This window comes from Crotalus tigris, unplaced genomic scaffold (assembly GCF_016545835.1).
Source record: "Crotalus tigris isolate CLP2741 ecotype Arizona unplaced genomic scaffold, ASM1654583v1 scf7180000017814.3102382, whole genome shotgun sequence".
Lineage (NCBI taxonomy): Eukaryota > Metazoa > Chordata > Lepidosauria > Squamata > Viperidae > Crotalus > Crotalus tigris.
The window spans coordinates 2,085,895-2,230,073 of record NW_024096652.1 but is presented as its reverse complement, the minus strand read 5'-3'; the positions used below and the strand labels follow the sequence as shown (position 1 = coordinate 2,230,073).

The 144,179-nt window shown below is 40.4% G+C and overlaps 4 protein-coding genes across 8 annotated transcripts in view; 2 read left to right on the top strand and 2 right to left on the bottom strand.

Annotated features, from left to right (window-relative positions):
- Positions 1 to 12,244, top strand: part of HID1 (HID1 domain containing) — a 57,643-nt gene extending 45,399 nt beyond the window's left edge. Inside the window, exons 17-19 of the mRNA XM_039342893.1 lie at positions 175 to 266; positions 6,514 to 6,672; positions 10,121 to 12,244. Of these exons, the coding sequence (XP_039198827.1) occupies positions 175 to 266; positions 6,514 to 6,672; positions 10,121 to 10,184 (315 nt within the window). The 3' untranslated portion in view covers positions 10,185 to 12,244. The remainder of the gene's footprint in view (positions 1 to 174; positions 267 to 6,513; positions 6,673 to 10,120) is intronic.
- OTOP3 (otopetrin 3) lies at positions 8,833 to 25,568 on the bottom strand. 2 transcript variants are annotated; one of them, XR_005556639.1, is made up of 8 exons: positions 25,344 to 25,568; positions 19,849 to 20,283; positions 19,386 to 19,522; positions 18,684 to 18,742; positions 17,306 to 17,424; positions 15,451 to 16,382; positions 14,461 to 14,756; positions 8,833 to 8,886 (listed from the first exon to the last, which is right to left on the bottom strand). XR_005556639.1 is itself a non-coding variant. In XM_039342894.1 (7 exons), exons 2-7 carry the CDS (start codon positions 20,240 to 20,242, stop codon positions 14,586 to 14,588), a joined length of 1,812 nt encoding a protein of 603 aa, XP_039198828.1. In that variant the 5' UTR covers positions 20,243 to 20,283; positions 25,344 to 25,568; the 3' UTR covers positions 11,993 to 14,585. The 2 variants fall into 2 exon arrangements, 1 of the variants encoding a protein (XP_039198828.1); XM_039342894.1 differs by lacking the exon at positions 8,833 to 8,886 and having other exon boundaries at positions 11,993 to 14,756.
- A 10,876-nt stretch (positions 25,569 to 36,444) lies between these two features.
- OTOP2 (otopetrin 2) lies at positions 36,445 to 98,882 on the bottom strand. 3 transcript variants are annotated; one of them, XM_039342889.1, is made up of 8 exons: positions 98,782 to 98,882; positions 97,601 to 97,754; positions 46,111 to 46,549; positions 45,179 to 45,312; positions 44,250 to 44,308; positions 43,137 to 43,255; positions 40,680 to 41,566; positions 38,422 to 38,592 (listed from the first exon to the last, which is right to left on the bottom strand). In XM_039342889.1, exons 3-8 carry the CDS (start codon positions 46,523 to 46,525, stop codon positions 38,422 to 38,424), a joined length of 1,785 nt encoding a protein of 594 aa, XP_039198823.1. In that variant the 5' UTR covers positions 46,526 to 46,549; positions 97,601 to 97,754; positions 98,782 to 98,882. The 3 variants fall into 3 exon arrangements, with proteins under 3 accessions (XP_039198825.1, XP_039198823.1, XP_039198824.1); XM_039342891.1 differs by lacking the exon at positions 98,782 to 98,882 and having other exon boundaries at positions 36,445 to 38,592; positions 97,601 to 97,782; XM_039342890.1 differs by lacking the exons at positions 97,601 to 97,754; positions 98,782 to 98,882 and adding an exon at positions 47,655 to 47,747.
- Positions 56,491 to 70,573, top strand: USH1G (USH1 protein network component sans). Of its 2 annotated transcripts, none has more exons than XR_005556638.1 (3): positions 56,491 to 56,726; positions 67,450 to 68,769; positions 70,352 to 70,573. XR_005556638.1 is itself a non-coding variant. In XM_039342892.1 (3 exons), the coding sequence occupies exons 1-3, from the start codon at positions 56,563 to 56,565 to the stop codon at positions 70,353 to 70,355; spliced, it is 1,410 nt and encodes a 469-aa protein (XP_039198826.1). In that variant the 5' UTR covers positions 56,491 to 56,562; the 3' UTR covers positions 70,356 to 70,573. The 2 variants fall into 2 exon arrangements, 1 of the variants encoding a protein (XP_039198826.1); XM_039342892.1 differs by having other exon boundaries at positions 67,450 to 68,691.
- Positions 98,883 to 144,179: the final 45,297 nt, after the last annotated feature.

The following is a 144,179-nucleotide window of genomic DNA, read 5'->3' as shown; positions in this document are numbered from 1 at the left end:
TGTAAACCTCTTAGAGAGGGCTGTAAAGCACGGTGAAGCAGTATATAAGTCTAAATGCTACAAAGACAAATTTGGATGCATTTTTTGATTTGAATGAAAGTGTTCCCGTCAGATATTGGTTTGCTGAGTTGGCTCAAAGTCTTGGCTCTTCACTGCTATCCTTTTCCTTTGCAGGTGGTGTCTTGGAAATCAAAATTGCCCCTGCAGACAATCATGAGGCTGTTGCAGGTCCTGGTTCCCCAGGTAGAGAAGATTTGTATTGACAAGTAAGTGCCACAGGTCTTGTAAATAAAGCTATTTGGGGGTGAGTGGGAATTGTAAGGTGGTATGAATTTCCTTATTGAGTACTAAACATAATTCCTGTAATAAAATCAGTCTTATTCTCTTTTCATATTTCTACAGAAAAAATAAACGAAGACTATTATTGTTGAATTGCGTTGATTGGATTGTGCATACGGGCATACTTGTCACAGCGTTCTCTTTTGGGATAAAAAGAAATAGAATAGAGTAGAGTAGAGTAGAGTAGAGTAGAGTAGAGTAGAGTAGAGTAGAATATTCTTTATTGGCCAAGTGTGATTGGACACACAAGGAATTTGTCTCCTTTAATAATAATAAGCTACTTTACGCAGAGCATATAAAAGGAGTAAGAACTCATGAGCCAAAGACATTAAATGCATAAGAAAAATAAAAGGAAAAATAGTTTACACTAATGCCATTCATTATATGTCTCTATATGTCTCCAGTCTTGTAAATTCTACATGCTTCCATTTTATTTATATCTGCTTCATATACTGCCTTTTGTTCTTTAGATTTTTCATATTATTCTTTTTGCAGATCTCAAATCTGTATAAACATGACTGTTGATCTTTCCTTCCATTCTCACCACCCATTTATTTTTTCTTCATGTTTGTTTTGCACTTTGATCTTCATTCACTCTGCATATGATCAGTTTAATGAATATTGTTTCTACAGTCACTAATTTTTGTAATCTGTTTATCTTCCTGATCAATCAGACTTGATCCCATCATTTCCTGTTTTATCCCACAGATTTTAAGTACTCCATTCCTTGCATTCTATTTAACTTTATGTTTTTCCACTTCCCCAAAGTGAACAGAAACATGCTGTTCTAAGGAGCCATTTTACCTTTTTTGACAAATATGCTTTTCTTACAATAGTTAGTGTTCTTCCCTTCCCTTTCTAATCTCCAAATTAGATTATTCCACATGCAAAACCTCTCTTTACCCTTACATTCTCCACTTTTGTCTTTCTGTTCATTCCTTTGCCATGTATAAATATAAGAAGACTTGTGCTTAAACCATGTATATAAAATATGCAGTTCTTTTTCTTATTTTTTTCTTATCTCTTTGAATGGCCCATTCACCTTTTCTGCATTTTTTCTCATTTAACAGAATATTTTTCCTTTAGGTCTAATTTACTGAGAATGTTGCAAATCTGTTTCCCAAATTAATCTCTAGTTGTCCCATTGTCACCAGTCACTGGAGTGTAATGTGCAATATGTTCAATTATCGCCAACTATTGACTTGTATTTTGATACTTTCCCATAGTAATGCAGATGATGATGATGCCAATTCATACTTTCAGGCAAAAAAATATCTCTTTCATTCATTATTAAACCTGTACCTTTGCTTCCTTGCATATATTCATCAATTCCACACCACAGTATCAGACTGCCGTCTTTCAAATCTATTATATCGTTCCACTTTCTCTTCTTTTCACAAACACATTTTTCCAATCCCCTTGTTTGCTAATTTATGCTCTTTATGATTCACTCCGCTGTTCTTCCAAGTTGTGATTTTCACGTGCCATAGACATTGCTGGATATGCCATCATGGCTTTGGTCAATTGAGGCTTTCACATACTGCTTTTTTGTAAGATAGAAAAAATACAAATTGTGTCACTAGCCTTTATTGCACCCGTCCTCCATGCAGTATTACATTCTATTTCTAAGAATACTGCTGGTTAATTTGGGTACATTTTGACATGTATGCTACAACAAAATCAAAACCCAATTTGAACTTCAAAGACACTTATGCTATTCAAAGCAGTCTGTGATATCTAATCTGTATCTACCTTGCCAGTTAACATTGCCTACATCCTACCAGTTAAAGACATTGAGGGCTTTGGATCATAGGTCAAGCGTATGATGTTAACATTAGTTGATGTTCTTTATGATCTTTATTCTTATGGCTGTCTGCGTATCTATAAGCACAATTATGTGTGTTCAGGCAGTACTCCCCAAAACATCAAGGTTTTATTTATAAAAAGTATGCTAGGAACAGTATTGTTTCCATTTTAATGTGAGGACACATTCGGACAACAGATTAATCACTGCTCATTCAGAAAAGTGGAGATCATACGACCAAGACCTTTAACTCACTTCCATTCCCTTTCTTCACCTCAAATAGAACCATCTCTCTCTTCTTGTCAGTCCCAAGCCCAGAAACAAGACAGTGAAATCCAATTGAGTCCTGTTAGAAATTATAACCACAGATGCTAACTGAACACTGCCATCTATAGGCTGAATAATTCTGTAGTTGTTACAATACAAAATATATTCTAACCTGTATTCCAAAAAGTTCAATCCTTTATTTGCTTACCCCTAATAGACAGAATCTTGCCAAACTAAAGCTATAACTTTACACGTTACTAGATATATCCTGAAAGATTCTAGGGCAGTGTTTCCCAAACTTGACAATTTTAAGGCATGAGGACTTCAACTCCCAGAATTCCACAGCCAGCAACGCTGGCTGTGGAATTCTGGGAGTTGAAGTCCACATGCCTTAAAATTGTCAAGTTTGGGAAACACTGTTCTAGGGTATGGCTACCCTGAATTGTTTACCGCTTCCCCCGTTCAGCTTGGAACTGCACAGTCTTTTGATCCAGGTCTTTTTGTGGGAACACTCTCAGTTGACAAAATCCTCCCCTGCTGTTGCTGCAACAAGTGCACATTCTTATTCATATGCAGCCTAATATTTCTCTACCTCATTATTTCCTTATTCTACCAAACTTTGTTTTCCTCAAGTTTTTCTGTGGGAAAAGGAACAACATTCATACGTATGAAGATTCAGTGCAATACACTATCCGTTTAATGAGAGCAGCAATGAGGAAATGATTTCTTGGTTTGAAGCTGTAGCTTGCCCTAAAGGTTTCATTAGCTAATCATGATCTTCCATAGAAACTGAGATTGGAGTAATTGCCCTAGGAACCACATCTTATAGTTGCTTCGTATGACCTGAATGTCCCAAGTGTAGTTGTCCTGCAAGTCTTTCCTGTCATGGAGGACTGTTGAAGAATGCCCAAATTTCTGGGCTCTATAAAAATGGCAGTTGTAGCACTACAAAGGCTTAGAGATTAATTCAACTCCTAGGATCCCTCTTTGGAAATACATTGGTGGGAACATACACCACAGGTGCCATCTAAAATCTTGATTCTTGGCTCCTTCCCATTCCTAGTGAAATTATGCTCCACTATAGGACAGGATAGGGGCGCGATGGCTCAGTAGTTAAGACGCTGAGCTTGTCAGCTGGAAAGCCAACAGCCTGGGTTTGAGACCTGAACACTGTGCAAAGGGGTGAGCTCCTGTTACTTGCCCCTGCTCCTGTCAACCTAGCAGTTGGAAAGCATGCAAATGCGAGTAGATAAATGGGTACTGCTTTGGCAGGAAAAGTTACTGCATTCCATGTTTTCATGTTGGTTACATGATGATGGAAACATCTCTCAAAGGATGCAGGCTGCCTAGGCTAAGAATTGGAGATTAGCACCACTCCCTTGCGTTGATCACAACTGGATAGGGCAGTGGTGGCGAACCTATGGCACAGATGCCAGAGGTGGCACTCAGAGCCCTCTCTGTGGGCACGCGCGCTGTTGCCCCAGTCCTAGGTCTTCAGCTGGGTTTTATAAAACCTTTTTGCTTTAGGCCTCTGCCGACGTGTGCAAAAAAAAAAAGGTTCAATCAATCAATTTCAACTTCTCGCAAGAAAAAAAGGTCTTGCAAAGTTGGAATTGATTGATTGAACTTTTTAGTCCCACCCAGTTTGCCATTACCACCATAGGCACGCCCACCCAATGACCACACCCAGCTAATGGGCCACACCCACCCAGCATCCAAAGATGCATAAGTGGATTTTGGGTTGCAGTTTGGGCACTCGATCTCTAAAAGGTTTGCCATCACTGGGATAGGGGAAACCTTTAAACCTTTAGACAGGATATTTGGGTCATTGCTACTTCTGACCACTGGATGGCAGCACCTACTTGGCCTTTGCACATTCAAGTGTTGCTACTTGAATGTTTCTGACCATTAGATAGCCTGCTTTCCACTGAACAAATGTAACCTTTCTCATGTTAGAACATTTTCCAGAATCTCAAGCCGATAGCAACAGAGTGTTTGGCCACTGCCACTAAGTTAAAAATTAGAAATTTTACTACCGCACTGCAATTTCATAGTTCTTCAAGGTAGCATTGATTACTAATGGAGTCAAGTCAAAGACTTTACATAGGACGTTTCTGTATTTCTTTTTTTTTATTATTCATTAACATTATTCAAAATAAAGCATCCAGTGACAAATGCCAACAATAATAGCACGAGGCAAAGAAAAAAAAGAAAACGAACAGTGTACAATCTTTCTTCCTGGTGCTCTTCCTCAGTGTCAGTCAGTCCACTGTAAGATAAAGGCCTCCTTGTTGAAGATTGTGGACCAATATCTACCATGCTGATTTAGCATGGGTGGGTGGTTTTTTCCAATATAGTGTCAGGAAAGAAAGGCTGGTCTGAAATCACCCAGCCATGCTCAAAGAAGGCATAGAACTTTGTCTCCCTGCTCTTTCTTCATCATCATCATCTTCTTCTTCTTCTTCTTCTTCTTCTTCTTCTTCTTCTTCTTCTTCTTCTTCTTCTTCTTCTTCTTCTTCTTCTTCTTCTTCTTCTTCTTCTTCTTCTTCTTCTTCTTCTTCTTCTTCTTCTTCTTCTCCTTCTCCTTCTCCTTCTCCTTCTCCTTCTCCTCCTCCTCCTCCTCCTTCTCCTCCTCCTCCTCCTCCTCCCCCTCCTCCTTCTTCTTCCATATCCATTATCGACCTTAACCACTACATTACTCTGGTTCTCAATATTTTCATTTAGTTGCTCTTACTAGTTTAAAACCATATTTCAATGCATATAAATCCTGTTGGGGAGGGAATAGGGCCAGGCATATACCTGGGGATAGGGTCTTCAAAAGCATGGATTAAAATAGCTTCTAATCAACAGCCTCCTTCCTTACTTATGGATAGAGTGGATCATGGAGTAGGACCTCTGTAGACGTTCAGAAGCACTTTGGAGAACCTAGTCCCTGATACAACCCAGAGTTACGCTATAAAGAGTTTTATAGCACTTTACATTGGGCCTGGAAGGTTACCAGTAGTCAATGTAGTGGGGCAAGAATAGGCATTATATTGCATTGTTGACGTTCACCTGTCAGCATTCTACAGTACAGGCTACTACATTATGTACCATTTAAAACCTATTTTCAAAGGGTCTCATGGAGAGCAGATTGCAGCAGCTGAGGAATGTGGTGATGAGTGAATGAATATTTGTTGTTGGGACTTGTTTATCCTTTGGAACTAGTGCTCCAGCCTAAGCTTGGCAGTGGGGCCACCATCTTCTGTTTTAGCGTTGAGGAGAACTTACAAATCATACTATCACTGGAAACATTGTATCTGGGCAGCCCAAATATATATACATGAATGGTGATTCTATCTTGCTAGTAGTTAATTTGAACATATTTTGCTCTTAACAACATCCATAGCATTACTGCCCCAGCTTGGAAGACAACATATAGCTGAATATCAACCTAGTAATCTCATCCCAAATCAACTGACAACTGTACCTGGTTATTATATGCTATACACTATTCTCTCTCTCTCTCTCTGTCTCTCTCTCTCTCTCTCTCTCTCTTCTCCCTCCCTCCCTCCCTCCCTCCCTCCCTCCCCTCTCTCTCTCTCTCTCTCTCTCTCTCTCTCTGTGTGTGTGTTAACTAGCATGGGAAAAAGGCCCTGAGTCCTATTGGACAACTATATGCTCAACTATTTCTCCCTTAATGACTGTTGACTAGAAGTGCCCACTCAGGGAGTGGAATTACCAGTAAAAGATGCTTCATGTCTTTGAAGGTGTCCAGAAGAATATTGTGGCTGATGTTATTGAATGTTAGTGAGAGATATAAAAAGACCAGAAGTCCTAATGAAAGTCATCTACCATTTGGAGCATGGTGATGATTAAAATGTGGGTCAGTCAACAGTAACTAAGTTTAAACATGCTTGAGATAAACACATGTCCATCAAAAATTAAATAAATAAATTACAAATTTTAAAAAACCTTCAAAGGGCAGACTTGATGCACCACTAGGTCTTGTTCTGCTGTCAGTTTTCTTATGTTTCTATAAACCTGCATGTCCAATTATTTGTAATTTGCATTAGAGAGAATGCAATGCATTGTATAGGTAAATGTGTTCCCACTTTCTGCAGGGGCCTTACAGATGAATCTGAGATTCTGAAATTCTTGCAACATGGCACATTGGTGGGGCTCCTTCCTGTCCCTCATCCCATCTTGATCCGCAAATACCAGGCTAATTCTGGCACTGCTATGTGGTTCCGTACTTACATGTGGGGAGTTATATATCTGAGGTAAGCTAGCAGGATTCTATCCAATTTCATCTTACTTGCCATTAGTATGCTGAATGAGAACATTCTTTGAGCCGGAAGTATTAGCCTGGGGTTTAGCTTGGTCTTTAAATTCAGTGGTTAGAGTCACAGGATATCCTTAAACTAGAAGGATGCAGTTAATTCACTGAATTTAATTTGCATTACTTTCGTGCTGCTGGTTTATATAATATACAATATATATTACTTTTTCTTCAAATTCTGTGATTCTAATGCAGGAGTGTCAAACTCAATTTTATTGAGAGCCACATCAGCATTATGGTTGCCCTCAAAGGGCCAGTTGCTGTCCCCTTCCCTCCCTGAGGCTTGGCCCACAGAAGCCTCTCCTCTCCTATCCCCCTTTCTCCCTGAGGCTTGCTCCACTGACATCTCTCCTCTCCTCCCTATCACCTTCTCTCCCCCCTCACTCCTCCTCCTTCCCAGCAAAACCCCTCTTTTTGCATCCTCCCCTCCCCCATGCGTTCACTCACTGCCCGGCTGGCCTTTTCATGCAGCGCTCATCAGCTGGAGTTGCATGAGCTGATTGGGCAGCCCCACAGCTCCAGCTGACTCTTCCCCCAAAGACTGTGTATGGCTGCTGGCCATCCCTGAGGCTACAGGAAGCCCCGATCAGCTAGAGCAGTGGTGGTGAACCTATGGCACAGGTGCCAGAGGCGGCACTCAGAGCCCTCTCTGTGGGCATGCGTGCTGTCGCCCCAGTCCTAGGCCTTCAGTTGGGTTTTATAAAACCTTTTCACTTTAGGCCTCCGCCGCAGTGTGCAAAAAAAAAAAGTTCAGTCAATTTCAACTTCTTGCGGGAAAAAAAAGATCTTGCAAAGTTGGAATTGATTGATTGAACTTTTTAGTCCCACCCAGTCTGCCATTACCACCGCAGCCACGTCCACCCAATGGGCCACACCCATCTGGCACTCAACGATGCGTAAGTGGGTTTTGGGTTGCAGTTTGGGCACTCAGTCTCTAAAAGGTTCCCCATCACTGAGCTAGAGCCATGTATACCGATCCCAGGGCCTCAGCAGAGCCCCAGCAACACCGCAGCTCCAGCTGACTCTCCCCCAGGCCTGTCTGGCGCTGCTGTCATTTCAGCTCCCCCCCCCTACATACTCAATGACCTTCTCCTACTAGTCTGCTTGTGGGCCAGATCTAAACACATCACGGGCCGGATCTGGCCCGCGGGCCTCGAGTTTGACATGCCTGTTCTAATGTGTTCAGATTCTGTATAGCAGGGGTCTTCAAACGTGGCCTTTTTATGACTTGTGGACTTCAACTCCCAGAATTCCTCAGCCAGTGTGCCTGGCTGAGGAATTCTGGGAGTTGAAGTCCACAAGTCATAAAAGGGCCACGTTTGAAGACCCCTGCTGTATAGGGAGTGACATTTCTTTTTTAATAAACTAAATTTGATGTTTTATAAAATGTGACCAAACTTTTTTTACTCACTGAAGTTAAGATGCATTTGAGGCCGAAATGAATTAGGATCTGAACACTTGAAAAAAAAAATACAGTTAGTCCTCGATTTACAACCACAATTAAGCCGAACATTTCCATTGCTAAGTAAAACAATTTTTTAAATAACATTTTATTAAGTTGTAAAGTAAAATACAAAATACAAAGCAAATAGTAGGACACAATGAGGAGAAAAAAGGGAGAAGAAAGGGAGGGGAAAAAAAAAAAGAGATTGACGTCTGACTTCCCCTGTTGCAGCAGAATAAAGCATTAACGTTGAGCCTCAACTTTTTACTTTTTCACAATAGTAAAAACTAGCCATTTCTGCAACAACAAATCAATCTAATCAGTGAAACCCAGAATCAAAGTTTCATTTTTTTTCCACCTCAAGCACAAAGTCCAGAAACGGTCTCCATGTAAGACAATTGTTAAGTGAGTTTTGCCTCAGTATAGGATCTTTCTTGCCACAGTTGTTAAGTGAATCACTGCAGTTTTTTAGTAACACGGTTGTTAAGTAAATTTGGCTTCCCCAATGACTTTGCTTGCCAGAAGGTTGCAAAAGATGACCCCGGGATACTGCAACAATCATAAATATGAGCCAGTTGTCTGAATTTTGATCATGTGACCATGGAGATGCTGCAACGATTGTAAGTGTGAAAAAAGGTCACAAGTCATTTTTTTCAGCACCGTTGTAGCTTTGAACTGTCACTAAAAGAATGGTTGTAAGAAGAGGACAACCTGTCAAAATGAAATTTTAAAATTATTACTAGATGCTAAAAATAAAAAGGGTAACTGTTTTTCACCAGCCCTGTAATATTGGATTTAAATGCATTTAAACTGAAAGAGAAATTATATGCTTGTTATTTCCTCTCTCGTCTGGGCTAAAGTCTCAATCTGTACTGGAATTTAATTAGAGGATGTACATTGAAGTGCAGAATTGTTCCATTCAATTAATATGTAACTTGTTCCTACTTCATTTTATTTGGCTTTAAACCTGAATCTTAAGATTGTTTTGCCATCTTGTTTTTGTTTTAATTTATTTTTGTAGTATTTGCTGAAATCAGTGCATAAATTTAAATTGAAAACGAAGTTGAAGTTTGGAATGCCATCATAGGTGATTTCTTAGTTAGAAAATCATGTATGGTATCTTTGCTGTCTTCTAATTTAAAAATCAACTCCCATGTAAATGATATTCAGGTGATGGGAGGATGACATTTACAGTATTGGTTACATCAGAAGTCTTCAAACTTGGCAACTTTAAGACTTATGGACTTCAACTCCCAGAATTCCTGGCTGAGGAATTCTGGGAGTTGAAGTCCACAAGTCTTAAAGTTGCCAGGTTTGAAGACCCCTAGAGTTACATGTTCAGGAATATGGAGATAAACTTGAAGAAGGCATGCAAGAACAATTACATAACCATCTGCTTAGCCCTGGGAAGAAAGAGAGGGTGAGAACAGAATGCTGGATTAAGATAGATTTTGTCTGATCCAGGACATTTATATTTATTTTTTATTTATTTGTATCCTGCCTTTATTATTTTCAAAATAATTCAAAGAGGTGAACATATCCAATACACTATCCTCCATTTCCTCCACAACAACATCCCTGTGAGGTGACTTGGGCTGAAAGAGAGTGACTGGGCCTAAGTCACCCAGCTAGCTTTTATGCCTAAGGCAGAACTGGAACTCATGGTCTCCTGCTTTCTAGCCTGATTACTCTCATGGACATTATACATTTTAAAGACTACATTAGTGCTAAGAAATATAGATTACAAATGAATTTGAAGAATTCAAATAGCATAAAATGTCATTAGAAATAGCTGTCTATTAAATAGCTTCTTTCTCTATATCACTGGGTCTATTGATTTTGCCTGATTGCACATGTTAAAAAGTGCTGGAAACATACTGGTTTTCCCGGTTCCACCCTGACATTTATGTTATGTACAAGGGAATGAATATCTGTTTCTCTTTAGGAATGTGGATCCTCCTATCTGGTATGACACAGATGTAAAGCTGTTCGAAATTCAGCGCGTTTGAGGAACGGAACTTGCCTCCGGTTGAGCAGAAACACAGGAAACAAGGATCTTGCTGTGTGCTTGTTCATCACAGCTCTTTCTTCATTTCACTGCCTCCTGCATGTTTCTAGAGGACAATCACAGCCATTTTCCCTCCACTTTTAAAACTCAGCAGCCCTTCCTAACTTTGTCCACCCCCAAGAAAAGGAGTGTAGAAAAGTTGTTGGAGAAATGGCCATTGCTAGGAATCAAACTGAAAACCTAACAAGAGCTTATCAGACCTTCCCCATGCTTTTTGGTGCAATTTTGAATTTGACTAGTGCTAGAGAAGCCATCTTTTCACTCCCTAGTCAGATTCAGCCTTCATGTAGAAAGACAGTGAATGTAAAGAATTAGAAAGTGGACCAGTGAAGAAAGCGCAACTGCAGGAAGTAGCTTTGTGGCTCTTTTCCAAAGAATGTAGGCTCTCAGCCCTTCCTTTCCAATCCTCTGTTCCCATGCCCCTCCCCCACTGTTTTATTGCATCATATGGGGATGAGAAGGAGTTTCCTTTAGGACAGGGGTCTTCAAACTTGGCCCTTTTATGACTTGTGGACTTCAACTTCCAGAATTCCTCAGAGTGCCTGGCTGAGAAATTCTGGGAGTTGAAATCCACAAGTCATAAAAGGGCCAAGTTTGAAGACCCCTGCTTTAGGAGATGACTGTTGACCCAACAGTCTACTTATTTATATTATTTCAGGATAACATTTTGGTTTTGTTCGCTTTCCCCTGTCAAAGAAAATGTGTTTAATTTCTTTGTCCTGATATTGTAATGGAACATTCAAATTCCGTTTTTGTTTGTTTTCCTAACCTTGTAGGAACTCCTTTTAAATATGGATATGTGTCTTGAATATATTTCACATTTTAAAATTGGTGTTTATTGCAAGAATTGTCTCTGGGAAAAATATTGTGGGACATTTTGAGAGATGAGGAAACGGCTTGAGCATATGCTATTTTCAGGGATTTAGAAATTATTGTTTGGTGTTTTTTTTTTAATGTATTGAAATGAGCAGTCAGACTGCTGGAATGGAGTTTTATTCTCTAGAAAGTCACATAATATGGTTTGTATTCTAAGTTGGTTAATTAAACTATAATTGATTTAATGTACAACAAATTCTCCTGCTTATAAATTTTCAGCAGCGTATTAGTGTGTGTTTTGCTCAACACTAAAGATGGCAAGTATGTTATCTCCTTCTTGCCAGTTTTTATTTGAGCCCTAGACAGAGAAATAGGAGAGGCTGTTTTGCAGAGCCCTTTCTTTTTATAAAATCTTGTCTTTTTCATACGTGACATTAAACAAATATTGTCACCTTGTTGCAAAGGAAAGTGCAACTTAAACTTGTAAAATTAATTCTAATGCAGTTTAGTTTTTTTTCTGCTCAAGAACATTTTCTTGTTTTTTATTACATTAAAGTGAGCAATTTGTAGATATGAACTAGGTGCCGTTGGAGATTAGTTTGATGAAAGGATAAATAAGATCACTTTATTCCTTTTTGACATTTTTCCCTTTGACATTTATCATGTCATGTCCTGCTCATTAACAAAAGCCTCCTGCTGTTTAATTCTTATTACATGCCGATTGAAAGAATGAAGATTATATTTTCCTTTGAATGTCTTTGGCAATGCCCAGTTAAAGTTCTGATCAATTGCACCATATTTGTATCTCACTACAAAGTAAAGATTCTTGTTAGTAAACACTGATCCATGTCTTTCACCTGTATACATGAATGCTCCCATATATGTGTGTATGAACATTTCTGTGACGCTCCGGCATTTTGTTGTATATTAATGTTTTTTTTTGTGAATTTATCTTGACTTTTTCTTTCTTTAGAATTGCATCTCTGCTCTTTGTTCCCTGAAGAATCAAAATTGCACTATAAACTATTTACTTTACATATGAAGATAAAATTATCTTAAATGCTTTAGCTGGCTTTATCTATATCACAAGAGGTTTATTAGCTTATTTGTGTTACTGTTTGATTTATGATGCTGTGGCATTCTTTGCAACATGTACCTTTCCATTAAAGGCACGGCTGCAGAGGAGCTCTTGGATCAATATTTTATTGTTCATGTTACACTAGCACATTTGCTAATGAGAAGAAGGGGACAGGTGGCCTGTACCCCAGATTCTAGAAGAGTTTGTGGAATTAAAATGTACAAAATAAATGTACCTTCAAAGCAACATGAAATTTAAGGAAATTGACGTGAATTTGCCAGTTGTTGTGAGTGAGGAATGTGAGACTTCTTTTTTCAGAATTTGAAAGAAATATTTAGATTCTGGGTAACCAGTTGGTCTAAGAGCCACGGCTCGCGTATCTGCTTCAAACTGCACCGGTCTTTATTGCCAGAGCACTAACTTTTCTCTGCTTTTCCTCAAAACCACCAACTTTCAGTAAGTTTCTTGGCTCGCGTATCTGCTTCAAACTGCACTGGTCTTTATTGCCAGAGCACTAACTTTTCTCTGCTTTTTCCTCAAAACCCACCAACTTTCAGTAAGTTCCTTGGATAGGACCTTGGGTTTCGACCTGGGAAGAATGGGACAACTTTTTAAGAATGCTAACTTACTCGATTCTTATTTCCTCTGGCAACTTTAATTGATACAAAACAGAACAAAACTAGCCAAAATGCAAAATTCCAACCCTTAACAACGTTTGTTCTTTGGTGTTTGGGCCAGCTGACTCTTTGGAGCAGAGGTTTTCTGAATGGAGCTGAATAAACTTCCTGCAGCCTATTTTGGCTTACTTTTCTAAAGTAAGAGATGTGAGAAAGCCAAGCCCTGGACTCTATCTTAGTAACTTTGAAATGATTTATTTTACAGGAGAGCAATAAAATAAGAAATGTTTACACTTCCACCTGCTACCTCTTATCAAAGAGAAAGGTTTAGTTATTACTAAAAGGTAGATTGATTGCAAAGCTTGGATCAGTTTTAATCCCTTATATAATCAAACATCTACAATAACCTAGAGGCGGTTTTTCAATGCAGTCTGTTTTTTTGTATCCTGAACTCTGAGCAAACAATTAAGAGTAGTGGCCCTGAAGCTTTTGGGCACCAGGGACCGGTTCCATGGAGAAAGGTTTTTCCATGGACTGGAGGGGGTGTGGTTTTGCATGCTGCCTGCATGCCATGGATGGGGCTTCGCTTGTTTGTGTGGACCGGTTGCTGGCATGCTGCAGACCAGTGCCGGTCCATGGATCGGGGGTTGGGGACCCCTGAATTGGAGCACATGTAGTAAAGTTTAGCTGGAAAGTTTAGCTAATTATCATTTTTAAGAGGTTGGAAGTTTCTCCACAGTTCTGCTTCTGCATATTTCAATAATTAAATTAGTATTTCTGATCAGATCCTGAACCTGATATTTTACTCTGCTTTAATATATTTATTCCTGCTTCGGTTTTAATTATTTATATATTTGGTGTGCAAGATAAAAAAATGAAAACAGGATTATTCCTGACCTGGCTTAACTCAAAATTTGTATGATCCTGGTCTAACAACATAGCCTTGGAAGAAGCAATCATTTCATCATGGTGTGGGGATCATCTGAGTAAGGCTGTCTAGTGCAGGGCAAGACTATCCAAGTGTAAATGGGACTATTGGCGTGGTATGGAATCCTAAACAAAGTTGCTTGTCGATTTGTAAGGAGAGAGCCTTGCTCTTTTCACACTTTTTATCATTTAATAAAAAAAAATTGCTATAGATCCAAGTTATAAAATTTGAATTCTCCCAAGGTATATCAGAAATCCACTTGAGATGTTTTCTTATTATCTGCTTGATATCAAAGTTATGTTTCAGTCTTCCTAAATATTACATTTATTGCCTCCGCTGATGCAAAATATAAGGCCAGTTGTCACAAACATATCTAGAATGGCTTTGTATTATCACATACATATGAATGACACAATCTTTGTGCTTTGATCATAGATGTAAATAGGTGCCACACCTGGGATATTTTCATGCCATTTCAAAAGACATTGATAGAAATGTCCTTAACTTAAAAGTGCTCCGTTTCTTAGTCTCTTCCCAATGATTCAGCCATATCCAAGGATTGTTGCAGTAATAAAAAATGACCATTTTACCCAAGGGATTGCCATTCTCGACATAGTTTACTTCTCTTTCAAATGTGACATTAGACTTGTATTCTTAAGGTTAATAATTGTTCAGCGTCACTGTAATTAGATTTTGTAAGTAATGTGTACAGAACAAATCAATCCTATTAAGAGCTATTAAGGAGAAATGAACCTTCAATGATTAATGGACTACTTACCGACAAGATCAGAGTATTTTTTCTGATTAAAGAATTATTCAAAATGATATCACAAATCATTTGTGGTCTTTGTAATCACATTTGTAGCAAAATAAAAACAGCAATATGAGAAAATTTAGATTGCTTCAGGCAGAGCGATAGACCTCCAGAAGATCACCAACAGAATGCATTCGGTAGAACACACCCAACGGGAGCCCAAAGTTGACAATGGCAAACCAGGTGGAATAGCCATAAAATGATTTCTCTATTCCATTCTCAAACACTGGATGTGCTCCAAATGATGGCATAATCCACAGCTGGAAAGGGGATATAAAAATAGAACAGGATCAGAAAAAAGTGTTTCTCTGATTGGTGGGATGTGGATATGTGTGTTTACTATTAAAAACATGGTCATTTTATCTTAATTTTTGGTAGTATTTCCTAGTTTCTCCACTTCCGGTGAGTGAAAATCTTAACAACCTTGGTTCTTGTGCTACACAAAGAAAAAATCTGAACAAGTTTTTGTTCATTTGTGTTCACTATGCAATTTCCATGCCTAATTCATGGTTCAGGCGTTTCCCTTAGTAACTTTCCTTTTCCTCATGTTTTTGTTCTGCATCCTTAGCCATTTTTCTTGCCTCAAAAAAAAAAAACATTATGGAGAGAAAGTTAGAAATCCTGCATAATAATTTTAATTGATAATGTCAAAAGCCTTTCGCTGTCTTCTGTGCTAGGTTATTTTGATGGGGAAAAAAACCATTGATCCTTTGATGGATGCTGATCCATACTTTATATTAAGGTCTAGCCAAATTTGTCCATTGTTGACAATGGTGCTTGAAAACATATGGCAGAATTAGAAAGCTAGAGTTTCCCAAATATTTCGGACTACCTTTTTAACCAAACTTGGTCACAGTGCCATTGGTCAGAGATTTCAATAGAATAGTCATTCAAAACATCTCTAGTACCTTAGGCTATACTTTCAATTGTTATGTCATTTATATAAGTACTCACAATGATATTGCACATGATCAGGAAGCTGGAGATCTCCTTCAGAGCTCTTCTTTTCCAATTCAGATGCCTGTAGGCCTGGATGTAAGTCCACGAAACACTCTGTTTTTCCTGTCTTGTCTCTAAGTTATCCATGTTTGGGGAGCTGTTTTCACATTTCTCTCTTTCACTTTTGTCTGTCTCCTCACCAGCAGGGGATGGGACAGGTTCTTCACAGAGATGGGATAGAGCCCTATCTTCATTAGGCAGAACTTGGGAGGAGGGAGGCCCTTGAGTGGAATGTGCAGCAAGTTGAGAGTCCTCACTCATCAGTAATGGTTGCCTGTGGAGGCCCTCAATGATGAAGATATTCTGGGAAATGTGTTGAATGATGAGGCTTATTGAATAGGCTAGAATGATGCTGTTCAACATGCTTATTGGATGGGTGACCACAATGGCTACAATGGAAAAATACGAGATGGCGATTTGGCCTAAGGCTGTTCCCATGAGCAGGATGACATCAAGGCTTCTGGTTGGATTTTTCAGAGTATCCAGCTCTCTTTCTTCTAAAGCATGGACAACAGTTCCAGCCAAAGCCCCCACAGTCATTGCAGGCAATAAACAAATGTAGTAGGAATAATACAGTATGAATGACATATAGGTAGGGAAAGAACTGGTGGCTTGGATTTGATATATCATGAAAGTGCAAATACCGATAATTATTGCAGCGATACCAAGCAAAGGCCCCCAGATGATGCCATGGAGTTTGAATCTAGGCTGGATTCCAGAGGTATGGCTCTGGGTTATGCGCCGGCCCACGTTCTTCCACATGACATACAGCATGGAGCAACAAATCAAACAGTATTCTGTATTGAAGGGATATAACAAAATATATCCTTTTTGGAAGATCTTGCAGGTGGTCTTGTTTGAGTCCTTGCAGGAGAACGTCAAATTAGCTGAGCAAGATAGGGAAAATGGAGGATTATGCAGAAGATAGATATGAGATTTCCAGATTACAAGATTTGCTTGGAACAAAATGCATAAAGTTATAATATGTAAACACCTAGGCCGAATAAGGAATTTTCTCAGACTTTGGTGCTACTATCATAGAAGACAGAAGAACCTATCCTTGACAATGATTATGAATTTTGTTTAAATCAGTAGGTGAGTATGGTATTGTCTTTTTTCTGTTGAGTAGTGAAATGCTGAACCTGAAGGTCCAGCATACACCAAGTAATCAATTGGTTTATCATGCTACCAATTTGAATCAATATCAGGAAGCTTTAGATTATTTCTTTCCTATGTACTAATGGCTGGATTTTTTATGCAGCATCCATTAAGTGTGCATGTAAAATGGGAAGGGGATGGCTGGAGCACCCCATTTGAATGTGCGCTCACATTGCACACATGTTCAAAAGAGGTGGAACTTGTATTCCAATTCTTCATCTTTCATCTTGCTGATTGGTCTCTGTCTGTCTGTCTGTCTGTCTCTCTTTCTCTCTCTCTCTCTCTCTCTCACACACACACACACACACATGGAGACACACACACACACACACACACACACACACACACAGGGAGAGAGAGAGAGAGAGAGAGAGAGAGAGAGAGAGAGAGAGAGAGAGAGAGAGAGAGAGAGAGAGAGAGAGAGGATGCCATAGCCTGCTTAATCTTGGTGTGGCAAAGATTAAGGCAAAGACCAGGATTTATAAACCATAGAAACAACCCCTTATGCCAAAATCAACACATATTGCGATTTAACATGAAATATAAAGACAGTTTTTGAAATGCATGGGATGGAATTCTTTGCTCTAGGATACATATAGGAAGAAAATGTCAATTTCATTGGAATTAATTTATAACAGAAAATGACCCTTGCCTTTATATCTTTGTAGAGACTGGTTAAATTCTGATTCAATTTGTCTGTGAACTGTATCATTGGCCACTGCTAAAAGCCATAACAGGAGGTTAGTGGACAAGGTCAGCATTAGCCCATATCTGCCAAAGAAGGAAAACACACTTTTTAAATAATCTTCTCCATTGATCTTTATGAAACAAGTTGTATTACACTGATTTGCTGAATATTCTCTTTTTCCATACTTGTGCAGTATGAAAATCAGCACATCAGTAGCTGAATTGGAGACTTCCAAGTGACAGCTACACAAGAATTAAATAGCTGAGTTAGAATGAGAATACAGTTTTACCTAAAATACCATCCCACTCCAGAAGATTGCCTTTCAATATAGAGACAATCCTGAGAGCTGCAGGTAATCATCATAAGAAGAAATAGTGTGTGTTTATGTGTGCCAGGTTTGTGGAATTCTTTGCCACCCCTCAAGAGCAGTTCCACTCTGGGTCACAAGGCAGAGAAAAAAGTAAGGGAAGAGGTCTTAGAATGAAGCAGATAGTGATGGGGGATTTTTTTTCTATGTGTGTGTGTGTGTGTGTGTGTGTGTGTGTGTGTGTGTGTATATATATATATATATATATATATATATATATATATATATATATATATATATATATGTTTTTTGAGGTTTTCGCGGGTGTTTGTATGTAGGTCTTTGGTTATTCGGGTTTTCTCCCGTGTACAATTGGAAGTGTCTTGGTGACATTTTGACGAAGTCCCATTCGTCATCTTTAGGCTGGTGTTTTCGGCTTTGTGCTCCTAGAAGCATGAAGCCGAAAACACCAGCTTGAAGACGAGGAATGGGACTTCGTCGAAACGTTGCCAAGACACTTCCAATTGTACGTGGGAGAAAACCCGAATAACCAAAGACCTACACACACACACACACACACACACACACACACACACACGTCCTTAATGGTTATAAAAATACGAATCCCGGGCATATTTGTTCAATGATGCAATCTTCGATCTTCGGGAAGAGTATACTCCAGTTATTTATTGTTAAAACAACATTTAAAACAATAAAAACAGTTATATACAAGATTAAAACAACTTAGCTTTCGCTGGTCCTCTGCCAGCGTCCTGGCAGCACAAGGATGACGGAGCAGAAAAATACAATGTTAGAGTGCAAAAAAGAGAGGGCGGAACAGTTAAGGCAGTCACAGGCAATCAGGAAGAGTGGCCCTGTCACGAGGGCAATGAGTAGGCAATTGGATCAGCAAGGGGACATATATATATATATGGATGAAATATACTTTTTCTTAGTCACTGCAAACAGTAACATACAAGGTATTGCTCCCATTTGCTCAAAAGCTGTCTATGCTTGCTGCTTCTATTTCCCTACCTGGTGAGGTTGTGCTGAACCTGGATACAGTCTTTTGCATGACACCATATAAAGTAAGTCTGAAAGGAAAGCAGAGAGTAAACGTAGGTGTGAAGCATGGAAACACATCTATGCAACAACGTGTACAATAGTTTGTAAGGGAAAGGGTTCAATTCTTGCATTCTTGGTCAAGAAAAAACAGTATTGCAGGGACGAAAAGCTATTTCTCAGTATGCTATAGCCAAGGCTTAAGCGACAAGATACTTCTCATGTTCTCCATTTGTTCTCCAGAGATGCTTGTTTAGAGCTTATGGGACCAGAGCTACAACCACATACCATGAGTTGCACTGGTTACCCTGGCTAATAAGAAATATGCTTTATATCCTTCATCTCCAGATAGAATAATCCCGACGTCTCATTTCTCCATGTCTATTGAGCATCTTGGAGTAGCAGGAGGCAAAAGGATAAGGGAGCAACGCCTGGGGGGGGGTGTTTGCTCTTTTCCTTCTTTGTAAAGATGCCCTGGACGCGTAAATGAAGGCATTGCAATTTCCCCTGAAGCCATTTACTGGCAATGCTAGCATATGCTGTATACACATAGTGGCTATCAGGTTCAGTTAATCTCTGAGTTAGTCTTCTGAGTTAGGAGCAAATGCCTTTCCTCCAATGGTTATCCTTTCTATACACTCTATTTAGGAACCTGTAGTAAAGCAGATCTATTACCTGAATGCAGATGAAGAGTATTTGTATGGATGGGAACAAGATTTCCATTTGTGATTCGCTCTGAATGTAGATAATGTCATACCCAATTCGGAAACTGTGCAAGGCAACGCTGCATACTCCAAACAATATTAAAGACCCTATATGGACATACAAAAGTTCATTAACAACAAAGCAGTTACATTTATCAATATCACATGCACAAATAACATATTTAGAAAGTGAAAAGCAGATCAAATAAAGCAAATAATTTTTCAGTTTTGCCAGAGTCTACAGTATCTATACAAAAGGTGCCGAATGTGTGGTCTGTACGCTGGGTGATGTTTCTGTGTCACCATATATCTTTCCAGTAGTGTTTGGAAACTATAAGATGTAGCTTTGGTTGAAAAGGTTGCTCACTTCTGCCTTAATGTTACAAATAATCAGTTACAGTATTGTGAGAAAGATATAGGGCAGCAATACTTACCTCTAATCCAAATAGCCCCTGCATGGGCATCCTGATACAAGATGGCATGTGGTTTCCTTCTAGTGAACAGTAAGTAATATGCTATCCAGCTCAAGGATAGGATCTTGAGGATGGATAGGAAAATCCAGACATCTCTCAATGTAATGGCTACTTTGTTGAAAATCATGCTACATATGAATGCACTGCCAAGAAACACAACATTCATGGCTAGAAGTCCAGAGAAGAGCTGCCCAGTCTTCCGGGCCTGCTTGTCACAAGGTAACAATGATGAGCAATGTTGGTGAAGCCACGACTTCTCATAATGGATCTTCCAGGACTCTGGCTGTGTAGTCAACAATTCATCTCCAGTTTCTTCAAGTTGGTGTTCCTCCTGAATTATCTCTTTCCTGTCCATGACAATTGGTTGATAAATGTACTGCTTCTGGAATTCTTTATCTATGGTATTAAACAAAGTTGAGATATACTGAAGACTTAGATGTAGGTCCTGAATACCCAACATGGCATCTGTAGACCTCCCTTGATAGTGATGAGGTTCCTTGTGTCACCAATTTTTGGGGAGATGGGGCATATGTAAGTTTGTTTAATTAAAACAAATAAGTGCCAAGATCTCTCACTGAGAAAATGTCATTGAGTCTGCATGGTTGGCTAGCTAGATCAAATAAATAAATACATGCTGAACATTTCAATAATTTCCGGTATAATATCCTGATCCATCCTCCAGTGAGGATCATTTCTGTCTGAAGCTGTATTGTTTGCTGCAGAAGCAGCACTGAATCAATGTGAATCATTTGAATCATTTCATGTGATCTCCGACGTTATCTCATTAGAGGAGACAGTTCTGCCTTCCAGGTCCTAATTATTCTACCAAAACATTTTTACATAAAAAGGGACGGATACAAAACAGGTGCCTTTCAATAGCAGTTTGAACTAGAAAGGAGGAATGCAAACATGGAGAACACAAACATTCTAATATTTTTTTTAAGATGGGGAAGAGATGTGTGTTATAGATGCAAACCAAGAGGGAATAATAAGGTCGAAGTGGTTGAAACAACATTGATTGATCACTGACTGTTTTGAACTGGAATTGGAAGGGTGGGGATGGGAAGGAATTATAAAGACTGGTCAATTGGAAGTGATGTAAAATCCCAAGAATTCTTGGGAGACCCACTAATTCTCTGGAAGCGTTCGTAGAGAAAATTGACATGATAGGCAGATGAAGCCCAGAGCTCTGCTTAGAGTTCTGTGCCCATCTGTCTAGAAAAGAGATACATGTAAGCTGAAGTGGTAGACAGCACTCCAACATGTCAAGTTGTGGAGCAACACCACTAGTTTGTTTCCTAGTAAGCTGATATTTTGTAGAAAGAAGTATGAACTTGAAGAGTCCAAAACTTGTTTGCAAATTTCCTAAAGTGCCTATACTGAGGTAGGATTAGGAGATTACTGTCATGGTCATGAGATCAAAAAGCTTCCCCCAAGAACAAAAACTTGAATTACTCATATGTATGAAGAAATAGTAAGAATGCTTGAAATGTGTACAAAATCAACCATTTCATAATCACCTCAGGCTATGACCGGTATGTGTCTTTACTTGAAGAAAAAAAGTTGCTACCAGCCTCATCTGCTTGTCCAATTATGGAACGTTTGACTTTGTAAAAAGTTGAGTATGTGAGAACTTTCTCAGTCGAAGTTTGATAGGCTGAATTCAAACATTATTAAACCATGTGTTATAACCATAGTTTTTAAATAAGTTGCAGCAGGTGACTTTCTACATGATATTAAGTACAAACTACGATTTAATACCTATAGTAGAGAATATATATAGCTCAGGTTGAACTATGGATCACACTAGCTAAATATTTATTGCACACAAATAAATTGCACGTTACAGATGAACACAGTATATGAACCCAGACAATACGAATTATGACTTTTGATTCTATTTTGCTTGTGGATCAAGGAATCATGAAAAAAAGTATCCATAAATTAGCATAATACCTGAACTCAATCTATTGAAGAGAAAAAGGGTTTGGAGGTTTTCATTTCCCATGTGGGCTGTACTACTGACTTTTTAAGTATTTTATGTAACTTTTCAATCATATTCTCAATGATTTACAATAACTTATTAAAATATAAATTAAAAAATAACAACTAAACTCAGAGGATTATAAAATTACAGAACTTTTATCTCTGTCTAATGCATTTACCAAAGTATTAGTTTTCTCTGTTCCTCTGTTGTTTTGCTTAAACATCAAAACATTTCTGTTCCATAAAAATATTCTCAAGTACAAGTTTAATGTCTTTCAATAAATAGCAATATAATATAAGCAAGTTTGGAGAAGCAAAGAAGATTGTGTTAAAGTCAGAGTTGTGAATTCTTCCTCATGCTGGTCCTGCTCAAGTATGTTGGAATAGAAGATGTCCCCAACCTCTTTGGGCTGCTGTGTTCATTTGGAGGTTTGAGAATGAGAATGTGTTGTGTTGCACTTCTGCAGTGTAATAAAACATGGGAATCAAATGGAAGTTGCAAAGCAGCTCAACTGGCTCTGTACTAGATATACTCGGATGGCACAGAGTTCATAGAATATAGGAAGGAACATTGGAAGTCCTCTAATCCAATTTCTTGCCAAAGGAAGGAATCCTTAGAACTTCCCAAACAAATGGTTATATCCATCCTTGCTTGAAAACCTCCATGAATTGAGAAGACAGCCTGTTCCACTTCTTCACGGCTCTTACTGTCATGAAATTCTTCATTCTTTCAATTTTGGATCTCTCTCTGTTTTGAGTTCTACCCTCAATACTATGAAGAATAAATCCACACCTTCTTCTCTGGGACAGCCCTTCAAATATTGGAAGACTACTATTGTGTCTCCCCTTAGACTTTTTTAAAGGCTAAACATACGCCATTTTTTTAATCCTTCTTCACATCAGGCTATTCCCAATTGTAGGGGAATTTACATTTTATCTTTTTACCAATACCCGATTGGAAAGTACCTATACAAATGCAGCATTCATGGTCATTTTGTTGCAAGTCGTACCAGCATATTTGGAAAGACAGTTACAAGCGGCAGTGAAAAAACTTTGTTTTATTGCTTCTCAATAAAGTAAAGTGGTAATAAATATCCAGCCATCCGGTGTTATCTTTCTCTTTCAGGCTATTTTGTCTTACCACTTCTCCTTAAGCATTTCCCACCATTTTTGGGTTCCCTCTTTTTCATTCCAAGCTTTTCATTTGCTTTTTGCTTTCTTTGCTAAGTGGTTGTAACAGAACAAAAACCACTAAATGATAATAATACTTTGATCCGCCTTCTGAAAGCCCTGAACATTCTATGTAACATGTATTCAGACAAAAACTCTGCCAAGGGCATTGCAGCCTATCCTTGCAATCTGCTAGAGGCCTCCTCTAATGTAAATGCCACTGGATTCTATGGGGAGCTTGTTTCTGGGGAAAAGGGGTATGCCATTGCAGCCTAAGTCACTGAAGCCTGAAAGCAAATGCAGAAGAGGATTAGAGCTGGGGCAACAAATGGAAAAGCACCCTCTGGTAAATGATTTGCAGATTGCCAGAATTGAGAGTTAATGCATTGCTGTACTAGCATAACATAATTCTTGGCAAATGAAAAAATAAGGAACAGAAAAGAGTCTTAAATGCCAGCAAAGAAAAATAATTATTAAACAGGCCAGACAAATTTCAGAAGGACACTTTTTTCAGGGGTACTTGCATCAGAATTTATTAATACAATAAAGTGATTTGCTTGGGACTTTTTAACTCTTTGATTTTTATCCTCCCTCCCTTCCTTCACTTCCTTCCTTCCTTCCTTCCTTCCTTCCTTCCTTCCTTCCTTCCTTCCTTCCTTCCTTTCCTCCCTCCCTCCCTCCCTCTCTCCCACATGGACAAGATCCCTCATTCACTTTTACTTGGGATGAGAGTTGGTGCCAAGACATCTCAGGCCATAATTTTCTATTTTGCATTAAATCAAAGGCCAGAGATACATATCTGTTTAAGATGCTTTGCTTTTTTTTAAAAAAAAATAATAATTAAAGGTTATTTTTGAATGCCAACATAAATGTCAACAATTGCTATGCTGAAATTTCTCTAGTCTCTTTTTTAAATTAAAGAAAATACATTTTGCAATTTGTTGCTGCACATTTAAATTTCTGAAAGAACCCTGACAAATTTATCAATTTGTGTACAATAACCACCGTTATGTGTCCAAATTAATTTTTCTTTTATTAAATATAATTTTATTAAATATTTTAAAGGAAGATAAAACTGATACAAACTACTGTAAAATACGAAAAAGAAAAGGAAAAACAAAGGGTCAAAGAAAAAGTTAAAAATACAAGAAAAAAGTAATAGAAAAATAGGGGGAAAAATAAACTACTTCAAGGTTATTGTACTATGGAAAGATTTGGCACTATCCACAATGAAGGAACAACTAGTGAAATCTGAATCACAACTCTTCCATGTTTTTCTTCTCATACCTTTCAGGTCATTCAAACATGCAAAATAACATTCACTCTTTTAAAAAAAACCTTCTACCTCTATTTTGCTCAGTGTAGGATGAAGAGGGCGTGTAGGAAAAAGGGGCATCTCCTGGAGCCACCCTGTTATAATTATGCAGAAGATAGACTTCAGCAGCTCTGTGCTTGGTTTTTGCCCTTGAGTAACAACTAACAAAAACAAATAACAATAACAAATTGCACCATCAAAATATCAGTGATAGACAGTTGCTCTTCCAGTTTTTTTTTCCAGCACCATTAATACTGCATGCAGATGGAGGTGTTATTATTGTAAACCAGCTAATCCAAAAACCAAAAAGGAAAAAAGGAAAGAAAAGGAAAAAGAAAAGGGCACAGGCAGCTTTGGCGTTATATAGCCCATTGATGCCATACTCACTTAAGTATGGAGCTATGAATGACACCTCCATTTCCAAATCTATACATCTTTAAACACATATCAACCACAAAGGTACTTTAGATGCTGAAGTTTCACCACAATCTGCATATGATATTTTGCCTTTGGCTAGACTTGAGGATACGCCTGACCTTGAGCCCATGAGGGTTGAGGAAATAGATAAATAGTATTAAAAAAAAATAAGGCGCTGTATCCAGGGTCACCGCATTAAGCCTTTTGTTTAAGACTTTAAACCACGCCTTCTGGCCAAAGGCCCAGATCCATTTAAGGTATATTTCCATTGTTAACAACACTCATGTGTGTTGGGTTGCTTTAAGCTATTGTTTCTTGAAGGAGTCACTAGAGATCCCAAATTGCCTGAGTTGCTAGAGTATGTGTGTTTGAGTGCTGTGTGGGGAGGGATTATTTACGATTCCTAAATACTGATCAGAAATCCTCAGATCATATTTCCAAACAATCATTACAAGAGATTTTTCTTTTTGTCATTAAAGTCCCAGGAATTGAATATTCTTGGGATCTCCAGCCTTCAGCAAAGGGTGGAGAGCAGAAAATGTAAGATTTCTATACTTGCTCTTCTTACCTCAGGACTGGTGGCTTAGCTGCAGTCTCTGCGGGAAAAGGATCAGAAATGAATCTTCCAGAGAAACTGAATTAACAAAAAGAATCCCCCCCCCCTTTAAAATGCCATTTCTTCTCTAGGATGGAAATGTTCTTTCTTCTCAGAAGAATTGAGAAGTCGTCACCGGCATGCAGAGTTGCCAATGGAAAGTGTAGTTTGCATTGATTTTTTCTCTCTGTTGACTTAGGGGATAGTCTTGTCATTATATTAATTATTAGGCGGAGAGGTTCATTAGCTTGGGAAAGCCCAACCAATGGGAATCAAGTGCTTTCCTTTGCACCTGCCTGGTCAATTCCTGTCAACAGGCTTTGGACACAGCTCAGAACATGCTGAGCAGAAAGCTGCAGGCTTTCTTGACGAAAGGCCCCAAAGCTGCAGTTTTATAGCCACCCAAGGCTCCAGAAATGGCCCCACTTTGGTAAACTGGATAAAGTACTATAAGTCTGTTAAGACCTGCACAGCTACTTTCTTGCTTTTGTCAGTTATTTCATTTGTCTGGCATGTCATTTTCTGTAACCCCAAACCCAGAGAGATTGATCAAAATAGTGGAAGTTTTCTCAGTCCCATCAAGAATGGAGATTGCCAGATGAGGGTGATTCTGGGCATAAAATAAGAACAGAGCTTACCAAGGTTCTAGACTAAATTTGGGATATACTGTTTAAGTTAAAGTTCATTTCATCTGAGGTATTTCAGGGCCAAACATGTGGTTGGAAATGTATATAACAACACTAATAACAGCAACATCAAATTAATAGCGAAGCAATGTCAAATGTGGAACACGAAAAATGTAAAAAAAAATCTCAGCAGCCTCTCCTGAGTGCTGTTCAGAAATGTTGAACTACAATTCCCAGCATTCCCTGCTCAAATTTTTGGGTCACCCTTGCAGTATGAACTTCCCTTTAGAATATCAGGATCATGTCCAAGAGCCAATCAATAGTTTAGCAAATACAATTTCTAAGTTGCTTCCAAAGATAGCATATCCTGCAATATACCAATCAATTCTGGACATCAAAAAAGCATGATTTTATCTGCCGGCTGATTTAAGAAGAAGGCAGCTGATGCAGCAGCTTCAGCTAGCAATGCTAGAGCAGTGTTTATGGCGCACTGAGGAATTCTGGGAATTGAAGTCCACACATCTTAAAAGTTGCTGAGGATGAGAAACACTGCACTGGAGCTTATTCTGCATATGTCAATTAGTCTTGGACAAAGCTGGTATCAGGAACAATCCCAACCCATGAAGCCAATTCTTCTGAGAGGAGAAGAAGAGGGCTGATCTCTCCACCTTAAATAGACAAACCACAGACCAGATTAGCTACTCTATTGTGTCAAAATTTAATTTTGATTTTGCTTCCATCTTCCAGTCTATTTCCAGTTCAAGATTTTGGTTCAGCTATTTTTGGATGGGTCATCTATATGCCTCCATAGAGTGCTAATAGCAGCATGTTCATCTGGCTGTTACAGAGTTGGGCATAATATATGTGGGAAGAATACATGTTTTTCTTTGTTGAAAGACAGCAACCACTCTTAGTGGGAGGTAGATGTAGAGATCTGAAAGCTGGATCTATGCCTTGTGCAAGGTCCTGCCTCAGCTATCTTCTCAAAAAAGCATGACTCTTGAAACAAGTGTTATTTCAAAAAGAACCTTTACTGAGAGAAAGTGATTGCCGAGAAGCCAGGCAGAATCTGAAGTTCCCACATGAATCATTAGGCTAATTTCCCCTTGTTCAAACCCCACCCCAATGCCCCAGTCCATCAGGAGCCAATCTGCTGGTGTGAAGGTATTATGGGAACTCTGAGGCAAGAAGGTGATAACAAGTTGTCTTCTTGGCACCACAACCTTGGTACCAGGCTGAAACTAGCCAGAAAGAAGTCTATCCAGATGGCCATGATGGCCCATTCCCCCCTCCCTATTTCCCATACAGATATATCAAAGTGAAAGCAGTGAATTCTTAAATCCCCAAGTAAAAGTCCCTCTCCCCTTGGAATGGCAGTGTTCCGACAGGGACCATACAGCCTTGCATCATTTGATAAAATTTCATAATTGGAAAAGATGCTACCAGATTCCTAGATGAATCTTCTTGGATGTTAAGAACAAAATGTTTTGTTCTTCTTCCTCAAGGAAGAAAACAGTCCAGTTGCCTTTTGGGGGGTAGAAGCACTGTTGAGACTACTAGATTCTTGCCACCAAAGACTAACACGAATGTCCTCCTACAATGTCAGACTGGGATTAGGAACATATTAGGTGCAAAGCTTGGCTATGCCTCAGATTAAATCCAGTCATTTTGGCTTTTATCATGTTGCCTGGATTTCGCCAAGGAAGGAAAAGTGGAAATGAATCAGCTAGTTTTTTTTTCCAGTTTCACCATGAGGCAATCCTCTTACAGAAATTGGTCATAGTGACTGAAAGAGCATTAATCTTGCCAATCATCATCGTTTCCTCCTGCTGATGAGTTACCTTTGGAGGAATATCTTTGCTTGCATGCTCCCACCTGAGAATATAACTGGATTTCTCAACGTGCTAATCAATAGGTTAAATGTCAGTAAAAAGGTAAGTGAACAGGAAGTTGCCCAAAGCATGTCAATTAATCGGGGAGTCTTCCTTATATACTTATATGCTTTGGTCCTCTGACACACCTGACTTGAGCAAAGGTCACAAGTGTAAAACTTTTTGTGAAGGAAACCATCTTTTGTTTAAGCGAAGCCATTTTGATCTATGTATTGGTATATGTGCTGGATTGCCTGTTTTTCTCATATCTCACAAGATATTCCTGGGAAAGAATGTGAGAACGTGATAAATCATCCAGTTGTACCAGCTGCAAGGACAAATAAGGTGGTGAGCACAAGGTGTGTGGTGATAAGAGGAAGCAAGATAATGAAAAAATGTAGTTTTACTGAACAGATCATAATTGCTACAAGGACAATTACTACACTGATTGTGCAAAATCATAAAAGGCATATCCAGAGAGAAAAGGGCTGAGTCCCTGCCTTCTTGCCTGCAAGCTGAATATACATTACTCCTACTGATGCCAATAGAATTCAAAAGATTTCTCTGTGGCAGAGCAGCGCTCACACTTTTTAAATGTTTTGTTTATTTTTACTTTTGTTCAACTGCAAGGAGGCAGAATAGTGATGAGAAGACACATAGGTGGAACCAACTGTTCTCAGCTATGTAGTCAGAGGGAATTTAGGAGTCACTAATAGAGGAGGGACGAGGGATCAGTGGTTAAAGACATTGAGCTTGTCAATTGGAGAGCTGACAGCCTGAGACCTGAGCTCTGCGCAATGGGGAGAGCTCCTGTTACTTGCCCCAGGTCCTGCCCACCTAGCAGTTTGAAAGCATGCAAAGGCAAGTAGATAAATAGGTATCACTTCATGGGAAGGTATAAGTGTTCCATGCACCTTTGGTGTATAGCCATGCTGGCCATATGACCATCTAAATTGTCTTCGGACAATGCTGGCTCCCTTGGCCAAGAAGCGAAGATGAGACCTGTGCCCCTAGATTCAGACACGACTAATAGGGAAACTTTTAATTTTAATAAGGGAGTCAGAGCTGCCTGTAACTCCTGGACCAAGGATGATGTCTTGCTAGAGTTAAAAAAAAAAAGAAATTTAATTATGATTGGGCATTTCAGGTATTGGTAGTTTTGAATGTTCTGCTCATAAAAAACAAATCTGAGGTTGGTTGTTGCAACCTGAGGTAAATTCTGCCGAGTATTCCACCCACGCTCTTTAGCAATTGTTACTGTTGAACCTATCATGATTATCAGCAATTAATATCCTTGTCCTCCATAAAATAATCTTTTTCCCTTCTAAAATTGGCTTAAATTGATGGGCATTATTACATGCTGCATAAAAGGGATTGCATGAAGAGTATTTCCTTTTACCTTGACTGAATCTCCCAAAATGTATTCCTCAGAATAAATTGCCTGCCTATCAATAAAGACTGCACAAAGTATCCTTTAGAGCAGTGGTTCTCAACCTTCCTAATGCTGCAACCCCATAATACAGTTCCCCATGTTGTGGTGACCCCCAACCACTTATACATCACCGGGTGCCAGGGGCGTGGCCAAAGAAAAGGGGGAAAAATGGCGGACAGCCTTGTTTGGTGACCCCCGTGAAATGGTCGTTTGACCCCAAATGGGGTCCCGACCCACAGGTTGAGAACCACTGCTTTAGAGTTTAGAAATATGTCTTTTTTATCAATGATACATATTTCTATCAATGATAGAAAACAAAGCACTGATTTATTAAATTGCCTTGATCTGCCCTAAATCTCCCTTGATTGTCAGCTAGATGTTCAATTTATTTCAACACTTTCTAGTACTGACAAAACACCATACAATTTGCTGATCATGCTTAGAAGATCAGCAACACTTGCTGACTCATTCTCAGTTCCTTTTGCTCAGTCAGAATGAGTATAGCTAGGCACCAGTTTTTAGAGAAACGGGTTTGACTGATGTATTAGAATGGCATGGGCTACAAAAAGTGATGCTTGCAACTTGATAGCTCTTTTGATCCGTTAATCAATTATATAAATATAGAGGACTCCTCCATGGATCAATATCTAGAGCTAATACAACGATTATGCTAAACCACCTTCTTGTAAATAAGATGCTACCACTTAGCCTTTCTATTTGCCCTGAAATTACTCTTGACAGAGATTAAACAGGGATATATTTTGGTGACTTTGGGGTTTCACCTTTACATTAAGGTGTAGTCTTCTGAGCCTTTCTATCTGTCTAAGTCAGCTAGAAAGCATCTTTCTGTGCTACTTTATGTACATGAGATCCTGTCATGCCAGCGGGATATGAGGAAAACATTTTGTGTTTTCTACTGTGCTGACAAGGAATTGAAAATTAGTATCAGGAAATGAGGCCGGTCTTATTTCAAATAATCAAAGAAGCACAGATGGCTGATCAAGAGGCATCTAACAGAGCAGGAGAAAATTTGGGTTGACTTTCATATTTCCGGCACCTGATAGAACATTTGCATGATAGTATCTTTAAGACAACTTCAAGATTTTCTGTTTAGTAGGAAATTATTTCAGAACTGTGATTCAGCTGTAGTGTAGTAGGTGCATTCCAAGATTTGGGGTTCCCTAGAAACAGTGCAAGTGTTTAAAAGAGCCATTCTTTTAGTTCTTCAAGGTGTACCAAATGCCCTTTGCTGCATCAAGATATACTCAGAATGATTAAAACTCAGACCTCTTCCTCATGTTTCCCTAACTGTGAGCGTGTCTTGGTAACTATTTTATCTTCAACAATGTACCTTCACCTCCTCCACAACTGAAGGTCCTCCTAATAGAATTTTTGCAATGGACATGATCTAGCATGCTTCATTAATGATGTGATTGATGACCCAATCAGGGATAGCAATCTGCCCAGCTCTTGTTAGCCACTTTAGACTGCTGCAGATCTATCCATAGCCAATTAGATCTGGGCTGTGAGAGAGACTGGACACCTGACCTCTGTTGATGTTTCTGCCCAGCATTTTCTTCAGAGAAATTTAAAGTCCTGTGGAAAAAATAACATCAGAAAATATTTCAAAGGGACCGTTGATTGAAGTGTTGAATGAAAATAAGAAGGACTGTCTGGATTCAATCAATCCCATCCTGCCAGTTTGGTGTGGTGGTTAAGGCACCAGGTTAGAAACCAGGAGAGCATGTCTTTTGGTCCCACTCTAGGCACAAAGCCAGCTGGGTAACCTTGGACCAGACTCTCTCTCTCTCTCTCTCCCTCCCTCCCTCCCTCCTCTCCTCCTCCCCACCTTAGAAAGCAGGTCATGGAAAACCATTTCTGAAAAACCTTGCCAAGAAAATTGCAGGGACTCGTCCAGACAGTTGCCAAGAGTCAAGGCTGATTTGTATGCCCTCATCCTGCCAGACATTATGAATAGTGACTTGTGGTTCTTTTCCTGTCACCAGCTGATGTGGATGGGAGGAGAATGGAGCCACAGAACTGACCCATCATTGACCTGAAAGTCTCCTGTCTTTAAACCAGCAAAGATGATACCATTCCTTTGCCTTGTTGCTAAGGCATAGTAAATATTGGTCCTGAGGTGTTAGGCTTTTCTGCTGGCTGTAGAAATGCACATTGATTCAGCTGTGAGAAGGAGCCCTAAGGCTGCCTCCCTCTTTGGCACTTAACCACAGCACAGTTAGGCCCTGACCATGTATGTTTTGTGGCTTTTGTCTCACCCTCAGTCCACGAATGAACAGATTCAAGTCACATTTCCTTTAAAGTGTCTGGCTGATATTTCCACATATTGTACATACGTACTGGGGTCCTTCCTTAGGCTGGGAATATCAAATGTAAGAAATGTACAGCTGCCCCATCTTTTCTCTCTTTTTTTCTGTGTCCCTCCCCACCCAGGAATTTTTGGTAGTGCTGTGTAGATTTGGCTGTCTTCATTCTGCAGAAAACATATTTTAAGAAAGTGCTTCTTTGGATTAGGGATACTAGTACTGTAAAGCAGGGGTCCCCAACCCTGGTCTGTGGACCAGCACTGGGCCAAAGCATGCCAGAAACCGGGCAGTGCAAATAAATGAAGCCCCATCCGTGGGATGAAGGCAGCACATGAAACTAGGCCCCCTCCAGTCCGCAGAAAAACCTCTCTCCATGGAACAGGTCCCTGGTGCCCAAAAGGTTGGGGGGCCCTGCTGTAAAGTGTTTGAAACTTCCCCTTTCTCCTTTGCCTGCCACTCAGTTTGGCCAGTAAAAATTAATTGCTTGTGTTGCCTTGGATTTGAAGGTCACATGGAAGCAGCTGCTTATTTGAAAGTCCTTATTGATTCCTTCCCTGTATTTTCCAGATGGCCTGTCTTCTTTCTTCTTCTCTTGTGCTATTCTGTCTGTCCAGTCTCCCTACCCTATGATTTCCCTTGAGCCTGCTTAGTCCTGCCTGCTTTTTCCTGAATGCCCTGTCATTACCTCACCCAGACTCATTACTTGCTGTCTGAGCCAGCTGAACCGCCTTGGCATCACACCTTACGCTGACATTGGTGTTCATGCATGAATTTAAAGGCATAGCTCTTCCTTACATCCCCATAACTTTAGCATAAAGATACCTGGTAACAGTTTCCATGCCACACCCTCCTGATGTTGGCTTTGTCTCATCCCCCACTTACAATTGAGGCAGCATAAAGATATCTTTTCCATTCAATTTTGAAGAGGCCTTTCCCCTGTCCTCCTGATACAGTATTTGCCACAACACGCTTCACTGGTGATGTAGTTGGTAATACGGTCATTACCACTAGGAGCAAGATCTGCCAGCATCTATTAGGCTGTGGTGGGCACAATCTTCTCCCCTGCAGTTGTTGGGAATTGTGGTTTTGGTTTGGGCCAGACACCTGGCTTCCCCAGAGATCTCTGCCCATGCACTCTTCTAACACTTTCCAAAGCATTTTGAGGTTTTCATGTGGGTTTCTTCTACGGACAGGTTTCCAAACACAATCTTGTGCTGCACAAAATTCCACTGAAACTGGGAGAGAGGCCTGGGCTCTGCCAGCTATGTGTTCCTGGTTCAGTCACCACTGGGGGCATAATAAGATCTTTACTGGTTCTGTTAAGAAGGAGTTTCATGTGGCCACTGTTTTGACTGATTTTAGTCCTTGGGGAAGGGCTCATCATTCTCCATTCCAGTTTCCCGGCTGTCTGCAGCCTGCTTCTGAATGTGGCAGCCATGAGGGGTGGAATGTGACTTATTGACAGTCCATTGTAGTATTTGTCGAGGCTGGTGCATTATCAATTACCCCTTCCTTCTTCACTGCACATCCCATCTTTGTGCCTGTGACCGGCTAAGGTGGGCTATTAATTTAAAAGATAGCTTTAGATTTAGATTCCCAAGACCCATGCTTGGAAATAGCTTGACCGCCATAGGATTGGGGCATCTCAGTTAGTTGGACAACTCAACTGGTAATTAAACAAGTGGAGCTCTCCAACATTTATCCAATCCCACCTCACTCCTCATTAGGGAGAATGAGGAGTGAATTGGGGGGTTGTTTTCCCATCAGAGATGCCACTTGGTAGAAGAGGAAAAGAAGGAAGGATTGATCAATCACTTTAACTTGCCTCAAACTAGAACAGCAGAGGCAGGCCTGGTTGTTGGCTTCATTACTGTAAGGTGACCAACTGTTTTACAATGAAAAGGAGAACACAAATAAATTGAAGAAAAAAATATCGTAAATAAAAGAAACATTTTATTCATTGCAACAATAATACAGAATACACCATAATATGATAAATGCATAATAAAAACATTTGTAACAATAACATTTTATATTGTAATTATGCTTACATGCCGCCCCCCGCCCACAGCCACCCTGCCAGCACTGCTGCCCCGCTGTGTAGAGTGGGCCCCGCGGCTCCCAAAGCACCAGCTGCGCCAGCTCCGGCCCCGGGGGGCAGCCCGCCGTCGACACACCCCACCTGCAGCCGCCCTGCCAGCACTACTGCCCACCCTATGCAGCCTCGTGTAGAGCAGGCCCCATGGCTCCCAAAGCATGGGGGGAAGCCGGCTACTGCCACCCCTCATACCGCCTCCTGCAGCAGCCCTGCCGCCCCTGCCTCTTGCGCCCGCAGCCATTATTGCCCTAGCAGGGCCGAAGATCAAGAGAAAGTTACCGTGGTGTCACCGCTCCAGTCTCCTCCAGGTATCTTCGGGACTAACTAGGAGATGGTGTAGTTGGGTAGCAGGGAGGGGTGCAAAGTTCCTGCCAATTTGCCTTTGCTGCAGAAAACTTACATGTGCAAAGTTTGCTGGACTGGTGTTTTGTCATACTCAGCAGCAATTCCTATTGGCTTTCAGAAGCCAATAGGGGGAATAGCACAGCTCATGCAAAAGTTGAAAAAAAAACCATCAAAAAAAGGTGCTGGAATGCCGTTCTGAGCGTTCTATGAGAAAAAAAAAGCCCTGCAGATTAGTCTTCAAATATCGAAAAGTAGGACATGTAGGAGGAAACTTTTTGAGAGAGGACAGAACTCCCTAAAGGAGGACTGTTGGTCACCTTATTACTGTGACAGGATAACAGGTGACAATCAGAGCAAAGGGCTGTCTTCTAGGGCACTGGTGGTGAACCTATGACACGTGTGCCAGAGGCGGCACTCGGAGACCTCTCTGTGGGCACACGTGCCGTTGCCCCAGCCTCGCCTGCCCCCATGACCCCCTCCTCACCAGCAGCCCCCCTGGAGGAGAGTCACCCCCGAGTGTGGCCCACACAGAGCAGTGCAGCCAAGGACATGGCAGCCAGGCAGTGTAGGCAAGACTCTGCCCTCAAGCCCCATCCTGCACAGTTGATGCTGCGGGACATGGGCAGAGGGCGTGACCGCCATGGCACTGATGGGCTGCCTGGGCAATCTGCGGTGGGCCCTGGAGGCGGTGAGTGGCCCTGTGGGCAGGTGGGATGGGGAAAGGGGTGGGGGCGGGGCAGGGGCAGGGGGTGGAGCGGGGGCAGGGTGAGTTTTTGGGCACTCGGTCTCTAAAAGGTTCACCATCACTGTTCTAGGGCAAGGCCTGATGTGAAACACTTTAGCATGGCCATCTGGCTGTGTCCTTGGGGGACTGTTTAGAAATCCATCTACACAGCTTGTTTTAAGCAGTTCACTATCAATCTCATATTCTCTGCCTCAAAGTGGAAAACACCTTGCTAAATTTCACTGACTGAAATTTAATAATATTGGTCAAAGTGAACAACTTGTTAATCATAGAGCATCCAACTATTAACAGATAATTACTTCTTGTAATTAACAGGTGATCAGATCTGTAATCTAAGAAGATGTTACTGTATAGATCAAAAAAGTTTTGTCATTATGCTGAATTAAAACGCTATCTACCAAATCGTTGAAGCAGCAGAAGTCTGGTAAAATTTGCTATAGTGATCCTTATAATTCTCTTTTCATTTATGGTATATTGAGGGCAGGAATTGGTACATTCCTCCAACTTTGTTTGGTTCCCATCAACATCATCAACCGGTAAGAAAATATTCAGCAATCACTCTTCTTAACATGGGATAGAGATGAAAGGAAATTAGTTTTGACAGATGGTTGAACGTGCTTTGTGCAAGTGTTTCATGAAGGTGCATTCAAAAACATCTGCAATCAGTTGATACGTTCCTTTTGGACATGGGCTCAACACTCACTCAGAAAAGCACTAAATCTATGCTCAAAAGAAACCCAAACAACTCATGAAGTAGTAAAGCCATTTGGCTCTCTTCTGCTTCAATATGAAGTCCCACTCTTGCCCTCTCTGACCCATTTTTTTGAACTGTTTGGGCCCAGGGACTTGGCAGGAGAAAGGGGAAATGGTCGGAAAGGACTGGATTCTCCAGGTGCCCAAAGCCCCTGGAAGACAAGGTTGAGGGATTGGTGGGGAGGAAGAGTGTCCTCATCAGCCCTATACGTACCTGTTGGGAGTCACCTGACTGTACCACTGATTGAATGATCCATGAGGTGCAACAGATTAACTTTGTGGCACAACCAGTGTTGCAACAAGGAAAAAAAATAAACCAGTATAGCTAGGGATATCCTAAGGCTGCCTCAGGTATGGGCAGATTATTAGATTTAGACAATATGTTATTGCTGTAGTTGTTCTAAATGATAAGTTCACGGATTCAGCAATCATTGCTGACTGAGAGATATCAAATAGCAAGTACTTAAGCATATTCAAGGCTATATTGGAATTCTATATCACCCTGACTGTGCTGGTTAATGACCACAATAAAGTATTTTGTTTAATTTCTGAAATCAGTCCTTTCCCAATCTCCATGGTGGAAATAGCACCCTTGATCACAAATATCGTTCCTGAACAAGATGTTTGAAGGAAAATCAAGCAAGATACGAATTCACAATAATCTGATTCTAGTTCTGTTTAATGGACTGCCTTTGCCTTTCTTTTAGCTTTCCTATTCTGATATCCACCTTCTGTCACCATTATGCCATACTGACTCTAGCAGATTTCTTTCTTAAGGTTCCAAAGTAGCTCAATGGGAAAAAAAAAATCTTGAAAGCAGGATAATGAAACAGGCAAATAATGAATTTCAGAAGCAAATAAGATATGCAGGACAAAGTGGAACAATTTTCTTTTATTCTATCATCTGAGATATTTTAACTTCTGCGGAGCCTGTCATTTTTACTCTCCCTCAAGCCATTTTCCAAAATCACATTTCTTTCCATTGTAAATACAATTTCATAAGAAAAAAATGGGCCTCTTAAACAGTGCGATTGGATAACTACTGGGATGATCAACTACAGCTCTAGTCAAATTCTTCCACAGATTGAAATATTATGAATATTCCTATCATTAGCACAGCTGTTACCTTATACACTGGAATGAATTAGATAAGCCTAGTATTGGGCTATCATTAAAACATGTCAGGATATTTCTAATTAGAATCCAGTATCAAAGGGTTTTTTCCTACCAAATTGGCTTTACATATGCATAGAGGCAAAGATAGTGCTATTATCCTGCTGTGCACATCAAAGACTGAATTCAGTAAAACTAACATTGACAGAATCTCCTAGTTCTGTTCAATTAATCACTACATTAATCAAATAAGATCTTCATAATCTGTAACTGAAGCTAGAAAAGGGAACTCTAATCTTGAAAATTAGGACCAGCAAAATTTATTTACTTTTTCTGGAATGGAAACATGTATTCTGTTAATTTCTCTTATCAGCTGTGCTTTATGGTCATATAGAATTAAATTACATGATTTAAATTTAATACAAAGATGCACAGCATTTGCTCTTCATCCAAATACAAGCCTAGGAGAGATGCTTCAACAGTGGCCAAAAGAAGAAGAGGATTTTCTAAACCAATCTTCTTCAACCTGATCCCATCGCTCCAGCAACATGCCCAAAACTCTTAACGTGGAGAGAGAGGATGAAAGAAACGATGTTTTGATGCATGTGAAGGGACAACTAAATTAAGAAAGGGTACTGTAAAGGAATAAACTCCATAGATTTTCATTGATAGCCAATTCCTCTTTTTGGTGCTAGGAAGCTTGGTAACACGATGATGATCTTCAGCCAATGCAGAAGACCTGGAATTATTTATATGACCATTATCCTAAGGTGTGAACTATACTAAAAGGGGTGTATGTGAATAAGAGTTTGTGAAGGAAGCACTGTCTAACCAATCTAGCTCTACACAGAGTTGTAGATACATATCATCATCCTAAAAGAGATCCTCCAATGGGATATGAAGGAGAACAATAAATATCCCCCTTGCTACAAACTCTGAGCCAAAGCAGCAGAGGAAGTACCACAATCCTTTGGCAGGCCGCCGGTTAAGCACGGCTAGAGCACTAAGCTTGGGCCGGTGGGGGAGAGTTTTTCTTACGGTGGTGGTTCTCTGGTGCTTCATTTCCCTTTTAATTATCACAATGAGAATCAATAAATATGTACATTTTATAAAAATAGGCTCATTTTAAAAAATCATTTCTTATTATGCTCCTGACAGGATAACCCTTTAGATGGACTCATACAGTCTTCAGGCCCTGATTCAGGACAGCAAGGAAGTCCCATCGAAACCCAGAACGGCTCCAGGATTCTTCTTATCATGTATGAGCTTTAACAGGGTCATATTCCTGAGGCCTTCATAAATCACTGGAAAAGGGATTGAAGGGTCAGGAAGGAATCTTAACAAAGCCATCCAAATGACACAAAGGCACAGTTACTTTTAACAGTCTTCAACATTCACTAAATTCTTCTTTCAAGCTGAGTCTCGTCCTCAGACTGTTCTACTGAAGTCAAAGTGTCCTTTAAAGTGACCAGGAGTGAATCTAAGCCTATATAGAGTCCATAATGTCTGCATATCCTGGTAGGAAAAAAAAACTGAAGATGATTATCAAGAAAAGGAGTTATTTAAATAGAAAAAAGAGGGTTTTGTTTTGGCTATTGTCAGTTTTCTTGGGTAATGCCCATTGAATCACTGGGCCTGGTGCCCAAAGGAGTTCAACCCCCTCAGTGCAGCTCTTTAGGCTTTCAAGTCCTGGGGTAGTATGAGAAATGTGGGCTCTTCTAGAAAGTTCTTCATTTCTCCATTAGGACATGATGTAGACCTCCGTTAAGCTAGCAACGGCATGCATGCGGTAGAAGATGCCGAAGGGCAAGCAGATGTCCACAATAGCAGCCCACATGGGATAACCATAGAATTCAAGCTCTGTGGTGTTATCAAATTGCGGCCGGGCTCCAAATGCAGGCATAATCCAGAGCTGTTTGAGAAAGAGACAAAGATAACAGCACTGTTAGCAAGTAAAAACAAGGAAGAATGAGGCTAGCAAGGCACAATTCTTTATGCAAAAGATACTTTGAGGCAAGATAGGACAGCATGATTTTAAGAGCATCAGCATCACACAATGACATTTAAGTAGAAATATTTAACTAACATGCCTCTGTGTCACTGAATCCTTTAAGGCAATGATCCTGATCCAAAGGAGTGTGGAGTACCCTAGAACGGGGTTTTTTAACTTTAGCAACTTTAAGATGTGTGGATTGCTGGCTGGAGAAATCTGGGAATTGAATTCTTGAGCAACTCTGGGTAGTTCACAATAAGAGCAAGAATTAGAAACACTGCCCTAGAATTTTTTAAATTTTGATTTACCCCAAATATCTATGCCTCACGGGCAAGACCCACAAATCTTGCTGTGCAGTGCCACGATCTACTCCTCCTTCATGCCAGGTTCCCAGTACTTTTCATGAGTGCTAGATGCATATTTCCATTTCTGTTTCCATCACAGAAAGGGAATTACAGTCATGTCAGGATAAAAATGAGGGATGATCCATTATAATTTCCCTTGAACTCTCTAGAGAAAAGGTGGAATATAACTGCACGGAATGCTAAAGTCATTCATTTATTCAAACTGTTTTGGTGCAGTCAAATATATATGAAAAGCAGCAAGTACTGCAAGGTATACTTCCACAAGTCAAATTCAGCTTCCCCTTCCTTTGCAGTGTGTGCTGAACAAGACACCTACGGTAATTGTTGTTTAGTACTCAGTCCAGCCTCTCCTCTTGCTGCTTCTGGTGGCCCTTTTATTTTAAAAAAAGGTGCTGCCTTTGTATTTATTTGTACAGCTTTTAAACAATTGAAAAACAGCTTTAGGAGGAGAGAGACATGGATTTGCACTTAATCCTCTTTCCACTAGCACTCAGTACTAGTTTTTCTCTTAATAGACAATCTGGGAAACTGAACCCAATTAAACAGAATCTAGAGAATATCAATTTACTATCACAATTTATGGTTCAACAATTACAAATAATGGATTTTGGAAAGAATTTTATAAATATGATAAAAACAATAGATAGTAACCAGACAGCAAAAGTGATAGTGAATGGAGATTATACTGAGAACTTTGAGATAAGAAAAGGCACCAGACAAGGGTGTCCACTATCCCCATTATTATTTATCTTTACTTTGGAAGTATTAAATAGAAGGATAAGACAAGATATAGAAATTAAAGGATTGAAAATAAAAGATGAAACGTATAAGTTACAAGCATTTGCCGATGATTTAGTGTTTATTTTGGAAGAACCTTTAGAGATGATTCCTAAACTATGGGAAAAGATAGAATAATATGGAAAAGTGGCAGGACTAAAAATAAATAAAGATAAAACTAAAGTAATAGTAAAGAACCTCACAGATAAACAAAAAAGGCAAATACTAGAGAAAACAGAGATACAAATAGTGAAAAAAATTAAATATTTAGGTATTCATCTTTCGGCTAAGTGCTCGTCAATAAAAGAAGACAATTATATAAAATTATTGAAGCAAATAAAGCTAGATTTGGAAAGATGGAAAAATCTCCAATTATCAATATTAGGAAGAATTGCTACAGTAAAAATGAATGTATTGCCGAAGATTTTATTTTTATTTCAAACGATTCCAATAAAACTTGAGAGAAAATTCTTTCAAAATTTAAATTCATTGGTTTTGAACTTTATTTGGCAGGGGGAAAAAGCTAGAATTAAGATATATTTTCTAATTTGGTTTTTCTCAGTCTAGTCCTCTCTTTGTTTTCTATACTACTACTCCCAACATCCCTAACTAGCTTAGCTGCAACTCTTGGGCATGTTTACTAGGAATTGGGTGTGTGTATTTTTGTTGAAATTATAGTTGAGACAATTCAATAGGATCAGCAAAACTTCATGTTTCGGTGTGAAGGTGTTTTGGTTAAATAAGAGGAATAAAGCTAGCTGTATCTTTTGCTATTCAACAAGAACAAAGGAATCCTACTCATCTACATACTCTACCTATTGATGACTAATCCAATATTGGCTCAAATAAAATAGTCCTACTTACAATTACATTACACAGGATCAGGAATAATGAGCTTTCCTTTAAGAATCTCCTCCTCCAGCTCACTTTCTTGGAAGTACTTATGGACCCTGTTACTTCATGAGGAACCTGGATGGCTAGTCCTGGAGATGATGTTGATAAAACGTTTCCATTTTCAGGGACACGAAGTGATACAGCATTTAAGTTGACAAAAGTGAGCCCATAAATGTCCTTCTCCTGATGGTCGACTTTGCTTTCCCTTTTGAAGGGCTGTCGATGGAGGCCTTCAATTATGAAAATGTTCTGGAAAGTATGCTGGGCAATCATCAGCAAGGAATAGGTCAGGTTGAGAGCATTGATCGTATCCCTTGGTGAGCTGGCCACAGTGGCCACAATAGAGTAATAGGAAATGGCATATTGCCCTAAGGCTGCACCCATTAATAAGGCCACATCAAGCGTTCTAGTTGGATTCTTCTCACGGTCCATGTCTCTTTTGTCAAATCTGTAAATAATGGAGCCACCCACAGAGATGAGGGACATCAGACTCAGACAGACAATATTGAAGGTGTAGTACATAGTGAGCACATGATTCTTTACTTTAGATTTGTTTTTCGAATTGATCTGGATTTCATACACAATCAGGATGGCTATGCCAGATGCCATTATCAAGACTCCCATTATGAAACCCAAAAAATAAGTCCTCTTGAAAAGCTTAAACTTGAGGTGATGGATATGGTTGGAATGGTGGTCCATGATGCGGCCAACGTTCTTCCACATTACATAGATCATGGCAGAAGCAAAAAGGCTGTACTCAATATTAAAAGGATACAGCCAAAAGTAACCATTCTTGAAGATTTGGCAGATGTTGCTTTTGCAGCCACAGTTGTCAGAGATGCTTTCTTTTAGATCAACTGCAGAGAGAGAAAGAAAGCAGGTCAAGACTAGCTTAGGAAGTTTTTTTGTTTTTTTTTACTTTTGATTGAGAATGACATTGATCAGAAAGTTTGAATGGTACTGAAATAAGAGGTCTACTCTCAGAGCTAACTCTATGATCTTTCAAAACTCAATGGAGGGAGGATTAAACGGACCTATGTTTCTTCCAGTATTATTCTTGTCATATGCATCATGCCCACAACTATATTTTTTACCAAATTAGAGGTAATCTATCTGCCTGGTTCAATTTACTCATAAAGAGATGTCCTGCATTCTTTCTCTTTAATAGATCAAGGAGGAATGGAATAGAATAGATCTTTTCAACAACTGCCCCATCAGTAATCTGCACGACCCCGTCACATTCCCACCTGTCTACAGAGCAACAAAGACCTGGCTGTTTAAGAAAGTGGATTTAGAGTTTAAGAACGGTAATACAGATTGTCTGGAGACTTGAAAGTGTATTTGGGCCAGTTGATTATATTTTTATTGGTTTATAATATTTATCTTATTCTTTTGTGAATTTATTTACATGTTAGCCACCCACTCTGGAGCCAAATGGCTAACAATAAAAACATGAACAATTAAAGAACAGATAGTCCTTAACATATGACATTTAGTGACATTTAGTGACCATTCAAGAATGAAGCGACTTATGACCATTTTTCACACTTATGACCTTTGCAGCATCCCCATGGTCATGTGATCAAATCTGGATGCTTGGCAACTGGTTCACATTGATGACGGATGCACCGTCCTGGGGTCATGTGATCCCCTTGTGCAATCTTCTGACAAGCAAAGTCAATGGGTAAACCAGATTCACTTAACAAGTAGCAACTGTGGTGATTCACTTAACAACTGTGGCAAGAAAGGTTGTAAAATGGAGCAAAACTCACTTAACAAATGTCTCGCTTACTGATAGAAAATTTGGGCTCAGTTGTGGTCATAAGTCAAGGACTATCTGTATGTGTGTTTGGGGTTGAGAAAGAGATAGGTCTTGAAGTGTTTAAGCTCTACATTCCTTTATTTCATTTTTTTTTAACTTTACTGTCTCTATTACTTGGTATCTGTGGGACTGTTTCTCTGTTTGATAATGATTAGTGCTAGGCAAGAGAGGAGAGCACCCAACTAAATCTTCCTAACACTGAAAGACACTTTTCCTTAAAGCAGGGGTCCCCAACCCCCCCGGGTTGCGGCCCACTGCTGGAACACGACCTGTTTGAAACCAGGCCGCACGAGCAACGGGCAAGTGCATGTGCAAGCGCACCAAGCTCCATTCGCCCGAGTGGTGGGTGAGTGGTGGGCAAAGCTCCATTCATGCGAGCGGTGGGCCCTTGAGCTCACATGCAAAGCACCACTCGCACGAGTGGAGGGTGCTTGAGTGGAGGGCACTTGTGCTCCCGCGCTGCGTGGATGGAGCTCTGTGCACATGCCTGCCACTCACCCCTCCTCCCCCGGAGTTGGGTTGCCAAGGTAATGGCAACTGCTGCCTTAAAGTAATGCCCTCTATGTCAATTTGATCATAATTCTTATGTTTCCCAGTCAACTTACTCATCCTGTGTGATACATTTGTCTCTGGTTTTTTTGATTCAGCCTTATGCACTGATTCATCTGTTACAGCTGACATCCACACTGCTAGATTGGTGGTTAAGATGAGCATCAATCCACATCTATCATAGAAGAATGGAGAATTTTGGTTTAAATGAATAAGGTCTATTCATTCCAAACACTCAACCCGTCTCCTGAGACAGAGCAAGCAAACAGTAGTGATCAACCTTAACTGAACTACACTTTAAGGATAATAGTAACTTAATTACATTCCAAAATGAGCCTAACTCTTCTGCTTGCAAATATTTCTTACACAGCTTCTTCCTTTTGACAGAAATTATTTTCAGTTGGCTAATATAGCATCCTTAGTGCCTGTCATAATATTACACTGTGCGCCATGACATATTACAGAGTTAGCAATTGGCAAATGATTGTTCATTGTAGTAAATAGTGTAGACCAGGGGTGTCAAACGGCCGGCCCACGGGCCGGTTTCATCATACTGGAGCCGCACCCACCCCAGTGCCGGCAACGGCGAAAAAGCTCTGATACGTTGCACGACGTCACGTGACGTCGCGAGTTTGACATGTCTGGTGTAGACTAAGCTGTAAAGTAGATTTGATGTAATTTTTAAAAAAACATCTTAAAACTATTACAGTACCACAAATTAAAGGACAATCCTGGCTGTGTAATTGTTTTTATTTATTTATTAAATTTATTTGCTGCTCATCTTGTTTTGAAGTGACTATCCCATGGATTAAGGATCTGGGGCTCTCAAATTTGGTAAACTTGGGTCTCCAGGTTTGCCCATTTTTACTCTAAAGTAAAAAAATAGTCTATTCAGAATTAACACCAGCTTTGATATTTAATCTTTTTACATTGTATTACCCAATGAAAAAAGTTTCAGAAAAAAAAGTCCTCCAGAAATCCTCCCCAGATCCAACATGACCCTTGGACAAGGTCTTTTACCTTCATGTTGGACACTATTGCCAATATTACTATAGATAAGGCATTGAGATTCTGCCTAACCAAACCCATCCTATTCTTCATTCAGTCAGTGACACTTGCAGCTTAATAAGATGGAAAGATATCTTGTTTTGAATGTTCTTGATACTCACCTGGTAAGATCCAAATGCACATGAACACAATCTTTGGCAGAGACCCACAGAAAATAAGTCTGGAAAAAAAGAAATGCAGTTTTTAAATTTGCTTTCTGCAGGAGATGATCAGCAGTCACTCAGTATGCAGAAGAAACAGGGAATCTTTAGTTTGTCTCAGGTAACAAAACTAACTAGTCAGTAATTGTCAGTACAGCATCTTGTTATCCTGGGTATGACCAGGATAGGGCTTCCTAGACTTATTAGAACACATTTTGCAGGATTTTGCTATTCAAGTTCTAAAACACAGATTATTAGAAAGGCCTGGTAATTATACCCAAATATTACCAGTATTGCTACTAACTACAACACGAATCTCAGCCACTTTGATATATTTCAAGATTTGTTACATTTTAGTTAGCTCCCACACTCACAATCAGATTATAGATCATTTAGTGTTGGGAAGCACCCAGCCTGGCAGGGAGGAAGGATTAAGCATGGAGCTAGCCTGGAGTCACTGCACCATTGCAAAAGGGATGTGGCTGAACCCCTTCCCCCATCAATAGTCCTTGGAGCCTTATCTAATTGTTCCCAGAAGAAGGCTGCCAGGCTGGGTAGATTCCTGTATTATAGACAGAACATAGTAGTTAGCTTGAACCCTGCATTTGTGGGTCTGCTCATTTGTGCCTGACATTTAATTATAGTTGAAATACTGGTGCACACAAACCATTTGTTTTGCTATTCTTATTCTAAGGAACAAAATATTATTGCAGTTCAAGCTACCCTCTTAAACTGAAGAGCACCCTTCTACCATTTAGAACATACATTGTAACCATGGACTATTGGAGCTTTATCTAGCTTTTATTTTCTCCCTCCTATATGCCTCCCTGAACCACTTAGCATTTGGTTGCATATAAATATGTTTAAATACAGAAAAGTTACACACTAACCTGGACAATTACAAACACAGCCTGCACAACCGGATACATGATTTTGATGATTGATAAACACTCGTAGTAACTGAAGTATCCTGTCTTGAATATATCCATCACCAATGTGAGGATTCCAAACAAGACCAAGCCACCTGGTTTGGAAAGCAAATGTCATTATCTTCCCACAACACATAAACAGTCCAAATTCTCTAATTAAGTTATAGGGACCTCTGAATGTCTTCTACTCACAGCCATGACAAATCTTTCTCAGCCCACAAAATAAGGCAAGGGATGCCCCAATTCTGTCAAAACCAGAGCCCTATCAAACTTGTAAAGCTGATTGATTAGTCTATAAATCTTGTCTTGTGCAAGTCTGGTGTCCAACTTTAATGTTAGGGTTAAACCTTCTTTTCCACAAATAATGTTCAGGAGCAGCAAAAATCTTTCAAATCCTTAGGGCTAGTTTATTCAAGAAGTAGTAGTGGCACCATTTCCATGTTTTTATTGAGCCCGAGAGACTTATGGTATACTTTTATCATTTCATCAGAAGTGAGCTGCCTGCTTACTTTTATAATTTTCAATCCATACCCCTTGTATGCTTATCCTGAATACCGTATTTAATCATAGCTTAGATACACACAAGCAAGCCTGATAAGACGCAGCTTAGGAGCTGTCCGAACATTAATGAGCTGTAATTAGAGCCTAACTTTGCAGAGCTGTGAGCAATTTGGATTCACAGCTTCCTTCCCAGTACTCATTTACTCACAAGCATTTAATATTTTGAATCTTATAAATGTGATGGGAGCTGCTGATATATATATATTTTTAACAAACACAGGTAGGACTGATGCACTGATAAACTCAGCACTCCTCCAGCATGACGATATTGTCTGTGCTTTGCTTTGCCTCTTCTCTTCTTCAAAGGTATACTTTTAGCAGCATCTCCTTACCTCTTAGCCAGATAGGTCCTGCATGATTGTCTTTGTAGGGGATGGCAGCTTGCTTCTTGGAGGTATTGAAGATATAGAACAGCATCCAGATGATGGCAAGCAGCATCACAACGGTGAGCATGAAAAAGGCATCGTAGTCATGCAGTTTGACGTTTTTGAAGGCCCCACCACTGACAAGAGTGCATGCTAGTAGCATCAGGTTGATGGCTAACAGGATGGAGAAAACACGCCCACCTTTTTTCCAAACTTCCTTGGGGTTGTGCGGTAAAGAGACAGAGGAGAATCTATGTATATGTTGGCCAACAGGCGGTAAATGGTCAGAACTAAAGCTGCTCTTGTCATCTTTCTGTCCAGAACCCATGATGGAATCTTCACGCTTGATCTCACTCTCTTTCCTCGCAAGAACGTTGGTCATGGTTTAACCAACACTAATATAGAGCTGCCAGCATAAAGAAAAACAGAAAAAGAGAGGATGTGAGAATACTTCAAGGATAAAATGTATTCTTTTATACCAGAGTCCAGGTCTCCTTCAAGTTTAGGCTAATGGTGATAAAATGGTTAGATGTTAGGCAGATGGAATGGAAAGCTGAATTTCAAAATGTAAGTACAGTATTTTAAATACTACTTGAACCAGGATTTCTCAATAACATTTGGATGGAATTTCTTATACAACCCTTTCAATTTGAATGAAAGCCCATTTTGTTAATCATATCTGGTTATGATGATAAATGTAAGTTCAACTTACAATCTTACATATTTGTTTTCTTACCTGCCGAGTGAACAGTCTCTCTTTCTCTAAATATATCTTACAAATCAGTTTCCCTTTTGATACCCTATTTGTTGACCAACAATTTAGATTCATTTTTGAAACTGAGGTCTCCATTTTCTGAACCAAATTCAAACCACATCAGGACCCATCGGTGAAAAAAATGGAACAAACTCTGAGCTTCCACAATCTCTTCTGGAGCTTGTGAGCCAAGCCTGGCTTATTTCTCAGTTTTTCAGTCAGGCTCATTAACACACAACCAAATCCACCAAGTACTTAGGCAGCAAGCTTCCTTACCTACTTTTCTGATCTACAAGAACTGGGACAAGATGTTTTCTTTTGGGAGACTATGTCTCCTAAAAGAACAGAAATCACAAAATGCCATATTGCAAACACTTCTTTATTCCTAATCAAAAGCAAAACCTATCTCAGGGTATCCTTACATTGGGGAAAAACAAATCTCCAATTCAACCCAATAAGATAGATAATACCATCCTCTACACTGGAACCACTCAAACTTCTGAACCCAGTTCATCTGCTCTTCTTACATCACCAGTCCATGCATGTCCATTCAGAAATAAATCTTATTGCAGTCACAGTGGCTTAGTTCCAAGTCACTGTGTTTAAAATTAGGGCTGTATGCTACAATCTTCTAAAACACGAATCCCTTGGAACGTGAGGGACATAAAATGAAAATAAAAGGTTAAGATCTTTTGCTAATGTTAACTAGGCAGACAGAATGAGAACCATGGTTTTCGCCAAGCATTATTCCACCAACCTTTCTGCCTTCGAGTCGGCTTCTTGTTCCTACCACTTTTGCACCCGCTTCCTTTTTCTCCCCAGTTCACAACAGCCCTGAAATTTATAATTGTACAGATGTCTTTTGATTTACACCATTGGTGGGGTTGACAGGACTGCTTCATAAACATCTCAGAAAGGCTTACCGGACCCATTTTGTGCCTGAACTAGGTTTAGGGCAAAAACACAAACCAACACGTGAGAGAAATATGAGGATCAAGGTTACTTGATATGAAAATGGGAAGAAAAAAAAAGCCTGCCAACAAAAGCAGAAGTGCAAAAATTTATAAAGTGCCTCATGGGAAATTGTTCTTAATTTAGAAACTACCTGTCAATCCTAAAAAAAAAAAAACGTCTCTCACATGATACTTCTGTATGCCATGTTCTTTAAAAGGCAGAAGGTAATAAAAACTTCAGATGCTGATGCTTGTATGTTGAAGGATGACCTTGGACCTTTCTCTATGAGAAGGTGTCAAAGATATGCCCCCCTCCCCAGTTCTGAGACCCCATTAAGCCAGACTTTTAAACGATGACTTGCTAACTAAGCCATAGCACCTAATTCACATATTCTATTGAGCCAATATAAACCCCTTATTGGTTCAATGTTATATCTAAATCAGCCACTGCTTTTCTCTGGAGCAGGTCACTTTCCAACTGATGTGACATTCAACAGGAGGATGAACATTCAAGAGCCCCCCCCCCAATTTTAAGCACAGCTAGATTGTTTAATGTAACATCATCTGCAAATAGCCATTGTCTGCATTTGATTAATACTCTAGACCACGGGTGTCAAACTCGCCACGTCATGTGACGTGTCACGACATATTGCAACTTTATTTTGCATTGCTGGAACTGGGGTGGGCATGGCCTCCGTATGATGCAACTGGCCGGCGGGTCAGCAGTTTGACCCCTCTGTTCTAGACTAAAATGTAATTGCATAATTAATGGGTTTAAGTACTAAGCAAACTTAGGTAATTCACTAAATTACATTGCAAAGGTTAGTGGGCTATATAAACAACCATTGTGACCTAATAATTAAATTTCTAGATTAAAGAGTTCTGAGTTCAAATCCCTGCTTGGACACGAAGCTCCCAGAGAGACTTTTGGCCAGTCAGCAACTCTTAGTCTAACCTACCTTACATATTTGTTCCAATAGGAAAGCACAATGGGAAGAATGCCTAGGGGAACAGCCCTGAATTCTTACAGAAAAGGCAGAAAGTAAATCTAAAGATATAAATTCCAGGTTAGCATAGATACATCTAGCAGTAAACCTAGAAAAGTGGCCGACGGCTCCAGCAGGCATTGGGGAAAGATGTTTGTATCTATCAGAAGAAAAGGCTCAGCTGGTGGCTCCTTTTCATGGGGAATTTATAGTCTTCTGAATGCTTCTAGACCACATTGATTAATTCTCAGACCACACAGCCAATGGTGACAAAGGCTGGAAACTGTAGTTATGGCAGTATTTCAAAGCCTGTTAAGTTTCCCATCCAATTAAAATTTGATCTGGGCAAATCAGCAACTGAAGCTTTTTGAGAGGATGATGGTGATCACCTGCTAAAGCCCACTACTGTTAAAGAGACCTTGGTGAAAAAGGGATTGTCTTCCTTCCATTCTTTTGTAGTGCAAAGAACAATTGCAGTTTGGAAGCAAATGTAAGCAATTTCATGTGAAAGGCTAGTATTTCTTTTTCTCAGAATTTCACATCTTGGATTACTTGGAAATTTGTTATTTTTACAGCAAAGGTCAGGAACTGTTCATTAATGTCACGTCACCTCTGTATCTTAAAAGGAAAAAAAATAAAAACCATAAGTTTCCTTAGCTAGTCTTTAACATATCATTAACTCAAAAAGGCTGGAAGAAATAGTGCTTCTCGTAAATAATATTAAAAACAATCATGCAGAAAAAATCCTATAAATAAATGGTTTGCCAAGAAATTGCCAAAATGCTACAAGAGTTTCAAGTTCGCATATTTTTGTGCTGTTGCTTAGATGTGGATTTTGGAATTTATTTCTAATAAAAGGTTTTCCATGAATTTTATTTTCCAACATTTTAACTGCCCATACCATTCTCTTATAGATTTCAAAATAGCTGTTTTGGAACAAATACATCAATAGCTTTCAGGCTCTCTCAGGAAGTTTGAACAAACAATTTTTAATGCAATTAATTGATAATATATTTGTAATTAATCCTATGAACCTTCATTTATACAACTACCTAGTCGCTTCCTTCTTTCCCCACTGACGCATCCCTATTAATTTAAATTTTACACACCTGATGAAATCAGTTGTAATTCCGGAAAAAACTATGCTAATACAATGTATTGCTCTACTCTGAAGTCTTTCTGCTTCTCAAACAACAGATGGTGCTAGAGGACCAACTATTTCCAAAAAGGACCTTGTCATTCTTGCTTGGAATTCAGTCCATTTGGTATTTAACAGCTAAAGATACTGTAAATCAGGGGTGTCAAACTCAATTTCATTGAGGGCCGCATCAGCATTGTGGTTGCCCTCAGGGGGCCAGGTGGGTATGGCCATGGTGGGTGCGGCCTATTGGGTGGGCGTGGATGGTGTGGGTGTGGCCTACTGGGTGGGCATGGCCAGCTCTACATCGTTTACTTCAAGGGTGCCTGTGGGGGCCTGGGCAGGAGTGGGATAGATTTGAGGGTCTCTGGCAGTGGAGTGGGAGTGGGACCAGGGCAAGTGCCAAGGCATGGTCCTCTGGAGGAGCCTCACTGTTCCTCTCAGGCCATGCGGGGGGGGGGGCGCTTATGGAGCTAAGACTGAATGCGTTTCAGCATAGATGGCCACTATAAAATTGTACATTGGCTCCCAGCTGGCCTGGGGCAGGGCCAAGGCAGAGGGGGCCGTTCCCTCACTGTTTCCAGGATGGCTTCGTGGGCCACATGAAACCACTTTGCTGGCTGCATCCGGCCCCCGGGACTTGTGTTTGACATGTCTGCTATAAATCCACATATTGAAGCACCTGAGAGTCACTTTGGTGTAGTGGTTAAGAAAAGGGGAAACCTTGAGTTATAGTCCTGCCTTAGACAGGAAGCCAGCCAGGTGACCTTCAGCCCTAGAAAGAAGGCAATCTTGCCTGGAAAACCACAGGGACCAATCCAGGCAGTTGCCAGGAGTCAACATTGACTTGAAGGCACACATCTGCAAAGACCCCCCCCCCAAAAAAGTACATAAATGCAACAAAGATGTCTTCAATGCCCAGAAAAATGAAGATTAACTGAAAGCTACTAACTAGTAAATACCAAGCAGCATCTGCTCAATCTTTTCTGAGCTCAAGAACAAAGCAGGATTGCCTGGTTAATGCATTGATGGGGGGGGGGAACCATATGGCTATGGGCTAAACTGAGAGATCTCAGCTAACGGTATCATATTATTCCAAGAAAGCTATTTGGAGGCATCTATTTATTTAGTAATCCCCTTTATCGATTACTGCCTTGTCGTGGTGAAGGGGCTTGTGTAACTCAATGAAGCTATAAGCTATGCCGTGCAGGCCCAAGAAGGACAGGTCATAGCAGAGAGTTCTGACAAAATGTGATTCACTGGAGAAGGAAATGGCAAACCACTCCAGTATCTTTGCCATGAAAACCCCATGGACAGTACTAAAAGGCAAAAAGATATGATGCTGGAAGATGAGCCCCTCAGGTCAGAAGGTGTCCAATATGCTACTGGGGAAGAGCAGAAGGCTAGTACTAGTAGCGCCAGAAAGAATGAAGTGACTGGGCCAAAGCCGAAAGGACGCTCAGCTGTGGATATATCTGGTGGTGAAAGGAAAGTCCAATGCTGTAAAGATTTTTTCTCCATAGGAACCTGGAATGTAAGATCCATGAATCAAGGCAAGCTAGACGTAGTCAAAAAAGAGATGACAAGACTGAACATCGACATCTTAGGAATCAGCGAACTAAAATGGACAGGAATGGGTGAATTTAACTCAGATGACCATCAGGTATACTACTGTGGGCAAGAATCCCTCAGAAGAAATGGAGTAGCCTTCATAGTTAATAAAAGAATAGGAAAAGCAATACTGGGATACAATCCCCAAAATGACAGAATGATCTCAATTCAAATTCAAGGCAAACCATTCAATATTACAATAGTCCAAATCTATGCCCCAACCACTGGTGCTGAAGAGGATGAAATTGACCGGTTCTATGAAGCCCTACAGCATCTTATAGAATTAACACCAAAAAATGATGTCCTTATCATCATGGGGGATTGGAATGCTAAGGTAGGAAGCCAAAAGATAACCGGAATAACAGGCAAGTTTGGCCTTGGAGTACAAAATGAAGCAGGGCACAGGCTAATAGAATTTTGTCAAGAGAATACGATGGTCATAACAAACACTCTTTTCCAACAACCCAAGAGACGGCTCTACACATGGACATCACCAGACGGTCAACATAGAAATCAGATTGACTATGTGCTCTGCAGCCAAAGATGGAGAAGCTCTATACAGTCAGTAAAAACAAGACCAGGAGCTGACTGTGGCTCAGATCATGAGCTTCTCGTTGCAAAATTTAGGCTTAAATTGAAAAAAGTAGGGAAAAGCACTAGGCCACTCAGGTATGAACTAAATCATATTCCTGATGAATATACAGTAGAGGTGACAAATAGATTTAAGGAATTAGATCTGATAGACAGAGTGCCTGAAGAACTATGGATGGAAGTTCGCAACATTGTACAAGAGGTAGCAACTAAAACCATCCCAAAGAAAAAGAAATGCAAGAAAGCAAAATGGCTGTCTGAGGAAGCTTTGCAAATAGCTGAGGAAAGAAGGGAAGCGAAAGGCAAAGGAGAAAGAGAAAGATACACCCAATTGAATGCAGAATTCCAGAGAGTAGCTAGAAGAGATAAGAATGCCTTCTTAAATGAACAGTGCAAAGAAATAGAAGAAAACAACAGAATAGGGAGGACCAGAGATCTCTTCAAGAAAATTGGAGATATGAAGGGAACGTTTCATGCAAAGATGGGCATGATAAAGGACCAAAATGGCAGGGACCTAACAGAGGCAGAAGAGATTAAGAAGAGATGGCAAAACTACACAGAAGAACTATACAAGAATGAGCTTAACGTCCCAGATAACCACAATGAGATGGTCACTGACTTCTAACCAGACATCCTAGAATGTGAAGTGAAATGGGCCTTAGAAAATCTGAGCAACAACAAAGCTAGTGGAGGTGACAGTATTCCAGCTGAGCTATTCAAAATCTTAAAAGACGATGCAGTAAAAGTGCTACACTCAATTTGCCAGCAAATTTGGAAAACTCAACAGTGGCCACAGGATTGGAAAAGGTCAGTTTACATTCCAATTCCAAAGAAAGGCAATGCCAAAGAATGTTCAAACTATCGCACCATTGCACTCATTTCACATGCTAGTAAAGTTATGCTTAAAATCCTACAAGCTAGACTCCAGCAGTATGTGGATCGAGAACTACCAGAAGTACAGGCAGGATTTCGAAGAGGCAGAGGAACTAGAGATCAAATTGCCAACATACGCTGGATCATGGAGAAAGCTAGGGAGTTCCAGAAAAACATCTACTTCTGCTTCATTGACTATGCTAAAGCCTTTGATTGTGTGGATCACAACAAATTGTGGCAAGTTCTTAAAGAGATGGGAATACCAGACCATCTTATTTGTCTCTTGAGAAACCTATATGCAGGTCAAGAAGCAACAGTGAGAACTGGACACGGAACCACTGATTGGTTCAAAATTGGAAAAGGAGTCCAGCAAGGCTGTATACTGTCGCCCTGCCTATTTAACTTATATGCAGAGCACATCATGAGAAAGGCAGGGCTAGATGAAACAAAAGCTGGAATTAAGATTACCGGGAGAAATATCAACAACCTAAGATATGCAGATGATATCACTCTAATGGCAGAAAGTGAAGAGGAGCTAAAGAGCCTCTTGATGCGGGTGAAGAAGGAGAGTGCAAAAGTTGGCTTGAAACTCAACATTAAGAAAACCAAAATCATGGCATCCGGCCCTCTCAATTCCTGGCAAATAGATGGGGAAGAAATGGAGGTAGTGACAGATTTTATTTTTCTGGGCTCCAAGATCACCTCAGATGGGGACTGCAGCCAAGAAATTAAAAGACGCTTGCTCCTGGGGAGGAAAGCTATGGCAAATCTAGACAGCATACTAAAAAGCAGAGACATCACCCTGCCAACAAAGTGCGTATAGTCCAGGCCATGGTTTTCCCAGTTGCAATGTATGGCTGTGAAAGTTGGACCATAAGAAAGGCTGAGCGCCAAAGAATTGAGGCCTTTGAACTATGGTGCTGGAGAAGACTCCTGCGAGTCCCTTGGACTGCAAGGCGTTCAAACCGGTCAGTCCTAGAAGAGATCAACCCCAGCTGCTCTTTAGAAGGCCAGATCCTGAAGTTGAAACTCAAATACTTTGGCCACCTAATGAGAAGGAAGGACTCACTGGAGAAGGGCCTAATGCTGGGAAAGATTGAGGGCAATAGAAGAAGGGGACGACAGAGAATGAGATGGCTGGATGGAGTCACTGAAGCAGTAGGTGTGAATTTAAATGGACTCCAGAAGATGGTGGAGGACAGGAGGACCTGGAGGAGCGTTGTCCATGGGGTCGCGATGGGTCGGACACGACTTCGCAATTAACAACAACAACAATTTATTTAGTGCAGGGGTGTCAAACTCAATTTCATTGAGGGCCGCATCAGCATTGCGGTTGCCCTCAGGGGGCTGGGTGGGTGTAGCAAGGGTGGGTGTGGTCTACTGGGTGGGCATGGATGGAATGGGTGTGGCCTACTGGATGGGCGTGGCCAGCTCTACACCATTCGCATCAAGGGTGCCTGTGGGGACCTGGGCAAGAGTGGGACAGATCTGAGGGTCTCTGACAAAGGAGGTGGGACCAGGGCATGTGCCAAGGCATGGTCCACTGGAGGAGCCTCACTGTTCCTCTCAGGCCATGCAGTGGGGGGGGGGGCTTATGGAGCTAAGACTGAATGTGTTTCAGCATAGATGGACACCACAAAATTGTACATTAGCTCCTGGCTGGCCTGGACACGGGCAAGGCAGAGGGGGCCGTTCCCTCATTGTTTCCAGGATGGCTTCGTGGGCCACATTAAACCACTTTGCGGGCTGCATCCAGTCCCTGGGCCTTGTGTTTAACATGTCTGATTTGGTGTATGGCAGGAGGCACCCATGTACTATATCAATAGGAGTCAAACTTAGCTTAGTAGTGTATTTTTCCTTCAGTGTGAAATCCAAGTTTGTTATTGCTTAATAAATGACATCTCTGCTAGAATTTCATGCAGGCTGGTTTGTTTTTAGATTGATTTATATTGGCTTAAGGCAGTGGTTCTCAACCTTTCTAATGCCGCAACCCCATAATACAGTTCCCCATGTTGTGGTGACCCCCAACCACTTATACATCACCGGGTGTCAAGGGCGTGGCCAAAGAAAAGGGGAAAAAAATGGCGGACAGCCTTGTTTGGCGACCCCCGTGAAATGGTCGTTCGACCCCAAATGGGGTCCCGACCCACAGGTTGAGAACCACTGGCTTAAGGGAAGAGAAACTTAAGTTAATTTAGAGCTGATGCACTTTTCTGTCTTATTTTATCTGAACCCACCACAAAGCTGTGACCAATAAAAGACCTGTGTTCCACACATTTATTTACTTTTCGCATTTCTGAGCATAAACATAAAATATAAATTGTAGCTCCATGCAGATGTGCGTATGTGTATTGTTCCCATCATCAATGCATTGACATGCTACTGGAGATTAGACTGCCTTTAGTAGCTCCTGTGCAAAGATGGTGGCCTGCCAAGCATTTGTTGGAGATGAGCTCATGCCTTCTGTTGTAGTGGAGTGCCAGACTGTCACCTGGATCCATTCTCTAAATGGCTTCATAAGCCTGGCCTGGCATAGAACCTTTGATATAGTGCAGGGGTAGGCAACCTTGGCTCTTTTATGACTCGTGGACTTCAACTCCCAGAATTCCTGAGCCACCTTGTCTGGCTCAGGAATTCTGGGAGTTGAAGTCCACGAGTCATAAAAGAGCCAAGGTTGCCTACCCCTGATATAGTGGTTAAGGTGCATCAGGGTAGGAACCCGGCAACTGTGAAAACCAATTGGGAGACTTGGACCAATCCCTCTTTCTGAAATTTAGGAAGGAGTCAGTGGAAAAACACTTCTGGAAATCTTTGCCAAGGAAACTGTGGGGACTTGTCCATACAATCACCAGGAGTTAACATTGACTTGAAGGCCTGTGCGTGCACCCCTCACCATCACACACAATCACTGGCCAGCAGTGATACCACATAAGGGACAAGAGAGTTTAAAGTCTAAAGTGATTGTGTAATAATTGTATATCTTTCTTTTCACTTATCCCCCCTAAAGGAAAAAAAGGATGGAGGAATTGGTGAATCAGCATGGGGAGTTTCCATGTAGAAGGAGATAATTTCTGAATATTTTCACTCACTCTTCCAGAATTCTTTGGAAGGGGCAGAGTATAACTCTGCAATAAAACCTGAATCCTGAGTCTGGATGATTCTCCATATTCTGAAGTGCTGCACTCTTGATTTAGCAGCTGTTGCTTTGGTAATTCAAGCCAAGGTTTCCAAAAGCACATTCCCAAGCATTCCCACCAGACAAGCAGCACAAAGGAGAAGTGTCTCCTGTGAGGGGCTAGCAAAGGCAAAGGCAGGAATTTTTAGGACCCAGGGGAATCCACGGCAATTAATATGCCTTCAGTATGAGGAGTTCCTGCCCTCTCCGGGCAGGGAATCTCAAATATCCTGGCAACGGAGCTCCCTCCTCTCTTGACAGCTGCTTTCCTAGAACTCTGTTGCCATCTCTGTGCTGCTCGCCCTCCCAGTGACATGGGCAGGCTTTAAGGCTACACTATGAATGACCAATACCACCGTGCAGCCAGAGATGGCTATCTGGACCTGCTGAAGGAAGCCACCAAGAAGGACTTAAATTCCCCTGATGAAGATGGCATGACCCCAACCCTGTGGGCCGCCTACCATGGCAACTTGGATGCCTTAAGGCTGATAGTTAGCAGAGGGTAAGTCTGGTGTTTGCACTGTTCTGTTTTGGTTTTCATCCAGGCCTTGGTGGTGGTGGTGGTGGGGGGGAAAGTTCGTCCCTTCTTTCTGGGTATCAACTCCGCTGAATCTTGCAGGCCACTGAGATGACAGCAACTTTCATTTGTACCTGGTGGCAGGTGAGATGCCCTGAGTTCATTGTTGTTTTGGAGAAGGTCAGGGTTTCAGGAGTTCATTGTTGTTTTGGAGAAGGTCAGGGTTTCAGGATGTGCCCATCTATGAAGTTCTAGACTTATTGACAGTATTTGTCTCGAGACACTAGGAAAGCAGAAAAACTCTGACTTGGATCAGTTCCAAGTTTGGATGGGGTGAGGAGAAGAAATATTGAAGGAAGTTCCTTCAATATTTCTTCTCCTCACCCCATCCAAACTTTTAACAGCTGAATGTTTTGCTTACTTTGGTCTAGAACGGCCTCCATCACACCCCAAATTCTTGCAATGTACCCACCCCTTGGGTTTAACTGAAAACTTGGATGGGGTGACCTCATCGGTACGATTTTTTGCTGTTCGTGGATTGGCTGAAGAGATGCATATCTTTGCTGAGGGGAAGAAACTGTTTTGTTCTGAGCCTTCATTTGCACTACAGTCTGAAGAAATATTTCATAGAATCGTTGAAAGTCAAGGTTGGAAGGGATTTTGAACGGTTTCTATTCCAATCCCATGCCCAGTGCAGGACTCCATTTAGCATCTTAAGCATCTCCTTTCCAACATCCATTGAAAGAAGTGGGCTGATTAAGATTCTCAAAATTGTGATCAAAGGCAATTTCGATATAGGCAGTTATTTTCTATGATATAATCAGTGACGATATTAATTATAGAAAGAGTAGAGAAGGGAGGATAAAAATTCTGATGAAGGTAACAGAATTCTGAGGTTGTTCTTCTTGAGCTGAGCTTTACAAGAGGTAAAAGAGCTGGGTTATAGTAGAAGTAGTCCTCAAGTTATGGCCCTTTGTTCAGCAACTGAACAACAAGGGGGATTTATGACCGGTCTGTGAAGTTATGGCCTTTGCAGCATCCCCATGGTCACATGATTATGATCTGGGTGTTTGGTGCCTGGCTTGCAATTACAACATCAGAGCAAGTCAGTCACATGATCACCATTTGCAACCTTCCTTGCTGGCTTCCCACAAGCAAACTGAGTGAGGATGTAGCTCCTGTAAATTGTTCCTCCTACATTTTCCTCAAAAAGTCCCACTACAGAGTAGAACAGGGGTCTTCAAACTTAGTCCTTGTGGACTTGTGGACTTTAACTCCCAGAATTCCTCAGCCAGGCACACCAGGAATCCTATACTCTGCAGTGCCCCTCTGCTCATCTGGGACTCCCACCTCTTCTCACTTAATGACTATGGGGTTACAACAGCAACTGGGACTGCCAGAATTGCTGTTGCTAAGTGATGGGGTCACATGATGTTGCATTTTGTGACTGCATTGCTTAGCAATCTCAGTCCCAATTGTCATTATATGCTAAAGGTCATTTATAACACTTCTGTGTGATATAACTGGTCTTCTTCCCATTTTATAGATGAACCAGTGGTAATAAATCGGGGCTTGCCTAAGGTGAACCAGTGAGTAGTGGCATCTTTTTGAGCTACTTTCATGTCTAAAATATATTGCAATGGCATCACTGGTCCCCAAGATTTGGGGGACAAAAGGGGCATTGGTCTTACCTGAACGCCTTTTCTCAGTACGGAGATGGATAATCCACCGATGGGTTTTCTCTGTCTGCCTGCTCTTGAGACCAAGTAGCCAAAACTTGACACGCCCCCACTTCCTGTGGAGTCCATTCTTAACTTGGTCTCTGCTCGAGAAGACTCGTTTTGGTGTGGCTCTCAGCTTATCAGGTTAGACAAAGAAATCCATTGATTGATTATCCCTTAATAATTGGCTTCCCCTTCCCAAAAAATAAAAATAAAAAAAAATAAAAAATTGCCACCTATAGGAATTTAACCACAAATTTTTCTGGAGATCAGTCCTGATCTCAAACCTAAAATTAAAAGGGGGATTGGTGGGAGGGTAACTTCCCCACAGATATCAGCCAGCCCCAGGGCTCTGGGGGTGGAAAGGGGGGGGGAAGAAGGCATCAGCAGAGACTACTTGCTGAACCTTTTCCCCAACCACTAATTGTTCCTTGGGATCATCCCTGATCTTATATTAAAATTGAAAAAGGGGGTGTGGGGGGGAAAACTCCCCACGGATCCCAGCCAGCCCCAGGGCTCTGGGGGTGGAAAAGGGGGGAAAAAGGCATCAGCAGAGACCACTTGCTGAGCCTTTCTCCCCAACTTTCCAAGGGAATTTTTCCTCAATTGGGGGAAAAAATAACGATCTCCAGGTCCGGATTCAAACTTGAATTCGGATCGTCGGAGATTCCCTAGCAGCCCAGGGCAACCGCGGGCGCCATTTTAGTTGCCGCTTTCAGGCAACAAAGGCAATCCCCGGCTGGGATTCCCCTAAAATGTCACCAGCACGCCAAATTTAAATCCCTGGGCGCAAGCAGCTTCCGGGAGGCCGGGGAGCTCATTTTCAGAGGAAAACGAGCCGTGGCCACCCTCCTTTTAAAAAACCGAAGCACAGGAAGGGAGTAAGCCCCAACTAAGAACTGGGGGCTAGAGAACCCTCCTGGGAACCGCGAAGCCCGTTTTCAGAGAGAAACGAGCCGCGGCCGCCATCTCTTGCCAGAGGAAGGCAAACGGAGCTTAAGGAAACTCCACATCATATCTGGAAGCACTGATAGCGGCGGAATAGGAGCGCACAGCCAGTGCTCCACCCTGATATGCATATATAATAATAGGATAAAATATAATAATAATAAAAATAAATAAATAAATTTTAAAAAAAACTAAAGCTAAAAATTAAGCTACTGCATGGCCAACAGGCCTAAAGGCAGAACACACAATATCATCATCATCATCATCATCATTGTTGTTGTTGTTATTATTATTATTTTATTATTATTGTTGTTCCTATTATTATTATAATAGTAATAATATTAATAAGAATAAATTCCGCTCTAGGTGACTGCCATTTGATACCTTGTTGTGTATTAAGTCAGACCTACAGACCCTTTTGAGGTCGCCACTGATATTTTTTGCCTCCCTTTTCTTTTTTCTACTGGTGCACGTTGCCTGGTCACCTAAGGCCTTCGGGCAGAACCCAAAGAGTGGTTCCAAACATGCCTTCGGTACCTCCCTCAGCTACCATGACCTTAGCCCAGAGAGAATATTTTTGTTGTGGTTGGGTGATCAGGGGAACAGTCCTGGTACTTGTTCCAATTTCGCTCCCGCCAATACTTGCCTGCCTGAGCGTCATTGTCTTTGTCTTTGTCTTTGTCCTTTCAAATTCATGATTTCACAAATATAAGATACATATTAATAAATGGAAACAATATGGGTTCACTGAGGGATTTAAAAAAAAATATTTTTATGATGATATTATAACACAGATTCTTATAAGAAATTGATGTTTCTCCTGACTACCAAGTATGAAAACTATCTCTGATGTGCAGGCCTATGTCCCTTGTTTTTCATTTCTTGTATTTCTGAATTTTGCTGGATTCAGAACCCCATTTTTAAATATTGATGTACTGGACTGAATCAAGTAACAGAATTCTCTTTAAGTGCCACAACTGAGTAAACTAGTATTTTTCCTTTCTTACTGGAATTCATATCTCTTACTTTAAAAACACAGCCAAAAGCTGTAGGATGAGGTGGAAATTCAGAAATCCATATAATTCTGCTCTAAGGTAAAAGGCATAGAAGTTGGTTTCTGCAGAAAGATGCTCTTAGTACTTACAAGCTGAAGTAAATATTCCCAGCAAAGAATCTTTCTCACCGCCTGGCTAGTGTTTAATGAACTGAAAAAAAAAAGGCTTGCTGTCTGTTGAAGAATATAGTACTAAAAATGCTCCTGCCCTTTTGGCAAAGAATCTTATTAGGAAATGATAGATAGTCCTGATATTTTAAAAGAAGCTTCCTTCATTGGCTGTGTTTTATTGGGGGAGAAGAAATATTTACAGGAACGTAATTGAAATAAACAAAGAATTTGCAAGAGAGAGGGAGAAAGATTTACTATCTTAAGAAAAGCCAAAGCATTGAAGTTCAACAGTCAATGCTTCCCTTTTTAATTAACAACAGTTTCATTTTCTATGTGGGCAAAGATGAAATTTGAAAGTAAGGTTCAGAGAGCTGTGGGCTCAATTATTGCTTTTGCCCTTTGCAAAATTTCTGGGGATTTTTCTGAGTCAAAATCAAGCAGCTGTACTGTGGGCACAGAGTTAGTGAGAAATCACATGGATCTATATATCTGGTTTCTTCTTCAAGGCCATGTCTGCACTTGTACCTAACAAACCTAACAAACATGGTCTGGCAACATCATTTTTCTGCCATTGCTCCCATGATTTTGATTCTATAAGCAAGATGGACTTCAGTCATCCTTAGCTCTAGCATTATTGAAAGAATGTGTTTGCTGGTACTCTGACACCATCCAAGGGTAGCCACAAGATGTGCAAAATATGCCAGGTTTGGCCACCCTTCACCAGTGAGTTGAAGCAAAGTGATAAACAGGATAGGGATTGGCATCAAAGGCAACAAATTTTATGTTGGGAGACTTCTTTACTGATTCAAGAATGGGTGAATTGTGCATCAGGGCCTCAGCTGGTATCTCTCTTGTTCTATGCTTTAAGCATGGTGACTGAACTGTACGTTCATAGCCCTTACCCTACAGGTAAGAAATAGGATGCAATATTCCTGTCATACATTACATAACAGATGGATGGTTTGTGTATGTAAAATCTTAGTTCTAGATTGTTTCTCTCTTTGACTAGTTTCCAATGAATGGAAACCAATCAAGGAGAGAAGCAATCTAGAACTAAGGAGAAATTTCCTGACAGTTAGAATAATTAATCAGTGGAATACCTTGCCTTCAGAAGTTGTGGGTGCTCCACCACTGGAGACTTTTAAGAAGAGATTGGACAACCATTTGTCAGGAATGGTATAGGATCTTGAGTGGGGGTTAGACTAGAAGACCTCCAAAGTCCCTTCCAACCCTATTGTTCTGATATTCTATCTACAGTTGTTTTTCATCCAGCATAGGCACTAGAGGGAGGCAGGATTCTGCCTAGCTCATTAGTTTCACAAAAAGCATCTCTAGTGTTCTAATGAGGGACAAGAGTAGAATTAATGAGATGTCTGGAAAAAGGGAGGTGAGTCAGCATTTGCTGGGCAAGATCTTCGTTCTTCACTGCAGGCCTTTCACAGCCTCTTCAGTGGAGCATCTGTGATGGGAGATACCAAAGCTGATGATTAGTGGAGGTCAGCCAGGAAGGGCTTCAGGAGATGAGACAAACAAAAGACAGCCTGCTCTGTTGGCAGCCTCAATCTCTCTCAGACAGAGGGCTCTTCAGTTCCTCTTGTGTTATTCCTGAATGAAAGTAGGAGTTCTCTTCATTCATGTAGGGCATTCAGTACTTCAGATATAATATGTCAAATCTGGCATGGGACACAATTTGGAAAGAATATTTTATTGGATTTGGATCTCTTTGTAGGAGGTTGCAAAAACCTCTGATGAAATCTGTGGTGTGCTTATATTGCCGACAAAGGAAAATTAAACACTGACGGGAAGAAACGATTGAAAGGACAAAAGTGATACTGATGTATAGATAATATGGCATAGACAATCCATATATAGGATACACCCTGATACTGATAGGAGTGGGTGTTAATAGATTTGGAGTACAACTTTTTCTGTGTAAGAAGGAAAAGGGGCAACAATGACACATGAGAATCACAGAAGAATTATTTTTTTAGGACTGTGTGGTAATTAAGAAATAATTTGGAGAATATGCTTTGGGGTTGGTGAGGATATGAACATAACACTGTTTCACAACTCTTTACAGCAGCTGCATCTTTTCTCATGACATGGCTATTTTTCGCTGCTGCCTGGGAAACAAGATGGCTGCCATATTATCTATACACCAGTATCACTTTTGTCCTCCTCCTATTGGATTGTATCATGCTATCTGTGGTAAGAAATGCCCTTAACAAAGTAGCATATACTGTATTTGCTATAACACTTTTATTATTGTATTAAATAGATGTCCCCATTGATTGGAGTATACAGTAAGCCAGTGTAGTACAGGACTTTCTTACAACAGGATTTTCCCATTGTTTCCCAATACTTGCTGATTCCTGCTTCTGTTTGTTTTGCAATGTAATAATTGCACATAATTATGTTTTCCTTAACCTGATATACTAGTTGAGTCTATTAGAGTTTTCTAGAAATGAGGATCTGAAATAAATGGGAAGGTGATCTCAAGGTTGCTTCCTCTACCACTCCCTTAACCGTATGGGACTAATTTGCTCTCTGTTTTCCGTATTCCCCTTGCCCACGCATATGGGGTGATGCTTAAATGCTGCATATCATTATACCAGACAGTGATGGAGGTTATGTAAGTGGATGATACCAACCTAGTCCTAGGTCAGAATGAATGATATTGTGATCTGCCCTGTAACACTGAAACTTGTCCCATTTACGGTGTGTTGCCTTGCATTTGAAAATTCTTTGGGTGGGAAGAAAGCAATAAGCCATCTCCTTCGTCACTCCAAGTCACAGCTTCCGATTCAGAAACAAATATTAATTATCTTTCTGCTGAGCTCCCTGAAGAATGATTTTCCCCAAAGATATACATATTGAAAGGGGTGGATGGGAATTATCATTTTGTCTGAAGGAATAGTCTGGCAACATTTCAAAGGAACATTTTTTTTTCAGATAAGTGAGGTAGTTAGACATTGAGGTTTTATTAAACAGTAGCAAATACTTTTAACTGTTTACATTTGTTGCCATTTGGGTTTTCTGGCATAAATGCTACAGTTATTTGGATAACCCTGAGTGGATTACCAAGCACAAGGGGGGGGGGGGACATCAATGCACTATAACTCCTGGTAACCCTGATCTGAAATGCTGGCTCAGTAATTCTGGGAGTTGAAGTCCACGAGTCATAAAAGAGCCAAGGTTGCCTACCCCTGGTATAGGGCCTCCTGCTTGAGCAGGGGGTTGGACTAGAAAACCTTCAAAGTCCCTTCCAACTCCGTTGTTCTGATTCTGATCACTATGGTCAGTAGCAAGGAATATGGGGGAGGAGAGAGTTTATAGTGCTATAAAATAGGGGAAGGGCCCCCCAGGTATACTACACCTGTAATATCGAATGGCATTGTCGGTGTAATCTTTTTTTAGTGCGTGATTTTTGACTGCATGATTTAATAGAGTTAAGTAATAAGTAATACAATGCAGAGCAAAATATGATCTCAAGAAAGAGACTCTCCAAATGCAGCATTTCTGCAGTAGAGGCACCGGCAACCCACCACTGTATTTCTGTGTTCTTCTCTTTTAGCAGCTGGAGTCCAAAGGGGTTGGGTGGGGCTGTTTTCCCATTCTCTCATCCTGCCTTCAGAGCCCTCTATAGATTTCAGAGCAGGTTCAGAGATAGGGTTACCGTGAAGTCTAGATTAGTTCTACCATCTGAACTCATCTGGTTACTTTCTGCTCAATTTGTCAATCTACTGTATAAAAATGCTCAGCGTGAATTTCTCTGTTGATTTAGGTCAGGAGCACACAGCTATTTATAGGGTACAGTATATTTATATACCCTAACCTTTACTCCCCCCCTCTGGATTTAAATGAGCCTCTCTTCACCTATTCCATAAACATAGATACTGTTTAGTAATTACAATTACCATGTTTTAGCTATTGGGAAAAGCATCTAACTGAGGAAGAATGGGGCATGCCATCACCCCAGATTTAGTGGGAATTTCTACTTAGGAAAAATGATGTCTTTATGGCAGGCAGCTGCTCCTTAGTTCTAGCATCAGATTTTTTTAAAAAAAAAACCAATGGGTTAGTAAATGCTGCAGCATATACAGAAGTCAGTAGATGTGGCGGTTGGTTAGCAATTTGACAGGATTTTCCTAACTCCAGGAGCTGTCATAGTTCAAGATATGGGGCACTGACTGAATGTTAGTTTCCCCATTTCCTCCTGTTTGGCATGTGGGTACACTAATTGGCTCTGGTTATTCCCATCCTATTCTTAGTGTTTTGAGGCTAGCAAGTTTAAGAATTAATTAGAATTCAGAGGTAAACAAAATCAGCATCCAAACACTATCACTCAAGGCACGTGGCACAAATATATATGCGTTTCTTTTTTATTTTATTTGCATTTATTGCCTACCACATGACTCTAAAGCCGGGGGTCCCCATCCCCCGGTCTGTGGACTGGTACCGGGCTGCAGCATGCCAGAAACCAGTCCACACAAACAAGTGGGATACAGGCAGCACACAAAACCACACACTCTCCAGTCTGTGGAAAAACCTTTTTCCATGGAACCGGTTCCCGGTGCCCAAAAGGTTGGGGACGTCTGCTCTAAAGTTCCTCATAGGATATTTGAGCACACAAGTCCAGAGGTCAGTGCTTATAGTCAAATGAACAACTGCTCTGTGCCTCACTGACTATGGTAAACTCATTTTGTCCCTCTGCACAGATGACCTCACTTAGCGAGTTAATAGTGATGCATGAATTAAATGGTCATATGGCTGATAATTTTCATGCTTAATAATAGTGAATCCCAAGTTCAGAGGACAATCATGACATAATATACTTAATATGGTATGCTACAGGCTGCAGAGGAACCATAATTTTTGATGCTTTTTTCCCTTCTACAGTGAAGAACAGCACTACAAAGATCAATGCCGCCAAAATCAATAAAAGTTGCCTTTTCCTCAAAAGGAGTTTCTATTTTTTTCAATCTCATTTTTACAAGGCTTTCATGCTGTGTGGTGCTTATTGTGATGATGTGGGTGCTGGTGTAGTTACTTTTCCTCCAGAAGTCTGCAACTTCCTTTAATCACCTATGCTTCTGGGGGAAAAAAAATAACATAGGAGGAATTCCATCATGACTTTCCCTAGAGAGTGAATTGATGGCTGGAAAATCATGGACGCTGCAAATTAATGGAAGATAATAATCTACAGCAAATCTATCTTGCAGCAACCTAGTACCTCACATAGGAAGATTTTATCAAAATATTCTCAAACTAAGCAGAGAAGTATTGAAAAAAAAAAAAACATGGACAAGATTTTTCTGCCCAGCATTATTTGGGATAAATGTGGTACAATGTATTTATATTTCTAGGAAATATACAAGGGGTTACAGTGCAACAGGGAAAGAGAGGAGGAGAAAAATGACTGTGATCTTGTCCTTTTCTTCTTCTTGCACAGAGACATGTATGCCACTCTAATACACAGGCATTTATTCAGAACATTAAAGCCATGTGTGCCTTGTACCCAAAGCTTAGCTCTGGCATTTTCAGTTTCACTGTCTCTTTAACCACATACCATCAATAATTTATTCCTTGCCTGCAATTCATCAAATATTGATATTTTCCCTCAATTTCCCACTACTGATAGGTCAGTATCAAGGCAGGGGAGAGAGGGTGGGCTAAGCAAGTAGCTCAAATGAACAGAACCTAAGTGGTTCTGTTCAGCAGGGAAGTCACTAACCAAAAGAAACTCTGCTCCCCACAATCTCTTGTCTGGCAACTTCCCTTCTTGTGGGTCTTTGCATTCCCCACATTATCAAAGTGAATGAGAAATGTCACGGATGTGTTTTGAGATGTCAAGATTTGTGTCAAAATCCACGTCACAGTCCCTTTAGCACTCGTTAACGTTGGGAAGCTGCCCAAATATCCACGCAAAGAAAGAGGAATATGCCTCCTATCTTGTCTTATACATTTCAAAGAGGCTAAGAAGTATTGCAAAAGCCTTACTTGGACTCTACTATTGCCATGTTTTTCTACAGAAGCATCTAAGTTCTTTTTTCTTTCCTATTCTACCCGCAGAGCAATCTTTTCAGGCAGGACGTGTAGAAAAGATGTCTAATTTAAGGTTGAAGGAGACCCTGGAGCTAATCTCTCTCATTTTAGTGAGAAAGCATAAGATAGGGAATTGGAAGTGGGCCAAGTATGTTGCGTAAGCTTCTGAATGAGCAGAATGTACAGTAAAATAAATGAACTAAATGTAAAAGTTGCCAAGTATTATTTTTGCAGTACATGAGGCTTGATATGTGTGCTACATGTGCTCAGTTATCTATTTAAATGTGAAATGCATAAGGTATTTCTCTTTTCACAGATACCGTATACACTTCCCAGCTTATAAAAACCATGTTACAAATATTACTGTTGGGCACCACTTCCTCCTTCAAAAAATGCTTGAAAAATAACAGTTTAACAGCATAAATATGATAAAGTAGTAACAATAATGTAAAATTATCTGTATTTGTTAGCCTTCCTCAAATGCCTTTTAGATGGGACAAAAACTCAGAATTCTCAGCCAGGATGGCAGCTGGGTAAATGTTCTGAGACTTGATCTCCTAATGCACTCAGAAGGCACAAAGCAGGGACAGACTAGTCTGTGCCAGCCTTCTCCAAACTGGGTGCTCTCCACAGCTATGGACTTTAACTCCCAGAATTCTCCAACCACCATAACCATTGTTGAGAATGGGAATTGAAGTCCATACAACTGGAAAGTAACCAACTTATGGAAAGTTGATTTTGGTATTTTCTGTAAGTCTAAAAGAATATCTACAAAATGAGATTGCAGACCTCTTTGAGAACTTACTATCTGTTTCTCACACCATTTTAGGGGTGATCCAGACAAATGTGACATCTGGGGGAACACACCTCTTCATCTGGCAGCAGCCAATGGCCACCTGAATTGCCTCTCCTTCCTGGTGTCTTTTGGGGCCAATATCTGGTGTCTGGACAATGACTACCACACACCGTTGGACATGGCCGCCATGAAGGGTCACATGGAGTGTGTGCGTTACTTGGACTCCATTGCTGCAAAGCAAAGCAGCCTCAATCCGAAGCTGGTGAGCAAGTTGAAGGACAAAGCCTTTAAAGATGCAGAGAAACGCATTAAGGACTGTGTAAAGATGCAGAAGAAACATCATGAAAGGATGGAGAAGCGATACAAGAAAGAGATGTCTGACCGCTCGGACACGATGAGTTTCTCCAGCTACTCCAGTAGCACCCTGAGTAGGAGACTGCCACACGTGTCCATGATGAATTCCTTGCCTTACTCTCAGGCCACCATACAGGGCACAGCCAAGGGCAAGACAAAAATCCAAAAGAAACTGGAGAAAAAGAAACAGGTGGATGGGACGTTCAAAATTTATGAGGATGGGAGGAAAAGCGTGAGGTCCTTGTCTGGCTTACAGCTGGGCAACGATGTCATGTTTGTGAAACAAGGCACCTATATTAGCCCAAAGGAATGGACTCGGCGAAATGTTAGAGATATGTTTCTGTCTGATGAAGATACTGTCTCCCGTGCCATAAGTGACCCAGGTTTGCACATGGACTCCACCCATTCTGAGGTCAGTACTGATTCTGGCCATGACTCTTTATTCAATCGGCCTGGACTTGGTACCATGGTTTTCCGGAGGAACTATGTCAGTAGCGGTCTATTTGGGATTGGTCAAAGTGAACCCAGTATTTTGGGGGAAGGCAATACAGACAGGATGAGTGTTAAGCTTCACAGCCGCCTTCAATGCTCGCCAAGTCTTAACGACAGTATCGGCAGTGCCAACAGCCTGCAGGAGAGGAATCTGGAGGACTTGCCCTGGGATGAAGTGGAACTGGGTCTGGATGATGATATCGAACCCGACACTAGCCCTCTGGAGACCTTCCTGGCTTCTTTGAATATGTTTGAGTTTATTTCTATCTTTAAGAAGGAGAAGATTGATCTGGAAGCTCTGATGTTGTGTTCAGACAATGATCTGAAAAGTATCAACATTCCGCTGGGGCCCAGGAAAAAGATTCTGGATGCTGTTCAAAGAAGGAAAGAGACTTTGGACAAGCCTGATGTCATAGAAGACACGGATCTGTAAGCAATAGAACTGCTCCACTTCATACTTGTGGGTGCCCTCAGGTCTTCAACATATGACGCGCATAACTTAGAAGGGTACTTGTTACATACTCCTCACCTAAATAGGGAATGTTTTAGTAGATCATGGTATTGTTAGAAGAAACTCTGCCTAAAACTTGGTGGGAGCTTGCCAACCTAACTGATAGAATTTGAATGATAAAAAAGGGGTCCGTATAAATGTTTCAGTAGCTATGAGATGAATAAATAAGAATTAGAAGTACTCGCTATATTAATGTAATACAATATTCTGCAGCTTTCTTAGTTCTGAATTCTTATTGTCCCTAATCAATATTATCCTATTTTCCCCATTAAACCTATTGGAAATATATTGGTTATCTTTCTAAATGGGCAATCCTTTTGAGTTGAAGGGGTGCATTGGCTTCTATGGAGCCTTTTAGGTGCTTAACAAATGACCAGTCTTGGCAAGGAGACCCACAACACTCTTGCATTCACAACAGTGGGGAGTGATCTTGAATTACATAACTGAGAAGAGACCAGTGGGAAACAGCCCTGTCAGAAAGACAAGGCATGCCAGGGGATACAGGAGGAGACAAGAATCTGCCCGTAGCAAGTGGCACTTTAACAGACCTGTTCCAGTGTGAAGTAGCAATAGTGAGAGCAGCATGCAGTCCTACTGATGCCCAGTTTCATACAGGTCTCAGAGCCAACATTTATACTGGAGAGAAGTGGCCATCAGTAAGCACATCCCTTTAATAAAGAGAAGGACGAGGGGTGACATGACAGCAGTGTTCTAATATCTCAGGGGCTGCCACAAAGAAGAGGGAGTCAGGCTATTCTCCAAGGCGCCTGAAGGCAGGACAAGAAGCAATGGATGGAAACTAATCAAGGAGAGAAGCAACCTAGAACTAAGGAGAAACTTCCTGACAGTTAGAACAATTAACCAGTGGAACAACCTGCCTCAAGAAGCGGTGAATGCTCCAACACTGGAAGTTTTAAAGAAGAGACTGGACAGCCATTTGTCCGAAATGGTATAGGGTTACCTGCCTGAGCAGAGGGTTGGACTAGATGACCTCCAAGGTTCCTTCCAACTTTATCATCATCATCATTATTAAAAGCTTTAAACTTATGTATGGAGATCTAAGCAGATTGGAAATCTAGAGGAATTGCCAAGAGGAATGTTTCCAATCCCCATTGAGTAAATCCAGTACTGAATACTGGCAATCCAGGAGCTATCAGCTAAGCTTGCTACTGGCATGATCTCTCTTTCCTCTTTAAAGCAAATGACTTTCATTAGAAAAATGTTTATTTCATTCTCAGGTTGTCTTTTCAAATCACTATTTTCCTACAATATAGCATCCTTATTCAGTGGTGGGATTCAAATAGGTAAACAACCGGCTCTCTGTGTGGATGCCACTTCCGGAAATCCATTCTGGGCCTGGGCAACCAAAAATTAGCTCCCGGTTCTGCTGAACTGGTGCGAACCAGCTGAATCCCACCACTGTCCTTACTGTTATAAGCCAAGGCATAACAAAAAGCAGGGCTGCCAAGTTACCAGTCTCCCCGCCATTTTATGCTGTTTCATTAGTGATTAGTTTCTGTTTATTAATGCCACAGTAATATCACTGTTCATTAACAAAACCTGTTTTCTCCATTACAGATAGCCATGAACGCAGGGGAAAACCACTTCTAAGTTGCCAGAAATTATCTTCTAGAGATCCGATCGAATGCCACAACAAAACGCCTCAATTCTTTCTCAGTTTCCTTTTTCTGCTTTACTGTCTGCAGAAGCTTGTCTGGTGCTAAGGAGCTTTTTTTTTAAGGGGGAGGGGAAGGAACGCAATTGCATTAAACTAAAACATATAATCTACTGGGAGAGCTAATGTGCAAAATAAAGATGAACTAATAAAGATGATTTCTTATTCCATATGTTCTAAGTGCTTAGTAAAATAATGGAAACATGGGGTGTTTTTGTGGAGTTAAGAATCGCAAGTCTATGAAAAATAAGCCATGAGAGGAGAAATAATTTATGGGAAAGACAACAATTAAGGGACACAGCTAGTCCTCGACTTATGACAGATTCCCCCAAAAGGTGGGATTCAACATGTTCCAAAGTTCTCCCCCCCATCGTGTGACCGCATTTAAAATGCTCGGTAACCAGCCTGCTTTTACAGCTGTTTGCAGCTTCCTGTGATCATGTGACTGCAATTTACAACAAAAACATGATTCATGAGGTTTTTGCAAAAAATTGGCATCTACTTCCAGGTTTTGGCAAAAATGCTCCATAACAAAAATGGGTTCTCTTAATGACTACTCCCCAAAAAAATAAAAATCAGAAAATCAGGTCAATCACATGATAATCCCCTTTATAAGCATCATGATTTATGGGCATTATGGTCATGTTGAGGATTACCTTAATGCCATTTATCTAAGGTTTCTATATATTGACTGCAAAAATCTGGACTACCACTATTAAGCAGTAAACAATTAAGGTTTATTTGCATGAACCTTATCTTCACATATACAGTGGTAGCTCAAATGGGAGCTATTTGACTGCTTCAAAATTGGTCAAATTTGGTACTCAATGCATTTTGATGTGAACATTTTGTCCCGGTACTCATCATTTATCCTGATACTCAACTTGCAAGGTAGAGCTAATTGGTGTTGGCTGCCTTGTGACTCAATATCCCTTGTGGCCAAAATAAAGGATTACATCTGTTTGCCAAGTACAAAGATTGCCAACACTAATTCTCAGGGCTTTTTTTCTCATAGAATGCCCAGAACGGAGTTCCGGCACCTTTTTTGGATGGAACCTTGTAGGGTAGGCAAGGCAGGTTGTATGAAGTGTGTGAGTTCCGGCACCTTTTTTTTTTTTTTTACAAAAAAACCACTGCTAATTCTTGATTATTACTACTCACACCTTAGAATCCTTGATAGATTACTGACAAAGATGCTGCTGCTTCATGCTAACTATCTAAAATTGTAAAATGATTATCTAAACTTATAAACTACCTACCTAAAATCATAAACTGGTTTTTAATACAATTGTCCTAAGGGAGAATTTCTCCCTTAGAAATTTCTTAAGGTGAAATGTATTCATCTTGTGGGTGATTAGGCCTTGTTAATGCTAAAGTTCAATGCACCAGGACTATCTGCTGTGCTGGCCCCTGTTTTGAATGGGACCTTCAATAGATCTTGTACAAGTTGTGTGTTCTGTTATATGTAAGACATGGTTGTCTAATCTTTTAGCTTGTCTGGGATGCATTGAGTGAAGAGGAATTATCTTGGTCCACATATAAAATATATGATACAGTTAATGTATACAAATGACAAACTTCCTTTTTAATTATTTTTTTATTATCTTCTGGGTCGCAATTTGTTTGTGGGTCATGGGCTGGACGTGCCTCATGTAAGATCTATCTAAGCCCTCACCCTTAACTCTTATGCAATTTCTGGAAGACATAATGATGTATGTGTGCCACATTAATAGCAAACAGATAGGAGCCCTGCCTGTTTGCCAAAGTCATTTCTTTCAACCACCTACACACCCAAGCAGACAGAAGTTTCTTCTGGGTTTATGAACAATAGTTTTGGGAATGTGCTACAGTACAGATGTACAGCATGAGAATATATGCCACCCTCCTTCAGGGGAAGGGAGGGTGGCGTGTTGCCCAGATATAATCCCTCTTAACTAATCCATTTAACCTCACTCATTATGCAGAAACAATGAGTGATCATTCATCCGTGTGTGTCTTTGCAAGCTATTATAGTTTAGCTATGAGCATATGTGTAGGAAATACATAATAGTTACTAATACTCGTCACATTCAGTGTTTATAATTTTACTTGCCTATGCACACTTCACCAAATGTACCAAAGGGTGTGTGTATGTGTGTGTTGAACTGATTCAGTTTCTTCATTGCCAGTTTTTATCTTAATATCACCATCGTTTAGATCAGGGTTTCCCAACCTTGGCAACTTTAAGATGTGTGGACTTCAAGTCCCAGAATTCTCCAGCGAACACAGCTGGCTGGGGAGTTCTGGGAATTGAAGTCCACATATGTTAAAGTTGGCCAAGATAGAGAAACCTTGGTTTAGATGCAATCCATTTTCCCCCTCCACTTTCTATCTTGACTTTTAAGATAAGGACTTTTATATCTTTTTGTTTTCTGGCAACAGAGTGGTGCCATCTTAAACTGTTAATGATTCTGCTGCCGATTTTTATTTCCATTTCCAATTAATCTAAATTGTCTCTATGTGTAAACTGAATAGAAAAGTGCTTAAATACAGTCCTGCTATACACTTTTTCCAATCTTGAACTAGTCTGTATCTCCATAAAATAGTTGACAGAGGGTTAATTTAAGTGTTCTGGAATGTGCATTTCCTTTGGGTACTTCCATAATTTGTCCTGTTCAGTGCAGTTTGCTATGGTATATAAAATTTGAATATGGTTATTCACAAAGAAGAGGGAGTCAAGCTATCTTCCAAAGCGCCTGAGGGCAGGACAAGAAGCAACGGATGGAAACTAATCAAGGAGAGAAGCAACCTAGAACTAAGGAGAAACTTCCTGACAGTTAGAACAATTAACCAGTGGAACAACCTGCCTCCAGAAGCGGTGAATGCTTCAACACTGGAAGTTTTTAAGAAGAAACTGGACAGCCATTTGTCCGAAATGGTATAGGGTTACCTGCTTGAGCAGGGGGTTGAACTCGATGACCTCCAAGGTCCCTTCCAACTTTATTATTATTATTATTATTATTATTATTATTATTATTATTAATCGCACAGTTAGCCAGATGTTCAGACTGCATTTGGCATACTCCTCCTCCTCCTCCTCCTCCTCCTCCTCCTCCTCCTCCTCCTCCTCCTCCTCCTCCTCTTCCTCTTCCTCTTCCTCTTCTTCTTCTTCTTCTTCTTCTTCTTCCATGATCCAGTGAACATTTGCAAGGCACTTTCTCTTCTTCTTCTAAAACCAGACTGTATTGTACGTCAAGCAAGTTCTTTTTCCCAGGTTGGACCCTACATTGTTATAGGATGTTCAACCAAATTTTGCTGGCATATGAACCGGGGTAATAGAGCCATATTTGCAGCAGTCATTCTTCTTTGAGATTGGGATGAACCCTGATCATTCTCAGTCTTTTAGCCATTCATTGGTGTCCCATGTTTCTTAACATAGCTTTGCAATTGCTGCTGTTGGTATTATTCTGATGGTCCAGAGGACTTTCCTTTGGGCAGTTGTTTCAGTGCTACCTCCTTTGCTGGTATATCTAGTTCTCCTTCAGATTACTATTTGTTACAGGCTTTTTTTTTTAAATGACTAGTTGTATACAATTCCTCAGTGTCTTCCTGACATCTCTGTTTGCTTCTGATCATTCATTACTTTCCCATCTCTACTGCTATTGGTCCTTTGCATGCAGTAAATAGTTTATGGGTTTCTTTCCTCCATTTCTTTGCAATGCTCATTCTAGAACTTTGTCATTTTTAAATTTATGTTGAAATTCTGCATTTAGCTGGCTTGTTTCACCTATGTCATCAAGGCTTTACCCTTCCTCTTCTGTTCAAGAGTTTGGATGGTTCTTCTGATAGCCATTTGCTTATTTGTATGCATTTTTTTTTTTTTTTTGCACAAGCCTTGACCCTGGGCTCTCCTGAGCATGCTTTTCATTTCTTCCCAGAGTTCATCCAAAGATTTTCTAGTGAAATTAAATAAGTTGAACGTGTTCTTTACTAGGATTGCATGTGCAGATGGATTTTTTTCAATGTTATATTTCCTTGGAGCAGTGTTCTTTTTTGATGTTGCAGAAACTGAATCTAAAACAGATTTTGGCTAGTTTGGTTGTTGTAGAGTCCATTTGGAGATGTCATATCTACAAATGTTTTTTAGGTTGATTTCTTGACAGAACTGCAACAAGCTTTCTTCTAAATCAGATCTATTAACTATTTCTGCTTCTTCTTTGTCTCCAATTTTGCTGTTGAGACCTTCCATGATGGCTGTTACATTTGCTTTGGGTGGCTGTTGTAATCCTTCTTAAATAGCGATCCAACAGCGTTTCATTCCTCCTTTAGATGGATCTGTGGTTGGTGCATATATTAGGAAAATTGTGAGAGGTTGAACTTGGATCTGATTAGCCATTATTCTGTCATAATGGCAGCTGGCTGCTTTCACCTGATTTGCTGGCTTTCTTGTCTGTAATCAGTGCTAGTCCATTCTTTCTGTCCTATTGGTATCGTCAATTCATCTGACTGAAAGTAGCCGTCTCCAGTCCAGTCCATCTATTTTGGCCTATTTTTGTCCTTCTCATTTCCTTCTGGATAGTATCCAGCTTGTCATGGTTTGTTCTTCATACCTTTCACATGCCAATCTTGTTCATTTTCTTCCGGTGCAATCTATTCCTTTTCTCACAGACTTGATCAGCTTTCAGGGTCTCCAAGGGGGTTTCTTCCCTTCCCACATTTTAATTTATTAGACTATCTACAGCAGGTCATTGGTCTTCCTTAGTAGCATGTTTAATGTTTTCTTTCCTGCGTGTCCCTCTTTCTGGTATTGTCTTTGACCTTTTCCATAGGGCAGTGTTTCCCAAACTTGACAATTTTAAGGCATGTGGACTTCAACTCCCAGAATTCCACAGCCAGCAATGCTGGCTGTGGAATTCTGGGAGTTGAAGTCCACATGCCTTAAAATTGTCAAGTTTGGGAAACACTGCCATAGGGTTTTGTGACTGAGTACTGAGTAAGTCACCAGCTCTTTCTCCGTTCCTCCCCGTTTATCCTGACTTAGGACTGCCTATAGATGAGCTAGCAGTCATGCACTTGGGTTTTGTTATACCATCTGTGCAGTCATGTGGTTGTAATATCTGGTTCTGTGCTAAAGCTATTCCATGCAAGGCCAATAATTGATTACATAGCAGGTACAGTCATGAGATGACATTTGCGGGCAGATGGACTAACCTTGTGATTATACCTTCAGTAGTAGGGTCTAGCCACTGCAGGTATAATCACAAGGTTAGTCCACCTGCCCACAAATGTCATCTCATGACTGTACCTGCTTTGTAATCAATTATTTCCACTAAATCATTGCTAAGATAATTATTCTTCCCCAGCATAATATTAAAGTGAAAATTATGGATTTTTAAAAAAAGGACGATGAAGGCATAAGATGGCAGTTGCTGAAATTTTGGATGCAGCTAACCACCCACTATCCATTCATTTCAAATGGCATTGTAAGCTTAGAGCGGGTGGGGGGAACCAATATTCAAAAATACAAAACACAGCAATGCTGCTGAATGATCCTATTAGTGTATTAAAAGAAATGGGATATACCATCTTTATAATTCAGCGGGGATAAATGCCACAGCAGACATGATGGGAGAAAACGGAAGCCTAAAACCCTAGCAGACTCCGCTCTACTAGACACCATCTAGAAGGATGGGGACTGCAATTCCCACAATCCCAAGTATCGCTGTAAATGTCTGCCTATTTTAAAAATGACAAGTTGGGGAAGCTGTTTGAGAACAGAGAGAAAAGCCATCTTCTATATAGGAGGAAGTCCTCCACATTGCAGTCGTTCTGATCTCAGTTAATACTTTAGAGCAGGGGTGTCAAACTGCCAGTCCACGGGCCGGTTGCACCATACAAAAGCTGCGCCCACCCCAGCTCCGGCAATGCAAAAAAAAAAAAAAAAAAAAAAAGTTGCAATATGTCACGACACATCATGTGACGTGGTGAATTTGACACCCGTGCCTTAGAGAAAATAGTGACCAAGATTTTTTGATATGCTTCCAGAGAACCTTTACAGCATAAACTTCCAGGCTCACATACTCAACATGAACAACTGCATGAACTCCGATTCTCAGTTGGTATATGCACAGATTTAGAGAACAACATGGCAATACTGGCATCAAATGCAATATGCATGGAAGGTAATCAGGCGTATTAAAACCCATAGAAGTGTTTGTCATAGAAGTGTTTGTCATTCTTGGTTTTTCTATCCCATGGCTCATGGGATGATTGCATTCATTCACCTTCTGCTATGTCATAATATGGTTTATTATTTTTGCTTAATAGATATAAATACTGACACCCACGTTAGTAAATCATGATTTATAGCTCAACAGCTCTGTACACGTCATCCCAATGCTGGGTCGGCCTAGCATAAATTTCATTGGTCTTTAAACCTCACTGAGGGGCTAGGTAGGATTAGTGATGCAATTGCTCCCTCTGCTGGTGAAGAGATGACTAATAAGAGACCACATCCCTGTTAGGGCTGCATCCATTTACGGTACTTCAGCGACTGGCAAAAAATAAAAAAATAAAAATAAAAATCCTGACTAGAATCCAATCCCCATTTCCTCTCTTCTCTCTCCTTCCTCTGCAATTTATCTTCTTTGTGCCACGTTGAAAGTGAATTCAGCCCCAACTGTACTCAAAGTATGAGAAGACTTCCATTCAAATGTATTTGAATCCCTAGTTATTTCAGAAGAATTGTCCACCATACTGGAACCTGGTCAGTCCCATAGATATATCAAGAAAGTATCCATCTCCCTGGGCCATATTGAGCAAGTTATTATTCTATGGTTAGAGTTGGATGAATTAAAGAATGATATTGGTAATGACTAAAAAAAGATATGAGATTTCCCCCAAATCCTGGTCGTTTTCAGAAAATGGAAAGTCTAAGGTTATTTCTGTATAGCAGTTGGCACCCTCCAGATATGTGGTGGCTGCGGTGTTCACATTCCCCCAGATAGCACATTGAGAAAGAATTATAGTTTAAAATCTGTGGGTTTATCGCATCTGAAGGGCCCATGACTGAGGGAAGATTCCTGTTGAGCTTCTCTGTATCATCCCATAATTGATTCTGTGACATGGACTGAAACGTCTGTGCCTTCCTCCCAAACACAATGAGCTGAAACCAAAACTGAGCAGTTACTTCCACCCAGCAGGTGTGTCTTAAATTAAGGAAGTATTCGAAATCTCATCGGACAGGGTAAGATAATAAACAGCATAATGACGTGACGTAATACAAAATGAAGCTGTGCCCATTTAACGCAGTATTTAGAAAGCTTTGGAGGTGTATGCATTCATCATGAGTCAATCCTCGCCACCTGAGGAAAGCAGACATTCCTGCATTATTCAAAATATGTGCAACTCTGCTGCTTGGGACATGATGGGCCATCAGTAATAGCACATTTCAAAAAGAAGAGTGGTGTTTCATCAATCATGTCTTTCAGGCGGTTCCTGCTAGGAAGAGTCTAACAAAAGTTAGCCTGCTACTATCATATGCTTGAGGTCTTCATTTGGCCATCAGACTATCTACCTGACATCCACCAGGAAGAGAGTTGTGCATTATGTGTGATGGGGCATGTGATTCTGAATCAAGAGATACAGGTGGTCCTCACTTTTAACAACCATTCGTTTAATGACCGAGGTTACAATCGCACTGGAAAAAAGTGACCCATAACCAGTGGTGGGATTCAAATATGTGAACAACTGGTTCTCTGTGTGGATGCCACTTCCGGAAGTCCATTCTGGGCCTGGGCAACAAAAAATTAGTTACTGGTTCTCCCGAACTGGTGCGAACTGGCTGAATTTTACCACTGCCCATAATCAGTCTTTGCACTTATGACCATTGCGGCATCCCCTTGGTCATGTGATCAAAATCCAGGCACTTGGCAACTGGCAGGTACTTACAACAGTTGCAGTGTCCCTGGATTATGTCCTGGGATTTGCAGCTTCCCAGCTAGCTTCTGAGAAGTGAATTGAGTGGGGGGGGGAGCTGGTTTCTCTTAACAACCATGTGATTCACTTAACAACTGCAATGATTCACTTAACAACTGTAGCAAAAAAGTCATAAAATTGGGTATGACTCAATCATCTTGCTTAGCAATAAAAATGCTGGTCCCAACTGCAGTCATAAGTCAAGGACTATCAATAATTAATAATAATAAAGTTGGAAGGGACCGTGGAGTCATCTAGTCCAACCCCCTGCTCAGGCAGGAAACCCTATACCATTTCAGACAAACGTGTACCTGTATACATTCTCTTCTCCATTACTGAAGAACAACTAGGGCAATATCCATTTGATATGGTACAAAGCTTCCCTGATTAACAGGGCCCTTTTCTTTCTGCTTCTCCTTGTTCAGCTTGCTCAGGTTCATGAAGAAGAGGACATATTTAAAATAGCAAGTAAAAAGACAAGCTATTAGTTCATATAATTAGTTCATAAAATTCCAGCTTGTGGAGGGTCTTGTCCACGAACGTTATACATTTGTTGGACACGTCCTAGAGACTATTCCCCAATTCTTTCTCGTCACTATTAACCTTACTATCTGTGGCTGTAATCTGCATGTACCTTCACGTAGTAGCACTCTCAGTCAATCAGTCTCCAGACTGAGCTAACCAATATCTGAGGACCAAGAACATAAAACTTGCTAACTACTGTTCTCTTGTGCTGATCTTGCTCCAGGGCATACTAAACCAAGTGTCCCCCCCCCAACTCTGTCTCAGAAACAAAACCCCCAAAGTTGTTAACAGCAAACACATGCAGAACAATTCCTGTGATTTTTGCAGATTAGATTGTCAGCATGATGGCTTTTTTTTTTTTTTTTAGGTTGGGTGAAAGTGCAGGGCCCCCAAGCAATTGATCCAAGAGATGGGCAGCACATAAATTTGAGAAATAAATAAATAAAGCAATTGCAAAACATCATTTCCCCTCCCCTCTTCAATTAGATTAGCACCCCCACTCCCTGTTTGGCCTTTCCTAAGACCTTGAAAACCTTGCTTTGTACCCGAGCCTGTGGTCCTGGGTGGCGGTTAGAGCCTGTCTCCTGGTTGTGTGGATGCGTTTTTATTTTAGTTTTTACATTGTGTTTTTTTATGTGAAAGCCACCCAGAGATGTAAAAATGAGATGGGCTGCTAGATGAATTAAATAAATGAACAAATATACAAATAAAATTCTATTGGTTAGAATTGCAAATTGATCTACTACTTGATGGAAAAACATAAAAAAAATTGGTTGTTTTCAGAAATGAGGAAAATGGAGGATCCCTATCCCTTTCCCTCTCCCCCATTTTATTATTTTGTTTTGCTACATATACAGAGCCCTAAACAATCTTTGGACAATTATAGGCCATAATACTAGAGATGTGGAAATGTTCTCCTCTTGAACCATCTACAGACAAACCATTTCAGCTCCTTCACGCAGGGGAGCTGATTTTCCCAGCTGAGGAGATTTGAAAGCAGCCAAAGAACTTCTTTCTGTGGCAGCTCATGTTTGGAATATTTGCAATCATTTTTTCCAGGAGCTCTTGACTGCCCTCTTGAATTTCTTATTTTAGAAGATAACCTACTGGCCTGACCTGATCAGATGAACTAATGAAAGACCCGCTGCCTGGTAATCCATCTGATGTGTGGATGAAACTGTTACTACAATCAGCAAACCAAGATCACCTGGGAAATCTGTCCTGATTGATAGTTAGTAAAATTTATGATACCATTGTTCTTTTGTATTTTCTGCTTTTATCTTTCTTTTCTTTAGGGTTAATTCAGAAAAGGCCCTTGTCCTGCAATTGCCCTGCTGACATTATTCATAGAATTTTACTGGGAAACCGGGTATTGTTAAGATGTAAGTATATCTTTTCTGTCCACTGCTACCCTCATTTGAAGCAGAATACAACCGAAAAATTAAAGACTTTTGATTGTAGTGCTAAGAGCTCTCCGTCTGAAGAATTCAGAGGTCATACAGTAAAATCAGGTGTTAGTTTTCGGCCAGAGGGAATCAAGGACGCTTACTGTATATTCTTGAATGTGTAATACATTAGCTTACAGTTTATTTTAGAAGTCGGTACCAAAACTGATTAAAGCCATTCATCAATCAACCAAAAATAAATTGCAAATCAAGAGATATTCAAAACTGTCCACAAATTTGAGCATTTGGGGGGGGGGAAGGGTGATGGATAAGACAAAAATGGCGGGTTTTCTCATAGTGTCCTTTCTTAGGACTCTCACAGAGAAGCTGTTGGCATCTGCTGTTATTGGCGGAAACAGATTTGTTAGAACTGGTGCACCTTTGATCCAAATTCCGCCTAGTTCAGAGTCCCCATGTTCTATATTTCTTTGACCCCCTCTTTGGCCAGCTTCTTGTTGAAAGCAACAATTTCTCTTGACTCAACAGAGTTGGATCAGCCGAATATACTAATTACATGCCTAAACTTCATAGCAAGATCAGATTCCTTTTGGAAAGGCTGTTGTGAAACCATTGCCGGTTTTATCCCTTTGAATGTTCCTCAATATTCAGCCCTTGGGGCAGAAACTACCGCAGTGAGGGAAAGCATCTTTTTCTCAGTTCTCCTCCTAAGCATGAGGAAATAGCTACACGCCTGCTTCTCTTTCCTCCTGATCACTTTTTTTTTTAAGTTCTCTTGTAGCCTCATCTTAATAAATATGCTGATTGATTTATTTTACTGGAAACTATTCCAAGTAAGGAAAAGGGGGCACGTAAGGCTGCAGTTGGTGTGCTTTACAATTCCTATATTCTCCTCCTCTTCTCTGATCTGGTTTGACAGCTGAGGTACTGCTTTGAGACAAGACTTTGATCATGAAAATGTCTTGCTTTGTTCACAGATTGCATAGGGACTTAAGCGATTGTGTTCTATTTGATTGTGTTCTATTTGCAATTCACCCGCTGCTTCAGGGCACTTTCTTTATCAAAGAACAGCCATTAAGAAGTAAAGGATGGGATCAGACCACAAGGCTTTTTCATTGATAGTCCTAGGAGGCTTTCATGTGTAAGTAGACTTGGGTTCACCCCAAGTTTTGATGGTCTTTGAAGGTTAGTTGATAGGTAGATGCTTCCTTCGGAAACCCCAGTGCATAACTCCAGGGCACGGACATAACAGAAGGTAAATGACAGAAAGTACCTATATCAGGAACAGGATTCTTAGTTGACTGCCAGGTTTCTCAACATTGCATTTTTTTTTCCAGACAAGCTAATTGATACCTAAATTTAGAAAAGAATATGCTATTTGATTTCAGCCTTCTTCAGTCCACTCCACAGAAGATTTCTTAACAGTTGCACAACTGCTAGAAAGTATTTTGAATATATAAAAAGTGACGTTCTATTTTAGTCCGATGTGTACAGCTGTTGAATAAGATGGGGAAAACTCCATCAGGACATCATTTAAATACGGAATCATTTTTCAGAGGAAGTATTTGCAAAATACAGGAACAAAAATTTGAATGGTGGCTTGTCCATCATTTGTTTGTGCCCATTAGTTTGGTTTTGATCATTTCTTTCCTTCACCTCTACTACACCAGAATATTACACAACATGATAAATATCAAGGGGTATCCAAATACAGCAATTAATTATTTCCCCTCATATCAATATCAGATATTTGCCTAAGTGCTATTAAGAAGCTGAATTTTTGTTCCATTGGCAATGCACTTTGCTCCATGAAAATAATGCCATTTCCTATTTAATCATTTCAGATTGCTTTTGATTTTAATAAATAAAAACAGTCTTCTTTTGTTCATTCATACCACTGGTATAAATGGTTTAAATACCACATTCTTTGTATTTTAGTTCTATGAATCTTTAAACCTGCAATAACTGTTGGAAAAAATATATGGAATGCTTCAGTCTTGGAATTAGGATTTCTATATTAATTTATAACCTACATCAAATTAACATGCTAGTTAAACCCAAGTCTTGTTGGCTTCTTTCAATAATAACATGTATAAAATTGCTAAATCCTCTACTACATCAAGCATGTTGCGCAGAAATCCCATCATAAAGACAAAAACAAAGTCCTGCATCCCCAAAATGAGTAATTCTGGCAACTCAAGATGCTTATACAGGTGGTCCTTGACTTACAACCACAACTGAGCCCAAAATTCTTGTTGCTAAGCAAGACAGTTGTTAAGTGAGTTTTGCCCCATTTTACAACCTTTCTTAACCTTTCTTGTTAAGTGAATCACTGTAGTTGTTAAGTTACTAGCATGATTGTTCAGTGGAACTGGCTTCCCCATTAACTTTACTTGTCAGAAGGTCGCAAAAAGTGATCATGTGACTCCGGGACACTACAACTGTCATAAATATGAGTCAGTTGCCAAGTGTCTGAATTTTGAACAGCTGACCATAGGGAATGCTGCAATGGTTGTAAAGCTTTAGAGCAGTGGTGGTGAACCTATGGCATGAATGCCAGAGGCGGCACTCGGAGCCCTCTCTGTGGGCACGCGTGCCATGCCCCGGAGATGGCAACTGTCCCTCTTCAACCAGCCGCCCGCTAATTCACCGAGGTCCCATGTGGCCGGATGCATCCCAGCATGGCTGGTTTCCCTCCCCCCTGTCCCATCCCTCCTGGCCTCGCGTGCTCTCCTTTTCCCGGGCACAACCCACTGCATCACCTCCTCAGCTGTCGGCCGGCCATCCAGCTCATAGGCTGCTTCTCTGAACTTCTGGTGGTGGGCTGTGGAGCCCCAGAGTGCACTAGTTGAGGGGCCGGCAGGCTGTCGATGCTGACAGCACTGTTGGCCCCCATGCGCTCGCTGGCCTCTGTGTGTGGGGGCCGATGGTGTCAGGCAGCAGCTGCCCCGGCCCCTTCCTCGCCTTGCCCTGAGACAATGGCACCCCAGCCCTGCCTCGCCTTGCCTCGTCTCACCCTGCAGGACAAGCCTCCTGCCCACTGCCCCACCTGCCAGAGACCCCCTGGATCTCCCCGAACCCTGCCCAGTCCCCACAGGCATCCCTCCCCATGAGCAACATTGAGGTATCACGCCCACCTTGGCCACACCCACCCAGTCTGCCATGACCACCATAGCCACGCCCACCCAGTGGGCCACGCCCACCTGGCACCCGGTGATAAATAAGTGGGTTTTGGGCACTCGGTCTCTAAAAGGTTCGCCATCACTGCTTTAGAGGAAATAGCCAGATGTTAGAAGCCTAGTGGTGGGCAAGTGCAATAACTGTAAAATGAACGGCTTCAGCTCACTTTTTTTTTTCACATCCAAACTAGATCAACAAGTTCTGCCCTAGGAGGGACATGGGAACTTCAATGTTGGCAGCTTCTCAATTTGCCTCACCCTGATGTAATGCTAGGCCAAGGAAAAATATGTGCTGGATTTTGGAAAGGCCCTGAAAAACTCTAACACATTCTTTGGATGAGATCGTCTTTGCCAGATTTGCTCAATCAGAGGCAGTTCAGCCACCACTAAGGATGCTAAACTGAAATGATAATTAGTGATAGCGATCACTAATGTTGCTGCCCCCCCCCCACAAAGGATTTTTACATATGAGTAGGTACAAATGGCTCTCTAGTCAGACATTCAAAAAAAGAAAAGAAAAGAAAACCAACTACCCTCCCTATCCACACAACCCTTTTAAATTAATTTAGTTTTTTTATCCAGCCTTTATTATTTTTATAAATAGTGTAAGATGGCAAATAAACCTCTTCTTCTTCTTCTTCTTCTTCTTCTTCTTCTTCTTCTTCTTCTTCTTCTTCTTCTTCTTCTTCTTCTTCTTCTTCTTCTTCTTCTTCTTCTTCTTCTTCTTCTTCTTCTTCTTCTTCTTCTTCTTCTTCTTCTTCTTCTTCTTCTTCTTCTTCTTCTTCTTCTTCTTCTTCTTCTTCTTCTTCTTCTTCTTCTTCTTCTACTTCTCCTTCTCCTTCTCCTTCTCCTTCTCCTTCTTCTTCTTCTTCTTCTTCTTCTTCTTCTTCTTCTTCTTCTTCTTCTTCCCATTTTTCTCACAACAACAACCTTGTGAGGTGGGTGGGGTTGAGACAGAGTGACTGGCTCTAGGTCACCCAGAAGGCCTTCATGCCCAAGGAAGGACTGGAATTCACCGTCTCCTGGTTTCTAACTTAGTACCATCTGGCTGGCTGTCATGAAATATTTGTTAAAGAAACAAGACACTGCACATATTCCTATAAGGCTGATGTGGCTGGCTAGGATTCAGGCAATTGGTAGCCCAAACGTGGGTAAAGGGAAGCTGGGTTTGTTCACTCTGGGGCCAAGTGGGCCATTGAGGCTTCAAAACAAGAGGCAGAAATAACAAACATTCCTGGGCTCTGAAAGAAGTAGGCTAAATGCTTCCGTTTGAGAAAGTCTTTCTTTAGCATCTGCTTATTCTGAATTCCCTTGAAACCCAATCACCCACTTGACCTACTTCCCTTTAAGGCACCATCTGAACCCATAAGGCAGCAGGAGGTGGCTGGATTCTGGAGGACCTAACACCCAATGGCATCTTCAACCCACTCCTAGCCTGTCACAAAGGCAACCCACCGCCCATCTCTCCTTGGTGTTCTGCAAAAGACCTGTTCTCCAAGCTCTGCCAGCACATGTGGGGTTGGAGCTGTCCATCGCCTCCTCCCCTGGGCTTTTCTTCCTGATAAGCAAGGCCTCTGTCCAAACTGGGGGGGTAGGGAAGGCGCTCTTCTTGCTCTTTGCATTTTGATAACTGGTTGTTGCTTAGGGGAACATGGGAAATCAGGTTGTTAATCCTTCCCTTCCCTTTTTTCTTTTCCTTTTCCTTTTCATCATCATCATCATCATAATAATAAAGTTGGAAGGGACCTTGGTGGTCATCTAGTCCAACCCGCTTCTCAGGCAGGAAACTCTACACCATTTCGGACAAATGGCTGTCCAGTCTCTTCTTAAAACTTCCAGTGTTGGAGCATTCACCGCTTCTAGAGGCATGTTGTCCCACTGGTTAATTATTCTAACTGTCAGGAAGTTTCTCCTTAGTTCTAGGTTGCTTCTCTCCTTGATTAGTTTCCATCCATTGCTTCTTGTCCTGCCTTCAGGTGCTTTGGAGAATAGCTTGACTCCCTCTTCTTTGTGGCAGCCCCTGAGATATTGGAAAATGGCTATCATGTCCCCCCCTCGTCCTTCTCTTCATTAAACTACACATACCCAATTCCACCTACTGTTCCTTATATGTTTTAGCCTCCAGTCCCCTAATCATCTTTGTTGCTCTTCTCTGTACTCTTTCTAGAGTCTCAACATCTTTTTTATATCGTTGTGACCAAAACTGGATGCCGTATTCCAAGTGTGGCCTTACAAGGCATTGAAGAGTGGTATTAATACTTCACGTGATCTTGATTCTATCCCTCTGTTAATGCAACCCAGCACTGAGTTAGCTTTTTTGGCAGCTGCAGCACACTGCTGGCTCATATCTAAATGATTGTCCACTAGGACTCCGAGATCCCTCTCACAGTTACTACTATTGAGCAAGTTACCCCCTATACTATACCTGTACACTTGGTTTTTCTTGCCTAAATGTAGAACCTTACTTCTTTCACCATTGAATTTTCGTTTTCGTTTTCGTTTCCTTTCCTTTCCTTTCCTTCCTTTTTCTTTTCTTTTCTTTTCTTTTCTTTTCTTTTCTTTTCCTTTCTTTTTCTCTGTTCTGTTCTTGCAGAAATTCCATTAAAACAGGGGAATGGGATGGGAGGGATAGGAAGGTAAGGCTGGCCATCGGAGAGCAGAAACAAGAGGGGGGAGGGAAGTTTCTGTGTATGTGTGATTGGGTGTGAGTGTATGTATGTACTCCTGCACGTGAATGAAGCAAGGAATCCCTAAACTTCTTGACAATTATAAAGAAGAGAAGGAAAGTCCCTCCCGCCCCAATTCCTCCCTTTGCTCCAGGAGAATTGGGAAGGATACAGATGTTTCTCCCAGTACTCCTGGACCAGAACTGAGAAATGTTTTTGGTCTGTTGAGCCAAGCCTTAGGAGAAAATATCTCTCACACAGGCTGGAGTGAAAGTGAAGAGTTCAGGAAACTGAAAGAACAGTGAAATGATAATGTACAGGCAGCCCTTGACTTACAACCCTTCATTTAGGGATTGTTTGAAGTTACAACGGGACTGAAAAAAGTGCCTTTTGACCGTTTTTCACACTTACAACTATTGCAGCATCCCCATGGTCACATGATCAAAATTAGGACACTTGGCAACTGGCCAGGGTCATGTGATCCCCTTTTGCGACCTTCTGATAAACAAAGTCAATGGGGGAGCCAGATTCACTTGACAGTCGTGTCACTAACAACAGCGGCAAGAAAGGTCGTAAAATGGGGCAAAACACACTTAACAACTGTCTTGCTTAGCAGTGGAAATTCTGGGGCTTCATTGTGGTCGTAAGTTGAGGACTACCTGTACCGTACTGTGACATGGTCTTGTGAATGAGCAACTCCTGCACTTACCAAAAGGGCTGGACTAGATGACCTTCAATGTCCCTTCCAATAGTACGTTTCTTTTGATATCTGGATCTTTATGTAAATGAAAATCATAGGTCCCTAAAGACTCACCCATGGATAGGAAGGTGTGGTTATTTGCTTTCCTGACATGGCTGGGAGAGGTCAAGAAGCAGGGGGGCTACCCAAGAAGAGTCACTTCTAGCCAAATACCTGGCCAGGATCATTGTCAAAGCTGGAAATCCAAATAGCAATTTTTAAAGGCAGCTTCATTTTTACCAGTATCAGCAGGGAAGATAAGTGGTTTAAGTCTGCCATGCAGAATTCTCCTGCATTTGATTGGCTGGCCTCAGAATGTTGTGAAACCATGATTCATATAAGCTTTATTTTTAAAAAAATATAATCAAATGCCTGGATTCATACAACACCTACCCCAGTAATTCTCACCTGATAATTTCCAGAGATACAAATCTCAACTCCCAGAATTTTCTCCAGTTCCAGCGCAGCCTGGGGAAGCCTGGGAGCTGAAATCCACACATCTGAGAGTTGCTGAGTTTGGGAAATATTTCTCTAAACCGAAACCTCTGATGGGGGGATGGGAGGAAAAGTGTCCTCTGTGCTGATCCTTCCTTCTTCCTCTCCCTACCTGCACCTCCTGCCTCCCCACATGCTATATGCTTATGTTGACAAACAACCAGGCTTGCCAACTCAACAATGACACATGTCTCTAGCTCATTTGATATCTCTGGGGTGCTGAGTGGAAGTGACACCAACTGTTACACAACTATTAGAAGCACCCGAGAAGCATCTTTCCTTCTCTAGGAAATTCAATCAGTTCAAAACCCACCTGACTTTCAGTTCCCTCCCTTGTTCATCTCTCCTTTCATTACGTATTAAAGTTGGGCTGATTGAACATCTTTCGTGTCAGAGCAAATGGCTTTGGGCATCTCCAACACGGGAGGAACAAAAACAAGTATTTCATCCAGGGGATTAGCTTCTTTAGGAGTCATTCAGATGCATTTTTGAAATGGGCCATTTGGCTCTTCATTACACAAATGTTGTTCTAACAGGAGCCTTTTCAGGTCAATGGAGCAGAAAAGCTCAGATGAAGGCTGGTCTGAGCTACAGAGTAGGCTGGGATGAGCTTCAGTTCATTCATCTGAGCCTGTATGGGTGGATGGGTGTGCATATGTGCATGCACCTGAGATATTTCCCTCGATATCCAGCTGGCAAGTAATGGGAGCCTTTTGTATGATGCACCCAGCAATCAAATTTTTCCAACTTCACAGGTGACTGCCAGATCCAACCGAAGTGCCGAGGTTAAAAACCTGACCTAGAATGGGAGGAGGCCAATAAGGACAGCTTAAGAAGGTTGATCTCTATGGCAAAAAAAAAAAAAAAAGTCAAAATCCTCTCCACTTGTTCTACTTATAGAAATAGAGTGCTTGCCAAAGGCAATAGGACCAAGCCCTTCACTGTTATTGGGGCAACTATCTAGTTCAAGGGAGTAGGGCCATCCCATTTGAAGGTTTACCAATGCTGCCTCTGACAGCTGCCATCTGATGGGTCATTCAAACTTCATCTAATGGCAGAGCATGTCCTGGAACCAGGATATCTGGAGGAACTCCTCCTTTGAAGTTAGGTTCTTCTCCATTCCTCTTTCTCTTTTTAGTCATGGCCCCATGGTTCCAAAATGCACTTATGGGGGAGATACACCTAGCCCCAGGGATGGAAGCTCTGTGAAAATCTACTGCTTATTTCAGTGAAGCAGGGCTTGCCAGGAAAGGATTCATCAGATCAGTTTCAAGAGCTGCAGGCCCTTGTTCTTTCTTTCGTTGTTTTGTTGCTGGTTGTACTTTGATCATTACAGTATACCGTATATTCCGGCGTATAAGACGACTTTTGAGAGCGTCGAAACAGCCTCCGAACTCGGGGGTCGTCTTATACGCCGAGTTGTCTTATACGCAGGAAATAAGGTAGTTTCTGGTGTATAAGACGACTTTCTAGGCATGCGACTCGGCATCGATCATCTTATACGCCGGAAATAATGTAGTTTCCAGTGTATAAGACGACTTTCTAGGTATGCGACTCGGTGTTGATCGTCTTATATGCTGGAAATACTGGTAGTTTCTGGCATATAAGACGATTTTCTAAGCATGCGACTCGGCATCGGTCGATCATCTTGCGACCTGGCGTTGAACTAGGGGGTCGTCTTATACGCCGGAATATACGGTAGATCCCAGAAGAATTTTATGAAGATTCTTCCCCCCCCCTTCTAGATATTGTGGGATCATAACCAGTAATAAAGTTCGACTGGATGAACTGGATGGTGAGCGCAGATTTGCCCACTCTGCCGCCACCCACCACGACCAGCTGGAACTTTCCCTGCCCCGGACCGTCCCTGCAGTCCGCGGCCATTGAGGAAGAGCCGGGTGCGGGGGTGTGAGCCTGTTGAATGAGAAATCTTCATCAATATCTTACCTCATCTGGCCCTTTGTAAATTGGATAGAGGAAGTGGCAAATAGTGTGGTTCCAATCATGCTGCAAGTCGGCCCATGTACAACCCTCCAGATAGGATGTGGTTACTCATCTCAGAAAACCCCAGCCAGCATTCTTGCAGCCAAATCCTGAGAATTGCCTTCCCAAAACATTTGGAGCCCAGCCAGCTAGAGATGGTTGAACCCTAATGGCACAGCTGCCAGATTTGAGAGCTTCTTGCATGTTTAGTGATATCATGAATCATTTTATGTAGTAACTGATAAGTAAGTAACCACATGTCTGGGTCTGGCAGATACCTTCTAAAAGCCCCCCCCCTCCCCAGTGCACACCTTTAACCCCTTAGCTAGCCTAATTCAAGGCAGATCGCTCAGGAAGACTGGGAAAGTTAGCAAATTGTGCCCCTTCCTTGGAGACTGAGTGCTGGATGGCTCATGCAAAATGGAGGTGGAACTCAGGGAGCTTGCCTGAATTTCTCAAATCCTTGCGTTAATTTCTTTGTGACTTTGGGCACAAATTCTCTCTTGTTGCTTCCTCACTTATAGAATGAAAAATTGCAGAGATGGAATGCTGATGATTAATTATCTGGTGTGTCTATCCGTGGTTGAGATATTGCAGTCATGAGATCAATGTGGTTACCATCCATGAGCTACTGGATAGTGGTTTGCACAGAAAAAAAAAAGTGCTCCAAACCTAAAATGTCAATAGAAGGATTAATGCTTATGTTGGAAGAGATCTATGTTGTTTTGGAAGGAAAGTGTGGGAAGAACATGATCTTTGTTGAGATGACAATCCATATCACCTTTATGATTAGCTTGTCATCAACGAGGTGTGGTAGCAACTCTGCTATTATCTTACCACCTTGAAGTTAAGAGAAAGTAAAGAGGAAGTTAGGGAGAGAATGTGACTCAAAAGAGTATGGGGCTTGAACCCAACCACACCTGTCTATATTGTCTTTGAACTACAGCTGTTTCTAGAATATGATATGGAGGGTTGGTTGGCATGAGACTCAAAACAAAATGTGAGACCACAATTTCACTTCTAAATGGCACACCCAGAGCGATGCTACAAAATGTGGGCAAGGCCAGAACAAACCTAGATGCTGAGACAGAATCTAAATCTGGATCTGATTTACAGTTTGAATTAAATACTATTGAATTGAATGACGTGAATAAAATACAATGAATATAATTACTCCCCATAATGATTTTCTCTGTCTTATGAAAAAAAAAAAGGCAGCTTGGTGGCAATATTTGGAAGGTCTGTGAAAGAGTAGTAAAGTGTTGAGAAGCATCATATAATTGGAAGACCATAGATGGGTTCCAGAATCTGGATGACCACCAGATGGCAGCAAAGAGTAAAGAGTTTTCTGTATCTTAGTGTTGCCTTCAAGACTATAGCCCTAACATAGAGGTCCCCAACCTTTTGGGCACCAGGGACTGGTTCTGTGGAGAGAGGTTTTTTCATGAACTGGAGGGGACGTGGTTTCACATGCTGCCTGCATCCCGCGGATGGAGCTTCGCTTGTTTGCATGGACAGTTTCTGGCATGCTGCAGACCAGTGCCGGTCCACAGACCAGGGGTTGGGGACCCCTGCCCTAACAGACTAGTGTGGGGTCTCAGTGGGTGCACCTTTCCCATACAGTTATAAATTCCAGCAGTACAGAGTGACACTTGCTTTTCTTTCCCCAAGGAGTCAGTGGAGGTAGTGTCACGCCTTTGGCAGTTCATAAACATTTTACCATCTCTCAGTTAGTAGGACACGGTTGCCTTAATGTGTAGTGGAGCAACGTTAACTGAGCCCATCCCTAGGATACCAAAAGGCTTATTGCATTCTTATTAAATACTCAAATCACAAATCAGCTGAAGCTCTGTATGTTTTCTGTACTCCACCTCCAACCTGTGACATATCTCACAGGTCAATTGAAAATACAGCACTTTATGTTTTTTGGAAATGGATCAAAACTATGGAATTCTATTGGCTCCAAGGTCTATGAAAGCTAAAATCTTTGGGGAAATGGTATAAAGCTGGCTTTCGGTGAGAAAAAGACATTTTCTTTCTGAAATGAAAGTTTAAATAGGTATGTATAGTTAGTTCTGTGAGATTTGGCATGTACCTTCCCAAATGCTATCATAATCTCGTGTGACAATAAATGGTGTCTCTCTCTCTCTCTATGATTTTATGCAAATTATATTGCTTACTTTGTTTAACTCATCTGGCACTCCTAAGTGGAAGCAGTTCAGGACCATAAGCTTTTGCCTCTGAAAATCTTGCTCACTCCACTGGGATTTCTGAGATTTCCCCAGATCTATACTTCCTCATTTTTAGGGTTTTTTTGGGCAGTCATAAAAGCTTTCTGTTTTTTTTTTCCTATTTTCCTTCTTCTAATGAGCAGATGATAAAATCCAGTCTGACCATAAGTGCCACTCAATGCTGTGGAAGTGAGGAATATCCCAGACTCATGAATAAATAATTGCATTAAAACAAGAGAGCCACTCAGAAGCATGAGGCAAAAAATTATGTTTCTTAGTAGGATGAGTGAAATATTTCCATAATACTGCCTTTTACCTAAATAATCAGGAACCCCGTAAGGAATGATCCCATGCAGATTAATATCAACATTTTTAGCAATTTATCACCTCCTTGCTTTGATTACATTTTGTAACAACCTTCCATTTTACTCTGTGAGGGCGATGAGCAGTTTCAAAATTTGATAAATAAATAAAAATACATTTCTGTAAAGTTTACTTTTTAAATCTGACATGAGCTTCTGTGGCCATATCATTGTCATGCACTTGGAGCGACATCTAGAATAATGTTATAGTAAAAAAGTTTGTCTTTGATATTACTACTCTTAATTTTATGGGCCAACAGTATTTGAAAGATCCTTTGATATGGGAACTAGATTGTTTGAAGGCCAAATATACTGTATAGCTTTAGAATCTTACAGGATCTTAGCCTTGGAGAGAAGCACCCCAGAATGTGATGGAAGATTTTAAAATCTTGTTTTCCTCATGTTTTCCAGTTTTCAGTTATCTGTGAAAAGTAGACCCAGCCATGTTAACAGCAGCCAATTATGGCAGTTAGGATACCTGATACAGTTTTGGTTGGCCTCCCATAGGTTGATTTGCCAAATATTGCTAGTCCCAAAACTGGATTATAGAACAGTCTTCCTTCTCAAAGATTTTTTTTAAAAAAACAAACAAACCATGGCCCATATCCGGAGAAGAAGGTTTTTCCATGGGGATCTATGTGGTAATTTGGCATCTGCTCTATCCCTGCCCATTGTCATCTGAATCAATTTATCACCAGCTCCTTTAAGATCTAGAGTAGCAAAATCTGTCTTCTCGTATTCCAGTTCTGCAGGGCTTCGGGATCATCAGATCCCCCTATTGTCTCCTACCTCACTCTACATTTCAGAATTAACAGCCACAAAGTCAGTTGCAAGGAAGTGGAAATGATGGCAGTGTAGAAGTCCTTTGAAGTCAGATATTTGCAGCCCACCAGCTGAAGTCAGAATGAATAAGCTGTTGTATCCAGCTCTGTATAAATACTGCAGCAGAGATGGGCAGCAGCCTTTGCAGTTGTATTCTTAGCTGTTGGAGGTTGTGAATAGATGGGATTAAGACAAGGGATCTAGAATTAAATAGGACTGTTCACCTTTTCCTCTTTCTGTTTCTGATATCCCATTTATTTCTTATCTTCCTGATGCTCTTGTTGTTTCCTTGTTGTCCGCCAAGAATAAGAAAAAGTTGCTCTGGGCAGAGCATGAAAATATTTTTTGGGGAAGAGAGTTTTGAAATTAAGGAGAAAGCAAAAAGATACTTTCAGATTGCTAACTCCCGTTGACAAAAAAGGAATTGGTTTGGGAAATCTATCCATTAATTTTGTCTTGCCTTCATACAGAGCAATGCTAGACATTTATTCAGAAGGAAGACTCAATGAATTTAATGGGATTTGGCTCTGACATCTCAGTGACTTAGGATTGCCTAAGGATTGTGTGATGGACTTAACAGATACCATGTTGCCTATGCCCGTAGAACTGTATAGATTATGAAAATGCAAAACCTAGCCATGAACAACGAATTACAGTATATAGCATTAAAAGGTGGAAGTATGCCAAAACTGTGTTCCTTTGCTCTTGAAAGAAGTATACTGTAAGACGTTCTTGGCATACCAGCTAGTGTCACTCCATGTGCTTCTCCAGTCATTTCAGTGTTCCCTCCCTCTGACTCAGCCCTCAAAGAGATCTAGCAACAGAGAGTGCTACTAAATTAATTACACACATTACCATGAAAAGTATTTGCAGCACGCTGGCAATGCTGCAAGAGATCTTTTGGTCATTTAGTGTGGAGTTCGTTTGTCCTTTATCTGAGTCTTTAATAGCCAGGGAGTTAAACCACAGATAAAAGTTAAGTCCAGGATTCCCTTGCTCAGGAGAATGGTAAGAAATTATGAGTTGGGTCTGAAAACAAGCCAAACCTCATTAGTGCTGACCCCTGGAAATTATAATTCTCCCAAAATTCTGGTCAGTGTTATAGTTCCACGCTGGAACCTGAGAAGATATTCTAGACACCATGCAGAGTAAATTTCTTTTTGTTCTTGTTTAGAACTTAGAACTTACACACACACACACACACACACACACACACACACACACCACACACATCCTTAATTTTTCTATATCTTTTATAGCATGGCATCTTCTTTCAATCATAAGCTGTTAATCCCCAACTTCCTACTTTAAGACTGCGAAGTCCTGGTAGACCTGCATGTTGCAGCAATCAATCTGCTCCCAGGATAGGACTCTTCATATACTGATGAGTCTACTAGTTTCTCAGCCTTACCATAAGGCATTGCACGTACAAACCGTGTCATGGTGATTTAAGGCTTTTTTTTAAATAAGAAAACATGGATCTGGTTGACTCCGATGGGGACTTAATGGCTGGGTTCATACATCACTTCAGGGCTTACTTGTTTTAACTATTATTTATTGGATAAGTCTAAATGATTGAGTTCACCCACCATGCCTGCCTGTAAATTGCTATCTGATCTTTAAGTAAACATGCCTAGAAGAACAGCTTTGAATTCCATACTGCTGGATTCTCACATCATGTGAATATGAAGTAGTTTAATTTTAAGATAGCATCATGCCTACAATATTGGCACCAACCTCGATGGCCTTAGAAGGTGATTGGAAAAATTCATGGAGGATAGGGCTAACAATGACTACAAATCATTAGTAATCTATTGTCTCATGTTGCTAAGGAGCATGAGCAAGAAGGTACTGCTGAGTTCACATCCTGCTGTGGGCGCACCATATGTGAATAAAATGTACATTACATCAGCTTTCCTCAACCTGGGCAACTTCCAGTTGTATGGATTTCAACTCCTAGAATTCCCCATCAAGCGGATTACTATAATAATAATAATAATAATAATAATAATAATAATAATAATAATAATAATAATAATAATAATAATAATAGTAGTAGTAAAGTTGGAAGGGACCTTGGAGGTCATCTAGTCCAACCCCCTGCTCGGGCAGGAAACCCTACACCATTTCGGACAAATGGCTGTCCAGTCTCTTCTTAAAAACTTCCAGTGTTGGAGCATTTACTGCTTCTGGAGGCAGGCTGTTCCACTGATTAATTGTTCTCACTGTCAGGAAGTTTCTCCTTAGTTCTAGGTTGCTTCTCTCCTTGATTAGTTTCCACCCGTTGCTTCTTGTCCTGCCTTCAGGTGCTTTGGAAAATAGCTTAATTCCCTCTTCTTTATGGCAGCCCCTGAGATATTGGAATACTGCTATCATGTCCCCCCTTGTCCTTCTCTTCGTTAAACTAGACATACCCAATTCTCGCAACCGTTCCTTATATGTTTTAGCCTCCAGTCCCCTAATCATCTTTGTTGCTCTTCTCTGTACTCTTTCTAGAGTCTCAACATCTTTTTTACATCGTGGTGACCAAAACTGGATGCAGTATTCCAAGTGTGGCCTTACCAAGGCATTGAAGAGTGGTATTAATACTTCGCGTGATCTTGATTCTATCCCTCTGTTAATGCAGCCTAGTACTGTGTTGGCCTTTTTGGCAGCTGCCGCACACTACTGCTAAAACCTATACGATATCATATACTGATCTGAAATAAACCTTATCACAAGCTACTATGGTTGCAGTCCTGGACCACCTATGTAGAACTTAAGGACCGTATGGCCTTGATATTAAAAAATCTTCTTCCAGAATGATAATGTTCCATTCTCTGGGGGAAAAAAATATATTGCATACCTTATTTATATACACAAACATGCTTCTTGCCTCTTGGTCATCTGATTTACAAGACAAAATAGGACAAGAAAGGAAGCTCCATTAGATACATACTGGCTGCAGCCCAGCATGTAATTTAAAATGTTAATATTTACTAGCAACAAAACAAAGAAATCTATGATACATGCACATACTAGATTAAGCATGCTGGACTGCTGACACGAGACTTCCAGTAGTCTGGACGAAACAATTATTGTGATGCTCTTTGTAAAAGGCAGTGAAGGAGACAGTGAAAGATCCATCAAACAATGTGGAACAGAATGAATGTCTTAATTCTAACCAACATTTTGCATATCATTTTGAGTGGAGGCAGAAACAAAAGTTACTGTTTTCAGGACCAAATCATTACTTCGAGGAGTAGCATATTCTTTCCAGTTGAATCCTGACCCTTTCAGGATGGCGATAGCAAAGAGATCCCCCTGTTCCCATCCCCGATGATCATGAAACCTATCGATAGTTTTAATCATAAAGGTGCAAACGTTTCATTTTCCCCTGGAACCGCCAGTGCTGGAATAGTTAAATCCTGTAAAGTTCTGTAAAGAGCCCATATCTACCACATGGAGCTTTTGACTCTGCTGCTTCATCTTGCACTCTCCCGTTGTTAAAATGCCTTGTCCAACCATTTCATTAGTGCCAAGTGTTAGGAGCAGCACCCTCAATTAGTTTTTCCCTCACCATTTGGGCAGGTATCTACTTGAGGCCCAGAGAGAAAAAGAAAAGGGGTGCCAACTGAAAATAGTCTGTTCAAGTTTTTCTTCAACCCCAAATCAATGCAGTCCCCCCCCCTACAGTGTCAACAAAATCTGCTTAACATCTTAAGTCAACTTGGGTTCAACTGCAACATATCTTGTTGGGGAGGACTTAAAGGCCCTTAAAGATATGTTTGACTGCATGCACTGCAGATAGAACAAAACACTGAAATTCTGTCCGTGCCAATGTTATGCTTGTTCAAATCTATCCCATCCTGATTCTATAGTTAGGTGTAAAATCTGCACAAAAAAGAACATTTAGCCATCTATAAAATGTTTTAACATATTTTCGCAAGAAAGGTAGATTTATAACTTGTTCCATCAACTTAAGCAGATTTCCAATCGTAAGTTATCCTAATATACACATCTTTAAATATACATAGCAGGCTTTTAAACTAACATTTACATGGCCAATTTGGAGATATAAATTTCAAAGACTACTGTAATTTTGTTCCTTTGGGAGGTGCAAATCAGGTGAGCTCATACTGAAATTTCTTAGAATGCTTACTTAGAGGATCAAATTCCTGAGGTCTCTTTATGTACGTCATTGAAGATATACTTATCACTCCACCCAGTCTCCGTACATCCCCACCTAAATGCCTGCCTAAGGATTTGATTTCATTGTTTCTGAGCAAAAAGGGGGGAAAAAAGAACATTTAGGATGCGTGTCCAGGAGTGCTACAGTGGGCTGCTGTCAAGTTGCAACTTGCAGATAGAAATGCTTCAAAACCATCATGGCAGGATGAAGCCTCATTTGACCATGTGATAAAGTAGCTGGATGACTCTATTCTGCTTGGGCCACCACTAATGTTCAGTAATCTTCCTGCGTGGTTAGGCAGAATTTAGGTGACGTGAATCATCCAGTTCAAAGCAAAAGGCACGGAGAGCCTTTAGATGAGACAAAAACTACAGCTAGGAAGAGGAACTTACGGTACCACCATCCAGAAAGCAATGCTGCAACAATGGCAAGTAACACAGTACCTCATGACTCTTACTGAAACTCCATCCCCATCAACCAGAAAAAGTAAAACCAGGAAAAACTTCTGAAGCACAAGCAGTTACATCAAAGCACTCTTTTCAGTCAATCACCCTCCTGAATATTCCTTTCAAAAGAATAAAGAGAAGGGAGGAGAACACAAAGCATCGTGTTTCACTGACCTTGCTCCATCACTTGTTTCTCTTGTGGACGATGGCTGGGATGCTGAGAAATGATACAGGACTGTTTCAGACTCTCAGTGGGAAGCAAGCCCAAGTGACTGTCTTCATTCCAGGCTGACTAGAAGATCCAGGGAGCTGTTTGATGATGAAACACCTGGCAGGTTAAGCAGAGACACTCAGAAGCCAATGACTTGGACAGGTGTTTCTATACACTCTTGGTCCTCATTAGATTCCCTGCCTCCTCAGCTACTGCCCCGCCCCTTGCCAGGTCCGCCTAAAGCTCCGCTCCTAAACTCTGCCTCTCAATTCAGTTTGGTAGTGATTGGGCAAGATTTGCTGCAGTTTCCTTCTCCTTCTCCTTCTCCTTCTCCTTCTCCTTCTCCTTCTCCTTCCTTCTCCTTCTCCTTCTCCTTCTTCTCCTCCTCCTCCTCCTCCTTCTTCTTTCTTCTTGGTTCTTTTCCTTAGATAAAAATTCTACCCACATTTTTCAAATCTACATCAACTAAATTAGAAGAATCATTTAGAATAGAAAGCACTTCCCAAAAAAATAAGGTATGCCAGAATTACAGGAAAGCAAAGCTTGTTGTTTGTCGCTGAGAGCAAAGCATTTCCTTATCATGGGAAATAATGCTAAAACACACTCGTCTGGACAGGCACATGCTACCTCTGAGTTTATGCTGCTTACAATATAGAATAGCTACTTATGAGGAGTGTGTACGTATATTTGAATATATAGGCATACATACACACCATATAACATTTGAACATATTTGAGATCTAAACATATGCTGACTTTTTCCTTTAAGCCAATTTGGATATAACCTTCATTTAAAAATGGAGTATAATATATTTTGACATTCCAAGAAATTTTAAACTACCTTCCTTGAGCTCTTTATCACATAAAGACGATGAAATATATTCTAGGGTTCCATGTGACTAAGACCAATATGGTTTATTTGTTGCTCCCATGGTTTTGTGGGAACTTGCGTGCTGGGGAGGTGGTTCTTCAATATCACCCTACCTAGATGAAAAACAATATCTTCATTAATCTGATTGTCTGCTATGAGAAAATCAAAGGATTTTTTTTATATGTGCTTTTGTTAATAAGGAACCAAACTAGCCTTTCTTAATTCTTAACTAGGCAAGTATTTGTTTTGACTTCAAAATAAAAAGCTGCATACCTGAAATATCTGTATAACTCAAACCACAGATCTGCCCGGTCTTGTCTTTTGCCTTCACAATATAGAACAGAAGCTGCATTGCTCTTAAACTCTTACTTTTTCTCAAAAGTGTTCATTTAATACCACTTGGGGATTCCTTCCTTTTGGTTGAATTGTACCACTAGGGGTCAGTAGGGAGACTGAATGTTGTCAAATCTTAGGGGTATTAAGACTAGGAATCTGCTCATCAGAATCAGGATAAAATTGAGCAATAAAATGGGACATAATGATTAGAGAAAACCCACCACCAGGCTGCTGTATCTTCCTTCTGTGTATTTTAACAGTTTACTGGAATAGGTATGGGGGAGGGGGCCCTCGGGCACCAGCGCACCGTGCCACTGGAGGGCCTTTCTCACTGCTGAGATGAACTCATCTCCACCCATCCTTAATTCAGGAGAAAACAATACCGGCATGTAATTTGCTCTCCGATTCCTGATCTTTATCCTGCCTCTATTGCCTCTGTTCCCAGTCATTGCACTCATCTAATTTCAATGGGTACCCATAAAAAGCAAGAGGATTTCAAAACGATGACATGTGCATTATGATGTTAGCATGCAAACGGTCAGATTATGTAATGGCATCAGGGCTGACGCAAGTATCCATGTCACGCCATCACAGACATGTCATTTGCCCCTTTCCACCTTGGGGAAACCCATGCCCAACTTCCCTCCAAGACAATAGATGTTAAAACCTAACAAATTTTACACAATATGAGGCTTCCTCGGACAGTATCGGAGTAAAGTGGCTTTAAATACTGCAGTAGTCAAGGACTTAAACCAATCTCACTCATGGGTGGTGGATGAGGAAAAGGCGATGTCATGAGGGCATAGCAGAAAAAAATAAATGCTATCAGGTCATGTTGAGAGGCACGGTGTCTCAGTGGCTTAAAAGACACTGGACAAGTTCTGTGCTCTGGCAATTTGAGCCCTATCATGAGCCCTACCAGCTCCCATCACTTGCCTCAGCTCCTGCCAACCTAGCAGTTCGAAAACATGTAAATGTGAGGAAATGTGTGTTGGGAAGATAACAGTGCTCCATGTTTCACCACCCACTCTGTGCTGTGGTGTGATGTCATGCTGGCCACTTGACTGAGGAAATGTCCTGGGACAGAGCTGGCTCAGTGGCCTAGAAACAGAGATGAGCACCATCCCCTAAATTTGGCTATGACTAGCGGAGTAAAACCCACAGGGACTCCTTTACTTTTATTTTTTATCCGGTCATGTGGTGCAAGTGGGGGAAACCCAAAGAGATGAGAACCGATGAAACTGATCCTTCGGGATGTTCTGTGGAAAGACGCCATGTCGGAGCAGGCCTTTTGTCATTTTTGTAATGTTCAGCCTTGCTCACTTTTGGAATTAGCCCATGTTCTTGGCTTGGCTATACATTTACATATACGTTTAGTGACCATTCAAAGTTATGATGGACCCTGAAAAAGGAATTTAAGGCCCAGATTTGAAGTTCTGACAGCCCCTCCCTCCCAGTTGCGTGACTGTATTTTAGGTTCTTGGCAAATGGCCTGCATTTACGGCCATTTGTGGTGTCCTGTGGTCACGTAATTGTGGGCTCAATTATGGTCATAATCTGAGGACCACCTACACATATTTGAAATTGCAGGCAATATCTATAAATATGCGGTGAGAAATCCTTGGTTTCTCATTTTTAAGGGAGCAGATTGAGAGAGATGACAAAGATTTCACTTATACTACTATTTTTTGGGTCCAATGAACACATTTGAAATTTTATCCTAGTATAAGTTTGGCTTATTTTCTTGAGAAGTGAATACATTTCTAAACTAAGTGACTAATCAGGATAGAAGCAGTATTTTGAGATAGGTTGATCAAACAGAGAAAATACAAGAGGTTTAAATTACAATACAAATATAAGAAGGAAGGGCGAAAGGGTTGAAGGGAAGGGGAAGAACAAAAAAATTATGACTGGATAGAACTGATGAGATCTTCCAAAACAGAGAGGTGAGAACTTTAATGAAGGTAAGGCAATGACACATCTGAGTATAGATATGGAGGAAACAAGATTGGTTAAACATGGATGATTGAAAGGTACAAACAGTGAATGGTTATATGTCTATATATATTCTCAGTCATCCAGGTCATAGTTGTCCCAAAGCTGCTTTTTCGAAAAGGCAACTGGACTTTCTTAGCTTTTTTCTTTGAAAATGTTTTGCTTCTCATCCAAGAAGTTTCTTCAGTTCTTCAGAACTGAAGAAACTTCTTGGATGAGAAGTGAAATGTCTTCAAAGAAAGACAAAGAAAATCCATTTGCCTTTTGAAAAAGCAGCTTTGGGACAACAGTGAATGGTATTGGAATAAAATGGTTTTATCTGTCTGTGTTTCCTTTTCTCTTAACTCACACCTTTAATTTCTTTTGCTTACTATTTCTTAATCCATTTCTGCACCTTGCATTATAGTACTTATTCTAAAACAGAATAATGTGACATTATGGTTATCTGTGGCACAGGACGGCAACCACCCGCCATTTTATTTTCTAAGATGGCCTACTGTACGTAAATAAAAATGATGACAAAAATTTACATTCTGACCACATCCCAATTTTTAGGTAGAGAGTTTGATGAGAATGAATTGACACCCATTGACATTTCATAGGGCTTACTACACGATGTAATTTGTGTTCACTTCTTAAATGACAAGCATAGAGCCGATTTTGCCATGGAAAAAGCAGATACTCAAAGGACTCTGAGGTATACTTGAACATGGCTCATCTTTACAACAAGGTGGGCAATGTTTGAGGAGTCAGAGGGTTGCAGTTTGATCGTCTGAGATCAAAAGGGTTGAAGGAAATCTTCTGGATATTGCCAGGAGGAAAGTTGAATTTTTCAGCCCATTTTTTTCAACCTGTATGTTATTACAAGTGGAAAGTGGGTGGAAAACTTTCTGGAAAAAATGATTCCCATCCCAACATACCATCTCTCCCACCTTTCAGAACTGGAGCATTTGCCATTGAATTTTGGCAATATAATCTGTGGGTATTTAGGAGATCTGAACTGAATCATATCTGTCTTCAGTCAGGAAGGCAATGCAGAGAGTGGTGAGGATGGCAGAAAAGATTATTGACAGTTCCCTACCTTCCATCCAGAACATAGCACATAAGCGTTGCTTGAGCAGGGTCCGCAGGATTGTCTGGGACACTACACATCCTCTTCACGACCTATTTTCCTTGTTACCTTCTGGGAGGAGGCTTCATGGTATCCGAAGCAGAACATCCAGATTCAGTCACAGTTCCATACAGTATTAATCTTGTGAACTCTAAAGCTTCCTCCTTCTGTTATGTATTCAAGATGGACAGTGATTAATATTTATATGTATATATATGTAAGGGTGTAGGTATATACATATGTTGTATATAGCATATTTATATGTGTGTTATGTATGTGTACGCTTTTGAGAGCAAGCAACAGAATTTCATTTTAATGAGTGCCAGTGTGCCCACAGTAAAAAAATGGCAATAAGGGTTATCTTATCTTAGTATGGACCAGCAGTCAATCGTTTGAGACTCCATTTTCATTTTGCCTTGATGTAATTCCCAGACTGGCTTGTGAGAAAGAGCTTTTAGTTGTTTGTCAGTCGCCACCTCATTACATTCCCATGCTAACACATTATCAAGTAGACTGAGACTGATAATATTGATTACACCATTTTAAACAACAAAGGCAGAATCATACTTTAGAATGAATATGGGTCACGTGCCAGGCTCAGGAATAGGGCTTATTTTTTTTCCCTTAGGGACACTTGCCATGTCACCCACAAATGGATTTATTTACTTACCTCTTCTAATTTGTCTTCTCAAGCCGAAAGGGATAGACCCAGAAAAACAGCATAATAAATGGGGCTGAATCAAGAAATCCCTGCCAGAAATGCTATTAAATCTCAGATTTATTTTCATAATTCCTATAGATACCATCTATCCTTTCTTTTCTATTAGAGTGGTTAGCAGGATTACCTTTTCTGTGGCTGCATGCATATTTTTTTAAATATTTAAATATGCATTTAATCACAGAAAAGGTAATCCTTGTAACCACTTTAATGGAAAAGAAAGGATAGGTGATATCCATTTATTGACAGTATTGTAGCAGCAAACCACAAAATAAATAAATATAGAAATATTATTTTTTCTATAGAAAAATAAAATAAGACAAAACTGGCAAAGTAACTCTGGATCCGTGGCTCTTTTGCTGTGACGTCTGGATTATACAGAGAGTTTCACAGAATTCAAGAAGACCTTTGGACTTCCTGCATTGGTGACATGCCCAATAGATTTCCTGTTATCCCTTTATAGCCTGGCAATGTCGAGAAATCAAGAATGCATGTTGCTCCAATGTTTATTTTCTGGAGGGCTTGGAAGTTCCTTCCAGAATCGGCAGAATGTCAGTATATTTTGGCTTAGATTTCTGATTAGATTATCATGGGACATGGAATAATAATATTTTTGAAAAAAAAATTCTGGATAATCAAGGCTCTTACGTGGAATACTTAAGCAGTTTTTGAAAATAAAATAGTGGCCTGAATTATGAAGCCCTTGATCAGAGTAAGCCTAACTCACCCATTCCTAAGCCCAGATCATGCTGTGCCTTTGGGGGCCTTATGGCCAACAGTTCCAAATATAAACACCAGCCCTTCCCAGCTCCCCTCCCTCTTCTTGATGCTAGTGCGCACAGGGAGGGCAGGAGTTAGAGCAGAGGTAGTCAACCTTGGCTCTTTTATGACTCGTGGACTTCAATTCCCAGAATTCCTGAGCCAGCTTAGCTGGCTCAGGAATTCTGGGAGTTGAAGTCCACGAGTCATAAAAGAGCCAAGGTTGACTACCTCTGAGTTAGAGCATGTGCATGTCATGTTCACCTGCTGGAGACTCACTTTGCTGCTATGGCTGCCTTTCACACCCTATAATGAGAGAAAGTCAGTGTCGTGTAGTGGTTAAGGGACAAGGCTGGACAGTGGGAGATCATTTCTTGTCCCACCCTGGGCACAAAGCCAGCTGGGTGATCTTGGACTAGATGCTCTTACTCAGCCCTAGAAAGGAGGCAATGGCTAACCCACTTCCAAAATCTTGCCAAAAAGACCCGCAGCATTCTTCTCCAGGCAGTCCTAAGAACTCAACACTGAATCAAAGACACACAGAAAAAAGAATGGCATACAGAGAATCCTTGACTTACAACAGTTTGCTTAGTGACTGTTCAAAGTTACAAGGGCACTGAAAAAAGTGATTTATGCCATTTATCACATTTATGTCTGTTGCAGCATCCCCATGGTCACATGATCCAAATTCAGATGCTTGGCAACTGGTTCATATTTATGACGGTCACAGGATCCCGGGGATCACGTGATCACCCTTTGCGATCTTCTGACAAGCAAAGTCAATGGGGGAAGCCAGATTCATTTGACGACCTTGTTACAAATTTAACAACTGCAGTGATTCACTTCACAACTGTGGCAAGCAAGGCCGTAAAATGGGACAAAGCTCACTTAAATGTCTTGCTTAATAACAAAAATTTTGGTCTCAATTGTGGTCATAAGTCGAGGACTACCTGTATTAGCATAGTGGTGGCAGCAGAAATACCAAGACAGAAAATTGTTCTTTGGGTTTTATTTCTTACCTCCTTCCCTGCTGTTAAATTAACAAACAAACAGCAAACAAACAGGTTTTCCTGGAATAGGTGTTTTGGACAGGAAAAGCCTCTCAAAAATGTGGCTTTCTAGAAAAAAACAGAGATAACAGACAAGGATCAAGAGAAAACAAAGGAAGCAAGGCACTTTTAAAACTAGACCATTAACATAGCAATCAGTAATGTTTCAGTCTTAAAACTGACAGAATGTGCCCAATTCACAGTCTGAAGGGCTACTATCCAGTTTGCTGTCTGTCTTAGCCTTCTGCCTCCTTCTATGTGGAGTGTCTGGACTAGAATCTTTTTGTTTTTGAGAATATCCAGCCAGAACGGGTAACAAACTCAAGGTATTCACACATATCAAGTCTGAGCACCTTAAGCACCTTTGGGACTTAAACTAAAGATCAAAAGTTAAAAAAGGAAAGAAGGGAGGAAGAAGGAAAGAAATGCAGGTTTATATTACTGAATGTGTGGGAGGTTTTTTTTAAAAAAATGGAATGAGGAAAAGATGACAGACTCACGGGGGATTTTCTCTCTGGTACCCATAAAAAGGTGTTGGGGAAAAAAGGGGAAATGGTATGCAAAGAAGAGAGGATGACTGGCTGCTGAAGATTCCCTCTGCTGTAACTTTGGTTTAACAAATCTATTTCTTTCATGGGAACTGAGTCTGAAAGGATATGATGGCATCTTAAAGTATTGATTGATAATTGTAATTGATGTTGATATTACATCATAGTAATATAATCCAGTGCATATTTATTTAGATCAGAAAAACTTACATGAATTAAAATGGATGATTGCCAAAGGGAAATGCATCATAGGCTGAGAAAATGACGGGTGATCTTTCTCCCAGATATCCTCACAAGAGTTATCAGTAATTAACTCTACCAATGGTTTGCACAAACCATTTTCGCACCTTCAAAGAACATGCAAGACCATCTCCTCCCACCCATATCAAATGTTTGTTGGACCAACATTAATGGGTGACACCCTTTCTTGAATGTAGGAGCTTTCTATTCACACTGACATTGATTTATTGACCTAAAATAGCTATAATCCACCCCATTACCCTGGGCCGCATAGAGCAATAAAATAAAATCAACTGAATAACTACAAAGTCAGAATTTAAGTACACAAAATGCATACCTTCCCTTAAAATTGCAAGGGCCAAAGATTTGCTGAAAACTATATAATCTAATTAATGCCCCAAAGACATTTGCTGGAAAAGGAGAGGGCAAAGGGGAAACAGTCACTGGTTCTAGTGGAGGCCAAGCTGAGCCTAGAGCAGGGGTGGCAAACCTATGGCCCGTGTGCCAGAGGTGGCACTCAGAGCCCTCTCTGTGGGCAAGTGCGCCATTGCCCCAGCCCTGCTTCCCCCCTGCGGCTCCCTCCTCACCAGTAGTTCCCCCGGAGGAGAGTCGCCCCTGGACGGAGCAGCGCAGCCAAGGACATGGCAGCTGGGCAGCGGGGACAAAACTCCACCCTCACGCCCAGTCATGCGCAGATGATGCTGTGGGGCGTGGGTGAAGGGTGTGGCCACCATGGTGCTGCAGGGCCACCTGGGTGATCTGTGGAGGCAGTGGGTGGCCCTGCGGGCAGGCAGGGCAGGGGCAGAGCAGGGGGGCTGGGGGCAGGTGGGCAAGGCAGTTTTTGGGCACTCAGTCTCTAAAAGGTTTGCCATCACTGGCCTAGAGGATCCCACTGAGCCATAGAAGGCATGCTTAAACAGATGGATTCATGTTTGAAACATAGACAACTTATAGGAGGGCCAGCCTCATTCACATTAGAGACAAAGACTGAATGAGATGATAACTTCCTGTAAATTAACCATCCAAGTCACAGAAATTAATGTGTCAACTCTACAATGAATCTGGCTGCAGCCATCTTACTCGTTCTAAGTTGCCACATGAATGGGAGGGGGATGCAGAAGATTTTGCTAGTCTAAACAATTCTGTGGCCCATGGGAACCAAGGTCATTCTGTCGGTTATGCTACCGATATTTTGTATCCAATAAACATGTTCTTTGAGGAAGCCTCTAGCCTCGGAGTTCTGATTTATTTGGCTCCATCTATCGGAACCGTGACATAATCATTTATTAGAGTTACAGTATATCCCACCATTATCATTTTTATAAATAACTTAAGGTGACAAACATACATAAGCCTCCTCTTATTTTCCCCACTGCAACAGCAACCCTGTGAGGTGGGTTGGGCTGGGAGAAAGTGATTGGGCCAAAGTCAGCCAGCCAGCTTTCATACCTAAGGCAGGATTAGAACTCACAGTCTCCAGATTTCTTGGCCAGTATCTTAACCACTACATTAAACTGATTCTCAAACGCTTGAGTCGTTTCTATCTTGGTTCAGTGCTGGATTCAAAAGCTGCTGCTGCTGTTGTTCCTCCTCCTCCAATATTTTATATTTATTTAAACATATTTAAGGAACAAAATAACTTTAAAAAAACAAGGAAGAAAGTAAAGATATACATAGTGGGTGGAAAATAAAATAACAGTAAATAAACAGCATTTATATTTAAAATGTGTTATTTAATTATTTAATTGGGTAAATAATTAATTGAATACACGGGTAGTCCTTGTTTAATGACTGTTTAATGACTGTTGCTAAGGGACTGTTTGAAGTTACAACAACCTTCCCAGAGCTACTTATACCCCAGGTTTTGAGGTTCTGCAGTCATGTGATTGCAACTGGCTTGCATTTATGCCATTGTCCCATGGTCACATGACTGTGATTTTCAGCATGTTTTGCATTTCCAGTTTCCAACAAAAAAATGCCCATTCAAGAAAATGGATTCCTTTTTAACAACTGCTGTGCTGGCTTTATGTTCATTGTGTTTGCTTAGCGACTGCAGTGTTTGCTTAATGACCCCTGTAAAAAAAGGTTATAAAAATCTGGTACAGTCATACAGTCATAGATCATGTTGTTTTAAGCAAGCCTTTGACCCTATCAATTTTAAGGAAAGGCATGCATTTTCTGTACTTGTTTAACAACCACAACTTTCAACCGTCATTCTGGGCTCAATTATGGTCATTGATTGAGGACTACTTATATACCATTGGAATGGTATACCATTATATATTCTTGATGGATAATTAAAAATAATCACAATATTTTAAGTGTTAATATTTATATCTCTATTACCACTATCTGTCATTATTCCTAAAATAAGTGGACATCAAGCTATTCTACAAAGCAACCAAGGGCAGGACAAGAAGCAATGGATGGAAACTAACCAAGGAGAGAAGCAACCTAGAACTAAGGAGAAATTTCCTGACAATGAAGACAATTAACCAGTGGAACAACCTGCCTCCAGAAGCTGGGAATGCTCCAACACTGGAAGTTTTTAAGAAGAGACTGGACAGCCATTTGTCTGAAATGGTATAGGACAGGTGTCCTCAACCGTGGTAACTTTAAGATTTGTGGGCCAACTCCTAGAATTCCTCAGCCACAAGTCTTAAAGTTGCCACGGTTGAGGACCTCTGGTATGGGGTTTCCTGCCTGTGCAGGGGGTTGGACTAGAGTCACTTCCAACTTCATTATTCTGGTGTATAATTCTGTTATTCTGGACATGATCTTGTAAAAACAACAAAAAATCCTGAAAAATAAATAATAATTAAAAAATTAGTAATTAAATTCTAAATTCTCTGCCATCGTAACCCAATACTCAGAAACATCCTTGTTGGGATATTTTCTCACTTGTAGTTTCTCCTGTAGTTTGCAGTTTCTTCAGCATCGTCCCAAGGGGACCTTAATAATCTTAAGATTTTCCTTAAGTGGCACCAAGTTTTCTGAGGCCAGCCTTGTTTCCTCTTTCCTCCAGGAGATATCCAAAGTAGTGTAATTTGGGGATGCTGGTCTTTAGGCATACGTAAGACATGGCCAACAAGCCGCATTTGATGTTCATTCACAATTCTCAATAGGTGTTCTACATCTTATCTTTGTAGTGTCTCTTCATTGGTGATGTGGTCATGATACGAGATAAGGAGGATTCTTCTCAAACAGCATTGTTGGGAAACATTTAACTGTTTAATCATCTTGGTCGTACACTTCCATGTTTCACAACATATTGCAGTTGGTATAACAACACTCTTGAAGAGTTTTTATCTTTGTGGTAATACTTCTGGCTGCAGTGGCCAAACTGGGCACATGCATTGAAACATGGCCTCTGCCATTCCAATTCAATAGTTAATGATCTTATCTGTATCTCCATTGTCCAAACAACAAGAAAACTGATGACTACAGATAGTCCTCAAGTTATGACTTTAATGGAGCCCAGAATTTCCATTGTAAGCCATGGTGGTTTTAAGTGGTGAAGAGTCAATGCATTCCTATGGGCGTTTTTTTTGGGGGGAGGGGGCTGGAAATCAGTGAAAAGGCTGGTTTTCAGCAAAAATGTTGTAAATTGTATCGCATGACAGTGGAACACTGCAACCAGCCGTAAAGGAGAGCTGATTGTCAGACACCTGAAATGCTGTCATATTACTGTATTTATTAAGCATTCCCATAGCAATATAGATAGATTATAGTTGTCCCACAGAAATGGAGGCAGAGTTTTACTTCAAGTCAAAATCACTGTTGAAAAAGAAAAGCATGAATTGGCTGATTATGTAAAAGACAGTCAAGAACAAGCATTGAGGCAAGTTAAAAATTGGAACTTGCTGAATGCACAGGAAATAAAACATAAATATTGAAATAAAGTAATATAGACACAAAAAGACTCCTGGCAAAAGAAGTCATATAGGGTCGATTTCTACAAACGATTGAGGGGAAAATGGATAAGATCTGAATATTGAAGTTGAAAGATTATGGCATACACCAGCTGTGGTGATCTCAGTGATTATTGACACAGTGGGTGTCTTGGATGGCACTTAGGAAATCTGTGCATTGATAAAATTTCCATGTGTCAATTACACAGTTTGCATGTGTCAATTTCCATATGTCAATTACACAGTCTGCATATATACTATGGTGATGCATTATAACCTCCTAATTCAGGGGTAGGCAACCTTGGCTGTTTTATGACTCATGGACTTCAACACCCAGAATTCCTGAGCCAACTAAGCTGCCTCAGGAATTCTGGGAGTTGAAGTCCACGAGTCATAAAAAAGCCAAGGTTACCTACCCCGTCCTAGTTTTTGGGAAGACCTTCATGCAAATGAAGGCCAACACCAGCTAAAGAACTGGCACCTGTGATTTCACATTGTTGTGAATAATAAAATAATATTAATTTTTACAAAAAAAAGATACCCTGCTCGAAACTGCTATATCCTCCCTCATATGCTACTTTAATTCTTAGAAACTTGGTTAGGACTTGAATTATTAAGTTTCTATCAGTCTTTGTGAATCTAATTGTAGATTATCCATGTAATGGTACAGATGATGGTTGCCGTACATCACTCAGAGTCTCTTTCATATATATGGGCAGCTATATAAATACGATAAATAATAATAATAATTTATATTTATTGTTAAGACATTGGAAGGAAGCCAACAGCAAAGTTATTATCTGCCCCTATCAATGTTTATGGCCATGGCTATTTAAGCAATAAAATCTATTTATTATTTTATCATGGTTGCTTTATTCTTGTCACTACTATGGATGAAAAGATAGATACTAATGGCATAGAAATAAAGTAAATACATTCAAAGATATAGTATTCTTATATAATCTGTACACCATGCTACTGGGTTTTGCTCCATCTGTGGTGCTCTTCTCTTCCTGTTAAATAATTTCTGCCTACAGACTCAAAATGCTTACATGTGTGACTTTTTGTCCTCAGAAGTTTTGGTTTCTTTTAATCTGAAATATCCTGGCAGATAGCAGTGGTGAAATGAAATGATGACACGAAAGGGAAATTGGCTTTCCCTTTCTACTGTTAATATGCTCAGGCCCACCCACCCATTCCTGCTTTCCCCCCCTCTGTTCTCCCCCAGGAGGGAAAGCACCAGAGGAGAGAAGACAAGACTAAAAAACAGGAAAGGAAAGTGCTGTGTAGTCCCAACCTTGCTGTTCTTTCCTTAATAGGCTCTAAAGCAGCGGTTCTCAACCTGTGGGTTGTGACCCCATTTGGGGTCGAATGACCATTTCACGGGGGTCGCCAAACAACGCAGTCCGCCATTTTTTCCCCCTTTTCCTTAGCTGTGCTACTCCCTTTTATTCTATTGGCTTTTGAAAGCCAATAGAATAGACTCTCTTGAATAGAGTCTAATTCTATTGGCTTTCAAAAGCCAATAGGAATTGTCCAGGCTGTCTCTGCCCTGCTGAGCCCGCCAAAAGTCCCATTCTGCAAACGGTGCTGCAAGTTGTCTGCAGCGAAGGCGAGCTGTCTGGAAGTTTCCACCCCTCCCTGCTGAGCAACTACTAAAAATGTAAGTAAAAGAGGGCCAGGGGTGGGAGGTGGGAGGCCGGTGGGCGCAGGGAGGGTTTCTGGTGCGCGTGGGGCCCGGCGGGTGCCTTACCTCCCTTGGGCTGGGCCAGCTGGTGGCCCAGCTGGTGGTCGGCCTGCTCCGTCTCTGCCGCTTGCCAGCTACGTCTTGGCTGGCGCAGGGGGAGGCATCACACATGCACGGCACTCCCGGGCAGGGAAAATCCTCGACTTACGACTGGTTGGGTAGTCCTTGACTTACGACCGGTTGGGTAGTCCTTGACTTACGACCGGTTGGGGGTCGTGGCCTTAAAAAAGTTTGAGAACCACTGCTCTAAAGCAATATTTAGTGACTGTCTCAGTTGTGCTTCCAGCTTTGACTCTGGATGGGCCTCCCCCCCCGAAGCAGACCTATGATTTGGGAATCCTTTTGGACTCAGAGTTTCTGCTTAGAATTGGTTGGCCAACTATGTGTATTTGAAGATCTAGAAGCCCTAATCACAGTGATTCATTCCCTCCCAGTCAGAGGTGATACAGATGCTGTGGAGGATGACTTAAAAGCTAAAATTGGTCTGAAATGAGCAGTGATCTGTCTGCGAACCAAGATTTAGCAAATTAGTTTAAATTAGTCTGAATTTATCTACATGTGCAATGGCCTGTCTGCTAAACAAAATTGAGCAGCATCAACATGATCCCCAATAGCTGCTCTGACTACTGATTTGCCTCCAAGCTCAATCATAGGCATTGGCAGTTAACTATAACTCTCTGCGTGGCTTGGCTCCAGGGTATATGTGGGGCTATCTCTCCCCAGAGGATTCAACCCTTCTTGTGTATCTTTTCAGCAAGCAAATGCATGGGTCACAATCTATGCGAGAGGAAGGAGGTCCACTGATGCTCCCTCGCTGTAGTTGCCCTCCTGTCTGGAGCAGCTTGTCTCTTGGGCCTCTAACAATAAAGCCTTTTATTAGCCTTTTATTCCACAGGGCATATGGGTGTCAAAAGGCTAGGACTGCTTTTACCAGTTTTGGTTAACTGCATTTTGCTTAATTTATATGGTTGCATTTGTTCCTGCTGTATTGTCAGCCACTGAATCTTCTGGAGTGGATAGCAAAGACAATTTTGCATCTATTAATTCATTTCTGTCATTTTTGTCTGCCAAGTTACCATATGTAGCACTCCCCCCTGTGATTTTTTTCCCCTAAAACAACAACCCACCACTCAGATTGTATAGAATGAGAGCCAGTGGCTCAAAATCAACCTGTGAATTCCTTAGCAGAGAATGGATTTTGGTTCTTTCATCCTAAAGGGCATTTATTTAATACCATCTGATTGAAGTGTGGGAAAAAAAAACTTTCCCAGATTGTTGCAGGGAAGAATCATGTCAGTTTGAAGCTTAAATTCATCGGATTAAAACTAGCAAGAAGGTCAATTATATCTGCAGCTTGCAACTTTCTGCCTTCAGAGAAAGTTTTCTGCATTGATATCACTGCTGATTTCTAACCCATAGATTTGCAGAAGTGTGGGACAGGGATCTGTTGGGAATTGCCCAGCTGGAGGGGGAGATGAATCAAACGGGGAATTAGCCATGAATCATTGGGCAGCCACAAGAGTTCCAGGATTGATCCTTACTAAACTTAATGAAACCTTATTTGTGTACTCTCAAGGGAGGACAAGCAGTGTGGGCAATTCCTGTATTATAGACCGAATACAATAAAGTCGCTAGCTTGAACTGTACAAGTGTGAATCTGGTGCTTGAGCCTTAGACAGCTTTCTCTTGGCTTTCCTCCATTTCAGTATTTTAGTACCAGCTTTTATATGTGTCTTGGACATAAATTTTAATTCAGTAGGAAAATGCAAAGGACAGAAGGTCAGAAACAATGACAAAGGGAAGAATCTGATGAGATTTAGTGTTTGTTGAGCTATTAATAGCAGTTAAGAATAATTCTAGATGCATACTCTATAATACTAATAGAGATTTAGGCACTAACTAAAGTCTTCCTAAAGGTATGTAAACTGGATGAATTTTAAAGAACATGTGTTTGTGGTGAGATGATAAAGGTCAGACTTAGCTGAGCTCCAACGAAGAGTTAATCTCTTTAGTGGTGGGGAGAAGATCCAGTAATGTTGAGGACAGTGTTGGAATAATGAGAGAAAAGCCAGGAAGAAAGAAAATGTGGAGGCAGGGTTTTTCCTTGCTAAACCCAAGATGGCCATGAGTAAGGAATAAAGAAGAGGCTTTTCTTTTTAAAGCTACAGTACCATAAAATGTACTAAAACATAAAGTAATATCATAGAATCATAGGATATACATCATAATTATTCCCCCCTTTATATAGAAGTTTAATTCTTACACAATTAGGAAATTAGTAGGATGATTATTAGGATAATTATTAGGATGATTATTAGGAGATTTCAGGAAAAACAATTCAAGGAGATTGGAAAACTCTGAAAAATGAGATAATAAAAGCCCAGTTTACCATAATACTACTGAAAAAGAAAAATAAGAGATCCCAGAAGACACCAGCATAGTTACATACTCTGATAAATTGAAAGACAAAATGAATTAGTGTAAAAAGATGGAAAGAGAGACACATAACCAAGAATACCAGCATGTAGCCCGAATCTGAGAAGATGAAGTTAGGAAAGCTAAGGCTCAGAATGAACTTTTGAAGGACCTGGCAGACATGATCCCAGAACCGCTGAACCCTATCTTTCAAAGATCCCGGGGAACTACCAGAAAACTGGAAAAGAGTTGATGTGTTTCCCATCTTCAAAAAAGGGAAAAAAATTGAATTCAGGAAACTATAAACCAATCAGCCTGACATCAATACCTGGGAAGATACTGAAAAAGATAATTGAACAAGGCATTTGATAAAGTAGACCACAATCTACTTCTTCGTAAGATAGAAAATATGTGAGAGATGACTAGCCATTAGCACCCAAGGGAAACACTTTACACATCAGAATTATCCCAAACCTCAAAACAAGTGGGCAATTTCCTTTGGAAAAAGAAATCTTACAATTAAATATTTTCAAAGAGAAAATATTACGAAGGAAACTCAGACCCATAAACTTGCCATCACAGATGTAAATGAACCCAGGAAGGATGGAGGAACCCCTCAGAAAAAGCACTATTTAAGAGAGGAACCAAACCAAATTTAAAAGAGTAAAGGAAAAGTTTTTTTCCTGTCTCTCATTCCTCCTCCCCCCCCCAGCAATTCTGGGCAAATTGCCAAGTCAAAAGAAACATTCTGAAACTGCAGACACGCGTCTCAGACAAACAATTAGACCAGTGATGGTGAACCTTTTAGGGCAGGGCTTTTCAACCTTTTCACCCATTGTACCACTTTTAGGATATGGCAACATCCGAGTACCACCAGTCGCCTAGCAAGGTGTCAAAAACTTGATGACTCCAAAAAAAAAAAAAAAGGAAAAAAGTGATAAAGTACAGGTAGTCCTCGACTTACAACAGTTCGTTTAGTGACTGTTTCAAATTACAACGACACTGAAAAAAGTGCCCCCCAAGCCACAGCTGAGCAAGACACCTGCCTGCCTGCCTGGCGGTGCTCTTCCTCCTGTCCGAAGTTTTCATTGTTGTGAGCATTTCTGTTGAGGATTGGCAGAGGGGGTGGGGTGGGGGGGTGTTTGGTTTTTATTCCCCCCATCTACTGGGTGGTTGCAGCAGTGGTTGCACTTCACATGACCCTGGGACACTGTGACCGTCATAAATATGAATCAATTGCCAAGCATCTGAATGTAAATCACAAGACTCTGATTGGCGCTTCTTCTGGGCTCAGCAGAAGCACCAGGATCAGCACCAAGCTCCAGCTGGAGCCTGGCGTTGATCCTGGTGCTTCCACTGAGCCCTGACAGCCCCGAAGAAGCACCGATCAGCTGGAAAGTGGCACTGATCCTGGCGCTTCTGCTGAGCCCTGCAGCTCCAGCCATCTCTTGCTCAAGCTTGTGTGGTGCTGCCACCGGTTCAGCTCATTCCCCTTCCCCGCTACCACTTTTCTAGGATGGTCGCGTAGCACCTGCCAAGTGCCAATGCACCATAGGTGGTACCCGTACCACTGGTTGAAAAGCCCTGTTTTAGAGACCGAGTGCCCAAACTGCAACCCAAAACCCACTTATGCATCGTTGGGTGCCAGGTGGGTGTGGCCCATTGGCTAGGTGTGGCCCATTGGGTGGGTGTGGTCCATTGGGTGGGTGTGGCTGCAGTGGTAATGGCAGACTGGATGGGACTAAAAAGTTCAATCAATTCCAACTTTACAAGATCTTTTTTTCCCCACGAGACATTGAAATTGACTGATTGATTGAATCTTTTTTTTTTTTTTTTTTGCACACGGAGGTGGAGGCCTAAAGCGAAAAGGTTTTATAAAACCCAGCTGAAGGCCTAGGACTGGGGCAACGGCGCGTGTGCCCTCAGAGAGGGCTCTGAGTGCTGCCTCTGGCACCCGTGCCATAGGTTCGCCACCACTGGATTAGACCCATCAACCTCACTAGGAAGAACATTGTAGCACTGAACAAGAAAGAGAAACACATTTGTATGAACAAAGAAATATTTCTTGAGGACAACATTAGTCACTACCTGTCCAAACAGACACAAACTAAGATGAAATTAAATGAACAATAAATCTTTACAAAAGCCAAGTCATAATTTCAATAGGCTGAGGGGTATAAGAACAGGACCCCTCAGCTTGGGAAACTACTAGCTAGTCCAGAAACCATTGCTGTACCATTACTCTGGTTTCTGTGAATAAACCTACTTTCTGGCAACTTGTTTCATTCTATGTCATTTCTTCTGCCTGAGCTGAAGGTCTGCTTCCCAGCTGGAGACCCGAACCACGGAAAACAATTCAACATATGGGATAGATGGCATCACCATTAGATGGATTTGTAACTGGCTGACCAACCACACTCCAAGTGTAGTCCTCAATGAAACTGCATTTACATGAAGGGAAGCATGCAGTAGGATACCCCAAGGTTCAGTCTCAGGCCCAATATTCTTCAACATCTTCATAAACAATTTAGATGAAGGGATAGAAGGGGAACTCATCAAATTTGCAGACAACACCAAGCTGGGTGGAATAGCCAACTATTTGGAAGATAGGCTCAAAATCCAGAAGGATCTTGACAGACTTGACAGTGGGCAACCATTTAAATATGAGCCAGCAGTGTGTTGTAGCTGTTAAAAGAGCCAATGCAGTCCAAGGCTGCAACAACAGAGGATAGTATTGAGGTTATGTTAGTACAATTTTATACTGCTTTGGTAAGAGCACGCTTAGAATACTGGGTTCAGTTTTGATCACCATGATACCAAACAGATGCTGAGAGAGTCTAGAAAGAATGCAGAAAAAAGCAGCAAAGTGATTGGAGGTTGGAGGCCAAAGCATATGACGAATGGTTGCAAGAACTGGATATATGTAGTCTAATGGAGAGAAGGACTAGGGGTAACATGATAGCAGTCTTCCAATTTTTTTTAGAATTAGAATAACAGTTGGAAGGGACCTTATAGGTTATCTAGTCCAACCCCCCGCCAAAGCAGGAGACCCTGCATCATTTCTGACAGATGGCAGTCCAATCTTTTCTTGAACGCTTCCAGTGATGAAACTCCCACAATATCTGAAAGCAAACTGTTCCATTGGTTGATTGTTCTCACTGTCAGAAAATTTCTCCTTATTTCTAGGTTGAATCTCTCCTTTATCAAAGCACCTGGCCTTCAGGTGCTTTGGAAAATAAGTTGATCCCCTCCTCTCTGTGACAGCCCCTCAAATATTGGAAGACTGCTATCATGTCTCCCCTGGTCCTTCCCTTCACTAGACTAGCCGTGCCCAGTTCCTGTAACCGTTCTTCATATAGTTTAGCCTCCAGTCCCCTAATCATCTTTGTTGCTCTTCTCTGCAATTTTCTGAAGTCTCAACATCATTTTTATAGTGTGGAGACCAAAACTGGTTGTGGTATAGAGAAGAAGGAGTCAACCTAAGCTCCAAAGCACCTGAGGGCAGGACAAGAAGTATTGGATGGAAACTTATCAAGGAGAGATTTAGCCTACAATTAAGGAGAAATTTTCTAACAGTGAGAACAATTCACCAATGGAACAGCTTACCTCCCAAAGTTGTGAGTGCTTCATAACTGGGGTGGGGGTGGGGTTAAGAAGCGATTGGCCAGCCATTTGTCTGGAATGGCATAAGGTCTCCTGCTTGAGTAGGATATTGGACAAGAAGGTCTCTAAGATCCCTTCCAACTCTGTTATTTTGTATTCCAGTCTTAAATCATATTCCACATTCCTGAGACTTTGGATTTTTCATTTTGAATATAATCCATAATTTGTTGTTGCAGGGGAGAATTGCAATGTTTTCTTCAGTACTTTTAAAGCAAAATTGAAAGCACACTGTATTACAAAAAACAGAAGGCAAACTACATTATGAATGAAAACTAAAAGAAGTTGTCCATTTATAGTTTATGTTCCAAAATTCCCAACCAGGAAAATACTCTTCATGAAATCGTAGAACCAATACAGCTTTCCAGCAGATTTTTGAATTTTTGCAAGCATAGTTTGAATTTCTTCGGCATGATTAGGGATATAGATATAGCCTTCTGTCCCACCTATTGCAGAAGCAACACCTTTAGTGCTAGGATCTGACCTAAAGCTGACCTATTCTATAAAGACATTTGTCTGAATACTGAGATTTCTGCAGTTAAGCAGCCACTTGCTTTAACTGTGTTATTTGTTACTTCTTCCAATACAGCAGAAATATGTTTCTAACCAATGCTATTTGTAAGAAACATAATTGCAAAGTTGTGTGTTATTTAGTAGTGGCTTAGTACATCCTTATTGTGCATAATGGCTGGTACTAAAAATAGGACTCACAAAAGCAAGTGGGAAAATATTAATAAGCCGATTCTTTTCAGCCCTTCGAGATAGGCTAGGTCAGGAAATAGACACTGCAAGGATTCCAGGAATGCTATTTTATTATTGTAGAGTGCAGTTACAAAATCTTGTAAGCTTGTCAGAGTTTCTCTTCCCCGTCTTATATTAAACACAATCAAGGCGGGGTTATTTCGAGTTTCTTTCTCACACTTTCCACTTTTCTTAATGGCTCACACATTCTTCCTTAAAGTTATCTTTACATTACTTTAGAGATTCTCACAAACAAAATAATGCCCAACTAAAGCTGAAAGCCCATTCTTACTGGTCCTAGACTATATGAAAGATGGAGAGGAATGGCTGTCTGGAATGCCAAAGATGGCATAATGAACATAGTTAGAGTAGCCTTATTGTTCACAATGGTGATATTAAAAGTCGACTTCCCTACATAAACTCCTGTGCATTACACTGAAGGCAAACTGCTGCAAGGGTGTGAGTGAGGCTATGATACATCAGAAATTTTCTTTCTACTAACAGCCCAGGTCTCACTTAACCTTTACTTCCATGGCCCCATCACTTCATTAGGGTTCAAAAGATGGACTATTATGGGGATTCTTCTCCACTGGAGGTACACAAAGGATCCACATGGTGATGAGTGATGGGCTTTCTGAATTTCTATTGAGCATCTTGGGTTGTGGATAGGCAATTGTGATGAATGGTTTCATCAGAATGAAGAAGCGGGATTGAGAACTAGGTCTGATAATTATATTTAGAGAGAGACAAGAGAATGCTCATAGCTGGTTAAGCCTGAAGGAGAAAGTCCTCCAGTTTGGCTTTTGAGCCAGAGAGAAACCAAGAGTTTTCTAAACAGCAACAAAAGGCTGATGGGCCAAGACAAGGGATGCTGAAATGTCTGCAGAATAAGTAGCAGCAGCAGTAGCAGCCATCACAGCTTGCAAGTGTGTAGGAAAGCTGTAGCAACAGGACCTAATGCTTAGCTGTAATGAATCTGTTTTGTTCTGGCGCCTTCATCTGGTCTCCAGGCCACATTTAAGATTTAACTCGTTTTTAGTTGTATCAGTGCTAAAGTAGTGTTTCTTCCTTATTCATTGTTGATTCTAATGCTGGTTGTTGGACCTGTTGCCATTAGTTTGATGTCCTTTATATGTAATTTTAGACCCATTTTTATTCTGTTCCTTAACTTATATTAATTACTAGCGCCTAAAGATCATCTGTGTTTTTAGTTTAAAAAGTAGTATAATGAATGTAGTGGAGATTATACTGTTTCTTCCTCCAGTTTTAAAACTACACTCATCTTCTTCTAGGCTAGCTTAATATTTATCCAACATACACTCTGAACAAATAAGGGGGAAAGATAAAGCCTTGCTACCCTAGGGTAAGTGTTTCACCATGTTCCCTACAGACTATGGCTGTAGAATTTTACATGAGGACAATAAGATGTTCTGAGATTCCCAGTTTCATAAGGAAGTCCACCACTTGACATAATGAAAGGCCTTTTTATAATTCAGCTACAAACTGACTTCTTTTTGGTATTCTTTGGTTTTCTCAATTATTCAGGATACATCAGTGATAATGTCTCATGTTCCTCAGCCTTTTAAAAAGTCAGCTGAACATCTGGAATCTCCTTTTCTGTGGAAGGCTCTAATCTGCATTATTTTGTTAACATGTGAAATTAAAGATATTGCACCAATTGTTTGTACAGTCTACTAACTCTCCTTTCCTTGCTATTGATACATGGACTGGCCTCTTCCAGTCTTTTGGACAGTGTCATTCTTGAGGTTTGTTGGCTTATTTAGAATAATAATCAACATTGTTAACAAGTAGCTCTGCTTGTTACTGCTACAAAGTTAAGTAATATAAATCTGTGATGCATAGTACAAAAGAAATCCAATCAATGTAATATATGTAGCTCGGCGTTGAACCTGGTGCTCTCTGAGCTTGGTCGTTTGCTTGCAGATGTTTCGATACCTGACCAGGTAACATCGTTGGTGCTAGTCTTGGAAGTCTTTGAATTAACAACCTCATAATCACAATTAGTACACCAAATGAACCCAGGTCTTCTTCAGTAGCATGTTTCCATCTGATCTGAGGAGCCATCATCTGTCCCATATTGTGACTCATTTTATTATTATCAATCCATGTGTTTGTCTGTTTAAAGCAGAGAAGTGATTGCCCATTGCCTTCTCCCACTTAGTATAAAATATTTGCTTATTATCAGTGCTTTAAAAAAAAAAAGAGGTGCTGGAACTCATACATGTCATACAACCTGCCTTGCCTACTCTATAAGGTTCCATCCCAAAAAGGTGGTGGAACTCCGTTCTGGGCGTTCTATGAGAAAAAAAGCCCTGCTTATTATTAAATTTGTTTTTCACCCCTCTCACCTCAAGGCAACTCTTTGCCAGTGCCATTGTTACTAAAGTGATCATCTGTCTCCGTATCATCACTGCTCGATGTAGATGCCTGCTGGTTTTAGCTGGGCAGCTAGGATGACCTTCACATTTACTCCCAGCTGGTCCCACTTATCTACTGGGGATATATATTCTTGCAACACACACCCAGAGTGTTTTGCTTATCCATCCCAGGAACATACTCCTCCATTACAATGGGGCAGCATATAGTTGTTGTTTTTTTAATGGATTTCTTGGACATAAAGTTTAATTAAGAAAGGAAATTATAGGAAAGAATGGTAGAGGGAGCATCAAGATATCAAATGTTGTTAGGCATTGTCTCCATTACCTTTGGAAGGAACTCAGCTGATGGAAATGGCAGGGAATAGAGGTAATAGAAATCCAATAGAAATTGGCAATACATTTCTGTTGTCTTAAAAAAGATTTGAGGACATCTCAGTTTAGCAGTGGGGAAAGTCATATAAATGACATGGCTGCAATGAGTGGGGTAATTGGGAATGGAGTGTCCAGTGTAAAACAGGTATTACCTGTTTGGTTTCTTAATGATTTACACACAGAAACACACACACACACACACACACACACAGAGCATGTGAGAAAAAAAACCTGAAATTGAACAAAAACTCCTCCACTGAAAATTGGCTACTGAATTTCACTGGTGTGATCATGGATGGGGCTGGGAGATACACGTTCCTTATTCCCTCTGAGATAAAAAGATGTCTGCCTTCAATATATAGAGCCCCAGATTAATTTTTAATCAGGCTACTAAAACCAATTGCCAGATGCCAAATAAGAGCTGGATGATAGTGAAATATGGGGAAAAGCTTGTTTTTATTCCAAGTTAGGCCTCCTTTATCAAAGGCACTGAAATACAGTAATCTAGTACTGCCGCTGCACCATTCTCCCAGTGTAGCCAAGTCTGATTTCTTTGAGCTGGGGTGTATCTAAGTGGAAATGAGTAACTGGCATTTGGCATTTTGTCATTCTGGCATTTTGTGGGGTGTGAGTTTAAGCCATCACCCCATTCTGGGAACACTTGCCTCACTCTATCTCCCTGGCCAGAAATTTGAGCTCTCCAGAAGATTTCATAGGCAGTCTTATCAACCAACCAGATCTTGATCATCTAGTCAGTTTCTAAGTATTCACAATCCTGGAAAACAACTGTGTTTCCCCGTTTACATAACCAACCTATAGCAAAATATTGCCTTAACCACTCCTATCCCCATCCTCAGGCTCAGGCAAGTCTTTTCATTCCCCCTTGCTCCAATCCCCATGTACAGCCTTTCCCCATCTGCACCTAACCATGGTCCAAAAATGCCTATTTTTTTCTGCTGCATCCCTCTGGTGGTCCCTGCATCTCATCCCAGCTTCTGAGCGAGGCAGGTTTAAGTCATCTTTAGGGGTACCAATGTTGAAACATTTACCATTATGTTGAAGGGGAAGCCAGGGTCAGCTTCTGAAAGGTTTATTGAGAGCAAATAGAGTGTAAGAGGAGAGGCAAAACAAGAGCTTAGAGGTAAAGAATGGAATGCTGCTGGAGACCTGTTTTATTCCTGCTTTGGTGCTGTGAATGGTGGATGTTTTTCCTGCCAGCTAATGAGGAAGGGAACAGGCAAGAGAGCAATGCTGGAAGAATCAACCAATGACTTTATTTATCACATGCTGCACATCCAAAATCTGGACAGCACCATTCAGCGCTCAGTCAAACCATAGCAGAAGGATAATGATGGACATGGAGGTAGGACATTTCATGCTAGTACAATCAGTAGTTGTCTTCAAGTTGGGTGATTAGCACTTTCATTCAAGGGGGGAAAGGAATAGAAAGACTCTACAATGTGACCTACAGTCATTGTTGTCACCATTGGGAAAATCAGCTGGCTGTCAAATGAGAGTATTGGGTTATTAGCATAACTTCCAGTGGGAATTTATATGCAGAAATAACAATGTCTTGACAATAAGGAAATTTTGACCTTGTATCTATAGTTCAGACAAATGCCCATCGATAAAAGATACCACCAGCTGGTAGCTTAGGGCATAGAATTTTAAATGGGGTAGGAATAAGGGATCAGGGCAGTACGGACTATTTTATTTTTAACTCTAGGAGTTTGCTGAAATTAAGGAGACAGGGCAGTACTGACAGAGCTATAATTTCGCCACTCATTGATTGACCAGCTAAAAGAGCACTCATTACTCATAATGTTCCTGCTTGTACTTGGCATTCTGGATTGACAGAATATAATTGTAATTGTAATTGAAGACAATTACACCTCCAACTTCAATATGTTTTAGAGAGGAAAGGGGCTAGAAATAGCACCATGTCAGTGTTATAGTGTGGAGGTAAGTACAAAACCCAACAAACCTAGCTATGCACTGTTGCAAGATGATGGTACATAAGAATTGTTTTGTATTATCAAGGTCATGAGTCTTGCAATGACTTTAATTATTTCTTGGCATGTTTCTTTTAAAACATCCGTTGGGCATCTTAAAACTTATTAAGCAAAATCTTGGTCACAAAAGACAGAAAAACAATAAGGATACAAACTAAAATGAGTTGCGGTGCCCTCCCTCCACTCAGTGGGTTGGCACACCTATCAATTATCTTTTGAAAGCCCTAAAGAGGGAAAGCACCATGCAGGAAGTAAGGGGATAAAAATGGCAGGTAAACAATATTCAACCCATTTATTTATTTAGCAATAAATTTTCTTGGAAGGGAAAAATTAAATTTAAACAGCATCCCTCCAGTTCTACATTTTCACTGGCATTTTGAGAAACACCTCCTTTAAAATTAAGTCTTTAAATCAGAATTTTGGTAGAGCAAGTTACACCAGTTTCTTTTTCTTTTCTTAGTAGTTAGGCCATTGTTTGACATACAAGAATATTTTGGCATCTTCTTTGCCATTGCCCTATATTGTATGTAATCTTTGATTAGAACTAAGCAAAAATGTTTTGTATCACTTTGGATTAGTTCTGAATTTAATTTAATTAAACTGTGGTCTGTTTTGGGGAGCTAAATTGATATGTTTCTGATTCTGATCTAGGTCACAACAAATTGCAGCCAAGTTGAAAATTTAATTTAAACCATGGTGACTCTACAGACATTGTGTACATCTGTTGTCCCCACAAGAGGAACTCTTGCTTCATACCACATGGTAACATGGTTAAACTATAATTGCAACATTTGTCTGTGTTCTACCTTCACAGGAATGGTAAAATACCACTGAGGAATAGCTTCCAAGTGGCCACTTCTGATTTCTTTCATCTTCTTTTTTTTAAATAGTTGGCCTTCCCGTCTATAACTTCCAATGGTAGCACATGCTTAGAGGGAACAAGAATGGATATGGATTGGTTCATGGCAGATCACATGATGTTTGTGCTTCGAGGTAGCCAAGAATGAAGAGGCTGCAGGACATTTTTGAACTGCTTTGTCAGAATTCATGGATAGAGACACTGATGAGGTTACCTCACATGGCTACATGACTGAAGAGGATCTTGTGGCACAGAAAGTTTTGAGAATCCTGATCATAATCTTCTAACTCTGATCTTCTAGTTGCAAAGACCAATTTTTTGATAACAGAAGTCCCTTCATAAAGATCTTTTTCCTTTGCTCTGGGAGACTGGTATCTACTGTATGTTTCAGGGTAAACTTTGTCTCCAGCTCTGTTTCTCCTATTAACTGTTCAATAACTTCCAATGCTGTTATGGACCAAGATGTGACTTGTTTTGTTCCTATTTTTGAGCCTCATCTTGATAAAAAAATTTTCTTACTAGTATCTTCCTAAAAATATTTTACTTCTACCAGCACTTTATTCCCTTTCACATGGTTATCTTTTTTCTTCTCTTGTGATAGCAATCACATATTACATCTCACACAGTATTTTCCCCTAATTCTACCTAGCCTGATAATTATACATTCTGTGTGGATATCATTTATCTACTTATTCTGATTATTTTTTTAACAAATATAATCTGGCCTTCTCATTTTTTCTGCCAGGTCCCTTGCCTACAACTCATCCCCAGCCCTTTTTTAGCCATATTAAGGGAGTGTTTTCCATCTTAAACCACAAAGGTTTGGGGCAATCACACGACAATCTGTTTCACATCAGTTGGTATAGGTCAGTGTTTCTCAACGTTGACAATTTTAAGGCATGTGGACTTCAACTCCCAGAATTCCACAGTCAGCAATGCTGGCTGTAGAATTCTGGGAGTTGAAGTCCACATGCCTTAAAATTGTCAACATTGAGAAACACTGGTATAGGTGAAATGAGATGAGCAGTAGTTGGCCATTATTGACTATTCAATGCTGGCACTCCCGTGCTTTTCAATTCTTCATCATCCTCCAGTCTGCTGTTGTCTTTCTAAAGTTTAGCGGAAGGCTGAAATGGGCACAGTAGCAGAATGGCGTAATGCTGAAATGACAATGCTCTTCCCACCTCAAAAACAGCTGAGAAAAGTCCAAAAGTAGCATTTATTGCTTAGGTATACAAAGGTAAAGAATAAGAGAGAACTCGTAAATAAATCCTTCCTGACTTTAATTTGCTTTTGCTTTATGCAGCCCGAAGTTATGACAGAAGGAGGACACAGGAATTTGTCTGATTCATAATATTAAGCTCATAGTGCTCAGCATTATAAGTCATGGTGTTCGCTCACCTTATGAATCCTCGCTCTCTTTTTCCAGGACCTGGTGTTAATTCTGTTTCTGTGCTTGTCACTGTCAAGCCACATTCAAACGTTCTGTTTTGAGAAGGAGCTACCTATTCCTCCTTTCCCTGATGCATCTCTCACTGAGCACTGTGAATGCTCTGTGCAGTACATTGAAAAGAGCAACTTTTTGTTTGGGGAACATTTGTTTTCTCTTTGGGTGAATTCTGTTGTCTCGTTTATTTACACTGTCTGTAAAAAAAAAAATAACACGATTCCATTGTTCCACTGATGTATAAACCCGCATCTTATAGTTGGAGTGAGTGCATGTGCTGGCTTTGGGAGGTGAAACAAAATATAATTTTTAGGAAATGTTTGGAACATTACACCCATGCACTGTTTTTACATGCTAGAAGAGAATTCTTGGCCAACAGACACATTTTTTTTTCCCTGAACACTATCTGGGAAACCTTATGAAACAGATAGGGAAATGTACCAAATGCTCCTCTTTTGTTTCTTGTTTTTGATCTGTCTCAGCTGAAGACTTCAAGCACTGGGTGTCCTGGATAAAAGATTGCTACACGTTTCCTTGTTATGCCTCCCTTGCACTGGAATCAGGCAAGCAGGGCAGTGTGGGAGACACAAATATAGGGCTTAATCTAAGCCGTCTCCAGGCTCAATAGCATCCTTGCCTTTTGCCCTCTCACCAACTCCCACTGCTTGTGCTACTTGGGCTATTTATGTTGCTGAACATCAACCACCCAGAAACAAATCCAGGACAAGGCAGGAGGTTAAGAGACCAGTCACTCTTCTCCAAAGGCTGGGTTGCTGAGAAGAGCTCAAAAGAAAGTGGAGGGAAAACCCCCACCATATTACTGGATGGCCTAATGCAGTGATGGCGAGCCTTTTAGAGACCGAGTGCCCAAACTGCAACCCAAAACCCACTTATTTATTGCTGGGTGCCAGGTAGGCGTGGGCCACTGAGTGGGCGTGGTTGTGGTGGTCATGGCAGCTGGGTGGCTGTGGCCAAGGTCAGCATGGTCGCCTCGATGTTGCTCATGGGGAGGGATGCCTGTGGGGGCCGGGCAGAGTTGGGGGAGATCCAGGGGGTGTCTGGCAGGTGGGGTGGTGGGTAGGAGGCTCGTCCTGTGGGGTGAGGTGAGGCAGGGTGGGGGTGCCATTATCTCAGGGCAAGGCAAGGCAGCTGCATGGGGGCCGACAGTGTCCATCAGCAGCCACAGACTGCCGGCCTCTTGACCGGCGCACTCTGGGGCTCCGCAGCCCGCCACCAGCAGTTCAGAGAAGCGCCCACAGAGAGGCCTCTGAGTGCCGCCTCCGGCACGCGTGCCATAGGTTCGCCACCACTGGCCTAGTGCAAACATTTCCTGAGGATTATAGTTTCAAGACAAATTAAAGTTCAGCAAATGTAAACAGCTGTCCATCTACCAATGGAACTCTGGGCAATGAATAAAAGCATCAGACAAAAATAATTTGTAAAAAAAAGTGTCCAAAGGCACTACAATAAAAACCTCATCCACATCAGTGGTGGGATTCAAATATGTGAACAACAGGTTCTCTGTGTGGATGCCGCTTCCGGAAGTCCGTTCTGGACCTGGGCAACAAAAAATCAGCTACCGGTTCTGTCGAACTGGTGCGAACTGGCTGAATCCCATCACTGATCCACATGCGTCCCACATAATCTTGCTGGGTTCCACTAATAGCCTGGCTCAAGTACTTGGGGGAAAAGCTAGGTCTTCATAGCCTGCCAGAAGACTGATGAGCTCAGGGCCATCTGAATCTCCAAGAAAAAGGTGTTCCATAGGACTGGGGCCATGACAAGGAACTCGCCAAATGGACACTCTTTCACAGAGAGGACCTGGAGCCAAATCAAGCCCATCCAGAGCCACAGAAGCTTTCTGAGTGGCTTTGCCCAGTCAACACAATTGCATGTAAGATGTAGCTGCCATCACAAAAGGTCTGGGATTCTGTAAAAGAATAGCTTCTTTCTGTCTCATTTTATGCACACGAACTATGGAGACAATCTTCTGGTGAATGATTGCCTGTGGGGGCTACAGGTAGTCCTCATTTAGTGACCACAATTAGGACCAGCAACTTGATCATTAAGCTAAGCAGTTGCTAAGTGAAACAACAACAACAACAACAACAACAACAATAATAATAATAATAATAATAAAGTTGGAAGGGACCTTGGAGGCCATCTAGTCCAACCCCCTGCTCAGGCAGGAAACCCTACAACATTTCAGACAAATGGCTGTCCAGTCTCTTCTTAAAAACTTCCAGTGTTGGAGCGTTCATTGCTTCTGGAGGCAGGTTGTTCCGTTGGTTAATTGTTCTAACTGTCAGGAAGTTTCTCCTTAGTTCCAGGTTGCTTCTCTCTTTGATTAGTTTCCATCCGTTGCTTCTTGTCCTGCCTTCAGGCGCTTTGGAGAATAGTTTGACTCCCTCTTCTTTGTGGCAACCCCAGAGATATTGGAACACTGCTATCATGTCAACCCTAGTCTTTCTCTTCATTAAACTAGACATACCCAATTCCAGCAGCCGTTCCTTATATGTTTTAGCCTCCAGTCCCCTAATCATCTTACTAGAGTCTCAACATCTTTTTTACATCATGGTGAGTTGGTGACCAAAACTGGATGCAAGTATTCCAAGTGTGGACTTATCAAGGCATTGTAAAGTGGTATTAACAGGGATGTTGCAGATAAAGAGTGCAATTCTTTAATATAGGGTGAGTCCATTGGTGATGAAATGTTGTTAGAACCAGCCATCTGCTGCTGCAAACAATGCTGATATACAGATAGTCCTTGACTTACAACCATTCATTTAGTGACCATTCAAAGTTACAATGGCACTGGAAAAAAGTGATTCATGACCGTTTTTCACACTTACAACCATTGTAGCACCTCCATGGTCACGTGATCAAAGCTTGAATGCCTGGCAACTGGTTCATATTTATCATGGTTGCCGTGTCCTGGAATCATGTGATCCACCTTATGGGATATTCTGACAAGCAAAGCTAAAGGGGAAGCCAGATTCACTTAATAACTGTGTTTCTAACTTAACAACTGTAATGATTCACTTAACAACTGTGGAAAGAAAGGGGCAAAACTCATTTAACAAATGTCTCACTTAGCAACACAAATTTTGCACTCAACAATGGTTGTAAGTTGAGGACCACCTGTATGTCAGTTACCTTAATGGAAGGAGATACATTTTTAAAGGCCGCAAAGGAGGAAGAGAGCAAGGCCCCAAAATTTTCAGTTGGTTTTAAAGTGCCAGGCACTTTGTTTCACGAAACAAACAGTCACAAAATACACAAGAGAAGGGGGGGGGGGAGAGAAAGGGGCACATCCAATTTTTCTGAGCAGGAGCTTAAAGAAAATTATCAGAAATTCACAAGAAGCTGACAATGAACTATGAACAATGACCACCCAACCAAACAGAGGAAATAGATGAACTTTTTGCTAGTCAGCTAACTAAGGTATGTAGGAAGCACACCACAATAGTAATGGGGGACTTTAACTACCCTGACATCAACTGGGAGACAAACTCCGCACCAAGTGGAAGATCAAACAGGTTCCTGGCAAACCTAGCAGACAACTTTGTCTCCCAAAAAGTAGAGAAGGGAACTAGGGGATTAGCCATTTTGGATCTAATTCTCACTAACAGAGATGAAATGATAGACGGTGTTGAAGCCATAGGAACCCTGGGAGGAAGTGATCATGCAATATTAGAATTCAACATTATAGAAGCACAACCAATAGAACACAGTCAAACTAGAGTCTTGGACTTCAAGAGAGCTAATTTCAATAAACTTAGAGAGGGCTTGGGAAGGATTCCATGGATGAGAATCCTCAAGGGGAAAACAACTCAAGAAGCTTGGGAAATTTTGAAAAATGAGATAATAAAAGCACAGTCTAGCACAATACCAACAAAGAGGAAAAATAACAGCTCTCAAAAGAAACCAGCATGGCTGCATAAAGAACTCTCTGACAAATTGAAAGATAAAAAGGACAAGTACAGAAAGTGGAAAGAGGGGAACATAACTAAGTCAGAATATCAGCAAATAGCCCGAGCCTGCAAAGATGAAGTGAAGAAAGCCAAGGCTCAAAATGAACTAAGGCTTGCGACCAAAGTCAAAAATAACAAAAAAAGCTTCTTTCAACATGTAAAAAACAAGAAAAAAGTGAAGGAAATGATTGGTCCATTAGTGGGTGGAAAGTGGCAAGAAGGTGACAAGCAACAGGGAGAAAGCAGAACTATTTAACTCATTTTTTGCATCTGTCTTTACACAAAGGGAAAAAACAGACCAACCTATCAAAAATAGTGCCATAAAAAACAAAAACAGAAACACAAGTTAAGATAGGCAAGAAAATGGTTAGGGACACCTGTCCAGCCTAGATGAGTTCAAATCGCCAGGACCAGATGGATTACACCCCAGAGTTCTCAAGGAACTGGCAGATGTGATATCGGAACCACTGAACTATATTTTTCAAAGATCCTGGAACACAGGGGAACTACCAGAGGACTGGAAAAGAGCTGATGTAGTTCCCATCCTCAAAAAAGGAAAAAAAATGGATCCAGGAAATTACAGACCTATCAGCCTGACCTCAATACCTGGGAAGATCCTGGAAAAGATAATCAAACAACGAATCAACGAACACCTAGAGGCAAACAAAGTCATTACTAAAAGCCAACATGGGTTTGTCAAAAATAGATCATGCCAGACAAATCTTATTGCATTCTTTGACCAAGTGACAAAATTAGTGGATCAGAGGAATGCTGTGGACATAATTTACTTGGACTTCAGTAAGGCATTTGATAAAGTAGATCACAACCTACTACTTGACAAGATAGAAAAATGTGGGGTAGACAGAACCACCACCAGATGGATCCGTAGCTGGCTGACCGGCCGTACTCAGCGAGTGGTCCTCAATGGAACTGCATCTATATGGAGGGAAGTGTGTAGTGGGGTGCCCCAGGGCTCTGTTCTGGGCCCAGTACTCTTCAACATCTTCATCAACGATTTGGATGAAGGGATAGATGGGGAACTCATCAAATTTGCAGATGACACCAAGCTGGCAGAATAGCCAACACTCCAGAAGACAGGCTTCAGGTACAGAAGGATCTGGACAGACTTGAACACTGGGCACTAACTAACAAAATGAAATTCAATGGTGAAAAAAGCAAGGTTCTACATTTAGGCAAGAAAAACCAAATGCACAAGTACAGCATAGGTGGCACCATGCTCAATAGTAGTAACTGTGAGAGGGACCTCGGAGTCCTAGTAGACAATCAGTTAAATATGAGCCAGCAGTGTGCTGCAGCTGCCAAAAAGGCCAACACAGTGCTAGGCTGCATTAACAGAGGGATAGAATCAAGATCACGTGAAGTATTAATACCACTCTTCAATGCCTTGGTAAGGCCACACTTGGAATACTGCATCCAGTTTTGGTCACCACGATGTAAAAAAGATGTTGAGACTCTAGAAAGAGTACAGAGAAGAGCAACAAAGATGATTAGGGGACTGGAGGCTAAAACATATAAGGAACGGTTGCGAGAATTGGGTATGTCTAGTTTAACGAAGAGAAGGACAAGGGGGGACATGATAGCAGTATTCCAATATCTCAGGGGCTGCCATAAAGAAGAGGGAATTAAGCTATTTCCAAAGCACCTGAAGGCAGGACAAGAAGCAACGGGTGGAAACTAATCAAGGAGAGAAGCAACCTAGAACTAAGGAGAAACTTCCTGACAGTGAGAACAATTAATCAGTGGAACAGCTTGCCTCCAGAAGCAGTAAATGCTCCAACACTGGAAGTTTTTAAGAAGAGACTGGACAGCCATTTGTCCGAAATGGTGTAGGGTTTCCTGCCCGAGCAGGGGGTTGGACTAGATGACCTCCAAGGTCCCTTCCAACTTTACTATTATTATTATTATTATTATTATTATTATTATTATTATTATTATTATTATTATTATTATTATTATTATTATTATTATTATTTGTCATGCTTTCCTCCAGTTCTCTTGGCAGGAGAGCAAAGCTTGTCCACTTCCCACCTTATCTAAACACTAGAAAATCCTCTGATTAATTTCTGGGACTTTTTTTTAAAAGGGATTCCAAAGAAGATGGAGAGATGGAACAAAGAGCTGAAAATGCTCCTTGAATTCAGCAACAGCTTGGAAACAGCTGCTGAGATATTGGAACATTGCTATCATGTCCCCCCTCGTCCTTCTCTTTGTTAGATATACCCAATTCCAGCAACCATTCCTTATATGTTTTAGCCTCCAGTCCCCTAATCATCTTTGTTGCTCTTCTCTGTACTCTTTCTAGAGTCTCAGCATCATTTTTACATCGTGGTGACCAAAACTGGATGCAGTATTCCAAGTGGGGCCTTACCAAGGCATTGTAAAGTGGTATTAATACTTCACGAGATCTTGATTCTATCCCTCTGTTAATGCAGCCAAGCACTGTGTTGGTCTTTTTGGCAGCTGCACCACACTCCTGGCTCATATTTAAGTGATTGTCCACTAGGACTCCGAGATCCCTCTCACAATTACTACTATTGAGCAAGATACCCCCTATACTATACCTGTACATTTGGTTTTTCTTGCCTAAATGTAGAACCTACTTCAGCTTTCCTTTGCTTTATTCACCTGTGGAAGTCATATGTGCAACATGAAGTTACTTTTTCATCATCACTATAAGTGCAAATGATCACTGAATGAGGCACTGGCTCAGCCAGGTCTGCCTGTACAATAGCTAGATTGAAAATATCCATCTAACCACTAAAAGGCAGCAGAGAGTGAGGATTTTCTGTATACCTTTGCTGCAGTTGCCACAGCTTCCCACCTCAAAAGGACATACCAAGAAAGAATTGAGGAGTTGGGAGGAAATAGAAAACAGAAAAAAAAATCCTTGCCACTTCTCAGAAGCTGGCATTTGCCAAAGGAAACACGTCCTGTATTGATATGCACATAAAAAAAACAACAACGGTATAACTAGGAAATATGAGAGATGAGTAACCTGAGAGAAACATGTTATAAATTTGTGGTCTCTGACTCTTTTTGTCAAGGAAATGGAAGCACCAGAATATGGTCAGATTTCTCTTTACTGGGAGGCACCATCAGGTGCTTGCCCAGCCTTTTGAGACAGGAGTGTCTGAGAATACCAAAGCTTTGCGACTTGATTCTTTAAAACACAGCTGGCTTCTTGCTTCATCTGAGAATGTGCAAGAGATCTGCCAGTTTGTGTTAGCAAGGTCAAGTATATTTATAGCTTGCCCTATGCAAACATTCTGTATGGGCTACATGGGCTATATATTGTGCTTTTCTGTATAACAACTATCCATGCATGCTAATTTTATAGGCACAGAGAAATTCTTCCGCCCAGCTCCTCCTAAGCTCAAAATCAGCTTCAAAAGGTTACCGTTCTTCAATGGATCCTCTTTTATATTAATCAGAAAGGAAATAAATCCCTTTGTGGATTTGGAAGCACCAAAAGACTGAGGTGTAGACAAGGTGCATGCAGACTAAGTCAAAGGGTTGGTGATTAGGGGATTCAAATCTAATCTTGTGAGTCAAGTGTGGAACTGCTTTGTGGAGTGATCACAGTGCACATGGTACAAGTTACCACTCCGTCATGACCACCCAGCATTGCACATGAGAGTAAGGCTGCCATTGTTAACCAGGAAATCCTATGCAGTACCAACCCTCTCATTGAACAATCAGTTTGGTGTTAAGAATTCCTCTTATTATATCTGAAAAGCCCTGAATAATTTAAGATAAGGATCTACAAAAGACTTCTACAAGAACCTACACTTTTTATTGAAACAACGTGTATAGGCTTTCTGTTATTTTTTAAAATTATTATTATTTTATTCATTTTTCCATACATATGATAGTAATTTTTCAACCAACATGCTGTCTGAGTTTACATGCTAATACGTATTTAATACCTAATGCTTTCTTCTTTCTTCCAACCAATGGTAAAATAAATCCCAAGTTTGATAATAGTCCGTTTCTTCTTTTTCTTTCAGTCTCATAGTCAATCTGTCCATCCCTGCACATTCTAATATTTTTTAAATTATTTCTTCATCTGATGGTATTCCTTCATTTTTCCAGTATTGCACAAATATAATTCTTGCCGCTGTTGTGACATGCAAAGTCAAGTATAAGTTTTGTTTATTAGTCTTTTCTGGCATTATACCTAATAGAAAAAGTTCAGGTTTAAAATCAATATGTTCTCCTAACATCTGTTCTAGCTAAGTATGTATCTTTTTCTAATAATTCTTTACTTTATCACATGTCCACCAAACATGATAATATGTGCCTGACTTATGTTTACATTTCCAACATCTATCTGACATATATTTAAATATTTTTGCTAATCTTGCTGGTGGCAAGTGCCATCTATAAAACATTTTGTATAAATTTTCTTTATAGGAAGTTGACGTTGTCAATTTATAGTTTCTTTCCCATAAATGTTGCCATTTTTCTAATTCTATATTATAACCAAAATTTTTCGCCCATCTTATCATTGTTTCTGTAACTTGTTCACTTTCCATTTCTAAAGTTAATAAAAATTATACATTTTCTTAATTAGTTTTTCATCTGAAGTCAACAACGTCTTATCAAACACAGTTTGTTCCTTATAAAATCCGTACATTTTAACATCTCTATTATATCTAATTTGTATTTGTAAATATGTCTAGCACGTTAGATTGACACCCTGATTTTCCATTTCTTGTCTAAATTTTAAATTTCCTTCAGAGTTTAGAATATCTCTATATGTCCAGATTTTTTCAAAGTCCACTAAATTTGGGTGTACAAATGCTTCCATTGTTGACAGCCCCCCTGGAATTTTTAAATATATTTTAATTTTTATTTTTCCCCATGTTATTAACAGTGCATTTCTTACATAATGATTTTGGAAATATTTTTCCCATACCATAAAAAGTGTGCCACCCCAATTGTAAATCATGCCCCTCCAGATATAACAACCTTTTGTTTTTAAGAATTATCCATTCTTTTACCCATGTTAATACAGATGCTTGATAGTATAGAACCCACTCCGGTAGGCCAAATCCTCCATTTTCCTTGGCATCTTGTAACAATTTCTGCTTAATTCTAGCTTTCTTTCCTTGCCAAATAAATTTCAAAATTAGTGAGTTCAAATCTTCAAAAAAAATTCTCAAATTTTATAGGTATTGTTTGAAATAGAAATAAGATTTTCGGTAGTAAATTCATTTTCACTGTGGCAATTTTTCCTAATATTGACAGTTGCAAGTTTTTCCATTTTTCCAAATCCAGTTTTATTTGAGTCAATAATTTTGTGTAATTATCTTCTTTTATCGTTGAACATCTTGCTGTTAACTGTATCCCCAGATATTTAATCTTTTTAACTATCTGCAATTCTGTCTTTTCTGATATTTGTTTTTTTAACTTATCTGTAAGGTTTTTAACTATTACTTTAGTTTTTTCTCTATTTATTTTCAGTCCTGCCATTTCTCCATATTGTTCTATCTTTCCCAATAGTTTAGGAATCATCTCCAAAGGTTCTTCTAAAATAAACACCAGATCAAGAGCAAATGCTTGTAACTTATATATTTCATCTTTTATTTCTAATCCTTTAATTTATATATCTTGTCTAATATTTCTATTCAAAACTTCCAAAGTAAAAATGAATAACAGCGGGGATAGTGGACATCTTTGCCTTGTGCCTTTCCTTATCTCAAAGTTCTCCGTGTATTCTCCATTCACAATCACTTTTGCTGTTTGTGTATCGTTTTTATCATATTTCTAAAATTCTGTCCAAAGCTCATTATTTGTAATTGTTGAATCATAAATTGCCAGGAAACATTATCAAATGGCTTTTGGACATCCAGAAATACTAATGCCATTTGTTTTCCTGGATGTAATTCATAGTATTCTAATACATCCATTATCACTCTTAGATTGTTTTTAATTTGTATCTTTGGTAGAACACCATTCTGATCTGAATGTATAAATTCAGTTAAGTATCATTTCAGTCTCTCTGCCATTATTGAAGTAAATATTTTATAATCCACATTCAATAACGATATCGGTCTGTAATTCTTTATCTGTGTCAAATCTGCATCTTCTTTTGGTATTAAAGTGATATTTGCTTCTATCCATGTGTTTGGAAGTTTAGCCTTCAACAAGAGTTCATTGCAAACATCTTTCAACAGTTCACTTAGTGCAGTGGTGGCGAACCTATGGCACGGGTGCCAGAGGTGGCACTCAGAGCCCTCTCTGTGGGCACGCACACCGTTGCCCCAGTCCTAGGCCTTCAGCTGGGTTTTATAAAACCTTTTAGCTTTAGAACTCTGCCGCCGTGTACAAAAAAAAAAAAAGGTTCAATCAATGAGCCAATTTCAACTTCTCATGGGAAAAAAAAGGATCTCGCAAAGTTGGAATTGATTGATTGAACTTTTTAGTCCCACCCAGTCTGCTGTTACCACCATAGCCATGCCCACCCAATGGGCCACACCCATCTGGCACCCGACAATGCATAAGTGGGTTTTGGGTTGCAGTTTGGGCACTCGGTCTCTAAAAGGTTTGCCATCACTGAGCTAGAGTGTATCTTGTAGGGTTTTGTATAACTCCTCTGGTAGTTCATCTGGTCCCGGTGTTTTTTCATTTTTTTGTTTTCTTATGGCCTCTGTTATTTCCATCATTGTTATTTTTTCCTCTACCATGGAATTTTGGGAAGGTTATTTCCTTTCAAATATTGAATGCTCTGGGTTTCTACTCCAGAGCGCCCTTCTGTGCCACTGCTAACCTCTGTTTTTATTTATTTATTTTTTTATAATAAAATTGGAAGGGACCTCGGAGGTAATCTAGTCCAACCCCCTGCTCAGGGAAGAAACCCTACACTATTTCAGACAAATGGCTGTCCAGCTTTATCTTATGTTTGCTGTCCAGAGTTGCAATTGTGCGATAGGGAGGTATATCAGCACATTGAATCAATCAATCAATCAATCAATCAATCAATCAATCAAAGTCAGTCAAAATCTTCTTCACTGGCAACTTTTTGGAAGTTGATGAAGACCTTTCTTTTTACATGATAGATATGTTTGTAGTTTAAAAAAAAACAAATGAAGGGAAGGCAAAATATCAGTTTTCTAAACAAACAAATGAGAAATGGTCCACACATCCAGTCTTTGCTTAGCATTATCAAACACTAGGAAAGGGGGCTGAAGGCAACTTGCAAAGAAGCCCTGGGTAATCAGGCTATGATTAATTCAAGATGGAGTTAAGTTTATTTACATTTCTCATCCTGAGCTATTGGATTATTATTCACTTGACTGGATATCTTCACTAATGAGATTTATTTTATCATCTACAGTATATATTACACATTATAAAAGCTTGTACTGTTAAAAAATAAATTTCAATACACAACTGGAGTCAAAACGTGATTTTGTTCTATGTTTATGGTGATTTTTTTTTACTAAAATGATTGTTCTTTTCTTTCTGGCTTTGCAGAAGGAATACATATATGTAGCTAGAAAGTCTATGATGCCACCTCTTTTGATTTAGTAGTGACAACTACATATTCAAATGATTTTTTTTTCCAGGGGTGGCTCAAACTGCCAAAGCTGATCATAATATTTATTGATGAGTAAACCGACAAACATCTAAGCTATTCTGCTAACTATCTGGAAAGGAATAAAGGATTAAGCAAGTCTTTCATATAAAAAACCATTAGCAGTGTCTCAACCCGACAAACTTCATGAAGTTAAGAAGTCCCAAATACCCTAAAGTTTAAGCTGAACAAAGCCATTATTGGCACAATAAATTTGTAGATATCAAAAGAAACTTTCTTTGAACTTGCAGTGACCAATCAACATGGGGACTTGATCACATGGTTGTGAGCCTCCATCCTGATTTTTTTTTTACTCCCTTCATAGCGAAAGAGAGCCCATAAGGGAAGAGATGTGTAAACTCATTGATATGAGCAGGTGTGATGCTGCCTCTGCAAATTGTTGCCTATGTGTCACTATCTCTGTATCTCATGTAACTATCTGTGCATTTGTTCATCACCATCCAGAAACAAGCATGTAGGATAGATGAGAGAAAACAATGAACAAGAAGTAGGAGATAATCGGTCTAAGGCTGAGGAGTCAAACATGTCATTAGTCTCAAGTCCCTTTGCATCCACAAAATATCTAAGTTCAGCCCACCTTGAATTCTGTTGACTCTTCTCTACCGCCAACTTGCGTTAGTAGTTCAGATTCTTGTAGAGATCTTTAATATACAAAACCCCTATATATTCAATTGAACTGTCTGGACTTCTGATTTCCTGCGCTTGACTTCTCTGTAAAAGAAGAATAAAAAAGAATATAAAGCTAGGAGCTCCCTAGCTTAGAAAAATGATAAGTATATAGAGAAAATGATCAGATTATAGAGAATTATAGCTAATGTGGACAAAGGTTTTCTCTTTTTCTTGAAACACTAGAATATGGACCATTGTAGTCACAGAATTTTAAGTACATACAATATATTGTAATTACTGTTTGAGTGACTCTCTGGCTTTATTGTACAGCTTCATATAGATCTTTGGAGGTTGTTCATTATTTATTTACTGAAATAGCCTAACAACTCCAATTTTCCTCCCTGTTCCCAATTTGCTCTTTTCTCTGTAAAGGAGACCCAAGACAAGGATTTATTAATCTGATGCTTTTTTGTCCTACCATAATAAACTCTGGGTTTTGCTAAGGATCCCTCCTGCAGAAAAGTTTAAACTTTTCCATTAGAGGAGTAACTTCTGTTTGAGTAGATCCCTTTGGTCCTAAGTTAGGCTACAAGGTAAAATCCCAAGCTAGCATCTTCAAAATAAACTTTCTAGAAATTCCAGATGTATTGTTGTTTGTTAACATGGATGGGCTTTGACATTCATTTGCACTTCTATCTAAGTTATGCTTGAGGAAGACACCTTTATCTCTCCAACTGTAGGAACTGTATGGTGGGCCCTGTGAGGGCACCTTACCTCCTGGCTTTATCGCACAGCTTCATATAGACTTTTGGAGCTTGACTAACTTGTTATGACCAGTCTTACCTGGCAAATTAATGGCATGTTGCATTGCACGGTAAGTGATGACAGCTTCCACTATTGCTCTCTAATAGATGTTCAATGGAGTGACATACAACCACAATCAAGAATTATCATTAGGCCTTAATACATGTTGGGAAGATTGCCAGACACTTCACTTGATATAATTATTTTATGTGCAATGTTTTATGGTCTATTGTGATATATAAAACCTTTCCTTGTGTTATTCATGTCTCAATATACTGTATGTACCTTCTAAGAGCTGGGGTGGTTAGAATTGCAGGCTGCCCATAGCCAGGAGTTCGATCCTGACTGGCTCAAGGTTGATTCAGCTTTCCATCCTTCCAAGGTCAGTAAAATGAGGACCCAGATTGTTGGGGGGGCAATATGCTGACTCTGTAAAGTATGGAGCGGTATATAAGTCTAAGTGCTAGTGCTAGGGCTAATTGGTGGGAGGATCCAACGATGTGTTGGTACTGAAAATAATTTCTGGATTAGAGATTTTGGCTTTTATAGGATGACATGAGCATACTTGGGACAAAGCTGTGCTAAAATATGGTGGGAATACTGCATGTGGAATGGTTATTACCAAGACTGATAGCTTACTAATGTTACTTTTACTAACATTTATTAGGTCAAATCCTTGATTGATCAAGGTTATGATGGATGGCAAAGGTCAATATCTTTGGGCCTATTTGGTAAGGATAACACAATATACAGTAGAAGACTGTGATCTGGAATGTTCAAAAAATAAATAAAGAGTGTGCAATGACATAATGGAAAATGAATAAAGAGGGTTTGACTATATGGAATGGAAGTGATGAATGCATGAAGGGAGATGAAGGTACAGGATGAATTCTAAATGTATAAAATGTATGTCAGAAAGTATCAATTTGTGTCATCTAGATTTTTGTGGGTTCATTTAAAGGTGTAGATTGATGCTAACTACATATTGCACTCCAATGAATTGTAAGAATAGAAGAACCAGGGGAGAGTTTTGAGAAAAGCTGTACAACGCAATCCACATGGGTGGAGTTCGATAAGACAATATCTAAAAATGATTTGGCCAGATTTGCTGGCACAGTTTGGTTAAAATCTATACTGATTTTTCTTCTGTTACTTGCCATATTTCTGTAGATATTTTATGAATTCTTGCAGCCGTATGACTTGGTAGTGACTGGGATTTGATATAACTTCATCTTCTAGACATTGGTATCTGAATATAGAAACTTTTAACATTCATATTTTAATGTTTTTTTAAATGTAGGTGAAATGCTATTATATATTACAAGTCCATATATGATATGCCATACATTAAATAAATTCATCTTCTAGTACTAAAGGTTCTTATAAGTAGAGAAATGTCTGGCATGAAAGATCAAGTGGCAATAAATCAGTTTAATTGGACTTTCACGTGGGCACCTGATGTTTTGTGCCTAAGAATTAATATTCTCAATTAACAGTTAGCATCTGCTAGGAGTTAGATAAGGATCAACAGAATTAAAGGGGCAGGGGGTGGACTCACTTGTGGCTACATAGAGATTCTATCTAGGCTGATCCTTCTTTTAACACCACCCCCAGGTTCTGCCACTTCATCCCCTACAAGTGCTAGGCTGCATTAAATGCTAGGCTGCATTAACAGAGGGATAGAATCAAGATCACGTGAAGTCTTAATACCACTTTACAATGCCTTGGTAAGGCCCCACTTGGAATACTGCATCTAGTTTTGGTCACCACAATATAAAAAAGATGTTGCGACTCTAGAAAGAGTACAGAGAAGAGCAACCAAGATGATTAGGGGACCGGAGGCTAAAACATATAAGGAACGGTTGCTGGAATTGGGTATGTCTAGTTTAATGAAGAGAAGGACGAGGGGGGACATGATAGCAGTGTTCCAATATCTCAGCAGCTGCCACAAAGAAGAGGGAGTCAAGCTATTCTCCAAAGCGCCTGAGGGCAGGACAAGAAGCAACGGTGGAAACTAATCAAGGAGAGAAGCAACCTAGAACTAAGGAGAAACTTCCTGACAGTGAGAACAATTAATCAGTGGAACAGCCTGCCTCCAGAAGCAGTAAATGCTCCAACACTGGAATTTTTTAAGAAGAGACTGGACAGCCATTTGTCCGAAATGGTGTAGGGTTTCCTGCCTGAGCAGGGGGTTGGACTAGATGACCTCCAAGGTCCCTTCCAACTTTATTATTATTATTATTATGGATCATCGCACAGTCAGCCAGATGTTCAGACTGGATTTGGCATTTTGTCTACCTATCGAGTCCTTACCCAGGACCTGGATAGGCAGAGGTGGATGTTTGATGGTATTACAGATATCGTCGCAGGATGGAAGCAGTTCCTAATAAGGCCGCCTTTTGCAATTGACTAATAGCGAATTTGTCAATGCCAATGGTGTTCAAGTGGTGCTCCAGTTGTTTTGGGATTGCACCCAAGGAGCCTATGACTATTGGTACTACCCTTGCTTGCTTTTGCCACAGTCTTTCTATTTCTATTTGTAGGTCTTTGTATTTGGTTATCTTCTCCAGTTCTTTCTCATCTATTCTGCTGTCTCCAGGCACTGCCACATCCACTATCCAGACTTTTTTGTCTTTCTTATCGACAATTGTTAAGTCTGGGGTGTTATGTTGCAGGTGCTTGTCTGTTTGAATTCTGAAGTCCCAGAGCAATTTAATTTTATAATTTTCTATGACTTTCTCTATTTTATGATCCCACCAGTTTTTGCTTACAGGCAAATGATATTTTTTGCAGATCTTCCAATGCACCATTGTTGCTATTTTGTCATGCCGCTGCTTGTAGTCAGTCTGTGCAATCTTCTTGCAACAGCTTACCAGGTGGTCCACTGTTTCTTCAGCTTCTTTGCGTAGGCGGCACTTACTGTCTGTTGCTGTCTTCTGAATTTTGACTTAAGGACCAAGTCCTTAAGGCTTGGTCTTGTGCAGCCAGAATTAGTCCCTTGGTCTCTTTCTTTAATTTTCCTGCTCTTAGCCGTTGCCAGGTCTTGTTATTATCTGCTTTCCCAGCTGTTTTTTTAATGTATTGGCCATGTAGTGCTTTGTCTTCCCATGCCTCTATTCTGTTCTTCATTTGGTCTTTCTTGTAGGCCAGTTTGGTCTCTCCAGTAGTCAGTAAGCCTTCCTGATATACTAATTTCAGTGCATCTTCATCATTGTTCTTCAGATATTCAAAGCCATTCTTTCAAAGCCATTTTTTCTTCTTCAACCATCTGATGTACTTGTAGCATTTCACGCCCACCTATTTGCCTTGGTAGATAAAGTCTGTCAATGTCACTGTGTGGATGAAGGGCATGATTCATTGTCATTATTTTTCTGGTCTTCCTATCCATTGCTTTTAGTTCTGCTTGAGTCCAGTCCACTATTCCAGCTGTGTACCTAATGACTGGGATTGCCCAGGTGTTGATTGCCTTTATGGTATTTCCTCCATTGAGTTTGGACTTTAAGATCTTCTTCACTCTCTTGATCTATTCACCTCTAATCTTTTTCTTGACTTCAGTGTGCTTGATGTTGTCAGCTTGAAGGATACCCAAGTATTTGTAGTAATCTTCCTCATCCAGACTCTTTTTTTTATTGAAAATTTTTATTTTTTAAAACATAAAATCATTTATAAAAATACAATAAAATTTTAAAATAGAGAACCCCCCCTTACCCTCCCTCCCACCCCCACCCCCCCTCCCTTCACTTCCCAGAGCAGAATACAGGGTTAAGAAAAAAAAAGAAAAAGAAAATTATAATAATTAAGAAAAAAGAAAAAAAAAGAGAGAAAGAAAAAAAAATATCATAATTAACCTTTAACTCCATAACTTATAAAACAATTCTCTATAATATTTGATATTCATTCATAAAATAAATAAAACTTTTTAATTCCATATTTTTTCTGAATATAATCTATCCACCTTCCCCATACAGTAATATATCTTTCTTGTGTATGATCCTTTAAATAAGCAGAAATTTTTGCCATTTCTGCAAAACTAGATACTTTAAATATCCATTCTTCTAAAGTAGGCAAAGAATCTTTCTTCCAATATAGACCTACTAGTAACCTTGCTGCAGTTAATAAATTCAACATCAAAGTAGTTTCTTTTTCATTTAAGTCAACAAAAATACCAAGTAAAAATAGTTGAGGAGTAAACTTTATCTTCTTTCTAAAAATCTTTTGAATGTTCCACCAAATCATAATCCAAAAAGCCTTTACTTTTTTACAATTCCACCAAATATGAAAGTATGTCGCATCATTATTGCCACATCTCCAACATTTGGGCTGTATGTTGGAATACATACAAGATAATTTTTTAGGATCTAAATGCCATCTATAAAACATTTTATAAAAATTTTCTCTCAAATTTTGAGCTTGTGTAAATTTAACATTTCTTATCCAAATTATCTCCCATAAATCCAATGAGATCGGCTCCTGTATATTCTGAGCCCATTTAATCATACAATCTTTAACCAATTCTGTTTCCGAATCTAACTCTAATAAAACATTATATATTCTTTTTATATGAGCCGGACCTTGGTTTTTAATCTGAATAACCAATTGTCTATCTTCTAGTGTTATTCCCTCTTTCTTGTCTACAGTCCATCTATCCATTATTTGTAAATATTGAAACCATGACTGTAGAATATTTTGCTGCCTTAATACATCTAGGGATTTCAAATGCCAATTCGAACCAGAACAAATTAACAATTCTTTATATGAAATTTTATCAAAATTTGTCCCCTTAGAGGTTCCCTCAATTGCATGTCTGGGAATCCCCCAGATAGGTATTTTATAATTTAATCTATAATAATACTTCTTCCAAACACGAAGTAAGGCATTCCTCAAAATATGTGATTTAAAAGTCCGATCAACTTTCTTATTAAAAATTAAATATGCATGCCAACCATATATTAAATCCCAACCTTCCAAAAAAAGAATATCCATATTTGTTAAATTAAGCCAATCACTTAACCAAGTTAGGGCGGCTGCATCATAATATAATTTCAAATTGGGTGCCTTAAGTCCCCCTCTTTCTCGAGCATCCTGTAATATCTTAAATTTAACCCTTGGTTTCTTCCCGGCCCATATAAAATTATTGATACCCTTTTGCCATTCCTCCAAATTTGCCTCTTTTTTAAGAATAGGTATCATCTGAAACAAAAAAAGAAACTTTGGTAGAACATTCATTTTTACAGCTGAAATTCTCCCCAACAATGACAATTGCAATTTTTTCCAATCTATTAAATCCTTTTGGACTTTTGCCCATAGTGGTTCATAATTGTTCTTGTACAATTTTCCATTTGAAGCAGTTAGATATACTCCCAAGTATTTAACCTTTTTTACCATCTGAAAACCTGTGGCTTTAATCAAACTTTCCCTTTCTTTAACTGACATATTCTTAGATAATATCTTAGTCTTATAATTATTAACTTTAAAACCAGAAACATTCCCATACTGTGTTATAAGTTCTAATAAACCATCAATCGCCTGATTCGGCTGTTCCAAAATTAAAACCAAATCATCCGCAAATGCCCGCAATTTATACTCATTCTTCCTTATCTTTACACCCTTAATTAACTTCGATTCCCGAATCTGAATCAATAAAATTTCCAATGTTAAAACAAATAACAATGGGGATAATGGACATCCTTGTCTTGTCCCTTTTTGAATATTAAAATTCTCAGTCAATCCCCCATTTACAACAATTTGTGCAGATTGCTGCTGATATATAGCTTTAAGTGCATGTAAAAAATTATCCCCAAAATTCATTTTCTCTACCAAAGAAAATAAAAATTGCCAGTCCAATTGATCAAAAGCTTTTTCAGCGTCCAAAAAGATAAAAGCCACAGGAATCTGATTATTCTTATCCAAGTACTCAATTAAGTTAATAATTTGTCTAACATTATGTTTCATATATCTCCCTGTTATAAATCCTGCTTGATCACTATGAATCAAGTCTTTCATAACCTGCATTAATCTATTTGCCAAAATTTTTGTAAAGATCTTATAATCAACATTCAATAATGAAATTGGCCTATAATTCTTAGGCTCTGTAAGATCCTGATCTTCCTTCGGAATCAGTGATATAAAAGCTCTTTTCCAAGAAGGAGGAACTTGCATACCCAACAAAATACTATTAAAGAGTTCCTTTAGTGGCTCTATCATTTCTTCAGATAAAATCTTATAATACCTAGAAGTCAGTCCATCTGTTCCAGGAGACTTTCCAACCTTTAACTGCTTAATAGCTAAGCCAATTTCCTCCACAGTAATTAAACTATTCATCCCATTTTGTTGTTCCTCTGAAA

Coding starts and splice junctions, on each gene's coding strand:
- OTOP3 (XM_039342894.1), bottom strand. CDS start 20,242: ATGGACAGGAAAGAGATAATTCAGGAGGAACACCAACTTGAAGAAACT. Junction 18,743..19,385: donor TACTCTTCATCTGCATTCAG/GTAATAGATCTG, acceptor CTTTCCTTTCAG/ACTTACTTTATATGGTGTCA. Junction 14,757..15,450: donor TGATCATGTGCAATATCATT/GTGAGTACTTAT, acceptor TCCCCTTTCCAG/CTGTGGATTATGCCATCATT.
- OTOP2 (XM_039342889.1), bottom strand. CDS start 46,525: ATGACCAACGTTCTTGCGAGGAAAGAGAGTGAGATCAAGCGTGAAGAT. Junction 45,313..46,110: donor AGGACCTATCTGGCTAAGAG/GTAAGGAGATGC, acceptor TTTCCAAACCAG/GTGGCTTGGTCTTGTTTGGA. Junction 43,256..44,249: donor GTGCATTTGGATCTTACCAG/GTGAGTATCAAG, acceptor CTTCTATGATAG/ATGTGGATTGATGCTCATCT.
- USH1G (XM_039342892.1), top strand. CDS start 56,563: ATGAATGACCAATACCACCGTGCAGCCAGAGATGGCTATCTGGACCTG. Junction 56,727..67,449: donor AGGCTGATAGTTAGCAGAGG/GTAAGTCTGGTG, acceptor ACACCATTTTAG/GGGTGATCCAGACAAATGTG.